Below are 127500 nucleotides of genomic sequence, written 5' to 3'. Positions count from 1 at the left end.
GTTTTAAATTCATTTTAAATGTCAGTTTTTAAATCATTTTCAAAGTTTTAAAATTGCTTGTTTTATTTTTGTTCTTCATGATTATTTTACTTTCTTTTATGTAAAGCACTTTGAATTACCATTGTGTTCGAAATGTGCTATATAAATAAACTTACCTTGCCTTATTGAAACAAAAACCTATTTCAGAGTGTGCTGGAGGCACTCGTTCCCCTTTGAGTGATGCCACAAAATGAAATCATAAACTTTGTACACATTTTGTGCAAGCATTGAGAAAGGGTGTTGCCCGTCGCCTCATGTCAAGGACTTTGTGACAACAGTGTTGGCATTAATTCATAATCATGATGATGTGCAAAGATTAACATGGAAGAAAGAATTTTCCATGCCCTTGAATGTTTGGAGACTAAACCTTAAATGAGTTCATGACTTCTTAGAAAGCCCATATTGCAATGTTTCAAAGTCGGATGATGCAAGAAATGGGTTTGACTTAAAACCACAGGGGACCACGTTCAGTTCAGTGTTACTTAACATTTCATTATAGTTTATGAAATTTATTAGTGCAAGCATCTTTATATCAATGCATATATGGTATTAACTGTAAATTACTGATAGTATTTCAAATAATAATTCAAAATATAGACTTAATTAATACCATTAAGTAAATGTAACTAAAACTAAGTGTCAGCTAAAAATATTAAATATAATTTCAAGTAACTGAATTAAAACGTAAATAAATAAAGAAAAATAGTACATGAAAACAAGTAACAACAACTTAAATGTTGCCTTGGCAGCTAACTAAATATGACTAAAGAATTTCAAAACATAGACATTACCATTTTATTGTATTAAGTACATGTGTAAAAAAAAATTCAGGACAACAATAAAAAACGTTCACATAGCTTCCTATAAATAAAGAAATAAAACCGTTTGTTATTTCATTTCACAGAATTAACGCCTCTCTACAAATGGCTGCGTGGTCTCGACGTCTTCCACTGTGGACCCGCGCATGCGCATTAACCGCGTCCGAGTGCCCGATACAAGATGGCGGAGTCGGTGGGGAGGGAGAGGAGGAGGCGGGTCCGAATTGACTAGTGCAAAGCCTATAGAGGACTCCGATCAAACCTCTCCAAGGTAAGGACTTCAGTCATCTAAGAGCAGCATGAGACATATATGCGTGTGGCGGAATGCACGGGGCACAATAACACCCCCGCGGTTGCTGCATACGCGCACAGTACACGTTATAAACAGGCGTTATAATGCGCAGTGAGCGCGGCGCCCAGTACACCAGAGCGCGCGCCATCTTGACGACCGTTTCCACGAAGCAAAAGTGCGCGCCTAAAATTAGTGCTCGGAACGGTCGAAGTTTGCTGGGGTTTAAACTCAATAAAAGAGCACTTTTACACACTATACTAATGGCCCGGTGCATCCCCGTCCTTTCCGTGCCCAATTAAAGCCGGATGCTCCGCCACTCGGTATTATTTATCCTCTCTTTCCCGCACACTGGCTCGCGCTGCCGTAGCTCTTTGTTAAATGTTGTTCTCCTCCTCCTTCGGGTTTGTTTTCGGGCGGCTCGATCTGCGCATGCGCGCCCTTCTTTCGCTCATTTGTGCTCTTATTAACGACGATAAACGCCGTAAACATTCGCATAAAACATATACATGATGTGTGGTATGAAACATGGGTTTACTAAACTAAAAACCCACTGAAATACTGTGCTATTTTTATCAGATATCGTTCCCGTGCCCGCGTTACCGCCATAGTACTTTTTGTAGTTTTTTTTTTTTGAGGAAAAACACTGTGTTCCAGTCTTTTCTCAGATTGAAGTATTTTTTTTTTCTTTCAACATATAAACGCGTGCTTGCGTTATACCATAATACCATTTCTTTACATTTACCATAGTTATACAATGATGCCATTTCTTTACTTTTACCATAGTAATACCATGGTATTCTTAAAAGTTCCTCACAGTAACCATGTGAGGAACATGTAACGTTACCATGTTTGTGTACACACGTGTGGTATTACCATCACTTTACCATGATACTGAATTATTACCTTTTGATAACATGCCTAATATGTTGGAAATCCCATACAAAATAATAATAATAATAATGGTAAGTAAAAGCTTTTTGCAAAATAATTTTAGTCAATATTGTTATAACAGTAACATTTAAATTGCAGAATTGTTTTAACAGAAATTTACAATAAAAACCTTCAGTGCATAAAGTTTCAGAGCACTGATCATGGATCAAATAATTAATGTTTTGAAATGTATACCATGGCACTGTATAATTACCGTATCCATGTATTGTTTTAGTGTTTTGCAAAGTTATGGCTCAGTCATGAATTCAATTGTTTGAATTTTTTTTTTTATTATTCTATAGGTGAATGTTTAACAAATGAATGATCCAAAGATTCACTTTCATTATTGCGTTTAAGTTTCGTTGTTTTCCTGCAAATTTCTTCCGTAACATTTACCTCAGCTGACTGAACGGCATAGTCCATAAACATTTTTTTATCATCATTTTTTACTCAACTATTTAATTGATTGCAGTCATTTGCTTTAGTCTCTATTTTATTTGTATGTTCACAACTAAAATAAATTTTTGGATTAATACGTATAATTGAATTAAATCAACCGTAAATGTACTGTATTGATTTTGATTTGTCCCCGATACGCCGTGAAAATATTCCTGTGACCTATTGAAATCTATATATAAACTTTAATTTAGTGCTGTCAAACGATTAATCGCAACGAAAATACGTTTTTGTTTACATAATATATGAGCGTATACTGTGCAGATTTATTATGCATATACAAACATGTATGCATAATTAAGAAAAATATGTAATGTTTATATACTAAATATATTTATATACCATATAACTATATAAATGCATATACATTTTCAAAATATATACTGTATGCATGTGTATTTATATGTTCATGATAAATAAACACAGTACACAAATATTTATTATGAAAACAAAAACATTGTTTGACAGCGCTACTTTAATTTTCTGTAAGCTTAGGATGTGAAGTTTCAGTTATTTAAGCATATTTTACATTTAGAGTTCATAAGACTTTCCTGTTTATTTCTCTCAGGTTTGCAATGATTTAATTTGGTAAAAATGCAAACTTTTTTATCTGAAGAAGGGACAAATGAGGAGCTATGACGAGTGAAAACCACGCAACAATAAAGACAGACTCGCCGATGGTCATGTCGCCCACCGGGTCCACGTCACAGACGGCTCCCTTCTCACCCTCGACCAGCAAACCCATCCAAGAGCTGCCAGGTATGTCTCTGTGAGGCTTTAGATGAACCACGTGACTCTCTGCGCTCCTCGTCTGATTGTTAGTTTGTCTTTCAGATGAGCTGATTCAGGCTGGATGGTCAAAGTGTTGGAGTAAGAGGGAGAATCGGCCGTATTACTTCAACCGTTTCACAAACCAGTCGCTGTGGGAGATGCCTGTCCTGGGCCAGCATGATGTCATTGTGAGAGCAGGCTTCAGAGCATTTTACACTGAATATGAAATCCTGTGTCAGTTTTATTTAGTATTATTCATACAGTGGCATGCGAAAGTTTGGGAACCCTTTGCAGAATCTTTGAAAATGTGAATAATTTTAACAAAATAAGAGAGATCATACTAAATGCATGTTATTTTTTATTTAGTACTGTCCTGAGAAAGATATTGTACATAAAAGAAGTTTACAGTCCACAACACACAAAAAAAAAAAAAATGCTGAAATTATTCAAATAACCCCATTCAAAAGTTTGGGAACCCTTGGATGATCCACGACTGTCTCTCTGTATCTGTATGCTGTATATATGCCACTGTATGCTATTATAGTATTTATTAGTATTTTACATATACATATATATATACTCACATATATTCATTTTAATTTTAGTAGTTGCATTGTTATGTGCTTTTTGGGTTTATTTTTAGAGTAAGGATTTCATATACATGCATCTGTGTTATTTTAGTATTATTTTTATTCTATGTAGTTTTATTCACATTTGGAGTTATATTTTGTTGTTATATATTCATATTTAAACTTTAGTCATTGCATTGTGTTATGTGCTTCTGGGTTTTGTTTATACAGCTTATATTTGGATAATACTTCCTGTATCAGTGCGATTTAGATACTATTATAGTATTCTATTAAATTTTGAGTTGGCTTTTGTTTTTATATTTTATATTTTATATTTTTATATTTTATAGTTGTTTCAATAATAGTTTGTAGTTCTTAATAGTTTTTGATTTTTAAAAAATATTTATTTTTACCTTTCATACGTGTTAATTTCAGTTTTAATACTACATTTAGTACTTAACATGTTTTTTTTTTTTTGTTCTCATTTGTCATCCAAGAATATTTGATTTTATTCCAATTACCAAAAACGATTTAGTCCAAAAATAATCAAAACCGAAAATCAGAAGCTCTAACCGACTTAACTTTGGGTTCAGTAAAGAAAACACTAAACAATACGAAATCAAATGTAAACACTGTTTCAGCGATAGGGGCCGTTCACATAAAATGTGTTTTTCCATAAATAATAATTTTCCAAAAATAATGAGGGGAAGGTCACATGCAATAGTGATCCTGAGTAAGGTTTACATCTATGACGTAATGAGCACACAGAATACACAGCCTGCTGATCCATGAGCAGTAATCAGTAGTGTTCTGTTTACAGTTTTGCACATGGCAATGTTTAAAATATTTGTTTACAGGAGATGCATGTTTTTTTTGTTTTTGTTTTACTTTTCACTTTGCATTATATAAATTAATATTTATTTACAAGAGCTACAAGTTATGTCCTACTTTTCACATGGCAATATTTCAGGTGATTATTTTTTAATTTGCAAAAAATGAAAAATGACTTCTTATTTTTCACTAGACGTTTTCATTTCAAACAATGTTTGCTTTGATTTCGGTTGTTTCAAATATTCAGTAAATGACCGTAAAGAGTTTGTGTTTCCTTCAAAAAAATTTTTTTTAAAAAGATAAGAAATGCACTTTTTCATTAGGAAAAAAAATCCCAGCTTTAATAGTTATGCATGTTTACAGTACAAAACCATTTCACTAAACTATGAAGGCATAAAAAAAAAAAAAAAAAACAGCAAGCAAACAAAATAATCATTTATAACTCGTAATCAAGGTGATTTTGATTTTAGGTCCTATCGTCCAGCCCTAATAACAACAATGTCCTGTTGTTTTAGTCGGATCCTCTGGGCTTGAACGCGGCTCCAGCGTCTGGCGAGACGACGAGCGACGCAGCTCAGGGCAACGGTCAGCGTAAAAGACATCCGTCGGAGGACACTCAAGCAGGCCCAAACAGTTTCAAGAGGCCAAAGGTCTGTTTTCTTCCAAATAGCTTATTTGAAGCTTATAAAAAATATCTATTTATTAGTGTTTAGTCATATTTTAGTGAATCATTTTTCTTATTCCTGTATGATTTCAGGTTGAGATTCCAGTCACTCCAACCACTCCCACTGTCCCGATTTCTCCGAGCACGCCAGGAGTCAAACCCTGGGTGAACGCCACAGATGATAAACAAGGCTCGACCAGCGTCCCTGCACCGGCTCCGTACCGGCCCTCTGTGTGAGCATGGGCTCCTCGTTTATCAGTCAGATTGGCTAAAAGCATCAACTAAATGGTTAAATGTAAAAGTGATTTCAGGTATCCTGACAGCGGTTCATCTCTGCAGACATGACGTGTCTGAACTGGTCTGTGTGTTTCAGGGTGTACTGGGACCTGGACATTCAGACTAACGCTGTGATCCGCGAGCGAGCCCCAGCAGACCACCTCCCTCCACACCCTGAGATCGAGATACAGAGAGCTCAACTCACCACCAAACTACGACAGCACTACCACGAGCTGTGCGCTCAGCGTGAGGGTATGAGCACACCGCTGCCTTCACATCTGACTCAACATGTTCCCATAAAAATGCTTTACATTCTACATGTGCAAGATTATTAATATTAATGGCAATGCAACAAAAACGGCTTAGTATAGCTATTCTGTTATGAAACAGCTGAGCAACAGAAAATGTAGTGAAGTTAGTAGCTTTGTTACTCAAAGTTTAATAATCCCAGCACTAGCTCATCTCCATTTTTATAGACAGTTCCAGTCTGGGTTAATGGCTTATGAGTGCACTAGGCTACTACCTTACTGTAAAGAGTAATTTCTTAGTACTTCCTATGATAAGCGAGCATACTAAATCACAGAATATTTAAGTTGCAATCTCTTACTGCAACGTAAATTATTTTACATACTACTAATATACTTACAACTGTAAGTTTTTGGTACTGTTCTGTAACAAAAAAGTGCAATCTTACAACTGTTAATTTGCATCAACCTCTGAATGAAACTACAACACTGTTAGTAGCCTAGAGAGAAGGGGGTGTTGGGGGAATCACCTTTTTTTCTCTATTTCATCAAACCGCAGTTTTCGCAAGTTCTCGCAATATAAATTGGCTCCACTGTCATGTAACAAATCGGGAAACCCCTTCAGGCGTTCTTTTGCGCTTATTTTTGTTGGTGAATAAGAAAGATTTGCGCGCTTCAAGTTTCACCCTGGTTTCAATGCGGGGTTTGCAGATGATGTTTACGTCATGTAATTACGTCACTTCATAAGGTTCCCATGGCAATAGGGGGAAATGGCGCTTTACTTGTGTGAATCAACAAACAGAACTAACAATTATTGCTAAATGTGTGACTGAATCATATAATAAATTAATTAATAATATTGATAGTTCATCGTCTAGCTGACTACGTCTTGTATTATTATTATTTTTTTTTCTAAAATCCTGTCAAATGTGCACAAACAACTAGCTACTACTAAATATTGTAGAAACATAATTTTCTGTAAAGTTGCTTTGTAACGATTTGTTTTGTAAAAAGCGCTATACAAATAAACTTGAAATTGAAATTGAAGTAAACACAACATTTTTCAACTTTCTGCTAATATATATGTGAGTTTTCTGCAACGAAAATAGCGATAAATATGCGGCCTTTGGCTGATTATGCATTAAATCAGGCGATCGCATAATCACGTTTTTCTGGAGGGACTTTTCTGCAAAGTTACAGTAAGGAAAATGCAGCTCAGGTGTGTCTCTTAATATGTATACAAGTCTGGAGTCAGTAGGATTAGAATTTTTTTTTTTTTAAGAAATTAATAATTCCATTCATTAAGTCAAAAGTGACAGGAAATATTTTTTTTTTGTGTTCTAAATTATTTAAAAAAAAAGTAAAGGTTTTCACAAAAATGTTGGTAACAATAGGAACTGTTTCTTGAGCAGCAAATCAGAATATTAGAATGATTTCTGAATGAAATCCTCTGACACCGAAGAATATATTTGTAAAAGTTATTTTAAATTGTAATATTTCACAATTTTGCTGTTTTTACAGTATTTTTGATTAAATAAATGCACCCTTTGTGAGCAGAACACCCTGAACTTTTAAATGCTAGAAATTTAATTTATAGATTACTGTTTGGAAATAGTTGGTAGAAATGATTGACTGACTGTTTTCAGGCATAGAGCCCCCACGGGAATCATTCAACCGCTGGCTTTTGGAGAGAAAGTTGGTGGATAAAGGTCTGGATCCGCTCTTGCCCAGCGAGTGCAACCCGGTCATTTCCCCATCCATGTTCAGAGAGATCATGAACGACATCCCCATCAGGTTCTTGAACATCCATGTTCAAGTTTCTCATTGTTATGCATCTATACATTATAAATCTCTTACGTCTTTGCAACACATTTCAGGCTCTCTCGAATCAAATACAAGGAAGAGGCCAGGAAACTCTTGTTTAAATATTCAGAGGCGGCCAAGAAAATGATTGACTCCAGGTAATTATTCATGTCAGTTACTAAGATTTCTGAGACCAACATGAACGTTGTGTTAAAATGTATTTCCCGTTTGCACAGAAATGCAACTCCTGACAGTCGGAAGGTGGTGAAGTGGAACGTGGAGGACACGATGAACTGGTTGAGAAGAGACCATTCTGCAAGCAAGGAGGACTACATGGTACATTCTCAGTCGTGTTGCTCTGAGCTGCCAACGTAGCCAGCATTTCAAGGCATCATATGCATGACTGTAGGGGTGTAATGATTAATCAATATGGATCGATAGATTGATATGATGTCTGACGATACGATGCATTAATGGCACATGTAAAATATCGATATATGTAATAGAAATAGGCAGCTTATTTGCCAATGTCTACATTTTCACATAATGTCCGTCTATGCATTACCACCAAGGGTGCATTCTCGTTCAAATTCACGGATAACTAATTTGAGCTATCTTCGGCTTTTTTGTGCATGGATCAATAAATACATAATTACATAAAAATGCACATTTTGGGGAATATCCTATTAAACACAGTCGGTTCGGCATATGTCTTAACGTTAACAGTTCAGAAAGAAAAGGCATGTGTTTATTAAATCTGTGCTTGGTTCTTAAAGTGAAATCAAACTAATAATAAATCTAATGCTGTCAAAAAAAAAATACAAGTGTAAATAACAAAGATTAAATAACCTTTGTAACATTAAAATTGATTAATCTATATTCAGTTTTAAACAGTGAAGACTATGCAGTTATCTACATTTGATTATTAAATTTCTTTAGCGTACCTTAAAATTTATTTTAGACTGAGCTGAAAAAAGCAGTTTATTTAACTGTTTTTAAGTTGATTGAACTTGGGTCTTTGTTGTATTGGATTTATTTCCTGCTGTTGCTTGTAATTTGGTTACCTGTAGAAAATATTTTTGGCACTGAGCCGATAATAGCAACCAGAATTGTTTGTCCAATTGTTTATTTTCTTTATTATATAAAAAAATAAGGCTTAATTGTTGTTGTTGTTGTGAATCTCCCAATTGAGGTACACAATGTGAAAATGTCAGATTAATGTTCATGTTATATATTTTGGTTGCATTTGTGAGTTAATAAAAATGTAGATATATAACATCAATATATCAATTGATTTACTTCTGTATCGAATCGTAATCGTATCGTATAGAATTTTTTTGAGGTATTGGTAAATATCGTTTTGTTGGGTATGATAATCGATATCGTATCGTATCGTATCGTATCCATCTGATTTACACCCCTACGTGACTGTAATCTGATCTATCCTCAGGATCGACTCGAGCACTTACGAAAGCAGTGCGGCCCTCACGTGGCGTCCGTGGCGAAGGACTCCGTTGAGGGCATCTGTTCGAAAATCTACCACATTTCTGCAGAATATGTGCGCAGGATCCGCCAGGCGCACCTCACTCTCCTTAAAGACTGCAACATCTCAGGTAGACATTGGAGACGTCCATGAATAAATGAGGGTTTTATTGTTGGACCAAAGTCAGCCAAATCTAAAAATAGGATTAGTTTTTTTTTGGCACTGGTGCTAACTTCAGTCTTGGTTTGACTTTAGAGCCTTTCTGATTTATTCTTCTTGCTTTAAAGTGGATGGCACCGAGTCGACGGAGGTCCAGGACCGGTTGGTGTACTGTTATCCTGTCAGACTCTCCATCCCTTCTCCTCCTCAGCCGCGCGTTGAGCTGCACTTCGAGAATGACGTGGCCTGTCTGCGGTATAAAGGGGAAATGGTGAAGGTCAACCGCGGTCATTTCAGTAAACTGGTGTGTACATGCTAAGACGAGTTCAGAACAGATTAAGGTTGGATACATTGGGTTCTTATTTTGTTGGCTCTGGCACAAACAGGAACTCTTGTATCGGTACAGCTGTATTGATGACCCAAGGTTTGAAAAGTTCCTGTCTCGTGTTTGGTGCCTTATCAAAAGATACCAGGTAATACTCTAATTACAGTCATTGGTAACCAACCAGGAGACCGAATGCAACATTAATGAGTGTTTCCGCCCCCCATAGGTGATGTTTGGCTCCGGTGTGAACGAGGGGTCTGGTCTGCAGGGGGCGCTGCCTGTTCCCATCTTTGAGGCTCTGAACAAACAATTTGGAGTGACATTTGAGTGCTTTGCTTCTCCTCTAAACTGCTATTTCAAACAGTTCTGCTCTGCATTTCCAGACATTGACGGCTTCTTTGGATCACGAGGGTATATGCATGTGTTCTTTTGTCAATGATGTGAATTTGATGGTTTTGATACAATACCATGTTGATATATGTGTGTGTAATTTGATCCTAACATCCTCGCACCACTACTGTTTTACAAAAGCAAGCATGGTTTCTATCAGAGAGGTTAATTTGCTATATTGGATCTCTTTCCTCAGGCCGTTCCTCAGCTTCTCTCCCGCCAGCGGCTCATTTGAGGCCAACCCTCCGTTCTGTGAGGAGCTCATGGATGCCATGGTGACACACTTTGAGGTGTGTGACTCTTAACGTCCTCCCAAAGTCATTAGATTAGAATATCTTTACATAAAAATCCTCTCTCCATCTTTCTCAGGATCTTCTGGAACGCTCCAGCGAGCCGCTGTCCTTCATCATCTTTGTGCCCGAGTGGCGTGACCCGCCGACCCCTGCCCTGACACGGATGGAGGCCAGCCGCTTCCGCAGGCACCAGATGATCGTGCCTCCCTTCGAGCACGAGTACCGCAGCGGCTCGCAGCACATCTGCAAAAGGTCAGACATCTGTTGTACATGTCCTTGTACATGTTGCTTTAGTTCCTCATTCACTGCACAAGTAAAACCAAAAGTGCAGTCGTTTTGTAAGGTTTAAAGGAGTAATTGACCTCAGATATGAAAATTGGCTGAAAATGTATTGAACTTTAGGCCATCCTGAGGATGCAAATGAGTTTGTTTCTTCATCAGAGCAGACTTGGAGAAAAGTAGCATTATGATACTTGCTCACCAAAGGATGCTCTAAGGTGAATGGGTGCCGTCAGAATGCGAGTCCAAATAGCTAATTAAAAACATCACAATAAAATAAAATAAAATTAAATTAAATTCATGCATTTAGCAGACACTTTTATCCAAAGCGACTTACAGTGCATTCAGGCTATCAATTTTTACATATCATGTGTTCCCGGGGAATCGAACTCCCAACCTTGCGCTTGTTTGCTTGCTAGCGCAGTGCTCTACCAGTTAACTACAGGAACACAACAATAATCCACACAACTCCACCATTTAATGTCTTGTGAAAAGCTGCATATTTTTTATGTAAGTTTTAAACTTTAAATCACTACTTCCGGCTATAATGTGAGTCCTTTCTCCATAATATTGCATTCTCCAGTTAAAAAGTCGTCTCGTCTGAATCAGGAGAGAAATATGCACCGATCAAACACATATATTATATGTGAAAACAGTCCAAAACGGTTGTAAACAAATATGTGGTATGTAATTGATGGACTGGAGTGGTGTGGATTATTGTGATGTTTTTATCAGCTGTTTGGAGTCTCATTCTGACGGCACCCATTCACTACAGAGCATCCATTGGTGAGCGAGTGATGCAATGCTACATTTCTCCAAATCTGTTTAATTCCTGTCCAAATCCTTACTTTTGGATACACTGAGAGGTTAATTTTTGGGTGAACTGTTCCTTTAACCCATGTTTTACTCCCACGACTCATGTTTCTATCCTCTGTGTCTCTCAGAGAAGAGATATACTACAAGTCTGTCCATGGAACAGCAGTCATTTTCCTCCAAAACAACGCTGGCTTTAGCAAATGGGAGCCCACCACGGAGAGAATCCAGGAGTTCCTGGCAGCGTATAAGATCTCCGGCCATTCGTTGCCCTCACCTGGTCCTTCTTCCACCAGTACAGGAGACAAAGACTCCAAACCAGTTCAGGAGCACTTGGCTACGAGTCAAGACAACAGCAGTCCTGTTGACAAGACTGCAGCAGACACAACAGACATTTAGACCGCGGCGCTGGGCGTGTGGCCACGTGTATGTATGTATGTCCATTGGAAAGAGTCTATGATTGTTTGAGAGGTTTAACATTGGGATGTTGGGTTTAGATGGGCACTGGGCATCTAAATGTTCAGGCGAGAAGAAGAAAGACTGACTCACATTTGTTTACTTTCATTATTTAATATTATTTGTTTTAGGTTTTTGAGTTACGTTATCATAATTGTTGGGTTTTATATCAGTGTACTGATAGTTTGGTCACTTTTTAGATGTCTTTTTTTTAAAAAGATGATAAATGTAGTCCCGTATATCTTATTCTTTCTTCTTTTTTTACCTTTTTAGGGTGAATCTCAGTGAAATGTCATATTTCACAACAGAAATATCTTGCAGAAAGCCTTTTAAACTCTTCACTAGTATTTTTTCAACAATGAAGCAAGTTTTATAGTGGTAAATGGTGATTAAACTTACTACATTTTCATTTGTTATACAGTATTTACTGAAAAGTTACTATTACAATGATTCTTAAAAGATAAAATCTGAATAAATTAAACACAATTCAACTTAATTGTATTGGGTTATCTTAACCACTCAGATATATTTAGCATTACTGTAGTACAATTTTTTTTTTTTTTGCAATATGGTATTAAAAAATACATTAAAAAAAAATAGTCTTCAAATAGGTTTCATCTTTCATGCAAAATAAAACGGCATATTTCTTTGTTGATTTTGTGTTGGAATAAGACGAGCTTTATGATATTCACTATTCACATCATGACATGCATCAGCGTCAGGGCTTCTTGAAGTAGTCGTCGATTCCCATTCATAGGCGTTCCTTTCTGAGTCGAGAGGTCACGTTTGGTTACTTCATGTCTGAATATATACTGAACGTAAAAAGGTCAGATATATTTATAATCTAGTTTCCACCCAGTCATCCACCTGCAGTGAAAGCGAGTCCTTTTTCTTTTCTTCTTAAAATATTGTACAGAACTCAATAACAAATCGGAAATTGTGTACATTGATTGCGTTCTTAGTTTCTGTGCAGCACAAGCCTGTGTGAACCTCAAGTCCTTATCAATTCTAGCATTTAGTCCTAGCAACTGGAAAAAGCAAAGTGAAATGTCTTATTAGTTATGAAAGCCTTATTCCAACCATTTTTGGTGTGTTATTGCGAATGAATTAGCTCGTCAATATAGCATAGGCCGCTTGTTTTTCTCCAGTGAGTCTACGTCTGATTTCGGGTGTTTTATAATTGAGAGTAATGACATCTGGAAATTAAAATGAAGCAGTAAATGAGTGGCTTATTCTTCCATTGTTGTCCAGTTATTAAAATTGGTAGCTATTGCCTCGATTTCAGTTTTGTGTGTATGAGAAAAAAAGTTTAAAAGACTTTAAAAGTTTAAAATTGTACAAATTTGTTTACATGATATTGGTTTAAATTGTATCACTGGGCAGCGTTTTGAATGTACATTTTTATAAGGAGAAACGTTATCGATGGATTTGTTACTACAATTGGACTTTAAATGTTGCAATTTTTAACACTACAATGGTGGATCTTTATTTTTTGTTGGGTTTTGTAGGAATTAATATAGTCTACTATCATTTTATTAAGCCAATCACTTCCATCTGTAAGAAATGATAGGTTTGTTTGGTTGTTTTTATGCAGTGGACTACATTGTCTTGTAGCCAAACTTGGGAAATGGCCTTTATTTTAAGTTTAAAAGCATTCCAGTGGTTTGACGTGTAATGTTACCCATCTTGCCATTTATAAAATCCAATATAACCGTTGGTTGTATTTCTTAATCCCAGAGTGGATCACCAGCAGAACTGTAGATGTTGTACAGAACATGGCTATGACATTTGTTGCTTTCCTACACGGCTGTTGTTCGTTTATTTGGAAAAAATACGGAAGATGTATTTTTCACCATGCTTTTTTTTTTTTTTTTTTTTGCTGGTTTTAATTTAACATTTTGGTTCTAAATGACAGTTTATGAATTGTAGAATTTATGAAATAGTTGTTTTAAAATAAACCAAAGTGTCATGAAAAGAGGAGGAATTTTATCTAGTATCTTAAAGTAGAGTCGTGTATGAAGTGTAACCAGCAAAAACATCCATTTATACATAACTTTATTTTTATAATTCTCTTTAGTTCTTTGTTTTCTTACAAAGGTATGTTTGGGTTTTTATTTTGCATGACCTGATATTTTTCATTACAAAAAATATATATATATATAAATTGTACAGATCTGTATTGTTTAATTAGTCTTACGCTTAGGCTTTAACAGATTTGTATTTATCAGTCATGTTGATTGATTTATATTTGGTCACCATTGCGTTTGTTGATTCAGTGTCCTCTAAAATGCCATGAATGTCTCCCTGTTATATTATTCTGATAAAGACAGAGATTCAGTGAATGTAAATATGTCTTGTGCTTATGTTTCTTCTACCTGTATATTATCAGTGTTGTAGCATTTCCCATCACCTAAAGTGGTATAAAGGTTTTCATCTGAATCCGAAAAGCTCTCAGTAAAATATTGAAATCACGCACCCATCTCTGGCATTTATTATTATATTTATTGTTCATACAAACCGGATTCCAAAAAAGTTGGGACACTGTAGAAATTGTGAATAAAAACAGAATGCAATGATGTGGAAGTTTCAAATTTCAATATTTTATTCAGAATACAACATAGATGAAATATCAAATTTTTAAACTAGGGGGGGGGGGGTATCATTTTAAGGGAAATGGCATCCCCTCTTTTTATAATGGTCTACAAACGTCTGGGGACTGAGGAGACAAGTTGCTTAGGAAGTTTAGGAATGGGAATTTTGTCCCATTCTTGTCTAATACTGGCTTCTAGTGCATCTTCCTCTTTATGATGCACCAAATGTTTTCTATGGGTGAAAGATCTGGACTGCAGGCTGGTCATTTCAGTACCCGGATCCTTCTTCTACACAGCCATGATGTTGTAATCGATGCAGTTTGTGGTCTGGGATTGTCATGATGGAAAATGCAAGGTCTTCCCTGACAGGGACGACGTCTGGATGGGAGCATATGTTGTTCTAGAACTTGGATATACCTTTCCGCATTGATGGTGCCTTTCCAAAGGTGTAAGCTGCCCATGCCATATGCACTCATGCAACACCATACCATCAAAGATGCAGGCTTCTGAACTGAGCGCTGAAAACAACTTGGGTCGTCTTTGTCCTCTTTAGTCCGGATTACATGGCGTCCCAGTTTTCCAAAAATAACTTAAAATTTTGATTCGTCTGACCACAGAACAGTTTTCCACTTTTCCACAGTCCATTTTAAATGAGCCTTGGCCCAGAGAAAACACCTGCACTTCTGGATCATGTTTAGATATGGCTTCTTTTTTTTTACCTTTTTTGAAAGTTTTAGCCGGCAACGGCGAATGGCACGGTGGATTGGGTTCACTGACAATGTTTTCTGGAAGTATTCCTGAGCTCATGTTGTGATTTCCATTACAGTAGCATTCCTGTATGTGATGCAGTGCCATCTTAGGGCCCAAAGATCACGGGCATCCAGTTTGGTTTTCTGTCCTTGAACCTTATGCACTGAGATTGTTCCAGATTCTCTGAATCTTTGGATGAGATTTTGCACTGTAGATGATGATAACTTCAAACTCTTTGCAATTTTTCTCTGAGAAACTCCTTTCTGATATTGCGCCACTATTTTTTGTCGCAGCATTGGGGGAATTGGTGATCCTCTGCCCATCTTGACTTCGGAGAGACACTGCCACTCTGTGAGGCTCTTTTTATACCCAATCATGTTACCAATTAACCTAATAAGTTGCAAATTGGTCCTCGAGCTGTTCCTTAAATGTACATTTAACTTATCTGGCCTCTTATTGCTACCTGTCCCAACTTTTTTGGAATGTGTAGCTCTCATGAAATCCAAAATGAGCCAATATTTGGCATGACATTTTAAAATGTCACATTTTCAACATTTGAAATGTTATCTATATTCTATTGTGAATAATATATAAGTTTATGAGATTTGTAAATTATCCCATTCCTTTTTTACTCACAATTTGTACAGTGTCCCAACTTTTTTGGAATCGGGTTTGTATTTGCTATTTAAGGAACGTTTTAAGTGTAATCAGAAACAGCTCAAAATCTGCTGAAATTTCAGAAAATGTACCATGTCATTACCTTTTTTTATTTTGAACACAGTGCCATGGTAATACCATGTTTTATGTGCAAATGGTATAATTTGGAGTACCATGCAGTACAATGGTTCATAAATATGGTAATAGTTTCATATCATGGCATATGTAGAATTGTCCTTTTATCGAACATTCTTTCATTAGAAGTATATTTTTTTTAAAAAATAATAATACTGTTAATACTTTTTACATTATGCATATAATATTTAAATATTTCTCAAAATCATCTTCTGTGCCACAACAATGATGGCTGCGCTCTCCTTCTAAGGGACTCTCAATCGTGGCCACTCCCATTGTGTGGCTGCACATGCGCACTACCGATCTAAGACTTTTATTTTGAAAATCACCACAGTGACGATGATTTTGTTGACGTCACTGCGTTATTGCGCTTGAGGAAGCGACTGACAAGACATCGAACTGTCGATCTTTGACAAAAAAACAGTGCCTTTTCTGATTATTTAATTGGTTCAAAACGTGTGCTGTTAAGTTGTTTTCAATGCACATCTGCAGTAAAGTCTAAAGGGTCAGAATCAGTTCGCCAGACTGCATTGAGTTGCTGTCAGCTCGCAGCGGTGAAGTTGCACTTATCGACCAACATCAGGAAACCCCTGGAGCCTTTCTATCGATCTCCATCGATCCGCTGAGGATTAATAGAGAGTGATGGGGGCTCAGAGGAGCGAGGGACGCAGAGACTGGCTCCAGCAGGATCTGACCGAGCAGCAGATCCAGACAGTGGTGAGTCAAACTCGTGTCTTCATCATCATCATCATCATTCTCTGTATGAACCATAACTGAGCATGCACCACAACCTTTCCACGTCACATTCACCCCAAAAATTAATAAAAGAAAATATATTTTTGCACAAAGAAAAGCCTGTTTTAGGACAAATCTTTTTTTTCTTCTTTTTTTTTTTGTGCATTGACATAATTTTCTCGACAATCGAGCACGTTATGCATTTTTATTTTCATCATTTTTAAGAACAAAATAGTTTAGTGCCTCAAGTTTAATGTATATATTACACTATATTATCCTTTAATTAAAAAAAAAAAAAAACTTTAAATCTGTAAAATGTTGCAGTGACTGTCAAACCATCCTTGCAAATACATGCATGAACTTGCAATTATAAATCAAGCATTTTATTATATTATGGCCATGCTCCTGATTGGATCTTGGTTGTTGCATCCTTCTTTATGACCATTTACACTTTTTCTGGATATTGTGAAAATGTGTTTTTCCGAACAGCAGAATCCCTGGAACATCATGATCAAACACAGACAGGTTCATCGCAGGGGACGGCGCTCACAGATGACCGTCAGGTAAGTCCATAAATTTGCATGATTTGTTTTCATTGTTAAACTACTATGACCTCAGGTTAACGTGCTTTAAGACATGTGTGGCTCTCTCAGAACATCACTATGTTTAATTGAGCGTGTCATTGTGTGAAGTTACACAGATCCTGTCATTTCCATGGATCTCCTGCGAACTGTTCTGCAGCCCAGCTTTAACGAAGATATCCGTGCTGTGTTCAGAAAATATATGAAGGTGACTGATCGATCATGTTATTTTTGGGGGACTTTTGATGTGGGATTAAATAGCTCTGAACGAGTTATTTATTTTATTTTGTGCATAGTTTTTTGAGAAGGCAGCCAGCAATGTGAAAGAGAATGTAGGAGGAGACGTCCAGCCCGAGCAGCTTATCAGAGACGCCTGCAGAAACTGCCTGGAACATGTAAATCAGGATTTATATATATATATTTTTACATAAATAAATAAATAAATAATATATGCATGCATGCAAGCAAAGATTTGTGGTAAATCAACCTATAAGGTAAATGTTTAGTAATGTGCTGTTTTTGTTTTAGGCAAAGCAGCTCTTTCCTGATGTCGAGAAAATGGCCCCAAAACCTAGTGTTGACCCCATAGTGAAGGTAAATTGAGAATTTATTTTCATATGTTATTATATCTGGTATTAACCAGACTTATTTTATTTTAGTGCTAAGTTGTTGTTTTTATTTAATTAATTCTTTTTTCTTTTGTTGGTTCCACAGCGTGCACGGCAGCCAGACGACTCCTCTGGCCAGAGAGGCAGCCCCATCCCTAAAAAGGTAAAATAAAAAGCGTATTTGGAAATATTATTTTCTGTTTGAATATATTGGAGTATTTGTAACATGCAAAGCTGTATTCTCAGCGTCATTCCTCCAGTCTTCAGTGTCACACGATCCTTCAGAAATCATTCTGATATACTCATTTGCTGCTCAAGAAACATTTCTGATTATCTTTGGTGAAAACAGTCATGCTGCTTAAAACCGGCGTAAACAAAGTGATGTTAGTGATGTTGTTCTGAATACTAAATATATCATTTTTTATCTTCAGAGGAAAGGTCGCCCTCCTGGTTCAGTTGTACAGTACGACAGACAAACCCCGTACAGCACTGCGTAAGTGTCCAAATATTTTCTCTATCGGATGTCTCCCCATTTTAAGATTCAAGCTTTTGACCATTTTAAATGTCCTCTGCAGAGCAAAACCCAAAGTATCCGAGCCAATAAGGCGAGAAGGACCTAAGGTAGTTATAATGTGCATTTGGATTAAAATAGCACAATAATTGATGCTGAAGTGTTGATATTAAAGTAAGTGTGTTGGTGTTTGTAAAGTGGGACCCATCCAGACTGAATGAGAACAGCACATTTGTTCTGGGATCCAGAGCCAATAAGTAAGTGGATAGAGGTTTGCTCTAACTATATTATAGATTTCACAATAGCTGACAAAAACAGGACCTCTTAAACAATATTTGGCGTTTAACAAGAACTGATATCATTTCAGGGCTTTGGGAATGGGTGGTACAAGAGGAAGAATCTACATCAAACATGCAGAGCTCTTCAAGGTACTCCTCTAGAGTTCATTAAGCTTTTTCTCTGTTCATGTGGAGGTAACAGTAATATCTTTTGTGTCTCAGTATGCCGCTGACGCTCAGGACAAACACTGGCTTTCAGAAAGACAGCATATGAGAGCAACCGGTGGAAAGATGGTGAGGACGTTGTGTTTGTGTTGAAGAAATAATTCACCCAAAGATTATTTACCTTCAGGGCATTCAAGATGAGTTTGTTTCTTCATCATCTCAGCAATGGATCCTTTGCAGTGAATGGGTGCCGTCAGAATGAAATTCCAAACAGCTGATAAATACATTACAATAATCCACAAGTAATCCACTCCAATCCATCTGTTAATATCTTGTGAAGCAAAAGGCTGCGTCTTTTTAAGCATTTTTTACTTAAAACCCATTGCTTTCCGGCTAAAATAGGAGTCCTCTATCCATAATAATGCTTTATATAGTGAAAAAGTCATCAGGTATGAATCAGTAGAGAAATATGCACAGATAAAAAAAAAGGATAATAGGAGATGGATTTTTCACTGGAGGAATTTTGATCAGAAGCGTCCGTTTAAAGTTAAAATGTCTTAATGACGGATTTGATTCTCATAAACCCTTCTTCTCGTTTTTACTTCTCAAGACATTAACTGATGGACTTTACTGTGATGTTATTATCAGCTGTTTGGACTCTCATTCTCACGGCACCCATTCACTGCAGAGCATACATTGGTGAGCAAGTGATGCAATGCTACATTTTTCCAAATCTGATGAAGAAACCAACTCCTCTAGATCTTGGATGGCCTGAGGACGAGGACATTTTTAGCAAATTTTTCAAATCCCAAAAATTAAGCACTAAATAATGATTCATCATCTTATTTAATCCGTTTCTTTTCTCAGGCCTATCTGCTTATAGAAGAGGATATTCTTGATCTTGCCCGAAGTGAAGACTACAAGTAAATAAAAAATGTCTTACTGAATAAAGGATTAGATGAAAGAATTTTGCATCACCATTTATTTCTCTGAATCTTAGGGACTGCCCTGATTTGAAGCTGGATGAGTTGAAACCATTTGGAGTGCCCTTGTGGATGGTGGAGAAAATGCAGAAGGCAATGGAAGCGCAGAAAACAGAAAATGAACTTGTCATGTAATACCAACCTCGTCTGGCAAGTCACTGGACCACGGACACTCTCGAGTGTTACCAATTTAACATAACTGTACCTTTTTGTTGTTTATGCTGTTTGTGCGATGTTCACAGTAGACCCAGGCATTATGATCAAGTTGCCCAGAAATGGTTCTGTTGGAGGTTTTCTTGCCAAATCAAAATCCCACATTTCATTTTAGTGTGCAATTGTCTAAACTGGTCTAGATTTGATTTCTTTCCTTTTTTTTCAGTTATCAAATGTGTGCTTTTTTCATGACTTTGTATTTAAAAGACTTTAACGAGGCACATATAGAGCCTCAATGATTTTTTTAAGTACTCTGGTTAATGGACATTTATGTTTGTTTTTGCGTGTTTCCCATGATCCTTTTTCCTGATTTTAACTAATAATATTGTTTATCATTTATGCTTTAAAATGGAATTGATTTGGCTGTTTTTATTTCTCTCTTTTTAAATATATTGTATTGTTCTTAAAAAAACAAAAAAAGAAAAAACTAAAGTACTTCCTCTAACAGAACTATATAATGAGCTTAATGTTTTTACCTTATAGTATATTTTGTAACTTTAATGTTTTTTTTTTGTTTTTTTTTTTAATGAAATTAAGGTTTTTAACTGACTGATTTTATAGCTTATAAAAAAAGGGTAGGGTATGTGTTTAAATATTTTCTTAATTTCATACCTGTTACACTCACCTACTGTCTGTTATAACTGAAAATGTAGAACAGTTTATTAATGTATGCAAGTATATTTACCAATAAACAGTTTTTATGCTACGTGGTGTTTTTAAATGAATACTCCCAATTTATAACAACTAGTAAAGGTTTAAATTTAATGCTTTGAAAGACCGAAACAATGGTTATGGACACGCCTACCTGGCTGTATTACCCAATCAAATCAAAGTAAGTCGTGCCTGGCATCAGAGCTCATTGGTTGCTATGCTATCGATTTGTTCATAATCCATGTTTCTGATTGGTTTAAATGACGGTAAAGGCGGGAATTCCATTTGGCAGCCTCAGTTTAAATGGGGGCGTGATGTGATTTAAAGGGTTAGTTCACCCAATTATCAAAATTATGTCATTAATACTCACCCTCATGTTTTTTCCAAAACAGTGAAACCTCTGCTTATCTTCGGAACACAGTTTAAGATATTTTAGATTTAGTCCGAGAGCTCTCAGTCCCTCCATTGAAGCTGTGTGTACGGTATACTGTCCATGTCCAGAAAGGTAAGAAAAACATCATCAAAGTAGTCCATGTGACATGAGTTTCAGTGAATCATAAAATAAACTAACACATTTCAAATCTGTTTTGTTGCAGCCTTTAAAGCCCATTTGCACACAACCTACAAGAATTGACCGTGAACATAAATGTCTGCCTTTTTTGTTTTTTCTTGTTCGTCATAATGTAAATTGTCAGTTATTGGTCTGTGTATATTATTTATATGTTGTATGACACTTTCCTAAATGAAAATAAGACTAGAATGTTGAATAATTGCTTTGTTTTATTTACATTATATTTAAAATATATAGGTTTTAGGTACCCAACTGATCAAGTAAGAATATAGTCCGAAAAAAAAAAATTCTGTATTGAATTGAAAGGTTTACGGAATATAATTGTCTGCAATGCAATTTCAAAACTTTTATTTTATTTAAACTAGTTTCAGTACCTAACTAAGCAGGCACAGTAGACATCCTACTTTGCAGCTGTGATGATTACAACAGCCTGATGTATTATTTTGAGACACCACCTCCACTTCCATTATGTCCTCCAAGCTTTCATCCTCTTCTTGCCAACCATCTTGGTTAGAAACCCCTTCTAACCAGGCTTCTTGTGTGGGTTCAACAGACCACAGTGGAACATTAACTCTTTGAAGCATTTCTTCAAGCAAAACATCAATCTTTACTATGTGGTTCTTCAGGTCTAGGCTTGCAGTCTCCTCTACTGATAACCATGGCGTTTGCACCATGGCCGCCCGAGCTGCTACTTCTGAAGTTCCTCCTGCATAACCTGCATTGACGAGGGCTCGTCGATCTTTGCGCTGGGTCAGAGGGAATATCTCTTGCAAGACTTTGACCTTCTTTAGGTCCTTCTGGAAGTTTTCCAAACTGGACAAAAAGATCACCCAAATTCGTTCAACCTGTCCTTTGTCCTCTTGTCCTTGCTCCATTTCTATCAGCAGACTTAGCAGCCTCCGATGAAGCCCTGAAACATGAGTCGAACAAGTCAACTATCAAAACTTTGAATGTGGCGTAACTGAATATGGCCTGTTTCTAGTTTTTGCAGTGCAGAAAAATACTGAAAGGGCAATGTAAAATTTCTGCACCACTAGCATTACCAAACTGCTTCCTGCTTGATTTCTGTTTCTGCTCGTCCAGTTTTACCTGAGCATATTTTATGAGCTACTGTCCTGGTTTCCTCCAGCTCCTCTCTAAGGAAGCTCCCATCCATGTTGCTCCCCAAGGAGGTGGCCATTTGCTGGAAGCACGCTGTCACTTTGCTTAGGGCGGCCTGTGCCCGCTCGCATTCATTCACATGCTTCTTTCTGGTTTGGATTTCCACCACCGATTGCCGCCAGCGACTCATTACCACTCAAGTGCTGGACAACCTAAACTTTGCAGACAATTTAAGAGTTAGTGTTGATCACAATATCAGAACTGGTCTAGCCATTCTGAACTAAAATATTTGTAATGATATATGGCATAGTTTTGGACTTCACTAGATGTATTTTTATATTCATTAGTCTTGTAGTTCATTGTTTTCTCTCAATCTAATCCCAATTAAATGGATATACCATAATCATTTTAAATAATCATGATCATGCTTAAATAAATAAATTATTTGCCTTTATTAGTCTGGTTTCTTTCTGGTTTTCTTTTGTTGTAACTGTTGTACCACTTTAACATTAATTCTTATGTTTCCTTATTTTTTCATTCGTTTTGATGTGATAATGTTCATTTAAAATGCTACACCCTTTTGCATGCAGATGCATTTGTATGCCAAACATTTTAGAAAAGAGAAAATCCACTTACTGGTAACTTGAGCCTCAAAGATATCCGTATGGTTTCACAGTCTTCGGAAACTTGCGAGTTGTTTTGGTATTCCTGCTTCTCAGTGTGATTACACCTGTTTGAGACACTTCTGCCAACCTTCTTGTATTTGTACGCTCACCTGTGTTCTTTTTCCAAAGCTTTTATAGAAGCCGGTCTTCAGGGACACTTGTTAAAATTAGGCCCAAACCTTGCAGTTCATGCTCCCAGAATACCTTGCACTATAGATCACTATGTCAAAGTTCTTTCTTTCTCAGAAATACATGCAGTGTTGGGAGGACAAGGTTTTCGATGCATAATGAATGTATGTACGGTTGTCTATATATATGTGTGCATGTGGGTGTGTGTAATAATTTGTGTGCTGTGCACAGTGGTTTATGTGAAGTTAATTGTCCACAGGGAGAGTGGTATGGTATTGTGGAGGAGTAGACGGGGATCCTTTATTGACTCCCTTGTGGTTTCTTGGGCTTGTTTGAAAGCTGTGTGTCACTTGATCCAACACGTACACTCCCATGGGTCAAGTCTCCTGAGCAACACCAGAAAGTTTAACTCATTCAGTTAGCAAAACAGCAAAGCTGTAATAGGCACTGACAATTACTCAGTCATATTTATAATCTGCTTCACACTCAAAATTGTGATATAGGAGGTATTCCTTTTATATAAAGTTATGTGCATCAGTTACTGGATTTATTTTAGGATGCCAGTTGCAATGAATATCCAGTGCATCTTTATGTCCTTGTCCAGAACAATACTCCAGCAGTGTTCAAGTATGGTAAGTGTACTTCATTGCTCTGTTAGATATGGAAGAATCTTTATTGATTATCTAACAGGTGGCTTTAAAGTATTTGTTCATTCTCATAGCAATGACAAACACATATTCACTTATTTAACATATACATTACAGCTTGGCCATTGATATGCCTTACAAAGGCAACTAGGAACTTCAACGAGAACATTGAGACAATGATTGAAATTATACCACAGATATTTATAAGATAATGAAAAGCGAACAAATCATCTAGTATTGTTGAACACATCCTGTGGTTTCTGTTTTAAAGTGTGGACAGAGATTCATCCTCTTTTGCATGTTATTTATATCACAGTTGTTGAAGACCCATTGGGTGAGCTAGACATGATACAAAAACACAGCGATCTGATGCAGTCCAAAATCATTACTTTCAGCTTGCATTGGTAATCAAGCCTTAGCTGCTAAAGTAAATTATAGTTGGCCCTGCATACAATGTGAGGTGGGTTACAAGGAGTAGATGCTGGTATAATCTGGTGCATTGGGTGTCTGGGATTAGCAAGTATGCATCAGTCATTTGGCTTTTGTTCTTTTACAGGTCTGGCTAGTCCAAAGATCAGTCCAAAGACCAACCAATGGGGTGTTATGTGGCGATGGCCTCCATGATCTCATGGCACAGACATTGGCAGAAGCCGTAGAACACGCAAAGGACCAGGGTGGAGGGCACCAGGCTGACCAAGATCACTCCCATTGTGAGCTGCTGGATCATCAGTAAGTAGATCCCCAGTGGCAGCGAGCTGAAGTAGACCAGGCAGAGGAAACCCATCAAAAAGCGAGGAACCGAATGAGACGTCCATGCCCGGCACTTCTGCACGGGCAGGTGGCAAGGCAAGGAGTCAAGGCTGGCCGGCCGATACAAGCGCACCATGTTCAACATGCTCATAGAGTCAGAGGACTGCGACTCTCCGGGGACTTCCATGATTGTGATGACGAGGCAGTCGGATGAACTGTGGGCCTGCTCGCCTCCGCTCAAGCTGCTGGGCGTCAAAAGCACCTCACCACTGGGTGTGGTACCACTCTTACGTGCCTGGTCCTGGTAAGTCAGAATAGCCAGGATGTTGCTGTCATCTTGAAGCAACCAGATCTCCTCATCGGGGACATGAGTCTCATGGCGACAGAAGGGGCAGCTGATGATGCTCGGAGACGAATCCAGCTCCACCATCTTCTTGAGGCATTTGGCACAGACACGATGCAAGCAGCTCAACACTTTGGGCTTGCGGGACCGGGTGTCAAAGCGATTGTAGCAGATCTTGCACTCCAGTTCCTCCACCGTATAAATCACTGGTGCCTGGGAGCCCTCAGTCTCCGAGTCAGACTTCTGGCTCATCCTGAGAGATGGAGTGCAGTAACAGCCGAGAGGACTGGAAGAGCCAGGAAGCTGGTGCAAATGTTCAAATTAAGCAAATTTAAGTATGCTATAGGAGCAGTACCTGAGCACCCTCCTTGTTAGACCTTGTTTATCTGCTTTGTGTTTGTTTTTCACCAACAACGATTGCTTAAATTCATCTTTTCAAGAGCTTGCAGCACAAAATGCTGATTAGAAGTCCACAGAATCAAACTTAGTCCTGACAGAAAGCTTAATATATGTCCATGATATGACACCATAATGTATTATATGACAAGCAGAAAAAGCTCAAATGCAACAATATGCAAATTCATTGCTTGCATTGATCTCCATTCACTTTCCAAGCTCAGTTCCAGAACTTACTTGGGTTTTTCCAGCATGAAAAAGACAAAACCGAAGAGACAAAGAAATCAAGTCAGTTGACACCAGAGAGGTCCAAAAATATTCCATAGCACGGCTGTCAAGCGTCTGCCAGTTCCTTTGAAATCAGAGTCTGGACACGGAGTGTGTTTTTGCCTCGTTATCCATAACTGATTCAGGAATGAGGTGGAAGAATCACAGATTCAGATAAAGTCAGCAGAATCATCCTGAATACTGTCAGATATGTTCTTCTTCTAGTAATGGCTACACTTGATCATGACTTTCAACTATGAATGCTTATATTGTCCTCTGAGTTCTTGAAGCTCTTTGTTCCTTCTGCAAAAACTGAGAGAAGAGACAGAGGCGTTATCTAGATAAGAATGTAACTGTTTGCAAAATGCAAAATGTCAACACTTTGCAGCAGATCTGAAGAACACAAGAGGGAATAGCTTGATATCTACACTTACCTTTAATAAGTAAAACCCTTCTAGTGTCATTGAGCCAGCAGCGCTCAAAACCTTCCTATCAGATGTATAGATGTCAACGTAGGGGTGGGCATGGGTGATAGAAAGCATGCATATACCGACTGCCAAAAACAGTTCTAGTTGTACCTCCCAATACTCAGAATAGTGGCTGATTGGTGACTTTTTAATGTCAAATTCTTAAATGTATAAACCAATATTTGGTTGCATCCTTGCTTATGCCAAAAAATGTATGTTTCATTGATTACTTGGCTAAAAGAGATCCTTAGATGTGCTAGCCATAGGCATGGAAAGCCGTTCAAGCGAAGGCCAACGGAGGCCATAAAAACTTGATTACATATGCAATTAGCTCCTGTATTCCCTGATTCCCTGTGGACGTGACTCACTCCGATCTGACAGAGAGGCAAACAAGTGATGCAAGTGGATGTTAACGAGAGTGGCAAACATGCTAATTTAATTTCCCACTACGAAACATTTCATTGTTTTTCCTGATCTCTTTCCATTTCTCAAAGTGCAGGTTGTTTCGAATTTGAAGCCAGTCTATAAATAGCATGTGTGCGGTGCTAGAGGATACAGCATCCCCCACTTCCCCCCAACCTTGATGACTGTGATAAGGACTGTCACACACACACACACACGACCAACAGTACAGGACGCAGTGATGCACTAAAATTATGACTTTGACATTGTATGGCAGCGTGTCTCTAAGGGTTCCTCAGCTAGTTCATGTTAATGGCAGCAGACAGTCTGTTGAATAAAAGCCAGTGGGTCAAGCATGACATCCACATGAAGCGAGAGGACCGAAGGTTAAAAGAACGCAACTGTCATGGGCAATTTATTTGCCATTAAAACGGCAGCAAGTCAATATGTGCTTAGTGCACATAAATACATGCATACATACATTTAGCTGAGTAATCAATGCAGTTGCAGTGGAATACATTCAATGTGTTATACTTGGCTGCAGACAGTTGTAGTTTTCAGTGCCTTGTAAATAAAGATCTTTATTCAGATTAAGAATGTGCTATTTTTTAATGCAAGTTGTGTGATGCTGAAATTTCAAGGGCTAGATATGATTTTATCCTCATGTTGGCTTTAAAAAAGCATTGACTGGAAAATTTAGCATGCGTAGAGCGGAGTGGTTCTAAAATTGTTTTAATTGTCTTCATCCAAAATGCAATTTCTTATTTTAGGTAAAATGAAGATGTTTTGTGAGATTCACACGAAAACTCTCAATCCCGAGGTCTGTAATGAAAAATCAATTTCTATTTACTTAAATCTTTGTCTGTTCAGGATGTCTAAAGAATCCTGTTTCTAAAATAATTGAAACTGAATAGTGATAATGATGAAGTGTCAGCTGTTGTTTGTTCTCTTCTTGCTTTGGTGACCTGTAGTGCCAGTAACCGCAGGGGATGATTGCGTCTGTGTGAAGGCTATGTGTTTGTGTGAGAAGCGGACATAAAGATGCAATGGGCGTTCACAGGAAAACACCATCTGTGTCTGGGTGCTGTGGGTTACATAAATAATACCAGTTCACCTGCCTGCCCCAATGTTTACGTCAGCCTTTTGAGCAGCATGCAGACCTTCTGAAATCCTTCTTATTTTCACTGTTAGTTTGAACACATAAACCTTCATTAAGCATGCTTTCTAGGATATATATGTAACAACTTCATGTTAAAAAAAAGAATATGATAATGAAGCTCAGAATTTAGACCCTAGATGCATATGTTAAGGACCACTGATCAGTCATACTAGTGGTTCCAGGCTGACAACCAATGTTTACAAACCACAGTAGTTCAGTTAGATATGCTGATAAAGCCTGTTTTAAAACCATTAGAAAGAAATAACCACTTATAACCTAAAATTAACAAGAACACCCATTGGTTTTCTTTTAGATGCATAAAAATGTGCAACAAGCATGACTGTTAATGTAACATTTCGATAACGGACGGAAAGTTCTCTTGGGATGTTCCTACTTGCGTGTTATGATGTGGTGTGCGTTCAAGTGAGTTTGGTCAGAATAAAATGAATGTGACATGTTTCTTTTTCTCTTTTCCAGTTCCAGACAGGAAGCTTTTTTGCACTAGTGCCACAAAATGCACATTAGATGTGTAATTGATGCTTGCAAATGACAGGAGGGTGTCAGGACTGAGACTAAATTCTGCAGGAAAGTACAGTTCTCAATGCAAAGGACCATTTAAAACTGACAGGATGATTAAAATAAATCATCAATACAAAAAAAAAAGCAGCAATATATACTACCAGTAGCAGAATTACAATCCAAATAGCATTTACAACCTATTGTATTTCTGTAATGTGATGCATTTCCAACTATAACTCATATTCAGTTAGTTAAAAATGTACTTTTATCCATCAGGAACTGAAATGCCACTGGGACACATTTGAGCAAGCTTTTTGAATGGGACGTTGAAGCTAAAGGTCAAGTTCATTCTCAAGAGCATCTCTTCATATATCACTGGTAACATTTCTTCATATTTACTGTTATTTGCTAACATTTCAGTAAACAGCTTTATATTACTGTTAACTATTGGAAAGACTCTAGAAAAGCTGCATTACCTACAACACTAATGGAAATAGTTGTCTGCCGGTTATGTCCGCCAAAAACTGGTGATCATTCTTCACCATTTGAATCTAATTTCTTATAATTTGAACTGCAAAATAAGATGTGTATTAAGAAAGGGTGAAAAGTGTCAAAAATGTCTTAATTTGTCACCTAGTTCAACATCTTGACAGGAATTGTGTCTTATCACCCAGCAATGCACATGTGAATGATTTCTGTGCAAAACTAAACAGACCGAACACAATACAGATAAATAAAAGTCCTGTCAATTTATTTTGACCAGCAATTTAATATCTGCCAGAACTGACAGGAGCTCATCACACCCAGCAAAACCGTCCGGACATCAGCACTAAATGTACCTTAGTACTTGTAACTGGACGGAAGGATCTCAGACTCTCCACAAAACAAGGTAAACTACAAATAGTAAGCATTACAGACACATTTTCATACCAGTTCAATATGTTAGAATAGCTTTTGAAAACCATAACAAAGAGTTGCTATTACGTATATTGCACAACCATAAACAAATCTGTCAATTTATGCATTTGGGTTTTCCCTATAGATACAAATAACTCAGTCTCTTTTAAAACAAGTTTCATTTTAGAGAACAGCCTTATTTTTCTGTCACTTCTGGCCACTTTGGAGTTGTTCCTGATTTAGTGTGACAGCTCAGTGGTGATTTCACATGCGAGTTAGCATTCTATTCACTGAAGCGCAGGGATAAAACAGACCAACCCACTCAGGTAACCAGTGGCCTTGTTTACAGTGAGTGCCAAATGTGAAGATAGAGATATATATTGCAATGTAACTAAATGTCCTAAAGTGACCAGTTTGGCCAAGACATGCTATTTTGCAATTGGGAACATTACCAAGGCTGAACACTGTCAGCATAAATAAGTATAATTGAGTTTGAGGTGCAAAGCACTTCTTAGAATCTTTCCATCTTTACAACATTCGCATGTTTTTCATGAAAGCTATTAAATTGGATCCTTTTGTGAAAATCTGATGCTTTTCAACATGCATTTAATAATATGTTTGCGTCTTGCATCTAGCACAGACTCTTTAAAGTGGCAGACTCTAATAATGATGGTGTTCAAGAGGCTTTTTCAGTGAAGTAATTACAATTCATCCTCCACATAAGACATTATATAACATGCTAAGACTCTCTCACTTCTGTCAATGACTGCATTCACAGTTCATTAGTGAGGACTGATACTCCTGCTCAGTAGATTAACTCTTCAGCTCTTGACAGACGATTTGTGCATACTATAATAAAAGATATAGGCATATTTGTTTATTTTTTTTTATTTTTTTTAATAATCCCTTTTTGGGTGCAAACTCGTTTTGAGAACGAGTTTGACAAATTTTCGCATCCATCAGATAAAATATTGAGAGTTATGAGAGATATGTGCAATGCATTTGTCGGAGCCAGCTGGTTAATGATAAATGACAAGAAGAACATCATCATAACACAACTCGAACTACTAACATCTCAACAAGCAACAGTGTCTGCATACAATCACTACTTTGCATAATTTATCTGCTATTTTTAATGTCCATCGCTGGTTTAGATCCAACAGGTTTTTTTTAAATTTTTTTTTAGACTAGCTATTTATCGATTCTTGTGGATTTCATTAGAGCAACATAAGAACAACAAATGTACTGATATTAGAAAACGATTCTAGTTTTTCCATTAAATAAACACAAGCGGCTCATCGCATATATTAGCCTACGATATCTGTCGCCTAGATTTTCTTTTGTTATTGACGTTTTTACAATAGCGCCGTCGCTTTTCCAACTCATAAGCCGTTTTAATATTAAATGACAGCTCGGATAAACCCAGTTAATTATTAAAACTAATTTGCCACACGTTTGCCTTTGGAAAAAAAGTCGCGTTCCGCAGCGTCGCAGATGTCCATCAAATGCATTGCGCCGAAACGTTGATTATGCGTATAAACATTGGATGCAAATTAATAATTTAATGCACGGAGCCACGGTTTATATCATGAGCTGTAAGCGTTTATAATTCGCAGTGATCGCCAATGACACTCACCCTCAGGTCTTGATTGCGCCTCAGAAAACAGTCTCCGACCCTAATAATTGTCTATTACCGACACATTTTCCTTTTCTCGTCGCTTTGTGGTGAGTCACAGTCAATCTCGAGGTCCCATCTGTCCGACCACAACAGCTACATCCCCCTCATTGCGGTAATGCTCCAGCATCTGAAGCTGCACGGATTTCTCCTCAGTGGTTGCTGTGGCAACAGGAGCCAGCGCGAGCTCCGATCCAACGCGTTTGACTTCTCTTACCGGACGCACGTGAGCACCGAAGACGGTGATGATAGACGGGATACTTTGACGTTGATTCGCTTGTTTTTCAGTCACGCAAAAATAATTTTGGCGTTGATTTTTCCCCCCATAAAATAATAAACGCATCAAGCGCATATTAAATATAGCCTATTCTGCGTATTAATTAATTAGTCTTTTATACAAGGTCAGTTGTCTGGAAATCAGTTAACATGGCGGATGACACAGCAAAAACAACTAGATTAACAACCTGTCATAAAAAGCATGATGGTAACATCACTGACAGTGACCTTGGAAGCATGCAGCTGTGAGATAAAGAGGAGAAAGATTATGGCATGGCAGGGATGCATTAAATAAAAATCCCCCCATACCCTGGAATTCTCTTGTTGTAAGATACCAGTGATTTCATGGTGATTTCCTTTTTTATTTCAGACTGTTGGCAATACAGAATATCACAATACAGAATTGAATCTACTTCATCTCATTATATTGTATCCTGGCCCTGATATACCATCCTGTATACTGTCCCTAAAGACTACTGTATAATCTTAAAAATGCACTCTCAAAAAATAAAAATAAAAACCTGAGACTGTGTAATGCTGAACAACCAAACATTTTATTAACATAAATTATTATGTGCATTAGTATTTACACTAACAAAAAATACTCTGCCACAAGGAAACAAATCTAAATAAATAAATATAATAAAATTTTTGTATTAAAAACACTATTTACCCTGTAAATGCTGAATAACCATACGGTTTTATTTAAATTATAAACATAATTTACTATGTACGTTAGTAGCCTATTTATACTTACAAAAAACACTGTTGCAAGAGGTAGACTTTGAGAACTTTTGGACTATAATAATAAACCAAAAAAAAAAAACATCTTTATTCTACTATTTGGCATTCAAAATTATAACTAATTATGGCTACTTTACACATCTTACTGCATTTTCTTGATTCTATCCTTTTATCAAAACTTTCCAAACAGATGCCTACGTCTGTCATTTACAGATACAAACTATTGGTCTACATCATTAAGGTCCACTTTGTCCAGGGCCTCTTGATGTACATAACAAACAGTTACATTATTAAGGCAAATACACACGTATCAGTATGCATTCAATGCATCATGTTTATATTTCAGAGCAATTTAAATATGAAGGGGACATGGTTTTTAAAACTTTTAACATGCATGATTTCCTTTAATCATGCTTTAATAATTCATAGTTCATAAAGACCTCACCTGAACCCCTGAGGGTCCAGCTACTTCTTCCTCAACATGCTCTATGACATCTTCACAATTTGTCTTAGTTTTCTATTTAAATGAACTATGTTAATATATGTTAATATAACTATGTTAATCTATGTGTTAGTTTGTCTGTATCAGACTAGCAGTAAGGTAGATCAACATTAGAATAAAATACAGCTCATATTCTAACATTTTATCATTGTTGAACTAAATAACATTGATTAGTGACTGGTCAGTCACTACTGCTAGTTTATTTGTGTGGCTAGTTATTTTTCCTACTTACACTCTTGACTGCTTTATGAAAAAGCTTCTTGTGTCCCATCTCTTCTTCTTGGGTGGCAAAAGGGTCTACAAAGTACAAAAAGGGGCAAAAAAAAAAAAAAAAAAAAAAAAAAACGGAATATTAAAATGTTTTTACTCTGGCCTTTGTATGCGGCAGCAGGGGCGATTCTAAGATTTTGATTTTAGGGGGGCTCAGCCCCCAATAAGGGTATGATTAAAAAATATTATTTTACTATTAGGGTAGGGTTGTATACTACTACACTCAAAAAAATGACTCTTTGGCTGAACATGATTCTATCATGGACAGTGGTTCCACATGTTTGTACCATGTTATTTGGACATGAATAAATCAAGTTATAAGGACTTGTCTACCTTTAGTTGAGTTTACTCAGTTTGCTTTAGTTCATCCTACATGAAATATCTGAGTAGAGATAATATGTTTACATCATGTAGAACCACTGTCCATGCAAGTTTAGCCAAAGTGTTATAAAAACATTAGCAAGTAAGATATAACTTTTCTTTACACATGATGTTAATTGTTTGCAGTTTAAGGATGTTACTATGTGTACATCATACACTAGCACTCTCATTAAAGTTGCTTTTTTTTTAAATTAAGTATTTTAGACGTTCTTTCCACCAGGTCCTCAACCGGTCCGTGTAACGCTTTGCAGTGCTTTGTTCAATTTGCACCATCAAAATTAACCAAATGAGAAATTGGCATCAAACTTTCATTTTTCTGTTTCTTTGGAATAATTCACAAATGGATAATTGTTTCTCAGTTTAATTTTCAATTCTACAATCTTGGGTTGTTGCGTCCGAGTCTGATTTTTGAACAAACATAAAAAATTACTCATTGCTCTGATTTTCCATTTCTCCGTTTTGCTCGCGGTTGGACCGTACCAGTTCCACCGGGGGGGTGGAGGGTCAGGCAAACCGTTTACCAATCACGTTTCGCAATCAGCAAAGCAATCTGTGGTACACGCCTCTACCAACATGCGATGGGTGACTCGCGAAGCAATGTTCCTCCGTGTTTTAGCACTATATCATAGAAAATACGAGGTTTGAGAAGTAGAAGGCGGGGCAACAGTTAAAATATTTAACTTCCGCATATTCATTACGGGGCTAAAGAACACGATTTTTTGGGGGGGGTCACCTGCATTTTGTTCAATAACAATATAACACGATAAGAAAAATCAGAGATGGTTGAAATGTCCTTTGAAATAAAGCACTTGTTTTGGTATGTGGGACATTTTAAGTAGATCATTAATTATTCAATTATATATATATATATATATATATATATATATATATATATATATATATATATATATATATATATTAGGGGTTGCACAGCTACTGATTTCTGCTAGTCGAGTTACTCGACTACTCCATGCTACTGTAAATGAAAAGACAGTAAATAGTTCTTATCAATAAACGCGTATTAATTTATATCCTAATTACATATGTAAATAATAAAAAAAACTCATAATTATGATATTATATGTTACATTTTCATGTAGGCTAACAGCCAGTATTTGTATCTGTATTTGCATCATTAAAAATTACAAAATTATTCCTATCTGCATTCGGATAGAACGTCTTACATGTTTTTTTTTTTTTCATAGTTATCACCGTTAAACTAAAATAATTATTAATTTCTAAAAATATATTTATCATGCAAAGAGAGATACCATGACAAAGTGATCGTTTGAACACGACTGAATCAATTCAATGCGCACATTTTCATAACGCAGAACTAGCGAGTCTTTTTGTGAACTTCACTAAACAAATGTGCGTGTGCCAGGCAAACCAGCAAAATATAAAGATGCAAAGATGTATACCAAATAAAAAAAAAAATATCCGTATCTAAGTTGATTATTAGCCTGCTCTTGAGAGAGAACTGGTTTGGTCGTTGAGAGACTGAGACGCGCAGCGCGGCTGTTTAATTGGTGAGCGCGCTGTTGTTCCATTCATTCGTTTCATATCGTAGTTTAAATCATTGCTTTTTAAATATATATAAATAATAGAACGTGTATTATGTATTATTATAGGTGATATTTCTCTTGCCAAGCTCTGATTTCTGAGAGATGCACGGGGAGACAACAGCAATGCTGTGTTTGATTTGCGCTCTTTTCATTCATAAAGCTTGCATTCATTCATTTCACACACTTATTACGTGACTTTAGTGGTCTGTGTATAATATCGCGCTGATCCCCTCAACTGTTATCTAGCAAACACTAGACTGTGCCAGCTTCAGCCGAATATTCAGGCAGAATTCCTTGTCAGTTTTTGAAGACATTATCCTTGCCATTCCAAATAAAGTATTCTGCTTCGGACACACCCCTAATTATTACATTACATATTTTAATTTTACATGCAACATAGATAAAGTCATACAAAGTAACAGCTACATAAAGTATTGTAATCCTAAAATTCAATTGTACTTGCTATCTCTGTGCATGCATTTTGGTTAATGCATGCTCGAGTAGTCGATTGTTTCCGACAGCGCCGACTAGTGGTTGAAGTAGTTCATCACTCGACTACTCGACCAGTCTATCCAAGCCCTAATATATATATACACAGACACAGCACACATCCATACATAAACACATACAAAGAAAACAATACATATAATTGAAAAAGAATACAGAAAATGAATGAAGAGTGCCAGAGGGTGCCAAGTGTTTCTTTTCTTTTCTTTTTTTAAATAAAATTAATAAAAATAGATCAAATATGATTAGAATAGACAGTGCTAGAGTTCGAGGGTCAAATAAAGATGGAAGATATGTGTTTTTAGATGTTTCTTGAAGATGCATGTACTGCATGTAAAATTTATTTTGCTTTGCAATATAACAATTTTAAAGGTAACAATGTAATTAAAAAGGCAATGGTTGGCAATGTGATAATGTTTGTAATAGTATTTTACCTGACAATTACTGTATCAGTTTAACATATTACACACTTTCATTATACTGAACTTATAGAATAGAACACCTTTATTACGCAGTTTACTTTGAAATTTATCAGTGTCAGAAATTTTTTTTTCCATTAGGGGGAACTGATTTTTATTAACCATTTAAACAGAATGTCGTATTAGGCCTAAATATGTATGTCATCCTTAATGTTAAATTATTAAATGATAATGTTAAATAAGAATACATATAATATGACAATAGGCTGTTACCAATTAAATCAGTATTAATCAAGCCTTCAGAGATAGAAGCTGCTTCTGAAGCTGCTTTTAGATGTATTTACAGTTTAATGCTGGGCTGTACATGCATTTACATAGCAATTACAACTGTATAATGAAATGAGATTAATGTTTAATGCAACATTTTAAACACAGAAATATGTAATGACAAAATGAAATGATAGGCCTACATTATGATACTTATGAAAGTAATATCTCCACTAGGTGTCGGTAAGTCACTGTGTTAATAAAGAAGCCTTTTATTCAATCTAATTGTTCAAGATTCTGATTCATTCAGGAATAAATTCAAGTGTCTGTCTTTAATAATTTGTCACTGAATTGTCTATTATAATGGGTCTTTCAAAGACTGATTCATATCAGGAGTCAGGAAAGATACTCGATGGTGCATGACTTTGGTTTGATGACGTCAAGAAAATGCCCCCCCCCCATTATTTTCTGAGAACTACTCACAATGTAACTGTAAAAATAATGTAAATATGTAACTTCACATAATTCTGTACATATTTGTTTACATGTTTGCATTTAAATAAAGAAAACACTTGACACACTACTTGCTCTCTGTTCGTCTTCTAGGTTACTTGTTTTTCATGAAAAAAATACGTTCTTTCTATATATTTATTATAACTACTTGTTTTCTTTGTGTGTGTGTGTGTGTGTGTGTGTGTGTGTGTGTGTGTGTACAGTAGTCAACATTTGAAGTAGATCAAATCCTTTAACCAAAGTTATCATATATATATATATATATATATATATATATATATATATATATATATATATATATATATATATATATATAAACTTGCTACTTTAACTTCATTGAGCTAATCGAGACTTGTCATAGCATCTGCATTTTATTGCTCTTTTGTTAATTTTGACTGCTTTTATTGATCTCATTAGTAATAAAATAGTCTGCTAATATAAATGTAATAATTAATGATCTACTTAAAATATCCCACATATCAAAACAAGTGGTTAGCGTTGTTTCAAAGGACATTTAAACCATCTCTGATTTTTATTATATCGTGTTATATTGTTATTGGACATAAATGCAGGCGATCCGAAAACACGGAGGAACATTGCTTCGCGAGTCACCCATCGCGTGTTGGTAGAGGCGTGTGCGATTGCGAAACGTGATTGGTAAACGGTTTGCCTGACCCTCCACCCCCCCGGTGGAACTGGTACGGTCCAACCGCGAGCAAAACAGAGAAATGGAAAATCAGAGCAATGAGTAATTTTTTTATGTTTGTTCAAAAATCAGACTCGGACGCAACAACCCAAGATTGTAGAATTGAAAATTAAACTGAGAAACAATTATACATTTGTGAATTCTTCCAAAGAAATTGAAAATGAAAGTTTGAAACCAATTTTTCATTTTGTTAATTTTGATGGTGCAAATTGAACAAAGCACTGCAAAGCGTTACACGGACCCTCAACCCAACCACAAGCTCCACACTTCACCACAATGGTAACTCGCACAAAATACACCAATATAAAGTATTTTAAAATGCCCACATAATAGAGCATTATACATAAAAAAGTCTCCTTATTATCACATTTTATTAAAAACTGCATAAAATAACACTTTATTTCAACATTTTCTCTCCCCATATCCAGTCCTGTGCAAAGCATGATGGGAAGTGTAAAACTTATTTTGAGGGACTTGATTGAAACATGTTCTTTCAAAATGAAAACTTTATGTTAAACCAACGAGAGACAGGTTTAAGTCAGTTTAACATGACACAATCATGTTGAAATGAAAAATAGCCAAAATGGCATTAATTCAACATGAATTGTTCAGGTAAAGTGAACAAAACTAAAAATTCATTTTTTTGAGTGTAACCTTATTGCAATCCACTATTCCATTGTATTCCCTGTATTTCATATATGGGAGTAGGAGTACTGACTGAGCCATATATAACACTGTAAAAAAAAACTGTAAAAAAAACTAATACAGTTTTTTTTACATGTGACCAGTCACTGGAAAATTTTGAATTGGGAATGTAGATTTTTTTTTTTTTTTTTTTTACAATAAAGACTTCCTGATTCAGTATTAGGACATTCATGTTTATCCTTTGATGATACCACTGCTTTTTCTTATGAAATGTAAATCAGATCTGTCACACTGTGATAAAGGCTGAAAGTGGACGCAGCGAAGACGTACTGGTATTGGATGCGAGAACACACACACACACACACGCACGCACACACACACGCGCACACGCACGCACACACACACGCGCACACGCACGCACACACACACACACACACACACACCTTGTACTCTCTGATGTTCGCTCTGCTCGGCGCCCCTGTGGATTGAAAAACGCGCTGAATCCATGCAGACTCAGATAAGGGGAGGAGCCGGTGTCCTGACATTTTATCCTACCCTGTCAGATTTTCCTACGCGGGTTTACTGCGCACGCGCACATCAATATCGCGTCCTTTGTCTCATGCTAAACAACGATATTTAATGTATCTGCATTACTGTAAGGGTAGGTTTAGGGCTGGGGTAGGTGTAGACTTTAATAAAAACGCAATCTAATTGGTAGAAAATAATATTTATTGTTGGTTTCCTGTAACTGTATCCCTTTTAGCTACAACCGCGAATATAACACATAATTACTGTATTTGCAGTACTGTAAGGGTATGATTAGGGTTGTGGTAGGTGTAGACGTTAATAAACCATAACTTTACAGTAGAATTTTCGTTGTGGAATTGTACTACCCACTGTTTTGGTGGGAGGTAGGAAAATCTGACAGCGTAGGACAAATCGACAGAACACCGGAACTTGATGCAGCTTGCCACCGTCTCAAATGAGTTTTTAAAGGGGACTGAAGCGATCACTAATTAATTAATCAAATAATTTTTAGGGGGGCTGGGCATAAGTTTAGGGGGGCTGAAGCCCCCCTAAAAAGGGCCTAGCGACGCCCCTGTGCGGCAGAGAGACAGCCCTGATAACTTACCGTCGGCGTCGTCAACATGCGCGCGCACACACACACACACAGTACCTAGTACCTAGCGCACCCCCCCAATTAAAAACCTACGCCCATGGTACACACTCATATATTATGCAAACAAAAACTTTGATTTTGGATGCGAGTAATCGTTTGATAGACCTAGTTATTTAATATTTAAGTTAATTTGGCATTAAAACAAAGATTTTTGGTGGTACGTTTTTTATTTTTATTTTCTCCTTCAGAACTGAATGTATAACTTGATGTGCTACTTGGCATTTATTTGTATTATTAGTGAAATTTGTGAGTGAAAATAATTTCCTATTTGTGTGTATAAGCTTTAGCAATTCTGATTTAGACACATTTATATACAATATAGGTATTGAGGGTGGTGCTGGTGTGTGTGTGTGTGTGTGTGTGTGTGCTCTTGTTTTTGTGACATATCAGGACACAACTCTGTATAATGACATGGGTATGACACAGGTATTACAAGGAGAGGGTGACTTATGAGAACATAACCCATGTCCCCATTTTTCAAAACGCTTATAAATAATACAGAATTCGTTTTTTTTTTTTTTTTTTTTTTTGAGAAAGTAAAAATTCACAAAGTTTCCTGTGAGGGTTAGGGTTAGGTGTAGGGTTGGTGAAGGGCGATATAATATACAGTTTGTACACTATAAAAACCATTACACCTATGGGATGAACACACTTTCCACAAAAACAAACGTGTGTGTGTGTGTGTGTGTGTGTGTGAAAATGGACATGCATTGCATTGGGATGTGTTTTTGATGCTGTTTAGCCTGTCACACTGCAGTAACTGCTTAAAATGTCATGTCAAGAACTAATTTTGATTAAAGAAACACTTTCAAAGGTCAGTCCAGCAGATGTCGCCATAGTTGTTGATAAAGAACACCTTATAAAGTGACATGAGGATGGACAGGTGCAAGCGGCAGGAATCACCGTAAAAACAAACAGACGCGCATCATTTGCACCTGTCATTGTAAAGAAGAAGAAGAATAATAATCTATAAGACTCACATTCCAACAGACTGTTTCCCATAAGAGAAACTTAAACCATAAAGGCCTAAAACATTCTTGTAAACGATACTGTAAACAAGCAGCGCAATGAAAGCATAAACCTCGAGTCACTACACGTTTTGCTTTTGTTTACCTGCTATACGTGTTAAAATGAACCGATTTACACGAAACTTTCTTATTAAGTGTGTTCTGCAGCACCGAGAACCAGCTTCTGTAACTTTCTGACAAAATAACCGAGTGCACGTTTGGTGAAGGCTATTCTTAGTTTGACACGCAGAGGTTTGTGAGGGAGTTTCTGTTCAAACAGGAAGCCGCTCAGCATCTCCCGCGCTCTCACACGCGACCGAACCCTCAGCAGAGACACTTCGTTCTGTTGCCTTAGAAACTCAACTAACGGTTTTTATTTCGCGGAAAAACTCTCCGGAGATCGAATAATTGCAACTTTTTATTGTTGTTTCTTTTTGCCTTATTCGAATCTTTTTTATCGAGGGAACGTTGGCTTGAAAACTTGCCCAATGAGTAATTTATACGAAAATATCGACGGTCAAGAAGAACTGGACTTTCCATTACTTTTCTTGTTCAACCAACCTGGCAATGACTTACCTCCAGATGACCAAGGTTAATGAGTATCACTAATTATTCATTATAATTTTTAAACTTTTGACTAGCTTTATTCACATTTTTTCTGTCCTTTTATAATTTACCATGTTTTTAATTGCATGCAAAATAAATAATTATCAAAGTATTAATCAAAAAGAGAGCTATGAAACAGTAATTATAGTATATCAGAGTGTGGTACCTCATTATTAATATGTACTATGTGCATGCAAATTCAAAGAATACAAATGTATCTACTATTTTATTTGCATTATCGTGGTATTACTATTATGTACTGTTTTGCTTCAGAGAGTTGGTTTAAAAGATAAGCTGCTTGGGTTTAAAAGTAGGTTGCACCCATTATGTGAAACCAAAGATGCAGTGGAAACTTTCACTGCAGGTAACCATTTAGTTCTCTAGTATTACAGCCTGGTTATTTACAGGAAACATTCAGAATATTCTTTAAACATCCTGTTGTTTAAAATACGAAATAAACACTGCTAAAAGCTGGTAAGATGGTTATTAATGTGTTTTCCCATTTGTTTTTAGCTGATGACGCTGGCATCAGCTCCAGCCACGGTGCCAATCAGACTCATCAAGACCCATCTTTGTACGATGAGGAGTCCGTTTCCCATTTTTCCCACCATCTCCCCACCGATGACCTTCTCACCTACGGCCAATCTGATCTCAGACACTCTTTTGGGCACTCCTCCTCGCTTGCCAACCACCCTGGAGCGCTCCAAGCCAACGGCCCGAGAATTGAGATAACCTGTCCTGACCTGTACCCACATGACCATGTCCACACCAACCCTGTGAACATCACTCGGCTAGACATCCCTTACAGGGAGAGCCAATGCCTCAGTCCGGCTAGCAGCACCTCGTCCACTAGCTGGCATTCAGATGGCTATTCTCCTGGAACATACTCCCCGTGCATCTCTCCCGGTGTTGGTGAAGGAACGCTAGCCGGATTGACCGAAGCCGTCCTTTGCCCGATGATGCAGGCCATCCATGCGTCTGGTTCTCCCAACACGTCCCCTCGCACCAGCATCACAGAAGACACCGTCCTGGACCGCCGTCCCACCTCTCCACGGCCTCGCTCGACTTCTCCGCAGGGGAAGCGCACTTACGCCGAATACGAGACCCAGAGATCTCAAAGCCCCCGTTTTGTCCGAGACGAACCCGCAGAGTTCTATCCCATGGCATACCAGGAGGACTCCTTGAACAGCTTGTGCAACAGCTTGACCAAACCGGTCCCTACTAAGATTGTCCGATCTAATCTAGAGTATTCTGTCCACACGGAGAGCCAGGCGTGCCTGTTCCCATCTACAACGGAAGTGAAAAAAGAATTCACTATGGAATCGTGCTATTTCATGCCTGCAAACTGGTCCAGTCAGGCTCTCGTAGGGGTTTGTAGGTATGATATAATCAATCAATTAATCAGTCCAGTGACAAAGCCTTACATTTGTTCCTTTAACAGCCTTTATCCACTTAAAAACACATAAAAAAAGGCTCTTTATTGGTATCAGTAGTTCTGTTAATTGGCATGGAAACATTCCATTCCACAAAAGGTTGATTATAGTAGAAAACGGTTCTTTGGAATTTCTAACTGTTATTTAAACTAAGAAAAAAAGTGGTTCTTTTAAGAACGGTTCACTGAAAGGTTCCTTGGGAAACTTGCTACCAAACACCCATTTCGTACAAATGAAGAAAAACTCATGCAACTAATTATAAGCAGCGCCTCAAACCACAGGAGAAAAACAAAAATGAGGTCTCTCAGTACATCTGTTATTTCTCATGTTTAGGAGACGAAATGAATGCTTATGTGAAGTCTCCTGAAAGAGAAAGCTTTGAGAAATAAAAATGCCAGATTCTCAGAGCGAAGCAGAATCGTATCATTATGCCTCAGATTAAAATGTTTGCACATCTAGTCGTGGCTCCTATAGATATATTTATAAGTTATGAAATAAGTGATGTGTGATGGATATTGTGACTGAACAGCTTCTCATGTGTTAGTATGCCAGTGGCTGCGTTGCCTGCTCTGGACTGGTCTCTTCCCAGCAGCACTGAGCAGTACGAGCTCAGGATAGAGGTTCAACCCAGACAACACCACCGGGCCCACTACGAGACCGAGGGCAGCCGAGGGGCCGTCAAAGCATCTTCCGGAGGACATCCTGTCGTTCAGGTAAATCGAGGACAACACTGTGTATTTAGAAGAAAAGTCAAAGCCGTGGGAGTGCGGAAAGGGTAGTTTTGCTTGGTTTTGTAAGGATGCGTGGGGAGCGAATACATCTATTCTTGAGAATCGTTGTGTGTGAAAATGTGCAGGGACGTTTGTGAGAACAACCGAAAGTGTGCCAGCGAAACTGAGACGGCTGTCAGTGAAGAGCTTGATAACAGAAACAAGGGGGAGAGATAATGTGATGGTTGTGGTGACGTTATTTCCCTGTTACGGCACAAAGTGCTGTGTCCACATTTAGGGAAATGAGGATCTGTGTTTTTGCCGTTGCTATCGCTTAGACAATACATCATCTACACTGACTAAACCTTTCACTCAACTCACACATATCTCACGCAGAGCATCATTTCTGTTGAAAATGAAGATAAATGACTTCATCAAAATCACCAAAGGCACTTGTAGTCAAATAACAGGCACTTTTTTTTCTAATGCAACCACAATCACACAATTTTATTTATAGTTTATCTTCAAATGCTAGTTCACCCTTTGGTTGTTGGGGCTGTGTGAAGCATGTGCAGATGTAAAGTGTGGTTTATGAACTGTCTCAGTTGCGAGGGTACACCGGGACCGAGCCGCTGGCTCTACAGATCTTCATCGGCACGGCTGACGACAGGAACCTCAGACCTCACGCCTTCTACCAGGTCCACCGCATCACCGGCAAAACCGTCACCACCAGCAGTCAGGAACGAATGCTGAACGGAACCAAGATCCTGGAGGTGCCACTGGAACCCAAGGAGAACATGAGAGCTGTGTAAGAAGATAATAACATACATAAAGATGACTGGGGCAAGTTGTCTCAAGCGTTGAATCTCAGAAGCTATGAGGTTTAGAGTTAAATTTACAAGTGCAGAAATCCAGCAGTGGGTTTAAGTGTCTAGTGCAATTACACCTGTATGTTTGGATCATTAGTGTAAATTTGATCATCCAAAGTAATTTATTATTTAACATTTATTTAGGCAAAACAATAGCTTCTACCTTTTTTTTTTTGCATCATGAAGTCTTATATTATATAATTGTATAGTTGAAGCCATAAATAGATTGTATAGCATGCATTTGCATTGCAGATGTTCTGTGACAACTTACCCCATGTAGTGTAAAAACATTCCCTGCTGTTGGACTTGCAATAATAAACCTGGAGAAATATTCTGAAAAAAAAAAGAAAAAACTTGCCCAAATTTTGTCTCAGTTAGATGGTAGATGTTATTTTCCGTTCTCAGAATATAAAGAAAGAAGCAAAAAACTGAAGAAACAGGAAAAGAATGTGATCAAAAAAAAAAAAAAACTGATTTGCCTGATAAATGTTTGTTCATATTTTTAGAGTTGACTGCGCTGGTATCCTGAAACTAAGAAATGCCGACATTGAGCTGAAGAAAGGAGAGACGGATGTGGGACGGAAAAACACACGAGTGAGACTGGTCTTCCGTGTCCATGTTCCTCAACCCGGGGGCCAGTGGATCTCTCTCCAAGTGTCCTCGCAGTCTATTGAATGCTGTATGCATTGAAACTTGCATTTCAAACTCACTATTTTAACCATACATTTTAATGTTACATTTTTTGCATGCATAAAATTATGTGAAAAGTTATTTTCTTTGTACAGAATTGAAGTTGTTAACCTATTATAATTTTTTATTTATTTATACTTAACATTTATGTTTTATTATAACATTTTATAGTATTTAATATTAACTAAAATGCATTTGCATTTGTTATACAGCCAATCATGCACAGTTATGATGCTGATGATATCAGAATGGTCAAATGTCATATTTTCAATATCAAATGCATGAACGCCTCGGGTTGTGTTTCAGCTCAAAGGTCGGCTCATGAGCAGCCAGCAGTAGAGCGTCAGGACGTGGACCACTGTTCGGTTCTGGGTGCACCACAGATGATCCTTAGGGGCCAGAACTTCACATCAGAGTCCAAAGTCATCTTTTTTGAGAAATCACATGGTGAGTAAAACTCTGCAGTGAAGGGCTCGGCCACACTTGTTTTGATCATAAGTGTAATGGTAAACCAATGTGTATTTCAGTGGCTAATGTGGGTGTCTAGAGAGCAGAGAGGTCGTCAGTGGCTCCAAAAAGTATTCGGACACACTTTAAAATGTCTGAATGTCATTGCATCAGATGGTAAACTAACATTATTGGCGTAAACTAACATTATAATGCAACAAGTATCCAAAGAGTCACTCTGTATCTCTGATGTGACATTCAACGTTATGTCAACAGTTTCTGTGAAAACTAATCGGTTAAGGTGTCAGTTCAGTTAGCGAGATGTTAATCTCACTTTACACGGATGAATAACTTTCAAAAAAGCTGACAAAATGTGAAAGTAGATCATCTGATTTTGTGTGGCAGCTTGTTAACAGCTCCAACCATCCTCATATGATTCTTTTAATATTTGACTTCTTCAGGCACTATCAGCCATCTGTGGAGAGAATTAGCATACGATTTGTTTAAAGATGTATTGATATGGTTTGCATATGCTGAAAGATGATAGTCCAGGCTGGAGCCATGAGGCTTTGGGTTGCATGGTAGACTGCTGTATGGTTTGGCCAACCTTTGCAAGAACTAAAGAGTGAGAGAGAAAAAACAGATAAGCCTTGCAAAGCTTGCATAAACACACACACACACACATCTACATAGCCGCCAGTTTGTCTGTGAGTGTTTAAAGACATCAGAAACCTCAGAACCAACACCTACGCACTATGCATAACCTTGAGACATTCATTCTATACCAAACACCATGGTACTTGAACTTAAATATTGTCGTGTCTGATTGCATGTTGAAATGCTAAAATCTAAATCTAAACCTGCTTTTAATAATTTACTCATTATTTTATCATTACTATGCATGCACCTTTAATAATGTTGTATTATTTGATAGTCAGTCTACTTAAAGACAGCTTTAAAAAAATTTTTTGCAAAGTGCTTTTCAGCACACGGTATATGTACGTAAACATTTAAATATATATGGAAGTGGAGCATGAACGTAAATCAGACAGTTACAAATGAAATTCAATTAAAGTGGCAGATGCAAAACCAATTATTAAATGAAATTACATTCAATTGTTTGTGGAAGCACCAGAAGTAGTCCAAAATGTCTGGAATATTTTTAATGGCAGTGTCCAGCGCAGGTCGAGTGAAATCTCAGAGTCACAGAACCTGAAGACAATAAGATATATCAGCCATGACTCACACTGACATCCTATAGAAACAGCCTACACTTTCTGACGCAAGCAAAGTTTTAGCTGCACTTTCCATTTAGGTGTGCTAGTGTGAGAGGATGTGGTTATGCTCTGCACAGATAGCATCTACAAGCACAGAGTCTTTTTCCTTTCCTGTACTCAGTGTGAGAGTTGCAGAGCAGAAGTAACGCAGCAGGAGAGTGGGAGTTTCACCCGCTAATGCATGCAACTTTCTCTCTGTTGCTCGTGTAAAAGTCGCAGACCAGTTATCTGTTGTGGCTTCCAACATCAAATAGTGACAGTGCACATGGGCGTTTGTTTGTGAACAGATGTAAAGTAGTTCTATGTTTAAATAAATTACACTTCCTTTCAAAAGTTTGGGGTCAGCAGAATCTTTTTTTTTCTTTTCTTTTTTTTTTTTTTTGATAGAAGTCTCTCACCAAGGCTGCATTTATTTGATCAAAAATACACATATATATATATTTTTTTAAATAACCGTTTCTTTTTTTAATGTATTGTCAAATATAATTTATTCCTGTGTTCAAAGCTGAATTTTCATTACTCCAGTCATCAGTGTCGAACAACCCTTTAGAAACCATTATAATATGCTGTTATTCATAAAGAATATATATATATATATCTTTTGCTTGAAATATTATTGATGGTACCCATGCATGCTTTTTTTCCAGCATTCACATGACTGTTTTACTGTTTTAGTTGACTTGCAGATATGGGAGGCTGAGGCGAAAGTTTACAGAGAAAAAAGCACGTCTGTAAGTACTTCAGACTGTTAAGAGAGCAAAGTACTACATAGTCTTCAATAAAGCTGTTCAAAAGTTTAATGTAAGCTGTGCTCTTGGCAGAACCTTCTGGTCTTGGAGATCCCTCCGTATCGAGACCCCAACATCTACCACCCGGTCAAAGTCAAATTTCACGTGTTGAATGGGAAGAAGAAATGCAGTCAGCCTCAGAACTTCACCTACACGCCCCTCTCAGGTGAAACCTTCAGACACTTTAAGAAACAAATGTGACCCTGGAGCACAACACCAGTCATGATTTTTTGACATCATTTGAAAGCTAAATAAATAAGCTTTCTGTTGATGTATGGTTTGTCAGGAGGACATTATTTGGTCGAGATACAACTATTTAAAAATCTGGAATCTGATGATGCAAAAAAGAAAAAAATCTAAATATTGAGAAAATCCCCTTTAAAGTTGTCCAAATGAATTCTTAGCAGCATATTACTAATCATAAATACAATTTTGATATATTAAATGTAGGAAATTTACAAAATATCTTTACTTAATATCCAAATGATTTTTTGCATAAATGAAAAATCAATAATTTTGACTCATACAATGTATTTTTGACTATTGCTACAAATATACCCAGAGACTTCAGACTGCTTTTGTGCTCCAGTGTCACAAACTCACAATGTTTTTGTTTTAAAACGCATCTAATGTTTTGGATTTCCTCTCCAGTGCCACAGATTAAAGCGGAGCCGCTTGAAGAATACCAGTATGCACAGTTAGACCGTACTGGCCGTCCCATCACAGGCATCTCTTGCCATCTTGCGGACGGTTGCATGATGCCGATCGGCCCCTCGTACCAGCGAGCTCACTGCATGTACCCTGCTTCCCCACAACACACACCCATCCGTTACCCGCAGGATCACACGGTGCCAGGAGTCTTCTCCGGCTCCCCGGCTCATGCTTCCACACACAGTACCACCTCCATGTCTACATTTGTGCCAAACACCTACCAGCACACCATGGCAGGTAACAGCTTCCAAACGGCCGCCTCTCTGTTTCCCACCCTCGACGTCTCAGAGCTCTGCTCCGTCGCGGCCCATCAGAAGACATATGGCTCGAGGGCGTCCCCAACCACAGGGAGATCCCCTCCGGCCCGCAGCCATCAGCAGACATACCTGCCAGTGCAGCACCAGAGAAACGTCAGTCCTGTGAGAGTCACCATCAAACAGGAGAACCTGGATCAGGCCTATCTGGATGACGGTTTGTACTCTCATCATTCATCCAACAGTGCTGGGCAGTAACTGATCACATGCAATCTGAACTACGGAATCAGATTCCATAAATGTACTTGTGATTAGATTATGTTACATTCAAAAATGCTCATAATCAGATTTTTGAAAGCGTGGGAGTTGAAGAAGGTTAAAATCTCAGCGCGCTCATCTCTTGTCACTTTGTACCCAGCCGTCCAATCACGGTGGAGCATGGGGCGGGACGAATCCCACACCGACCAACCGCCACGTCCTGCTTGTACAACATTGACAGACCACAAAAGTAATCACATATACATTTTTCGACTTCCAAGACTAAGAGAAATATATCATTTTAACAACTAAATTAAATTAAATTTCTTTGAATTGTTTTTATTATTTATCTATGAAACTATAAAACTAAATTATAACATGATTACAGACATACAGCACATCTCAGTTATGTGTGTGTGTGTGTGCAGTGGTGTGTTTAATGCATGCCGCTCTTAACCAGGCGGCTCTATATGGGTCAGTGCTTCAGTTCTGTTAAATATTGAGCTCTAACAGACCTAAAACACACACACAGGGACAAACAGGACACACTATCGATCTCTCAGGAAAGCATTCGATCACAAAAGCGCTGGAGAATAAACTAAACGTGCTCTTCATTCACATAAGACCACGTACAGTTGATATCGTGAGCCGTATTTTAATAACGTTGCACCACAGATGTTGATGTGTGTTTATTTGTGGTGGTTGCGTGGGCATTACAAAGAATCACACCCACGCTTCAGCTTCTATTTCAGGCTGATCATACCTGTAAACGCTACCCCTCGTGTCCCCTGATCTAATTTTAGATGGAAAACTTTCCATTTTTAGCCCACTAACTTGTCTCAGCACAACGGCAGGAAGCACAACCAAATACAGCATGAGAGAGAGGGTCAGACTCTGTGCTGCCGGCTGGTGGATGCTTCCTGCACCGATGATGCACCACTCAGTGCCTTAAAAGTCTTCAAAGATAATAATACCCGGAGCAGAAGTCTTTGATTTGATCCAAAGACTGTCCTTAATGCTAAGTAATAGTACGTATAACGAACGCTTCAGCAAACAGAGATTCTGCAGGTGTTATGAAGGTAATTTTAAGACCAAGAGGAAAACATTTACAGAATTAAAGGCAACACTGTTCATCAGTATTTTCTTCTTAATGTCTAGGAAACACAATATCATAAAAAAAAAATAAATAAAAAATAAAATAAAACTTGTATTCAATTTCCATTGCAAAATATTTAAATAAATAAAAAGGAAATAAAATGTGATGTTCTGCCTCAGTATTTTTGTCATTTTCCAGTGCAAATGTCTAAAGATTCTTAAATCGAGATGCATGTATTTTAGCAGCAAATTTACAAGATCGGTCTTTTTTTTTTTTTTACTTTGAAACTGATTAAAATTGAGTTTAGGATTAAAACAAGCACAAATATCTGTTCCAAAAAATAGACCTTATTTAAAGAACAAAAGAACATGAAAATTTTAAGCATAAACTCATTTAATTTTGTTTGGTTTCTTAAAAAAAAGAAAGAAAAAAAGAATTAATATTCCTTTTAAGGACTTTAGATATTTGCATTTGAAAACAAAAAAAATGAAAAAGATATTTTAGCAGTGTATGCAACATTTAATGCCGTGACTTTAAGACGTTCTGCTTTGATTTCAGACCTTTTTAAAGCCATAAATTGTATCAGGATGAATTTGAAGACTTTTAAGACTGGCAGAAACCCTGTAAGCATCACTTAATGATTATGTTTTTATTTTTACTTGCAGTTAATGCTGTTATAAGAAAGGACCTTGTTCATAAAAATAATCTCTGATGTCAGTCGTGGAAGAAAACCGGCATCCTCTCTCAAGATACAGCATCATCTCAGATCAAGACGTCTTGGCATTGATATCTATTTAAATAGCTAGTTTGTCATATCTATGATTTATACACAGAAGGGCAACCAGTATGATCATGTTCGACATTAAATCAGTGTGCTTTACTCTTGTTAATATATATTTAAATATATAATGCCTATTTTCTCAAATCATGTTTTTATCACAAATCGACCTTGTAAGACATATTTATCGATGTTCATTTCAAATAAAATGTTTTAAAGTGGCTGTTGCTTTATTTTATTTTCGGGTAGTAACAGATACTTGGTTTTGGCAAACTGGCAGATAATAATAATACAACTGAAAGCTGATTAGTAATTAATAGTTTACTTTAACATTAGGCCATCCAACTGCTAATGCAATAATTTAAATAGTTGCGTTTATATATAACTATTCTTTTTAAAGAGCATAAGTTTGCAAGCTGTACTATAACTTTTCAACACACCACACACTGCTGAATCTTACTATATTTGTTCATTTATTAATTCTTAAGTAGCATCTTTTTTTGATCATGTTGCCTGATAATTTTCTCTCATAAGATTTTACTTCTAAAAGTAAAATCATATAGTTGTATATAGTTAGTACTATGTTACAATACTTATTCGAAACACTATGTAAGATCAATGAACAAACCATTTAAGATGTAAAAAATTGTCTTAAAAATTGGGCGGGAAAAACATTTTTGAAAAAGCTGTTTTTAAGATTTTTTTAAATTTTTTTTTTTTATGTAAATATCTCACACGCACCAAAACAGAAAACAATGAGGAGAATAAATGGACATCAGTTTATTCAGTTGAATGTATTTAAAATTGGCATAAAAAAACACCAAAGATTACTCAAAAACAATGACACATACATAATTTGAATTAAAATAAATAAAAAACATTTTGAAAGACATGGCAAAATCCAAGCTCAGACCAGATGAAGTAATGATGGCTGAACTGAACAATGCCTCTAATGCTGTGAGTCAAACATCATTAGTGAGTTTACCAGACAAACACCTTCACTGTTCACACTCTCTATCTCTTCTTCTTGCTCTCCTTTTTCACTTTCTGGCGGATCGGTTGAACAGCTCCCTTTGGCTTTCGGTTCTGCTCAGAGCTGCGAGCGTCAGCCGGCTCCGACATCTCCACCTAGAGTTTATGAAATACAACAGAATAAATTAATTTGAAATTTTAAGACATCACAGGTGAACACAGTAAACATTTAACTAATAGATTTCATCATACTTCCCCAGATGATTAATCAGAGCATTGCTTTGCATTAGTTTTTCTGAAATGTTTAAATATGCAAGTGAGCCATTATCTAACTAAATGTGCACAGATTTAGTGACATATAAAAGTTTTTACGGAGGGGGTTTGGGGTATAAATCAGAAACATTTGTAAACACTGGGAAAAAATGTCTTCAGGAAAAAAAAAGTTATATTTATATACACACATTTTATATATATATAGTGCTGCAGGAGAGTGGAGAGGAAACTTAATTTAAAGAAAACTGCTTTTAAGGATGTATTGTAGTTTAAATCTACAGGCACAAATAGATAAAGTGAAATAAAAGAAACACTTAAATGTGTATTATAGATGTTTTCTTTCCACTAGACTGAAAAAAGATATGTTATGGAAACCAGTTCATAAGAAAAAACAATGCTTTTGACTAGTGTATTGCTGAACTCTGGTGTTGCTCAGTCATTTTAAAGCAGAATTTATTTATTTTTATTTTATTTTTCAATTCGCTACGTCATCACTATGACGTCAGCCAACCAGGTAAGGGATCATGGTCTAAAAAACACCCTTAATCTGGTAACTCCCATTACTTTCCTGCAGAAAAAGGTCTGATTCTACTCCACTTTACTGAAAACATCAGATATCTGTGATACTGTGAGTTATTCGCACCTGTTCGTGGCTCTTGGAAGAGGGTATGATTATTGCTAAAATACAGACGAGCTGAAAAATAGCAGCTAGAAATAATCCATAACGCAGGAGACTCCCGAAGAAAGTGGGCTCTGGGACCTCCGGAGGAGAAAGATCCAGATCTGCGGACATGATGCGGAGCTGACTGAGGACAAACAAACACATACACTCACAGAAATATCGATTATTAATATGCTTCGATCAGACAACGCAATAAACGTTCAACAGTGCAGGGAGCGCGTCACTGCTGAAATCTTTACAGTTATATTTAACTCTCAAACAAACAAATTAAAACAGTTACCTGGATGAATAAATCGAAGTCTTTCCTGTGCTGCGGAAAAAAAACTGACGATAAATAACACAATCTCTTAAAACAACAGATTTTCTCCGTTTGTTGTCAGATTATGATAAACTCATCGTAACCGTATGAGTTCCAGTCTTTAAGGTTTGTTGGGTTTTACCGCCACCTTCAGCACAGGAGGAGACATCCCAAAACTAGAATAAACGGCAGAGACGGTGGGTTTAAGTAATACTTGTTACATTGTAATTTTTCAGTGTTTTATTTAAATTCAATGCCTTTAACTTTATGTATTTATAGGTGTCTAATATCGTTCAGCGCGCTGCTAAAGTGGATGGATTTTGTCACGTGGTACCTCATACATTTCTCAGCACAGGTCAGGATGGACCAATCACAGCGAACCAAAATCCACCGATTACCACTGAAAAAATAATTAGCGAGAGCATACATCAGTGAGTGAGCTTGCAGTATAAAAAACATGCCTAGATATGACAAACATGTTGTTCTGGTTAAAATATAGTATTCTTAAAAGAATCAGAGTAACTTGCTAGATGCTAGATGAACATAGTAATCATTCAGCCACTCATCAGAGGTTTCATTTCAAGGACTGACATACCACTCCAAACAAACAATATATTTAAAAGATGTTTATTTCCTACGATTAACTAATCAATAACTCATGGAGAAATCTGCGTGTAGACGTTCTACTTTCATGGAGGTGTTCACAGTGGATGTACAGGATGAAAAGAAGCTACACCAGTAGCCAGAAGAAAGGCTTTCTTTTTTTTTCTTCTTCTTCACTGGCCGATGTTTTCATTTGTAGAAGGGGATTTCAAAGCATCCACAAAACACCGGAACCTCCACACAGGACGAATGCAAAAGGAAGGCATCAGTTCTTTGGGAGAGTCTTTAGATGGGATGGACAGGGGGTTTTAGATGCTAGTAAGCTGAGATGTTGGCAGTATTGAAGGTCTTTGTGACTGCATGGTTTATATTAGAATGCAATGAATGGAAAACTGTCTTAACACAGAGAGGGAAGGGGGCCAGTCGACTGGCATCCACAGTGTCCCAGGGAAGACTGGGATTTTGTTGCTTGCTCTGCAGAGGAACACGAGAGCCCTGCAGCTTGATTCACATCCACAGAAGCAGAACACTGAGGCTTTTTAATCTACATTGGTCCTATTGCAAAGTACAACACACAGAAGCGGACAAACACTCTTAAGTAGATGGTCTAAGGCTGTTCAACTGAACAGAAAGTCATAGAAAATAAATGATTACATACAACAGACCGAGCATTCATTGAAGGAATTAAAACAATAAATATGAGAACACATCTGAATGGCCACTAAAAGACCATGTTTATTCATTATAATCCATCTTGGCCTCTCTATGTTTTGATTCAGAAAATAATCAGCTGCCCCTGTCAAAATAAAATACTTTAGAGGTGCCATTTGATCAGTCATTTCATAAAATTAAGAAAACGAAGGATCAATCATGTGAAAATCATATGCAAACTGATCCCAAATTAATTTGACAAATAAACCTCATATCTATTTGGCTGGTTGTCAATTTCACATATTGCATAATAAAGTCATGCTACTGTACATTTGCATCACCATAATTATGATAATACATCTCTTAATTTATTTGCAAGCAATTATGTGAATATGCAGTTTATTATGTGATCTCAAATGACTCCAGTTGTTGTATTATAAACATGAGGGCATCACTTTCATACCTGGCAATATCCTTTAAATTATTGTTAAGAATTATAAAACCAAAACCATCTTTGAACAGACAGTTTCTCACACATCATTTTGACTCAAAATGGGTGAAAGTTATTATTATTGGTTTCTGTTGAGGTGTTTGTTTTTGTCCGAAAACGATGAGCTCTTGCAAGGGCCCATGCATATGGCTTCTAGTTTCAGCAAGTGGTTTTACACACTGTACATTAACAGGTGAATCTCATGAAACAACATTCGGGTCATTTTCACCGCAAAATCAAAAGAAAAAAAGAAAAATATATATATATTCCACAGGGAGAAAATGAAGCTTATTTTAGGACCATTATTACTTTTTTGCATTTCATCATAAAAATTAAGCATATTTTTCCACAGAATTATCATTATGATGCAATGCAAAGCAATAAAATAAAATAATAATAAAATAAAATGGTCCTAAACATTTCTTAATGAAAAATACACTTTATTTGTGTCTTCTGGTTTTGTGGTGAAATGTAACCCAGACATGTTCTTGTGAAATTCACCCTAACAAGACATTCCTATAAATTCACAACCTGAACATTTTTATTTCTTATTTTCACATCAACAGGACAAATACACACAGAAACTTGACAAATACACGTTGACTGGACAAAAAAGGTAAATAAATGCAAATGAACATAAACTGACACCACAAGCATGAGTCTAACACTCACGTTACACACAGCTCTTAATTCTTTTGCAAATTCAAAAGTATTTTTAAAAACTCTATATTAATATATTTTTAAATATCTTACGCCCTTTCAGGGAAATTTCATAAAATGTGCCTTAATTTTCTTTCCTCTACATTTTATTATCAAAATGACAAATGCCACACGTACACAATATAATTATGCTCTATCTTTAAAACATGCTTCTATGTACATCAATTTATAGGTACATGCTGTAAAAACCAATCTGATCAATGCATATATACACAAGCATCACTGGGGATGAAGAGTGGAGCTGAATGCTTCGGATTACTTTATTTCGTCTAGTTAAGTGCCACTTACTATTCTGTTCCAGTTAATACATTGGCAGCTCGGAGAGTGGAGTTTACGGAATGAACTTTAAGTTTGAGCTCTGAACAAAGGTGGCAGTGAAGTCAACCAGGAATTCAAATGTATGTGAAACAAGCCGAGATCATGAACACACAACTCTCAAGGACACACTGACCGAGTGCAAATTTCTTTTGTATGATCCCACGATACATTCACAGCCAGCTTTAGTGCATGTCAGGTTTGGCCAGATGGGATCTTCTAAATGTGAGAAGTCTGGATTTGGCACTGTAATAGCAGCATTACAGTAAAAGAGACTGTTTGTGTCTGTCTATAACTTTACACTGATTGTATAAACCATGCTTGACTCGTGTTGAATGTTTATTGCAACATTTCATGAATTATTAGGATTTTATTAATATAGTCCTATCTAACTGCACTATTACAAAACCATAGACCTGAATCCTCTTTCTTTTGGGCACATATATGCAAATGCAATATGTTTCGACGTGTCTTATGGCCCAAAGGCCTAATTTACTTATTGACAATGTAAACAAATCTGTCTTACACCACTTTCTTCTCCTGGGATGTTTAAGTGAACCTGAACATTGCTGTGAAAAAGTGCAAATGTGTAGATATTTGCAACACAAACGTACCATTATTTGCAACGTACCTTATGATTAGGCACAAAAATCCACCTCACCAATATATCGAACAAACAAGATCCTGAAACAAATTCCTTCCTGTTCATGGAATGAAATAAAAGCCTCTGTAACATTTAATCCAGTTAACTAGTTGTAGGCAAATGGTTTGTTTGTTAACTGATTTATTTTGTGCACTTTCATTGTTGTTTTTTTTTTTTACTATTTTGGTATTGTGTAGTTGGCTGGCAAATTGGACTACAAAGTAGAAAACTGTGTGAAAAATATCACTCTACCTCTACTGTCCTTTTGCTTTCACTATTTAGGTGCACAATGTTATTTGCCTTGGTTTATTCTATGTGGCGAACATGTGATATTGTTTATCTTTTCAAGTATATTCTTTAGAATATTTTTGTTGGTGATTATGCGAAACAAATTGGCAGAGCGCGTATGGATGAGTGTAGGGTGTCATGCAGTGGCAGGTTGGTTAGTTAGTTGGTTAGTCAGGCTGAGATGTGAGAAGTTACTTCTTGGCATTAAGAGCAGCCAGAGCACCGTCGATGTCTTCCTCTGGTTGGAGGGGATGCCATTGGGCGATGGGACGGCGTGGGTTGGCCAGCATGTCAGACCAGTGCTTGAGCGCCGTGCCTGAGGCTTTGCTGCCAATGAAGATCTTCCCGATGGCATCGTTTTTACCGATCTTATCATAGTCGAAGACCGTCACCGCCACAAGGATTTTCTAGAGAAAAATGAACACAGAAAATCATTTAGCCAAAGTAATTCTACTGTATTATAAAATCTGGAAGTAAAAAACTGCATCAACTACTGTTCAAAATATATTCAAATTGAAAACAGTTGTTTAAAACTGTCTCTATTTTTACTGTATGTTCAAAAATCATTAACCATTAAAGAAAATCATTAATCATCAATCATTATTCTGGTATAACATCATTTGAGAGAACTGTAGTTTTATTTTTCAGAAGATTGATTCAGGTGGAAACAATGTGGACATTTAAAAGCTAATCATTACCATAGTTTTGGAGTTGTAATAAAACTGAATGTCCATGAAATGTAAAAAAATATGTTTTGGATATTACATTTCCATTGACATTCGAGGTACTTTCTTTGGGATTTACATCTCAAAATGTTACATATTAACAATATTTATTTAAATAGTGTTACCTGCTTCTAAGAAAGCAATTACAAACAATTGGTTTACAGTCTGTGACACCAACTGTGTATACATTTATAGAAGTTATTAATTATACTTTGTCAATAGTAAAAATATTTAAAAAAATGATGTAGCATCGCAACAGAAATGTGTCAGAATTTCATAATTATGATGTATCTTCACTCTTCTTTCTAAACTAAAATATTGTGATTTTGTTATTTTTATTTATTTACTTATATGTTGAATTTTTTCCTTGACTTTTATTTATTATAATTTTTTTCCGTCTTGGTGTTGCTCAGAAAAATGTACAGAAAAGCAATGATGAGTTTGAAAATGTCTTATGTACTACTATGTGATGTGATGTGACTTTTTCAAATAGATAATAATTCAGAATCTACCTGCATCTGCTCCAGAGGGATCTCAAAGCTGAAGGACTCATTGTAGTACGGGTTCAGTGTGTTCTTCTTCACCGTAGTCTTCTTCTTCTTTAGACGCTTGCCGTTCTGCAACAGCTGGATCTTCACATAAGGGTCTGCAAGAGGTCAAATGTCGAGTTAATTGCATCAGACATGAAACGTATCTTGCTGGTCTCGTATATTTCAGCTTGTTTCTCACCAGACAGGCCACCCACGTCCATCTTCTTCAGGTTCTTGGCTTCGAGGATGCAAACGGTCAGTTTGCCCGCAGTAGGAACGTAACGCAGAGAGATGCAGATGTCGCCAAGCTTCTCCGGCTGTATGGAAAAGATATCAATATATGATTTGAAGTTACTGATCTGCAAGCTTTCTTTTTAAATCCGTCTCGAACCAGTTAAAAAATAGATCATAATATTAGATCATCTAATAATCACCTCCTCTTTCTCAGCACTGTCCAGGTCTCTCCACTCCTCGATCGGCTGACCCAGATCCAAAGTGTTCATGGGTAGCTTGACCTCACCGATGATGTCGTGCTTGGAGAAACGGTCGTAGTCATACACAGACATGACCAGCGTCTTCCCACCCAGCTCCTGGTACGGGATCTAACATGCAAACCATTGAGAAAAATCGACATAAATATGTATAAAGGAGTTTCTAATATTTTTTGCAGAGCTGAGCTATAAATCTGAGCACAGAACATGTTGTCCTTTGAGGGTTGTTATATATAGGAGATGCAAGATGTTTTTGCTTAGTTCTGCCATCGACAGACAGATAGATAGATAGATAGATAGATAGATAGATAGATAGATAGATAGTTTACAGTTGATTTTACAGTGTTCTTATACTAATTTTTCACAGTATTTGCATCTCTTGTCTTTGTCTCGCCCATACATTATGCAGATACGACCGATCTATTTTTAGAAACACAGTCAGGGTTCTCATCGTAAGTCCGGGGCTTTGAAGATGGCCAGCTGTCCCTGTCCTAGATCACTTTTCTCAGAGTGAGACTATTAGAGCTCTAACAGTGTCCACCAGAGGATGCTCGGCCCCCCCGGAGCTCATTACTGACTCTGGGAAACTAAAGCTCATTCAGAAGCTGCTGGAAGCATTAAGACCAAAACGCTGGTGTTGCAGAAAACAGCTAATGAACACTAATGACAGAGCAACATCACTCGAGGCACATCATTATATATATATATATATATATATATATATATATATATATATATATATATATATATATATATATTTTTTTTTTTTTTTTTTTTTTTTTTTTTTTGAGAAATCATTTATTTGACTAATTTAGAATATATGTGACCCTGGACCACAATTTTTCTAAATTTAGATTTAAACAATCATCTGAAAGCTTTTTGGCATTAAATAAAAATCAATAATTTTGACCCATACAATGTATTTTTGGCTATTGCGTCAAATGTATGTATCTTAAGGATAATTTTATAAATGGATATGCTTTATGCAGCAATATTTGACTAACAGAAAGACTGACATAACAATAAGTCATTTTAAAATGGTAAAGGTCTTACCTTAAAGACGAAGGTCTCATTGAACACTGGGTTGAGGGTCTTTTTGTGCACCTTAGTGTCAAACTTCTTCTTCTTGTCTGGAAGGATGAAGACTCTAACGTAAGGGTCGGATGTTCCACCAGAGTCCATGGAAATCAGATCGGCACATTGCAAGATTCCCACGGTCAGCTGTGGATAAAAACAAAGGCCAAATAGAAGCAAGAGAAGAGATACAGTGACTGGAAAGAATTTCTTGTAGAAATCATTTAAATCCCCTAAAGAGATCTCTTTGGTATATTTTAAATGAGATTAAATGAAGAGCAAATAATATTTTTCTGTAGAAATTTACACTAAAATTTTTCTTTGAGATATGCTGTCATACTATAAATAACAGTACAGAAAGGGTTGTGAAATGCCTGTCAGGCTTTATGCATTAATTTAAACTGAAATAATTCACTACCGTTCAAAAGTTTGGGGACAGTGAAGGTTTTTTTTTATTTGTATGTTTTTTTTTTTTTTTTTATAATGTTGAAAAAAAGTATATTTCAAATTAAATATTGTTGTGCCTGAAATACTGAAAAACTGTTTTTCACAAAAATATGAAGCAGCACAACTGTTTTAAACAATGAAAATGAGAAATGTTTCTTGAGCCGCAAATCATCATATTAGAATGATTTCTGAAGATCATGTGACACTGAAGACTGGAGGAATGATGCTGAAATGAAAATTCAATAAAACACATAGTAAGAATATCGGTTCACTAATTAACACTTGTTTAAACTAATTTTGGTGAGCCGTAAGCAACTTCACCTACATTAGTAAAAGATACAGCACTGTAGGAGCACAAACTCTCTCCAAGACCATCACACAGGGAACTTTAAAGAGATATACTAGTTAAAGGAACAGTCCCCGAAAAAATAAATAAATCTGTCATTGTTTACTCAGCCTCATGTTGGTACAAACACAAACATGCTGGATTCTTAAGATTCCATTAATTACTCCAACAACACATACATTCTTAATCACATAAAATGCATCTTAATATATTTTAATATGAGACAGGAGGATAAAGCCCTTATATTACCTCATTTGGTGACAGCGAGTTTCAAAATATAAATGAAAACATTATATCACATTTTTCTTTACATAATACAAATTATATAATAATATAATGAAAATCTGTCTCAGCTTATATATCAAAATAACAAAAGCAGTCAACAAAAAGGTATCACTTAACTTACAATATGCAAAAACTTGGGAAAATACATTGGAATACTCCATTTAATGGGGAAGAACCTTGCAAAAACACGTTTCTAAAGTAATAAATACACTTTTTTCACAAAATCTGTAATTGTATGTTGCTGTTTGTAGAATACACCTGCAGATGTAGCAGACCTATCACTGACCTTGAAATCAGGATTAAGCATAAAATTATACATTTGGAAAAGGGCTGAAAACTGAACAAATTGGTTGTAATCTGGCTCAGGGGAAGACAGGAATCGTGGCTTTGTGATGTTTTTTCTGCTGATTAAGGCATAATACAAGACTTCTTTGCATTACAAATGTCTATCCAAAGCAAAACTGCTTGAAAAATGATTTTGGTGAAAAAATGTGATGTGCTTGAGCAAAACAGCCGCTATTATTGAAATAAGACCCCAAATTTACTATGAAACTAGCATGGGTTTCATTCAGCAGATATGATTCAGATAATTTTCTATTATATAATTTCATTAATCTGACATTCTTACCTTATTATCCTGGAAGTCGTAATCCAAAGAATACTGAAGCTTTCCAAGTTTCTCCACTTCTTTTTCCTCTTCCTCTTTCTCCTCCTCCGTCAAACCAGTTTCTCCTTCTTCATCATCATCATCCTGGTGTTTCTGTGGGTCAAATGGCAAATTGTTTTAGCAAGTCGATGTCTGGGATAAAAGCAGATCTGGCTCCTGACGATAAGCATGCCACAAGCTCAGGGCCCGGTCAGTTGCAGTAAGGTTGGAGAGATGCTTTTACCTGGCCTGACCTACTAGTTATCTGCCATAGCACACTCGGAGTAATGTTGTCATTCAGGGTGGATGTTGCAAATGACTCGAGTTCACAATTTCTATTGGTGACACTTTTTTTCTGTTTGCTTTCTTGGCTTTCCAGAGTTTAATAAAATTATGTTTTGACTCTATATTCAAATTAGGTTTGGTAGTAAATGGAAAACAAAAGAGCTTTTACTGATATGCATAATTTGGCATGCAAGCGTTTTCTCATCTGCATGATAAATTTAACTGTTCATCAGTGATACTCCAGGGAACGAGTGATGACAGCAAATTTTTAAAGAAGAACAGACTGCTTTGTGCTATTCTTAGCGTATGAAATGCTGACATGTCGTTCTTGTGTGTTTTTGAACATCATCCAGAAAGCTATAATGTGCAGAATACATTTTTTGGTTCCACAATTAGGTCACAATTCCAGCATTGTGCAGTGGCCTTAAAAAGTATTTGGACACTAACCACACTTCAAAATGTCTGAAAATCATTCCATTAGAACAAGGGTCTTCATTGTTAACATTAACAAACTTTATTATCATAGTTACCAATGAAAATATAACAGACATACAGAATATTTTTTAAAGAAATTATGAAAAACTTAGAATGAGAAAGCAACATATTAATGCCACTTGGCTTGATATTTTGTTATCTAATGCAATTACAGTACATTGAGACTTTTGTAAGTGTGACTGAAGCGTCTAAATAGTTTTTGGGTTCACTTTATGTAAAGATGATGCATAAAAGTATTATAATGCTATATGAACTGAATTTTTGTGCATTACATCTTCAGGACAATTTCATTCAGGGCTCCAAAGATTAACCAAGTTTTTTAAAGATAATTAACGAGGACTGTAAACTGGGTCCAGCTGCATAAACTCGGACTCTAGCTTAAGACAGTGACTTAAGTAAGAGTTTGACCAAACTGTCGTATTTTTTCGATTTAACTTAGACTAATTATGCTTTTATGTAACTAAAGTTTAAAAACTTTATGACCAGTCTTAAAGAAAAAACGGTTGCACTTTATTTTACAGTACGTGTACTTACATGTACTTATAGTGTATTTACAGTGTATTTATCTAAGAAAGTTCTGGTAACACAAGGTAACTACATGGGGTAGGGTTAGGTTTAGGGGTAGGTTCAGGGTTTGTGCCTAGTTATTACATAGTTATTGTAATTACTATAATAAGTACATAGTATGTACATGAGGAACAGGACTGTAAAATAAAGTGCTACCAAAAAAACATTAGATGATAATCTAACAAAACCAGTCGAAACCTTTTATGCAAATGGCCCCAGATTCAAATATTTTATATATATATATTTTAATGTGCCACCAAAAAAATTGTCAGTCTCAAGTCAGTTCCTAACCACATCCATATAGCAACAAATTAAAGGGCACAGCACAATATGTGCTAATATTAAAAACAAATTTTACACGTTTTGAAAGAATCCAGTACTTCATATATTTCTGTTAATATATATTAAACTGAATTGATTGTATGATCATAGCACAAGAGCTTACATGATAAGCGTACAAGCATAAGGTTGAGACATCTTGACTTTTAGTGCAGTTAAAACAGCCATGCCCTTTAACACATGCATTCATTGTGAGTCTTGTGGCTCGTCTCTTACTAACGCCAAACATCTTGCATAACATAAGTGAGTTAATAGTTATCCCAGTCATACCTCCAACACAAGTACGACTCTTTGTTATTGTATTATGATTATTTGTGGTCCAATTAAGTGGGGTTTTCATTTGCATTTGTAACTTTCCTTTGTTTTTAATTGATATCTTTGTCAAGCAGCAGGTACAAAAGGCTCTAAACAAGGAAGTTAACAACAGCCAAACTCAGCGGCCAAACATCTGTGCCGTTCATCCGTCCACCTACCGTAGCGCCGACGCCCGTGAGCGTCAAGAAATGCGGCGCATTAGAAATATAGCGGGAGGAAGGAGAGCAGAGAGAAAGGGAGAGGTTGAACTCACGACACACCATAAAACAGAACCAAAGACAGTCAAGACAGAAACAACACCAACAGCACCATTGTGAGAAATGAAACACTGCCATGTTTAAGAAATCTGTATGCATACAGGTTTGGAATAAAGTTTTTAGGGATCAGACTATGAAATGAGTGACTTTTCTTCCTTTACTTCACTACTTCAATTGATCGCATTGTTATGCACAAAACTAATAACGCATTCAAAAGTGGTGTATTGTGCACTTTTTATTTATTTATAAGAAGGCCTACTGCTACTATATATGAACAAAAGTGTAATGACATTTGGTTTGCAAACACTTTAAACAAATATGGTGCTTTTTACAGCAGTGTTCCTTTTACATAGTAGCAGTTAAAATAATTATTGTAGACTAAATCTCAACTTATAACCTTAATGTAATTAAATGAAATATAAAACAAGCTATGTGTCACTGCCAGGACATTAAAGTTTTTATAGAAAACATTTTATTGTTTGTTATAGAAAAAGTGCAGATCTTCTGATACGTGCTGCATGATTGCATGAATATTTCTGAGCAGCAAAAGTGATAGATCTGTAAAGCAATATATTATGAGGGACGTGTGTTATCTCGTCCCATATGACACATAATAATAAATCACAAAGTTAACAAAACGATTCATTCCGCTGCGATGAGCAAGTGCTTTTCTGCATGTGCTATCGGATACTTCCTATTTTCAGTTTATAAAGTCATGATTACAAGCTTGTTGCTTTCTTTTCTGTAAAAAATATCAGTGGGCAGGTTTTTGAATGCTCATGCTTAGACTTAATAATTTGATCGGGAGCATCCCCTCCTGTGACCCATGATTTTTCTGTGTGTTTATTCAGAGCCAGTGAGCAACGGACATTCATAATAATAAAAAACTGTGTTAATAACCCGTTAACTTGCCCAACCCTAATATATATATATATATATATATATGTGTGTGTGTGTGTGTGTGTATGTGTGTGTGAAATTACACAATTAAAGCCACTCATTTCATAGAATGATTTTCTTTTTCTGATCAAAATTACAAGAGCAACAAACTTGTTTTGGAACATCCAGTGTCCATTTCGATTCAAAGAAAACCAAACACTCACATTACTCACAAACACAATAAAGCAAACCACTAAGCTAATAACATAACAGACTCTCCTTCAGAATCAATGCAACCCACACTAAAGTGGTCTGAGGCTTGTTTTCATTTCTTAATGATGCAACTCTAATTTTGTTGATGTGCCCAGTTAATATAGAAGTTAATATCATAGTGTTAACTCTAATATCAAACAGATTAAAGTGTGCATCAGTTGTTTTAGCTACATTCTGTAATGCTGTCATGTTAGATGCTATTGAACGCTCTGTTACATACATCTCCCCCCTGCATGTTCTTCATGTTGAAGCCGTCCTTTCCCTTTTTGCCTTTCTTGTTCTTCTTCTTCTTACAGCAGCATTTCTTAATGATACAGAAGCAGCAGGTGAGGATGAGGAGGGCGGCCACTACAGCGATGGCGATGAGCGCCCACGGAGGCACTGCAGAGCATCATGGGATAAAAATCAAAGAGATTTATTCAGACGCTGTCACTGAGCAACGTGTGAAGGGTTGATTCCTGAAGGTGATATGGTGAGTATCAACCAAAAAGGGGGGTTATGAGATTTTAATTCAATGTTACAATGCAAATATGTTTTCAGCAAAAAAAAAAAAAAAAAATTATAGAGTGAATTAAGATTGCATGTTGAATTAAAGGGCTATATATCTATATCTATCTATATCTATCTATCTATCTATCTATCTATATATATATATATATATATATATATATATATATATATATATATATATATATATATATATATATGCTAAAGGATTTAGCATATTTTCAAAAATTGTTCTTACCTTCAGGCCATTCAAGATGTAGATGATTCAGAAGATTTATTTATACATTCTTATTATTATTGGATTCAGAGGAGATTACATTTTTCACAGGAGAAAGCATTACTCTGGATAGAGGATTTGTATTTAAGCCAGAAACAACGATTTGAAGTTAAAAATGTCTTGATGCACTTTATCAGCTGTTTGGACTCTCATTCTGACTACAGAGGATCAATTGGTGAGTAAGTGATGTGATGCAAAATTTCTCCAAATCCATTCAGATGAAGAAAAAGATGTATTTACAACTTGGATGGCTTAAAAGTTGAGTAAATTCTCTGCAAATATTTGTTTTTGGGTGAACTATTTCTTTATGTTGCTCTTTATTGCATTGCACTTCTAATGTAGATCAGAAATAAGGTCTGTTCTAGGGGCCAGGCATATTGGCTAGTGTTAAAATCCATAAAGCATCTTCGGCATAATGATACGCTATTGATTTTCTTGATCTGGTGGGAGTGTACAATATCTCAGCAGGACTTACATGGGATTTTATCGATCTCATTGAGGAACTTGCTTTTGATTTCCTCAAAGACATCATTCTTGTTGACGGGTCCCTCAGATTCGGTGGAGTTGTCTGCAGGTGTGGAGACGGCGGGGGCCATCGTCATGGTGTGTGATGGATGGGTGCCGCCGAGTCCCGTGGGCTCCGGGCCCACCATGGCTTCTGGCTTCTTTTTGAAGAGGTTCCACTTCATGATATCTGGCTCGACCACTCAAGGACCCTAAAAAAGGTTATTGAAGTCATATATTGAAGTCTGGCATGCTTTTTGGTCGTAAGGATGATGAGAACATCTGTATGTTAGAAGGGTGCAGCTTAAAAATAAAAACAAATAAAATGTTGACAGTATATGTATTATTATGAGAATCTTCAAACCAGAGGCTTTGTCTTGAATAAATAACAAAGAAGCACAAGTGAAAAGAAAACAAGACTGAGAACTCTCAGAAGCAACATGGACGGCTCTTTTAATAACAAAATTAAATAATGAATGGGAGACATAAAGTTTCAGAGCTTTAGGACATTATATTAAATATGTGTTCTGAGTTTGTCACACCACAGAAAAATGTTTTATTAACCACCCAGCCTGTCATAAAAACTACAAAGGTACATGAAGGATGAGAAACAAGTCACAGTACTTATTAAATGTGTAATCCACAATCAACGTCCAAAAACAGTCAAAGGTCGTAACAAGGGCAATCAGTCCAAACAATAACAACAGGGCGAAAAACACAAGCACAGGTAAATTCAAAACAGACAGGGAAACAAATCCAGGAAACAAGATGCAAGAAAACCAAAAAAACGAAGCTTAGAATTGCAGTAATTAGAAAGTGTCAACAAGACACAGGTGCAAACAATGAGTGCAGATGATGAGTGTGTGCAAAGGATTATGGGGAATGAAGTCTATGTTAGTAAGAGGGCGTCCCAAGGAGGGAGGGAGTCCCCCTGAACACGAAAATAGTGAAAACCTATCTAACGGCCTAACTCCACAATTCAGTACAACATAGTTCATAGTCTTTGTAATGTGTTTTCAGCTATACATTTATAATGTGTTCAGAAAAAATTCTCTGAATTGCCTTTACACAGACTTCAAAGGATGCTGTGCAAAATAAACAGAACACTACAGGACAAAACATGACACAGTTTGTCCTGGGACGCCTCAGTGCTTTCAACTTGTTCTGGTTCCAGTAAATTTTGCACAAATTTTCCTTCAGTTTATAAAAAAGACATTATTCCTCGTATTGCTTACAACATCCTTGTGTGCAACAGAAATCAGAGAGAATTCACATTCACTGCAGCATCTACCTCCAAAATGTCAGATAATATCTGCTGTCACTGCAGATAGCTTTGCACAACCTTGTGAATGAAAACTTATAAGTTTAAATGAGGGGAGCTCTGCTGGCAGGTTGTACATTGGGCTAGACAATATTTAAAATCAAATTAAACAGCAGGACAAATCACAAGAACTCTTAAGAAGGAGCTCTGATATGTACTATATGGAGATTAAAATGTGGATTAATAAAGAGGTTTGAATCTAGAAACTGGCGCAAACTGGTGGACAGACAGCAATAAATAAACATTAACTAAATAACATGACTTTGGCAAAATTTTGTAAAGACGTATAGATATTGAATGCAATTAGGAGTCTTAAAAACACATGCTAAACTGCATGATTTTTTCCCCGTACATATCTGCCATATAGACATCACCTTGACATAGTCAGTCTCTACTGTAAATCTACTCCTAAATGTAATGCAGAAACTTTCATTTTCTGTGAAGCTGAAGATTTGTATCGTGAAAAGTGCTCTACAAATAAACGTGTAACTAACTGAATGTCAGCTGACAATGCAAATGAAAACAGAATAAGAACTGAAAATTAGACTTTTGATTAAGCAAAGAGTTTCTAGGCAAATTGTCAATGAAATCACACCACTCAGAAGGTGTAGATTATTAAAGTGTTAAAAAAAATAATTGGTTGTAAATTGACAAAATGTCTTCTGCAAGTTTGAATGAGAAAATGCATACTTACTATCAGTGGTTGAGTAATATGGGATTTTCTATGACTGACGCAGGTGATTTGTTTATATGTGAGTGTTTCTTCATTCAGCTGAAATGTAGACTTTATATATGGTCTGTGTTACAGCACTGGCTTCTGCTTTCCAGGATTTTCAGTGTTTTGCTCATGTATCTGAGCTATGCTTAAGAAAAACTTTCTAAGATTGCCTCTTTCCCCGCCAACTGCCAACAAGCAACCATAAATACTAATCAATACCAATCTAAACAAAGCCAGCTATTGACTATCATTTGTACTCTGTTCTTCTCTGAAAGAATCAAATGGGTTTGATTTAACAAATGCAAATCTCCCTTCCAATCCATGCTGGATAAATCTTCAAAATGACAAGATCCTCAGCCTCCACTCTTCAATACACGCAAAACCAATCTGCACTATTTAGGAGGCAATCACTGATTTGACCAGCGTTTGAGGGGTTGCATTGATTTTCTGGAGTAGCTCGACATCTATCCGCTGCTCTCCACCGTTGCAGAGCTCACCTGCTGCGTGCCGCTGCCATTTGCGCTCAGAGCTGCTTTATTGGCTGACAACGCTGTGTCAAAATCTCTATTCCCCAAGAGTCGGGCATGTGATGAAACCCTTCATACGCTCACACCCTGATAGACATGAGGACTCTAGCCAAGGCTGGTGTGTTTAAGGGGCTTCTGATTAGTCTGGGGGGGCTTGGCCATTGTCCCAATTTGAATTTTTATTAAAACAAGCTCTTAAGCTCTGTGATTAATTACAATATATCAAACTTTAAATCAAAGCAAAAAAAAAAAAAAAAAACATATATTACATAAACATACTGTATACACACATATACAGAACATATAATAATAAGATATTATTTATATATTTAAATATTTATTTTACTGTTTTACATTATATATATGTATGTGTGTGTACGCATATATATATATATATATATATATATATATATATATATATATATATATATATATATATATATATATATATATACTCTAAAAAACAAAATTATTTACTAATAGTCACAAACTTGTATATATTTTAATGCATAAAATATTATGTATTAAAAATTATATATTAAATATAATTTTATATATATATACACACACACACATTTTTATATCATAACATTAAATATACTAATATACTTATTAATAAATTATTTTTAAATCTTATTACATATTAGTATTTTACATTTTTTTTTTTATAAGTTTTGATTAACAGTCACAGACCTTTAATATATTTAAGGACTAAACTATTTGATTGTATATTAAAATTGTATATTTTAATATATATATATAAAAAAAATGTTTATAGGCTTTGATCTGGATAGTCACAAACTTTTAATATATACTATTTGATCAAATCTGTCTATCGATCCCTTCATCCATAAATACAAGTCCGGGAAAGACAGATACTGATATAAGTTATAGCATGAATGCACTGCCAGAAGCTTGATATGTGCATGTAAATCTATACTAATATGTTTGGTCTGGAGATGTGATCTGTCTGAACTGTGGAGAACTGGGATATGCGGTTAGTCTGGACACTGGGTTTCACCCTGATTATGTGTGTCTGCGACGGACTGATCTGGAAACAGCAGAAATTAGAGAGTGCAGAGTGAGATTTTGCTTCTGTTGGTGTGGAAAAATCAGAGAAACAAATCCATAAGGTAATCAATTAGATTAGAAATTGTATCTACCGTAAGGCAAATCAAATTATATGTGAAGATCAAACTACAAACACTGACCTTTTTGTGCTCTGTCAATGATATGCTGTTAATTGATGTACTTCTTAACTGCCTTAAAGACCCTGTTAGCATTTGCATTCTCCTGAGAAACATCCCTACACGACCAGAGAGCTTTATGAACATCTCGTCTCATAAATGGAGACTGACAGTGACCTCTGCTTCACTGGCACGACAGCTATCCTAACACAACCCTGATAACATCCATTTACAGTATCTTTTCACCATTGGCAATGCCTTCTGTACTGAAGAGCCCACCTATCTCAGAGATTTTAAACTCTTCACTGCATCTCAATGAAACACTGTTTCTGGAGAACATCTGGAATGTGTTTTCTCCTGAGGAGATCGGTGACGGAAAGTCCTGCAAATCATGAAAAGTGCTAGATTATAGAAAAATCAATAACCAGTCCAACCACCCAGCAAAGCAACACTACCCATCTGAAATAACCAGCACAGCAGCTCACTACCATATGTAGAGTTGGCCTACTTAGACAAGGAAAAGATTGTTCGACATGACTTTTAGGGACATACAAAAAACAAACAAACAGCAGTATCAGTCCATGACCAACTGTACAGAAAACATAAAAAACATTGAGGAAATATGCAACATAAACTTTGTGGAAAGAATATAATATAACTTTACAGCAGTGTCAATACGTGACAAACTGTAACTATATGGTATCTTTCAAAAGTTTAATACAGCTAAATTTAACAAAACCTTAGCAAATTTAGTAATTAATTAGCTAAACCAGCACTAACATAAACCAGTCTGGGACTATATGGAAATAATTTCAGCAAAGCAAAAACTACTTTCAGTCTCAAATATATGAATATAAATACATTAAGACAAGTAATTGACATGGCTAATGTCTTTGTGGGTTTCTGTACATCTTGAACAAAAGATTCTACATTAAGAAACTTGATCTTCAGGGCTTCAATCATTCATGTCCTGCTTCTGAAATCAAGGAGTTCATGCAAACTCTTTATGATGCAGCAGGCAAAACGAAAACAACTATTAAACAGCATGAAAAATGTTTGCATGTTTTTCAGATGGAGTCGATCGGGAGGGTGGGGTCTTGCAGAAATGGGAAAGCCCTTACCAGGCGATAGTTCTGTCCTCCCTAATGAAGCCACCCATCAAAGACAGGAGAGCAGCAGAACGCTTCTCAGGAGCATCCCACGATCTCACACGCATCCACACGAGCTGCAGTCCCCCTCACTGCAGTACAGTCTGAGTCTCGCTGCTGCACAGTCCCCTCTCTTTCATTAGATACAAACCTCCCTCTTTCAACTTTACCTCACGGTCGCTTTATCGCTACCTCTGAACTGTCTTCTGTTCTTCTGTCCTGTTAGCGTTACTATCTCTCCTCCTGTTCTCTCGTTGTCTCTCTCTCATTATGGATTCTGCTCACACTCGGCCGAATGCAGTGTGCTACGCCCTGAACCGCTAGTGGAGGACAATCTCCACGGATCAATATGTAAAATCGTCCCCTCCTCGGGGAGACTGAGCGGGATTGGCTGCTGAAATGTCAGGGGGAAACTGTCCAGGTGTGCAGAGAAACTTGTGCTGCATGTAGGAGGGAAAAACAGAATAACAAAACAATACGATCCAATTTCTCATGCAATTCTCTAGAGGCCGGTCCGTAATAAACCAGGAGATGTGCAGTGCACAATCCTGAGAGGAGAAACACAATGAAGAAATCTACCTATGGTTACTGTCAACTATGTGACATTTTGCCAGACGGCTTCACATTATGGGTCACATTGTTATGGAAATATTCATAAAAATAGCCACGGTTACAGCTAGTCTGAATTTTTTTGGATGAGGGCTGCAGTGCTGGTATGAGCTTTTATAAGTTGTTATTTCTGAATTAAAGAAATTAAGTGCAGTGTTTAATCAACTGCAATCCTCGATGGGAGCTAGGAATGCTGTGTTCTGTCACATTTTAAAGCACAAACTGCTCCTGGGGCAAACTGATTTTGATGGCTGAATGCTAGTCAAGAATTTTTTACTATTAAACTAATAAATAAACTAGTAAATAAACTAGCTTTTATATTGTATTGCATAATTACATTTTACATTGTTGAGTGGCACTTTCATGTGCAAATCTCACTGCTATGATGCTGGGAGTTGTGGGTGGTTGCTAGAATGATTGTTGCTTTTCTGTGCAAAACTCATCACTCACAACCATGATGCTAGGGTGCTGTGGAGAGATGTGTTCTGGTTGCTAGGTGGTGCCTTACTGTCTTGCATGAAAAAAGGTATCTGTAATATTCTTGTCACTCGATACGACTTGTCACATTTTCAATGTGTTTCTATGGAATTTTTTTGCCAATATTATCATCTGCTAGCCAAACATTTTACTGATCTCTTCAAAAAACAACAGCACACCTCTTGTCAACAAACTGCACAATCTGAGGTGTCATTCATGGCTGTAAAACAAACAGGATGAGTTACATGCCGAGATTAACATTCAAATCCCTATGTACCATGAGCAGTTATAGCAATAGCCAACACCACTACTAATCAGATCCTGTGCTGTGCAGAAGTGTTCCAGACAATAGGAAAGATAATTAATGAAAAATATAAATAAATATAGATGGATGAAAGATTCATTGCCCAGTAGGCTGCATTGCCCTGTGATCTCCCACAATAGAGAGCTGACAGCGCAGCAATAGAGCTGATGTCAATACTGATTATTCAGAGAAATGAACAACAGCGGGGCGAGAGAGAGAGGGAGAAAGAGAGGGAGACAGAAAGAAAGAGAGAGAGAGAGAGATGGGAAAAAAGCCCTGGCTAGAGCACAGAGGGAATAGAGCACTGTTAGCACTGATGAACATTAGAGACAAACAAAACCAGCAAATGCACATATCAGAGGTCACATGATACAGTTTTTTTTAAAGCCAATGACATGAACTAGAGAGAAATATAATTTAAAGATTATATAAGTAAATTTAAACCTGAAACAAAACAAATAAAAATATTAAATTCAAACTGAATTTAAAAAAACAGAAATTAGAAGTGAAATAAGGTTTAAGTACTACAAGTAAGATTATAATAAATATAATAAATGATAATATGAGTTTTGAAAGCATTATAGTGAATATTGTGTAAGTCAAGTGTCCATTTAGTTTCAGTGGTTTTCTGTGGGTATTTCTCTGTTAAAACCATAGCTATAGGTTATTAGCCACTTTCTCTAGATTACACTATTGATATCAGCCATTAAAAATATAATTAATTAATAAATGCCTGTATTTGTCTACAAGAAAAATGCAATTTTGTGTGTTAATGTCTTTTTCAAATATCACATATTGGACAATATTTAGCATTATTAACATTATTACCACTTTATAAAACCTCAGTTCATTGTTTTTGGGGAAATCCTATATGCATGTAATAAGTGCTGAGGTGGCCTGGGTCCATGCATTAATAACACAGACTGTCCGGCCTCTGCAAGATGGGGTCTGTCATCCCCGATTCAGAGGTCTTAACACATCCAAACTGAGCAGCACTTCCAGGTACTGCTTTTCTATGAAGCCTGATGTATGTGCACCAAAGCTGAATCACCAATATGAATGAGTCAGTATTAAATTCATGAAGATTTACTCAACGGTTAATGAAGGCCATTAAATGTCAGGAAATACAATAACCCTCAATTATCAGTGTAGACATTATGAAGATCATTACGTCAGGCTTTCAAGTCCCTGATGGAAGACATGAATTTCCTGACAATAATCTAACCTACATCCAGCCCAAGCACTGACCTATATAGACAACGATACATGCATCTACCAGCTCGGGTCCATCTAATTAACCCAAAATTGTACAAAATGTCCCAATTTTAGCTCGAAAGAAGCGTGTTATTTCATAGGAAGACGTGACTTCATGAATTAACAGTAAGTGTCACAGTTTCAAGTGCTATCTTTAATTCCATTCAAGATAGCGAGGTATAGTTACATCACACAGTTGACCATTGTCCAGTTATTTGGTCATGAAACGACTTTGCACTTAAGCTGATAGAGTACAATTACATCAGATTTGGCACTCTTTCTCATTTTTGCAATCATTGTGGTGGAAAAACGGCATAATTCTATAGGAAATAATCTGTTCAGTGCAGGTCTAATATAGTCAATAATTGAACTGAATTTACAAATCACAATGCACCAGATTTTTCTGCTCTCATGGTTCACTCGATAAAACCACATTTCCATTCATGACCAAGACAAAAAAAAACCTTTGTCACTGCGACAGAACCTCTGTCACTGATTGTTACATGATTTATATGGTGAAACAGAAAGGCTATCCCAAACTGGGTGGATTTATGGCTGCGCTGGATCATTTGGGTGATGTGTTCAATCAGACACAAGGTGGGGAAGAACGACTGAGACGCCCCATACAGTCTGCCATGTTGAATAGGATGTTTTCTTAATTATGGCATTACAAAGTTGGAGACACAAACTGTAACAAATCTCACTTTCTAACTCAACTTCTTTTTTGTTGCATATAACAAATCACAAATCACCAGAAGTCTGTGTAATAGATTTAAAAATGCATTCGAAAGAGGTGAGAACTTTTTGAATAATGAACATTAATATCGCATAAAATGTACATGTTAAAATTAAAGTTAAGTATTGCATTACATTAGATTAATAAAAAAGGACCAATGTTAAACAAAGGTCCAAAGTGAGCTGTAGTTGTGTGTGAGTGTGCACAAAACTTCCAAACTTCTCATAGGGAAAGCAGAAACAATATGCTTTTCATCCATCATACTCACAAAGGCAATTACATTCAGTTCAGCTGAATTGATTTATATAATTTGTTTATTTCAGAAGCCCTTAGGCAGTGAATTTTCTGGTTCAGGCATCAAGCCCTACCATGATTATACTACCAAAAACAGTTGAAACAGTATCTACCTGCGTTTCATAAAGTACGCAAAAAAGAGGCAAAGGAGAATCGTATGAAATTTACACTGTAGAACAAATGATACCAACACAACACAAAAAACTGTAAAACTTATTGGTAGGGCTTTGTTCAAATCTATAACCATCGAATGTTGCCCCAACCAGCACTACTAATAAAACATTTAGCATTCCTTCAGGCCCATGAGACATATGATGCATGGATATTGCAGCAAAACTTCCACGAAGATATCCTGCACAGTTCTGTACTTATTTTAGTGTTTAGACAGATGTTGCATATGTAGCATCATTTTTTGCAATGATAAATTATATGTGGTGATCTAACACTTATAATGATGTGAAAAGCATAGGCCTATGTAGTGGAGGCAGGGTATTTAACAATTTAACAATACATGAGGCCATCCTTAAAAATATTCTTGTCTGCCGTAACCCGACCTACCCTGTCAATTTAGGACAGATATAATAATTTTTTTTTTTTTTTTGCTTTTAGTCCGACCAACTTGCCGGTTGTACATTTGCATTAAGAACGACCAAATTTTTTTTAACTCTTAAAACAACAAATACAAAAGCAATAAAATAATATAAATTATATTTTAGTAAGTATTGTAAATATATAAATTGCCTAGGCCTACATACAAACGAAGACAGTCAAAAACTCAATAATTAATTGTTTAATATTGTATATTGTGTTTGACTATTGACTAATCTGAAAGCTGAATAAATAAGTTTCAATTGATGTATTGTTTATTAGGACAATATTTGGCCAAGATACAACTATTTGAAAATTTGGAATCTGAGGGTGCAAAAAAATCTAAATACTGAGAAAATCGCCTTTGAATTTGCCCAAAGTATCTCTTAGCAATGCATATTACTAATCAAAAATTAAGTTTTTATATATTTACTGTAGGAAATTCACAAAATATCTTCATGGAACATGACCCTTCCTTAATATCCTAATGATTTTTGGCATAAAAGAAACATTTATAATTTTGGTTTATTTTTGGATATGCTAAAAATATACCCCAGCAACTTAAGACTGCTTCTTCCGTGTTAAACAATAAATTCCGTATTTATGACTGGCTTCCGCGATTCCATGTTTTTTGCATCAAAGAAATCATAGGGCCCTACTAAGTAAAAGATGGGACATTGTTCTTTATCTACTTAGTATTTAGGGGTGGGTGATATCTCGATATTTAAAATATATCGAGATATTTTTTAAACACGATATGGATTTTGACATCGTATATATCGATATATTGTTTATATTTAATTCTGATTCCGCCACTTTGTTTGTTTGCCTTCTCTGTGCTGTGCTCGCCCCCTGCCTCCTTGCTTTTGTCCCCCCTCCCCTTGCGTGTACAGAACTAGTATAAAAAAAAAGTCTTAAAAAAAAAAAGGACAACTGGCTCCATAACCCAGAAAAGTCTATTTAAATATGAATCCTGTGTGTTCTGCGTGTCTGTGTTAATGAATGGTGCAGAAGCATTCATTAAACACACGGAAGCGCGCGTGCCGCTCGCACTGATCTACTCAAAGACGTGAACACATGAACAACATCTCCAGAACTGCACTGAGAGTCACTTCATGAGCATCTGACCGTTTGATTTGAGTAAAACTAGCTCATATCACATCATAGACTGTAGTATCACATACACAGAACTGTAAAGGTAAACCCGTCAAAGTAAAAGTATTTGCCAGAAATCTATTACTATTGTTCAGCAGAATGTACATAGCCCACTACTACTACTAAAATGAAACTAACATATTTTTTTAAGGAATAATCACACAACACTTCTCCCATGTTTTATTTTTAATAGTAAATCTCCTTTGTTTACCAAAAAATAAAGTTTGCTTAATTTTAAATAATTAAAAGAAAAACTAAATGAATGTTTTATGCCTTCATTTGATAACCAGAAAAATGTGATTACACAGAATTTCTGAAAGGAAAAAAACATTTCACATAAGGATATTTTAAGAATTTTTTTTAAACTACGTAATTAACTTGTTTTTATGCATTTAAATAATTGAATTAGGTAACAATAAAACATATGGTGAAGAAAAAAATAAAACGTTTCATAGGACCCTAAACGTAATATTTGGCATATTTGTTTTTGCAGTAGTTTTTGGGGGGTTATTTTCCTGTAAAGATACCGAGATATATATCGTATATAGAGATATAGCAAAATATATATCAAGGTATATTTTTTGCTCCATATTGCCCATTCCTATTAGTATTGAGTCTCTCCAACTAGGTAACAACATAGCGTTAAATCGCCATTCAACAGACACAAGCCACCACCGCACTGCCATCCAATGGACTGCAAGAAGATACTAACTTTTCAATCTGCAACCTTACTGACTGTCCTGACAAACTATGCTGACACCGTGTCTGCACCACAACAGGACGCAACAAAGCGACCGTTGAAAATCATTTGAACTTTGTATAAGCACGTCATGAATAGAATGAGGCAGCAGTTTACTGCATCTAGTGTAGACAACAGCACTGATTATAATGGATTCTACACCAGACACGAGCGGCACCACAAAATACATTATTACATTTTCAGTAAATTTTCATTTTTGGACGAAATATTTCTTTTAAACAGATGTGTTGTTCCCCATTCACATTTCAGAAGTCAACGATGTGTGGCTACAATAGTCTGTGCTCACATAATTGCACATACAGTATTCGTATAAAGATGGTGTGGGGAGAGGTCACTGTAATAGTAGCTGGGATGGCAGGGGATGCACTGAATTATTGATCTTCCTGAAGTCTATTCACACACACTCACAAACCAGCATGTAAGCAGATGCCCATACATATTAATTGTATTCAAAATACACACAAGTTCACTGAATATTTAATGGCGACTCAAACAAGGGCCTTAAACTACCGCTTTTGTAAGACAGTGACTGCAGGAGTCTAAAACAAATCGCCTGATGTGTAGGTATGGTTGAATTTACTATGGTAGCTTTAAAGGGCAATGCGCAAAAAATAAGAACCGACTCCCTTTCAGTTCATTAGGATGAATTTGAGTTTTACTTGCTTAAAGAACTTGAAATGATGAATTACAATTCAAAGAAATTCAATAGTCCAACACAATATACAATATTAAACAATTAATTATTGAGTTTGACTAATCAAGCATATTTATTCCTTGCATACCCTATAAAATACACTTATTTACATAAAAAATACTTCTATCAAACTAAGTTTAATACTGTTAAAATAATAAAAATGATCCCAACATTGTGTTCAGATTAAACAAACAAATAAATAAAATATATTAAAATAAACAATACAAATGTAAGTGCTCTTCAACTGTATATTTTTTATTAAATATATCAAAAACATATTATATATATTAAATACATATTAAATATAAAAATATATTAACTTACAATGAAGTTGAATTTTGTAGGTGTGATTTTAAAAATCGGTTACTAATATTATCTAGGGGTGATTCATACATAAAAATTAAATATTTTATTAAAGTCCCCCTTGTAGTCAAAAATTTTATCATTTAGAACTCATCTTTGATCATCAAAATTAAATTTAACCATATGTGTTTGAACCAGAAATAAGCTGGTATGCTCAACGTAAGCAAGGAGACTTATGGCTAATTTCGTGAGGTAACATTATCTGTTTGCGCTGGTTCGTACATGGATAATGACTGATAAAACTGTTTGTATTAGCGGACAACTATATTGGATTCTGTAACATTCAATAAATTTACTTACTTGAGGATCATGTGACTGATTACTGAATGTTGTGTCGTAGCAAAAAAAAAAAAAAAAAGGCTGTTTCAAATCGCGTTTCTATGACTGCCTTTGGGGGAAACTACAGTTTTAAGGAGAAAATACTCAGCAATGGTGTTGATAAATGGATTGGCACATGATTTGTCTAAAAGCATATTAAAAACACCACAGGAACAAATAAACAACATAAAACTCACCACGGGGGACTTTAAAAGAGAAACCTGCAGTTTCCTTATATTCAAATTCAAATGATGGTTCTACATCTTATTTGACTCCTCAATTTAATTCAAATTCAGAAACAGAACTGGGTTTAAAAAGGCAATTCTCAAGTCAACTGAATATCACATAACTTAAGTAAAGTAAGGGCTTCTCTCTGATGTGATTTGGACCAGGTTTTATTCTCACTCTCTTGCTCTCTTTCTTTCTGCTTCTGCGAGTAATGCTGCAATGCAGGGGTTTAACCAGAAATATAAAGCTAGAGGGCGCATCGAGCGGAGTGATTTACTCACACACGCACACAGAGTTCATTAACACAGTCAGCTAGGTAAGCAGTAGTCTGTCAGGTGTACCACCATGCTATCACTGGAAAAGCATAGTAGATGTATTTTCTATTGAAACAGGAAGTTGGGTCCATTTGTGAAAAAATAAAAAGTAATTTTTAATCTGTAAATATGCTTAAAGTTAATTTTAGTACACCAGTATTGTATATAGATGTAGCATGATTCTTTTTTTTTTTTTTCACAAGTTTCGAAGCTTCACCTACAAAAATCATTAAGCATGCAAACACCATAATGTTTTTGTGCACTATATTCCAAGTATTCTCAAGGTGTTCAATAGTTTAATGTGAGGAACGGATGAATATTCAAATCATTAAATTCAAGTTCACATAATCTCTTCTCTCTGATTTATCAGTCAGTCATCCTCCATACTGTATATCTCTTCCCATTGTCTTTCTCTTAAACTTTCTATGTGGACCCTTTCATGTTACAATACTTTTGCGCAATGAAAGATTACAAAAAGCCTTTCTTGTTCTGTCCTGTCTATCTGCACTGTATTTTTCTGCCTATATTCAGCATATATTTATATAAATATAACTAAATAAATGATTCCTCCTCATGAAGAGTTAAATGCTCTCCCCAATGTGCAATAAAAACATGACATCCCATACCACTTCTATTTCTTTGATACCACCCATCTTAATCCATCCCTACATCTTATTCTTTATTCTATTCCATCTATGGCACCCCTGTACATACAATTATTAGTCATCAAAATAAAAGTCACACATCGAACACATTGGCCAAGCAGAAAAACATATCGGTCTTGGCGATATATCGGTCGACCACTAATATATATATATATATATATATATATATATATATATATATGTGTGTGTGTGTGTGTGTGTGTGTTTTATTCATATATCTTTATTTTTTTATTATCTGTATGTTGTTGTTGTCTCTGTGTAGTCAATGCTTCTGTCATCAAAACAAAATCCTTCTATGTGCAAACACACTTGGCTATAATGCTCTTTCTGACTTCTGACTAGTTTTTCATAAATGTATTTTACAACAAAAATTAGAAATGTGTAATATTTTACCAGATTTAGTCATACACTTACTCACTTTTATTTGTTCCCCACTAAATAATGATTTTCACTAAATGTTTCGCTTTTATAAAATTATAGTGCATTCATGATTTTTCTAGAGCAACTTTTATTTCATATTTTTGTAGATTATGATATTCTAATTTTTTCTGTAAAATAAAGTTGTCTATATTTAGTAGATTGTTTTTAACACACACAAGAGTGATGATCAGGTCAACACACAGAGGTACAGAAATTCTACATTGATAAAAAAAAAACACTGTGCTTGTATCCAATACTCAGAATTTTTTGTATTGGATTGGATTCTGAAATTTTTTTTTTCATTGCATCCCAAATCATTTGTATTAATTTAATCAATTTCACATTTTAATATAGTGTCCTTGTAGCAAGGTAGCATCACATGCCTTCTGAAATTAAGGGAAATGGATGTCAGAAACCAAGTCAAATACAGTGCAAGTACAGACTTCCATTATGAGTCAGTATTAAAGGTTTGCATGACATTTTTATTAGTCTGAACTATAATTGAATCTGTATTTAAGGCTGAAGAGCTTCATTCATTCTCAACACACTGGAGTGCTGCTTTTATTGAGAGAATAGCCTGCTTTAGCATCTATCACGCTGCACCACAACCAGGAATTGTTTCTTAATCAAAGCAGTTAGATTTGATAAGCTTCCACTTCACTTGAAATTCAGCCACAGGATTATCCTGTTTCATGGCAGGGTAACAATAATAGATTAGCTGTTAAAACACTGACTCAATCTCATAAAAATGATCAGGTTACAGGTATCAATTCACCCTTAATACAGGGCTCCAGACTCATTCTTCCCACTGTTCGCTCTTTTGCTACTAACAAGCACATGATTATGTTGCAACTTGCAATATTTGTGGAATTAATCAATACATGCTGATGAACTTTTATCATAGTTTAAAGTTATTTGTAAACGAAAGTGGTAAGCATTCAACCCATTCTTTTTATTAGAAGTATTATTTGTGACGTGTTAATTTTGTGACGGGAGTTCATCTTTTGCTATATTATAAGCTGTGCTCGAATTTGTGATCTTGTTGTCATGTTTTACAAGAAGAGATAGTGGTCTATAATCTACACACATTTAACTTTTTTGTCAGACTAAAACAAAAGATGGATTCATTGTTAATCTTAATTAAAAAGGACAACAAAAATAAAACAGTAAGATACAATGACAAACGTACGGAGCCCCGCACATGACATGCAAGAAAAATAAATAAATTGTGTGCATGATTTACTAATTCATGCCCTTAATGTACTAAAACGTGCACACAATTACGTGTTATTGAGTTCACTTGATTTGCTAAATCGTGAAAGGGAATGAATTAGTAAATCGTGCGCACAATTTATAAATCGAATGAACGAAATAGTAAACTGAGGGAACGCAATAGTAATCGTGTACACGTTTTAGTACATTGAGGGATGAATTAGTAAATCGTGCACACGATTTAGCCTACTATTTCTTCATGCATATCATGTGCCGGGCTCCATACATACTAGCTTTGTCAGGGTTTTGGTAGGGAGGAACTCAAGTGCAGACAGGGAATCACAAAACAAGGGGTTTATTTACAAAAAGGGGAAAAACATAAAACCCACGAGGGGGAAAACAACGGCTAGGCCAGAAACAAAACAACTTAACAGGACAGGATTGACATGAAAAAACAAACTCTTAAACACTAACTACAAACAAACACTCACGTTAATACAAAGACTTCTCAAAGGGGGTTACAAGGGTAAACTTCTCACAAGACTGACCAGTAGGAATACAAATGTGAAACAATGAACCGACGCAAGACAGAGCACACTAGGAGATCTAAATAGGGGGAACAATCAAGACACGACAGGTGGCACAGATGGGACAATCAAGACACGACTAGTTTAACAAGGGGGGCGGGGCAAGGGAACGAGACAACACAAGCACATGGCCCAAAGACAAGGCCATGCGCTTGTACACAAAACACGGGTCTGTCATGATCCTGCCTCAAGACTAGGAAAAATCAAGGACACGAGGGCAGAATCATGACAAGCTTACAAAATGTTTATTAACAAAAATTAATAAAATGAGGCATGGCATACACCACATGCTGTATTATATCGACTGCTAAATTACAGAACATTTAGCAAACACTGAGAAATCAAATAAAAAAATAAATAAAAATAAAGAGAGCCTCCATAGCCTCCAACCTTCTCTGGTTTAAGAAGCTGCCTTTAACTTTACTTTAGCTTGAAAATCATCCATTGTTTACTCATTATTGGCGTCATTTGTCTGCACATATTTTCGCGTATCAAGCGGTTTCGTTAAGCGGAAACAGAGACTGGCTGGATGCACCGTAAACTAAATATAAATTTTATTAAAATGTTGTATTCACAGTGACACCATTGCACCAGCAGGAAAAATGGTCACAGTCTGGTGCCCTGTAATAAATAATTGAATAAATCTCTTTTTGATCATTTAAACATTTAGCATAATTATAGAAAAAAAATATTTAAAATGAATTTTCTTTAAGCAAAATATTATATATTATTCCTTTCTTTTCATTATGGGGTGGATGATATGTCAAAGCTCAAACACTTTCACCTCGCTGTGTAATACTACACACTCTTTATCAGACAGTGACTACACATATTAGCCTGAGCCCATTTGCTTTAATTAACTACATGATCAGTAATTGGGCTTTCTATTTCAATTACTCTTTGGCCTAAAGATGCATTTCAGAGCAAATTGGGAAATATCAAACCACAGCTGATAAATATTCTTTCAAAAATACTTTGTCCAATACAAACATGTTCTTAATTAAATAAGAACATCCCACTTTTACAGACTTTGAAACACCACTGAATTTGGTTTCTGCCTTCATTTTTTTTTCTTTTCCATTGTCACCTTTCACCTGTTCATGGTGGTATTGAAGCAGACTTATCTGTGAAGCTGCTTTCAAATTATTTCTATTATGAAAAGATAAAAAATAATACACTTTGACACACTCAACTTGAACTGTCATCCATTGCCCAATTCTGTAAATCAATACACAAGGTTTAATGATATGATTTGTTAAACAAGGAGCCATACAAAACTTTAAAAGCATTACTACTAGTCAAAACTTAAAGAAACGGCATGTTTATGATATGCAAATAATGAACTATAATTACGACATCCAACAGTGTATGCCATGCAAATCTATTTCCAAATGAGAAATCTGCAAAATTTACCTGAGGAACTTTCTGGCAAAATGTAATGCACTGAGGCTCTTAACACCTATCTAATAATATGTGTAAATTATAAGGTCCCCATTTGCCTAGTAACAAAGAGTTATGTCTTATTCAGATTATTACAAGGACTGTCATTTTATGTGGCTTATACTTTGAGAGAGCACTGGCCCAAGTCTAAAACAAAACAAAAAATCCTAGTAAACAATAATCTCTTTGCTATAAATGATCAGATAAATTAAGGCATTCCATATTAGATCCTTTCATAAACACTCAGCACACGTCTGGTTAGTTGTTACAGACCCAATGTGCAGTCATTCTGATCGATAACGAAATCCATTCCCAAGAAGACTGCAGACCCGTTTAAGGAAACAGATACGCTTTTGGGTAAAGGCAACTTGTGTGCGTCATTCTGTCTGAAAAACAACTTGTGTGCCAGCATTACAATTTGCATTTGATTGCATCACAATAAGGCTGAAATTTAAAGGGATAGTAGAGAGAATAATGAGAATCATGACATCATTTACGCCTCATGTCATTCCAAACCTGTTTGAGTTTTTTTCTTCTGTAAAACACAAAATGAGAAATTCTGAAGACTTTGCTGGTTGCTGTTTTCCATACAATTACAATGAATGGTGAATGAAGTTTTCAACATTCAAAAAGGACCCAAAAGTACCATAAAAGTTGCTCAATATGTCAATAGTCAAATGTGACGGTTCATAACATAACTGTTGGGGGGGGGGGGGGGGTAGTTGATCTGCCGTAGAGTCAATTGGTTGTTCTTGGAGATAGTGGGTTAACTCCGTGTCAGCGCGCGCTCTGATCGGTAAAGGGGCAGAGATTTCAGACCTCCGTTTATTAAAGAGATCTGTCACAAAACTCATCATCCGCGCCAACGTTTTTTGAGCTAATTTCAAAGCCACGCCCGCCCGCCATCCGCTGATTGTTTTGCGGTCTATGGCGATGCAATGCTTTGCTGATGATGGCCGCAAAACAAAGCCATTGCCATTTGCCCATTAGCTCCGCCCACTACCGGAGAAACTGGTATGTCTTCTGCTTGTTCGAAAATGAATATGAATAATTCTAATTCTATTCTATTCTTATTTTGACAGGAGAAGACAACAAAGAATAGTTTACATATAGTTTACGTGTTGTTTAAGCATGGTAAGACTATCGCTCTCTCTCTCTTGCATGTGTGAGAAACAGCGCTATCAGTAAAGTGACAGTGAGTCGTGCGCCTTCACAAAGAGTTAACAGAGCATCAAATACAGGTGCACTGTGCGTCCATTGAGATGAGCTGAAAAGTTCAGATCGCTTGATGGAGAGAGAACTCTGCAGCTCAGATGCTGAAATTAATGCAAGCGTCATGCGATTCAGTCTATGTAGTAAACAAACCCGCACAGATAAAATTTGTACAAATATCATGTCTGACGATTTACAAAACTTCATTAAGTGGTAAAAACCATGTCTCCCGATATATTGCGCATCTTATGATCCTATCTAAGAAATGAAAACTATTTTTGATAAAAAATGTTTGTAAAAAATATTTTAATGACACGGTTTTTTGCGGTTATAGAGTTCAAATGACGGTGTTACGGTTATATACTAACCGTCACACCCCTAGTTTTAATTACCTTTATGGACATAGAAAGTATACCGTACATACATTTTCAATGGAGGGTCAGAAAGCTCTCGGACTGAACCTAAAATATCTTTAGCTGTGTTCCAAAGATGAATGGAGGTCTTACAGGTTTGGAACGACATGTTGGTGAGTCAATAATGACATAATTGTCATGTTTGGATGAACTAACCCCTTTAAATAACTGATACAATATTGTTTTCTACAGAAAAAAGAAATCCAAACTCATTGGTATCAGGACTGATTTTTTTTAAGTACTGCCCCTTTAAGAAACGATTCAAACACACACATCCCGTTCTCAAGGGCTCCACAGTTAAATCTGACATTGTTGTGTCTTAATTTCTCATTGGAGACATAAAGACAATGGTCTCTTTTCACAGGATAAAAATTATTGATGTGGTCATTAAAAGTTATGGGGTCATTTCCAGTGATTTCCATCCTCTTATCTGACTTGTCATTTTCAGGGCGTTTCACTGCCATTGCTCCTGTCATCTCTGATCTCCCCATTAATCCAAACTGAACTGACGACTGCAGCACAGGCAATTTGAACTCACTGCTGCATTTCCAACACATTGCAGTGGCAGTGTAAACCTGATATCACTGATGCCCTTGTCAGAATTTTGCCATGTTGGTGGAAAAGTAGAAATGGCAAGGTACAAGCATGATGGATAGACGTGGCCAGATATAACTGCAGATCTGGACGCGCTAGCTGTATGCAGTTAGTTTTTAAGATTACATCCTACATAGGGTTCTCAATCAATGTCTAGATAGAATCTATAAAATAAATATTATGTAATAAAAAAAGTAAATTAATTTGCATGACATTCCAAATAATTAATTAAATTGTTAAAAACTAAAAGTATATATAATGATATAAATATTTAAAAGAAATTCAAAGGCATGACATCACCGTTGGTGGATGTTGGTTTAATAAAAATGGTTTAATATTTACTGTATGTTCATTCTATTTATTTATTTATTTGTGCTATTTACACAATGTTTTTTTTTTTTTTTTTTTTTTTTTTTTAGTTTGTAGGTGTCCAGAAACTAATTTAAAATAGCACTGCTTAGTCTTCACTGTAAAATAAAATACACAGTCAAACCAAAATGTATTCACACACCTTCAACATTTCTCACATTATCACACTTTATTTGTTATGGTTTAGAAATTGGTAATAAAATATGACAAGAGCTCAGAGTTAAACTGTGTCAGAACATATACCAATTGATAATGTTAGATAACTTTGATAGAAAGATATGTATCAACCAAAACTTCAGACAACTGTCAGTATGACAATATTTACACCAATATCCATAATTTGTTGAACAGTTACCAAGCAAGCGATGCTTAATTTTGTTCAGTCTGTGGTGTGAAAAGGTTGCATTAGCAATTAAAGAAAGAAACACTTAAGCAAAAAATGGTCAGGTCCCTAATTTATTTTTATTTTATTTTTTATCAATTTCACTGGTTGTCTACAGTATGAATCATTTTTGGGTATAGTATTTCACAGTTCGCTGTATTTTGCTATACTCACTTACATAAATGAACTAGTGTCCTGCACCCACTAGTAAAAAAATATAATCAATTATATTTGATATTATATTTGACAAAGATATTTTTGGTTTGACTGGATACATTCTTGTTAAAACTACAATGTAATTCAGTCAAGAGCAGTGAGTGATTTACTTTCATTTTCATACATTAAAGACACTTACAGCAGAGCTAGTAAATTAGGCGCGGTCACTTTAAGAGACAATGCATCCATTATAATGATACACATCCGATTTCTTTCCAACTCTTTACTTTCACTTAAGACATAACCACAGACTTTTCGAACACACTTTCCAAGACAGGTATTTTGACATATTTAGTATGTATTTGTCGGTACAAAAGCAAGAAGACTTTGAGAGCATGGTTCATTGTTGCTGTCTGTTAGACGTGGCTCTCTCGTGCACACCGAACACATCGTGAGTAACCAGCTGCTCAGTTCAGCTTTCCCACATCGCGGGGCTGAAGCCAACTTGATGTGTTGAATACTCAGAGCACGTTATAAAACGTATTTTTAAAATACACATTTCTGTTTTAATAAATGCTCATAGTAAATCATAGCATTAGCATTGCCTAAAACATAAGGTAGGTACAAAAATAATCAGTGATACATTTGCGACCTCAAAAAAATGTTGGTCGCAATGTCATTTCAAAAGGTCGCAGTGTAGTTCCCTGGCAAGTGTTTATGATTAGGAAACCCCAAGGATAGGAGACCCTCATCAAGCTTTTCAGCACATACTGTGAACAAGTGAGTCAGCAGGCCTTTAGTTAAGCCATAAGAGCAAATTAGCTGCAGTAGCACACATCTGAGCATACATTCAGATGAGACTGAAGTGAGAGACGGCGAGCACCCACAGGGAGAGTCACGGCTTCACAGTGAGGGAGCGGGTCTCTTTATCAAGCCTGTTCTCTCCTCCGCAGTGCCTTTCTCTCCCGCGAAGGTCGAACAAATTAGGCCAGAAACTCTGGCCCACATCTACGCTCTCTAAAGGCCCTTTCACATGCCTCGCATCAGGGCTTCAACACATGCATGCACTGCTTAGACAGACACAGTCCCAGAAGGTTTAGTATTCATTCTCACAGAATATGTGTATAATATGATGATAATTTTCTGAATGATCTTGATGCATACAGATACAACACAGTGTATTTACATTTACATTTAGCTGACACTTTTATCCAAAGCAACTTACAATTGCTATATATGTCAGAGGTCGCACACCTCTGGAGCAACTAGGGGTTAAGTGTTTTGCTCAGGGACACATTGGTGTCTGACAGTGGATTTGAACCCGGGTCTCTCACACCAATGACATGTATCTTATCCACTGCACCAACACCACCCCTAATCCTTTTTAAATCCTGATTGAAACAATTTCATGTTCAGTGTTTTTACTAAAACGAACAAAAACTAAAACTATGATAGATTGTTTTTGGCAATTTAAATAAAGCAGAAAATGAAAAAAGAAAAGAAAAAGAAAAATGTTGATCTTAAATAAACAAAAATTTGAAAAGTTTGCAACCAACTGAAAATTGCGAAAATGTACTAGTTGAAATGTACTATAAACTGAAACACAAATAAATTCAAGTTAAAAAGAAATATTTGTAACATTTTATTAATAAAAATAAATAAATTAGACAAATACATACACAAACAAAATGACATCTGAGTGGCATACAAATTAATAAAGCAATCTCTGGCACACAGTCATTTGAACAACTGCATGCACAGAGAACACAGTTTTTATTTCTCTCACAGACACCTAAAATAGTTATCGGCTGGCAGAGGTCAGAAAGGTGGGAGAAACAGATAGAGCTAAAAATTTCCCATCCCCGAACCGGATACAGAGATCCAAATGATCCAAATCTAGGTCAGTGTGAGCGAGTACCCCAGAAAATCTCTGACCCACTGAGAAACAAGCACATTGACTAATGACCTGGCATTTGTGTTCTCTATCTTTAGCAGCAAATAAAGCTGCAGTGCTCCATTTACAAATCTACTGCATTTGTAACTGGACAGGATGTTGCTTCTAAGAAAGTTTTCTGACAAAATGCATTGCTGTGGTTTCAAGGCACTGTAAAGAATTACTGTAATTTTAACAGTAAAACTTTTACAGTAAAAATGCTACAGTAAAAACCTGATAATTGCTTAATAGCAAGTTTGTTTACTCTATATACAGTGAAAAAAATATCTAATGTGACATTTCATGTAATGGTACAGTAAAAATGCCAAAATTCCCTGTTTGAAACTTGACACTTCATGGATTTCTGTTAAAAAAAACTTTGTTTCAATCTGTACATATTTTTTTGCAGTTAATTTCAGGCAACCACTATTTTATGGTGAATTTCTTTTTTTCAGAGATTTTCCTTTCACAAGCATTTCCATTTAAAAGAAAACTACAACTTATAACATGTCAACCACTGAAGGCTGCAGCGTATTATACAGTAGGTCCCTAATGACAGCACCAGGAGGGGGCAGCAGAGCAGTATAATTGGTCTATTACAGCATCAGAATACATGAACTCCTTCTCTCCAGCACCTTGTTTCATCAGCCTGTGGTTCTTGCTGGTAATTTGATCATGCAGCAGTACGGATCATCGATCATTCAATAATGAGCCGACATAAAAGCGGATGCCGAATTGAAGCACAATGCTTAAACCTGTCTGCAGCAGATGCCACTTTCACGGTGCATCTAGGTTGTAACATTTAAATATTTTAGATTGTGAATTCAGCTTGCATATCATGAAAATGAAATGCAGGAATTACAAACAGTACACACACTTTAACAGATGTTTGCTTATGCAATTATACATACTATTTTATATCATAATAACTTGCACTGAATAATGCATAAAGCTGCGGTAGGAAATGAGAATAACAAAGTGTTTTTAATTAAGTGCAAAATATTGTTCATCTCAGGATAACACTCCCACTTATCATGCAAAGAGTTCAAGCTTCACATCTTCCGTGAGCTTAATTACGTTACTTAACTGGAGGTTCAACCAGTGCATTGAAGTGTGACGTGCAAAAACAATAAAAACTCATCTATCAGAGATATTTAGGGGTCTCTGGGGACTGCATTGAATGGCCGCGTTTGTATTGATCAGCTTGAGCAGGGATCAGAACTGTTTGGGTGCTCCCTGATAAGGCGTTTACATTAGCTAACTTCACAATTCAGTATAGAATTCTGCACGCAATGTTTGAATAAACTCCACATGAAGAGAAAAGTAGCATTCCATCACTTGCTCACCAAAGGATCCTCTGCAGTGAATGGGTGCCATCAGAATGTGAGTCCAAAGTTGTGTGTTTGTAAAAAACAAATCCATCAAGACACTGTAATATATGACATATGAGTCTATAATCCATAGCAATGCTTCCTCCAAAGAAAAATCGTATTTGTGATGATGTTTGGACTCTGATTCTGAAGACACCCATTCACTGCAGAGGATCCATTGCTGATCAAGTGATTTAATGCTACATTTCTAACATTTTGGATGGCTGGAGGGTGAGAACATTTTCAGGAAATGTCATTTTTAGGTAAACTGTTCCTTAAACTAAACCTATTAAAAATTAAATTAATATGGTTTTAGTTAATAAAACTAAAACTAAATAAAACTAAACGAAATAAAATATAGGCTAATTATTACGTAGATTATAAACTTAAAGGATTAGTTCCCTTCCAGAGAAAACTTTAAAAGTCCTGATGATTTACTTGCCCCCATGTCATCCAAGATTTTTATGTCTTTCTTTCCTCAGTCAAAAAGGTTTTTGTGGAAAACATTCCAGGGTTTTTTCTCCATATAGTGGACTTCAATGGGGATCAATGGGAAGAAGATCCAAATTGCAGTTTCAGTGCAGCTTCAAAGAGCTCTACACTATCCCAGCTGACGAATAAAGGTATTGTCTAGCAAAACTATCAGTTATTTTCAAAAAAAAAAAAATGTATATACACTTTTTAACCACAAATGCTTGTCTTCCACTAGCTCGACTTCATGCATTATTTAATAAGTTTGGAAAGGTCAGGTGTAACGTAGGGGGAAGTACCCAGTAGTTAAAATTATTTATTTTTAATTAAAATAAATGAAAATAAAAGACTAAAACACTAAATTAATATATAAATTATATTAAAATAACATTGGTCCCAAACATACATAAGTCTTCTGACATGCATGATATGGCTATCATTCAGTACCATAGTAATGTACAGTACATATCTCTCAAAGTACCATGGTATTGCTCTCTGATGCCATCATTGTACCACAGTACAGCCTTGTTTTTAAGGAATAATCACCCTCTCATACACAAACATACACTCAGACACACACACAAACTGTGTACTTTAGCAACATACACTTCAGCTCCGTTTTTCTTTGTCAGGAATGGCAGTGGAGTGTAGCAGAGCTCTCTGAGCGGTGTGTGTGTGTGTGTGTGTGTCTAAGGGGGATGGACATACACTGCACCAGTAGCTGTGCGCTGTGCAGCAGTCTGCATGTGTTTTGCCTGAGGCGATGTGGCCCACAGTCATCCACCCAGCCATTTGCTAACATTCACGCCTCATTTTACAGCACCGCTGCTTCACCTGACAGGATATTGCTGCAAGATTATGCTATTGCAAATACAATATGTGAAGTTTTATAAAAATGCATGAATAATTGGCAGCGTGCAAAAACAAGCAAAAGACAGTATTCTGTATTCTCAAATTAGCATAAAGCTAAATGACACCAGAGCCTGGAGATAGTTCCATCATTTCCATTTTACTTTTAACTATGAAAACCACAAATGTAGAAAGGTCATTGCCTATCTATCAGTTTGACGGATAATGACATCATTAAGGGACAAGTTTTAGCCAAGAGTCAAAAAGAGTCAAGAAAATAGAGCTATTTTAAAGACTCTTCAGTAAATCCCACAGATTGTTGACCAAATTTTACTCTTTTGTAATGAGTCGAATGGAAGTTCTGTATGTTTGTTTAAATAGCTTTAAATTGCATTTTGAATAAATTATCAAATAAAATGATAAAAGAGTATTTTAACATATTTAAAATGTAACTTTTATTGTTTATTTTTTATAAAATGTAATTTTCCCATACACTATGTTATCAGTTGTAAACATTTTGTTTCATTCCTTTTCAGTTTATTTTACTGTGTAATTGAAGTATTACATTCACACTACACAACCCATGTAAAAATAATCACTTCATGAGCACATTTTACTGAAAATCATTCTGTTCACAGTTCATTCCAGTTCTACAACAGCAACCAAGGGGGCGGGGCTTAGCAAAGGGTCAATGTCATAGAACTGTTCTATTGCTTTCTTGTTCTCTAACACTGCCACAGTGTTCCACATCTGATTTAGTCAGCATGCTGTAACATCTCGCAGCCTGAGGGCACTGAATCTACCAGCCCAGCACCTTGGCTGTCCTCACTAAATATTATGTTATGGAGCTGTCAAAAACACATCATTCTTTGATGGTGCTCTATCACCAGTACTGAGTAATCTGATGGACAGGGGGTGATTTTTGTGTGTCGAGTTGGCATTTCAGTTGTGAATGAATCCGTGTTTTAAATCAAATTATTTAATGATTCATTGAATTACAAGTAATAGAATGTGTCACTAAATTAATCTCAAAAGAGTTGACTCACTGGAATGAATCAAATCCACACCACTCATTTGTTGGCTGTATTCTGGCTTTCACTAAACACTGCAATGGCAATCACATTCATTAGTATATGAATTAAAACCAAACCGCAGAACTGCCCTTTTGTTATTGTGAATTAACATTTGTAGGGGCCCAAACAGCTGGCATGACAGAACATTCGAAATTGTGAAACAAAAAATTGCATTTCTGCATTGCCCACGTTAAGCAGTCAGAGTTTATGAAGCCATTACAAGAGGAGTGACTGATGTGACAGTGAAGATGCTGTTAAATCAAAGCTGTGCGAAGATACGGATGGATAGGTAAAGAGAGAGAGAGAGAGAGAAAATGATACTACCACACCTTTACTACGCAGTTTGAAATGTAGCTGTATGAAAACTGGAAGTGATAAAAAAAGAAAACATGTTTAGAAAGGTTTTTCAAGCTTGGTCAAATGTGACCAATTTAAACAGCTTGCTCATGGCTCCTTCAGTGCAGTATCACTGACAACAGATCGATTGTTTCATTAATACTGAAACTGGAAAATTTACAGTCTGAGAATCACTGCCTCATGACAAACATATTATGTGGCCATTGTGATTGAATATAGCGTTCCACCAATACAGGATTTTAAAGGCTGGTCCCAATATAGAGAACAGGGTGGAAAAAATATGTCAAATAAAGTAAAATGAATATATCAGCCTGCTACCATCAGGGAGGAGACTGCGGAGTCTCCAGGCCAGGACCAGCAGACTGAAGGACAGCTTCATCCACCAGGCTGTCAGGAAGCTGAACTCCCTCCCGAACCTGCCCCCCCTCCCCTCTTCTTCCCCAGGCACCATTGAACTATGAACCCCCCCCTCCACACAGATTAATTATTATATGATGGCATGCACTAGTCACTTGTGCAAGCATTGTCCTGCTCACTACCTCATTCGGCATGGAACTGACGTCATTCCACTACCTCACCAGTCAGTTAAATAAAATAACTGCTCTTGGTCACCTGTCACTTTAATCACTTTAATCACTTTAATCAGACTTAATAAGATATTTTTAATAAGTGATTTTTTTTGCACTAAAAAATCTTTTAACTGCACTGTTGTTCACTTCATTGATTTGCACTATATCTGTCATTTGCCTTGCGCTGCTTTATTTAACTTTATTTTTAATTTTATTATATGTCTTTTTTTTTTTTTTTTTTTTTTTTTTTTTTTTATATCATTCCCTTATTGTATAGTTGTTTCTACATTTTTATATTTGATCTAGTTATTTTTTTAGGCTTTAATGTAAATGTTAACTGTATGCACCGGGGTCTGAGAGTAACGCAATTTCGATTCTCTGTATGTATGTACTGTACATGTGGAAATTGACAATAAAGCAGACTTGAATATATATATATATATATATATATTAGCACTAATTTCAAGATGGGCAATGGAAAATAAAATAAACAATAACACTAAATAATGATTAGCACCTATATGCACAATATTCACTCACAATTTATTTTTTAAATCATTCATTGTTTGACGATTCTATCTCTTTATTTTAAATTGTGGCGCCTCCCATTATGCAGGGCAGCTGCGGCGTTTCAGTGCTGTGTGAATGTTTTTGTTTTTTGCTGTTGTTCGCTGTTGTTTTTCTAAATATGCGGTTTAGCTACAATCGTGACATGCTTATGAACATTAGGGGAACAATGCCTGCCAGCTTGATCCCCGAATTTCTGACTTTTGAGGAGGATATCATTAAGTCAGTGACAAGAGTTAAGCGACGTAGCCGAGCGAGAGGGAGGAGAGCTGGGGCGCTCCACAGGTGGAGGAAGCGGGGACACCGGGTTCCTCTCCCTGCTGTCTGCCTGTCTAACGTGCGCTCTCTCAGTAACAAATTGAAGAGCTTAATCTACTGTTAAGGACCAGCCGAGATTTCCGTATGAATTCGGCTTTTGTCTTCACCGAAACCTGGTTGAACATGGACATTCCGGATTCAGCGGTGGAATTACCTGGATTTAACTTAATCAGAGCCGACCGCGACAAAGGACGAAGTGGGAAGACATCGGGCGGAGGTCTGTGCTGTTATATTAATTTAAATTGGTGCACTGACTTTTCAGTATTATACAAACATTGTTGCCCCTTGTTGGAGTTCCTGGCTATAGACTGTAGGCCATTTTATGCCCCTAGAGAGTTTGCCTCTGTTATATTTGGTTGTGTGTATATTCCACCTGAAGTTAACACACGGGAAGCGCAGTACGTAACGGAGCTGATTATAAATATTGAGGATAAGCACCCTGACTCTGTACTACTTGTTATGGGTGACTTTAATGCATGTCATTTGAAACATGATCTGCCCAAATATAAACAGCTAGTTAGTTGTCCGACTCGGGGAGGAAATATACTGGATCATTTTTATTCTGTTCACAAAGCAGCATATCGTTCACTTCCCCGTGCCCCTCTTGGGAACTCAGATCATGGTTTAATTCAGATGGTCCCCATCTACAAACAAAAACTAAAACTAGCAAGGGCGGTACAGTATACATCTAAAAGATGGACGACAGAGGCAATTTGTATGTTACAGGTCTGTTTAGATACCACTGATTGGGAATCCATGCGTGCTTCTTGTGACTCTTTGGACTCATATACTGACACTGTGTGTTCATATATTTCATTCTGTGAGCAAGCTTGTATTCCCACCAAAACTGTGGTGAAATATAACAACAACAAACCCTGGTTCACAAAATCCCTTAGGCTACTCAGGGAAACCAAAGAACAAGCCTACAGAGAAGGAAATGTTGATGAGTACAGGTTGGCCAGACAAAAGTTAAATAAAGAGATTAGGAAAGCAAAAAGTGCCTATAAAGTGAATATGGAGGAACAATTTGGCATTAATGACTCTTCTTCAGCTTGGAGGTCACTGAAGAACTTGACAGGCTATAAAAGTAATAAACAACAAGTCACTCCATCTGCTAAACTGGCCAATGAATTCAATGTTTTTTATACAAGATTTGAGAAATCTCCATGCCCTCACCCTTTTCCTCCCGGGAGTGTTACACTCAGAGAGGGGGAGAACATTGGCCCTCAAGATCAAGTCGCCTCTGATATTGACTTTGAAATTGAGGAGAAGGATGTGTATCAGATATTCAGCCGACAAAATGTAAGGAAAGCGAGTGGCCCTGATGGGATTTCACCTGCCACCCTGAAGTACTGTGCTAGTCAGCTAGCCCCAGTTTTTACGGACATTTTTAATCAATCAATTGTTTTATGCAGTGTTCCGAGTTGTTTTAAGTCATCAACCATTATTCCAGTACCAAAGAAAAACAAAGCTGTGGACCTAAACGACTACAGACCGGTGGCCCTTACATCAGTGGTCATGAAATGTTTGGAGCGGTTGGTTTTGTCACATCTTAAACCTATTACAGCTCCATATCTTGATCAATTTCAGTTTGCTTACAGGGCAAACCGCTCGGTAGATGATGCGGTCAATTTAGGACTGCATTATGCTCTGGACCATCTTGACTCTCCTGGCTCCTATGTAAGGATGTTGTTCATAGATTTCAGTGCAGCCTTTAACACCATTCTACCAGAGCGACTGTGGGAGAAGCTGTCACTGATGGGAGTGGGACCCTCTATCTGCCGCTGGATTATGGATTTTCTTAGTGACAGACAACAGTATGTGCGGCTTGGCGAGCACATGTCTGATCCTCAGACTACTAACATTGGAGCACCTCAAGGGTGCGTGCTGTCACCATTTCTCTACTCACTGTATACCAATGATTGCACTTCCAATAATGGTTCCATCAAGCTGATTAAATTTGCAGACGATACTACATTAGTTGGTCTTATTAAGGGAAACGACGAGTCTGCTTACAGGCAGGAAGTGTCTAAATTGGTTGCGTGGTGTGATGAGAACAACTTGGAGCTTAATCAGCAAAAGACTGTGGAAATGGTGATAGATTTTCGTAGAACACCCGCCTCCCTTTCTCCTCTAACTATCAAGAGCTCCGTTGTGAAGAGGGTGGAGTCAATTAAATTTTTAGGAACGGTTATCACAAATGACTTGAAATGGGAGGAAAATAGTTCCTCCATTCTTAAGAGAGCTCATAGTGGAATGTTTTTTTTGAGACAGCTAAATAAATTAAACGTTTCTAGCTCTGTTCGGTCTAAATTTTATAGAGCCACTGTGGAAAGCCTTCTTTCAGCATCCATTACTGTTTGGTTTGCATCCGCATCAGCCCAGGCGAAGGCCAGACTACAGCGTATTGTGCGCATAGCAGAGAGGCTGACTGGACAAAGGCAGCTGTCTCTTAAAGACCTTTATGAGGCCAGAGTCAGGAAGAGGGCGGCTAAAATTGCTGCTGATCAGTCCCATCCAGCAAGTGACATTTTTAGGTTGCTTCCTTCAGGAAGAAGGTACAGAGCAGTGAGGACAAGGACCTCACGCCATCTTAATAGTTTTTTTCCAAGAGCCATTTCCCTTATGAATAGCTGATCTTGCACTATTTTTGGACTATTTTATTATTTGATGGATTGTTTTAGGCATGTTTTTGCAGCTATACGCATATATGCTTGTGTGTTGAGTTTGTGTGTTACTGATGGCCATATCAAATTCCTGTGTATCTGCTGATGCATTTGGCGAATAAAGTGCTTCTTATCTTATCTTATCTTATAAATCGGCCTGTCACTATGATTATATATTCTCAAACGTGTATACTTACTTACACACATATAGCTAACTGTGCTATGCGTCCTTCTAACCCTGCTGCAATAACAATATCCTAGTATTCTACAGTAGCTTTTATGAAAATATTTATATCCGCTTATAAAGAAAGAAAAGAACACAATGAATCCGTACCGACGGTCATTTCAACCCTGATGATTAAAAGAACCACAAAGAGACCCTTATGCTTTATGTGAACACATCCCAATTTCAGCAAGACACGATTACAGCAGGCAAAGACCATTCGATTTCATGAACCATCAAGCAGATATCCACTTTTAAAAACATACAGCACTCTAGAGAACAAGAGATATAGATCGAAAAATAAGAGGTTTGGGTATGTCACCGCTACTCCAAATAAGAAAATTCTGTAAATACTAGAACGTAAACCAAATGCAATATCCCAAAGCTCATGATGAGCGAGATATTCTTTATAATGATGGTGTATTCAGAGTCTGTTGAGTTATGAGTCCTGATACCGCGTTATTATTACCCAAGTCCCATCCATTACTGTAAAACAAAAAAGGGACAATGCTCTTCAAACATTACCGGCTCCTGTACAGCAGAAGGGGACTGATTTATTACAGAAAGAGGAAATGGTTTCACTCCATTGAACAGAGTCCACACATAACCCTCACACAAGAGTGTGTGTGTGTGCGTGTGTGTGTGTGTGTGTGTGTGTGTGTGAGTGTGTCCAATGCGGCGATGCCTCCTCTGTCTCACCTCTGCTTTGAGTAGAGCGAGGTCTACTCTGAATCTAAACGAGTGCCGTTATTATGTGGAGCTCTCAAGGACTGACCCGGAGAACTTAGCCAAAGCGTGGCAGCCCAGGGCACCTCCCTGTCATCTATCTGTCTGCATTTGTCTTTCTCCAGCGCTATTTGCCACTGCAATCAATGAGATTACCTCTTAAATTGGCTTTTCCTGTTATCGACCCTGCCAAGATGTCTTTGAGAAGTGAAGGCACAGGCAAGAAGGAACACAACACGCAATAGTTGACTTTTGCAAGTGACCTCAGCGCAGTTCGCTTCACCTGCCAACCAGCAGCAAACATAATAAAACGTTTAAGAGAGGGAAAAAAAGACGATGCAGGTCACTTCCCATCAAAGTAGTCAGGTTTATAACATCCTTCACCAGCAGACAGGACGAGTAAATCTGTGCCTGTTGTGGGTGAAACAGCTTGATCAGCAAAAAGATGTCACGACCAGCAGCCGCACGGCCAGTAACGATCCCTCCACTGGACGTCAAACGTAAATAGTCTGCAGAACAGCTAGTAATAGCCACTCAAATAATTTAAGAAAATGTAGGGATAAACTAATCTAAAATATAAATAAAACTTGTCATAACAACATTTAAAAGTACAAAGACAGCTGCAGTTGTGTTTTATGATCATGCATACTCAATCTACAGAGCCAGCAGTGATGTGTCAGACCACACCTCTGAGTTATCAAGAGATGCATATTGTGTGTACAAATGATGAGACTCTCAAGTTCTATTCTACGCACATCGGCCACTATTATGTAATGTGATACTGCAGCACTAGGACGCTACGTACTCGCACTCTCCTGCACGCTGAGAAAGTTCCACTCGCTTACAAAGATCTTCCTCTCTCTCCTCTCTGCCGTATGCCGCCTTTCCCTGATTTTTGTGTTGTAATGACTGAAAGACTATATTTAGATTCCTCTCTAAGCATTCAAATGTTAAACTGCACTGTATAAAAGGCATGCTTCATCATAAAAGGGGGATACTGTACTTACCTCTGTACCGTGTGTATCCGAGATGTACTGCACCAAGAAGAGGGTGGTGATGCAGAGGGGGGTTGAGGAAGGAAACTTCGCAGAGCACGCAGGGCACTTTGAGGGCTTGGGGGAAAAAAGAAAAGTGACAACAATCAAGACTTTTGGTTTATCCTCTTCTGGTTGTGTTGGAAATAACAGACATGTGCAAACACACGCACACCCCTGATGTCATCCTCTACGCACCCCCACGCTCACACACACATACACACACACAGACACACAAACACAAAATAGCTCAGATCGGGATGGATGTAGAGATGCTCTCATGCACACACACACACATTACTAGTCTCACACCCTGCAATAGCTCAGTACCACAGCCCCTGGTGATTCACTGCTGTATTTCCCGGCACTGAGCTGTCATTGGTTCAATCACGGCTCAATAAAGACTCCTCCCATTTTTTTCATGGCACACTCTGAAACCCATCCCATCCCTTAAAAACCTACATGTATGCTGAGCTATGAATACAGGCAGGATGAAAGGAACGGAGGAGAACGCGAGGGGGCGGGGCGACAAAGAGGCGCAGTAACCAATCAATGAGTTGCAGAGAGAAGCGCGAAAGATGCGGTGGACTCCAGGGGATGCGTTCTCTTGCTCCTGTGCTGATGAATCTTCAGCGTAATAGCAAAGGACATATTTAATGCGAGTTGTGGATAGGAGATTGCTGTACTGAATCTGAATGAATAAAGATAGCGTGTACCTGAAATAATGACAATAAATCTTTGTCGACTGTGCTGTCCTCGCCGGCTGAAACAAAAAAGGGCGACCAATGTGGACTGATTCAAAAAGCAAATGACTCTTCTGAACTGATTCTTTTTAGTGAATTGGAAATGCGAGCAATCATGTCCGCTTCCCAAAACAATGAGCCGGTTCTTTTAAGTAATTACTGTAGTTAGTTCAGTAAGACTTGTTAACATTACCCGGTTTGATATAAGTGTACTATGAAGTATACTTTACTGAACTGAATCAAAGTTCAACATCTGAAAAACTAATAGTGCTAAGTTAGCTAGTGAAGTGTAGCAAAATCTAAATTCCATAGAAATCTATCAAAGAGGATCGCAGATTATCGAATTGTAAACAGAACCGAAAAATCATCCTGTCAAAGTCCAAATTATAGGTTTTGCATCATTTACCGAGATCATTTTATGTTCTGACATCAAAGTAAAAAAAAAACAAAAACAGTACTTACACACCAAAAAGCACCGTCTTCGCCGTCAGAATAACCGTCTTCACCTTCAGAATAACCGTTGACATTTAAATGACTGAGATTCCCGCTTCATGTACGTGTCTTACAGTTGTAAACAACAAGCGTTTTGACAAAATTCACAAAACGTATTCAAAACTTTTAAATTAATAAAAGTTGAGTAAAGTTGTCTTTAAAGCTCTACAAAGTAAAATAATTAAAATAATTATTTTATTAATTTCAATTTTGTGTTCTCATTGTATTTACACAGCTTTAACCAGGAGATGTCATCAAATATAGCCTTTCTTCTCCCACCACAAATTTCATGTACTCTTTAATAACATTTCTATTATTGTAAACTTTATTATTATTATTTATTATTATTATTATTATTATTATTTTTTTATTTTTTTTTACCAGCAATCCAGGAAAGCCTATTTGGTATTATTTAACACTGACAGACACATGTCAGCTATCAACTTCAACAAGCAATGGCATAAAATATAAATATACATGATTTATGGAGCTTCACTAATCTGTTAAATCTGTAAAGCATGTGTTTTGAAGGTCATAATTCATAACCATTCACCAAATTACACTCTTTGCATTGTTTTGGCATCAGATTATTGTATGTTGTAGCCTATTTGCAATTTTCAGTTGGTGCCTCAAAGATGGCAGCATCTATTTTGCATGCTTCCGGTTGAGTCTGAACAAGCCTGACCTGATGACACCGAAATGAATGACATATTTTAAAGCTCCTTGTCTGTAGTAAATATAATAACTAATTTGGCACTGCTCTGACTCCATCCCCTGCTCTCCAGATGTAAATTAATGTGCTCTATGTAAATTATTTATTAAAGACTGATGGGATGTTCTGTAGAACACACTCTCCAGCAGAGCAATCCGTCCACACACTCCAGAACCTCATAATAATAGAAGCAGTTCACAGATGATTTCAGTCCCCTACCCCTTTTAGTCTATCTCCATTTGCAGCATCAAATAAAATCAAACTGCATACCTGAAGTTGCACAGTATGTGTAACTTTCTACGATTTCATTGATTTAATTGTCTTTTGAATGTGTCAGTGCAATGCTGATATAAACTAAAAAGAAACCAAACTAATGCATAATAGATCTAAAATTCATTCCATTTACTGCATTGTTTTTATCCCTTTACATATTTGTGTTTTTGTAAGGTATACAAAGAGTAAGCACGTGGTGCTTTAGTAAATTGGAAATATAATAACCTACACAGTGTCCTGTAGAGTGTCAGACGGTGTTTTATGAATGTCAGACAGGTGTAGCAGACTGGCTGTATGATTGGATTTATTATTATTGAGGCAGCAGTAGAGTCTTCCGGACTGTGGCAGATGTCCAAGTCATCCTGTTTCATGCGCTCCTTTGGCAAAGTGGGATGCAGCTTTTGGCCAGCGCTATATATTTGACTGGAGATAACTCAGGCTGCATGACGGAGCAAGAATTCCTTTGATGCATTAAGAAAATTTACTGTGGTTTCCGGTTCTTAATTTGAACATAAAAATATTGTGGAGAGCCAGATGAAAGATGCATGCTATTAGAGTTTTGTGCACTTATTCATTAAGGTTTGACAAGTCTAACATCCTGTTATTCTATTTTTAGCTGCGGCAAGATTAAGTACTTAAACAACTAAAACTAAAACTGAAATAACAAATAAATTAGACCAGGATCAACATCAAATAAAAATGGAAAAAAGCACATTAAGAAAATTTGTAAAATCTAAACTAAAATAACCCCTCCTCATCCCGAAAATATAAAAATAGTCAGTCTAGTAACTGCCAAAGTAACCAGCCACAAAACACCCTGTAATTTTTAACTAAATTAAATTAAAATTAATAAAAGTAATTTGTACTAAAAAAGTAAAAATAAAACATAATTTTTAGATTTAAAAAAAATTATCTAAAAACGTTAGATTACAATTTTTAAAACGTTTAAAAACTAACTGAAATAAAATGGCAACTAACAAAATAATTTTAAATTGAAGAACTAAATTTACTAAAACATAAAATGAAAAAAAAAATTAGCTGAATAGAATTATTTTTTAAATACAAAAACGAATAAAAATGACAAAAACACAACTAAAATTAAAATGAAAACTTAGAAAAATTAAATATAAGATAATTCAAAATATTAATAAATACTGTTACAGAATATAAATAATACTAAAATAACAATCCTTCAGACCACTTAGCAACCACTTAGCACATTTCGACTGCCTAGCAACCACCCATAACACTTTATGCAACTTTTATTTTCTAGTTCTCAAGTTGGGTCCTGACTAAGACATTCTCTCTTTATGAAACACCACTGCCTGTTTATGCAAAGCATATTCTATAAAATAAATGTCAGACTGTTGTCAGCAAGCCTCAATGAAATTTGATCGAGTTCTGGTCTCTCAAATTCAGTTGAGTGCTGTCTAAGCTTCTCTATATCATCAAATCTTATTGCAGTAGACAGAACATCCATTGAACATCATTTGTTTGTCCAGCTGCGATGCCACAATAGTGACGCCGCCGGAATGACAAGCACCATAAACCTGATACAATACAGCCGGCTCCATCATTCATCTCTGTGAGGAATGCTGCATGTGTTATCAGATTACAGTACATCACAGATGGATTGCTTTAGAAACTAGATGTGTATTCTGGCTTTTGTATTTGAAAGACTGTGCATGTTAAAGTTTGGTAAATTTATGATGACTTTCTTGATAAATAATTGAAAATCTATTAATCATTTCAGTGTCATTAATTTTATTGAAGGGTTAAGATGTTGTTTTGAACATCATGTCAAGAGAAATTAAGCATTGCATCACTTGCTCACCAATGGATGCTCTGCAGTGAATGGGTGCCGTCAGAATGAGAGTCCAAACAGCTCTCAAAAGTTGTCTCGTTTGAATCAGGAGAGAAATATGTACAGATCATAAAGCGTTTGAAAGCAAAACAGTTCTAAGCAAATATTTTGGTGGATTTTGATGTGAGAGGTCCACAAAGGATGGACTTTTTTCACTGGAAGAAGTATTAATATGGATTATTTATGTTTTAATGATAGATTTGTTTCTTACAAACACACACACACAGCTTTTGGCTTTACAATATGTTAACTGATGTTAACGAAGTTTAAACTCATTCTGACGGCACCCATTCACTGCAGAAGATCCACTGGTGAGCAAGCGATGCAATGCTAAATTACTCATAATCTGTTCTGATGAAGAAAAAAATAATCTACATCTTGGATGGCCTGAGAGTAAATTAAAATTTTCAGAAAATGTAAGTTTTTGGGTATGTATGTAAATCAAGATGCTACTGTATAAACAGACATTTTCCTTCAGATTTTTTAGCATTATGATCTTGTTTTTTATTTGATTACTTTATGATTGATTCCAAATCATGCAACGCCCACTAGCAACCCAGCAGCATTCCTTTGGGATTTCATTTACATTTAATCATTTAGCATTAATGGGTTTATTCAAAGTGACTAAAATGAGGGCATGGAAGCAATCAAACCAACAAAAGAGCGAAAATATATTCAGGTGCTGTGACAGATCTCGGTTATTTTTTTAATATATAAATAGATGGAATAAAAAGTAGATAGAACAGAAATGGAAAAGATAGAGCTAGTGTTAGATGGTGTTGACAAGATTCCTTCCTGTTCCAGATTCAGGTCCTTTATGTTCTTCAAACTGTTATTTAATGACTGCGGCATGTTAAAGCTTGTTTAACAAAATGAAATAAAATGCAGCTTTGTGTAGGAAGATATAAATATACTACTAGTTTGGAAAAAGCAAGGATGCATTAAACTTCAAGTGATGATAAAGACTTGTATTATGTTACAAAAAATTATATTTCAAATAAATGTTGTTCTTTTGAAATAATATAAAAATATGAAGCAGCACAACTGTTTTCAACATTGATAATATTCAGAAATGTTTAGAACAGCAAGTCAGCATATTAGAATGATTTCTGAAGGATCATGTGAGACTGAAAATTCAGCTTTGATCACAGGAATAAATTACATTTTAAAATATATTAAAATCGAAACCATCAATTGTAATTTGTAATAATATTTAACTATATTAATCTCTTGATGAGCATAAGAGATTTCTGGTAAGGTTGTGTACTAGCATGATACATGCCCAAAACGATGTTCAAAAAACATTACTTCAGAACCCATATTTCATAAATGATCATTTACAATGATGATTCAGTTTTAAACAGTAACTGGCATTACATGGATCAGTAGAGGGAGCTGCTGTCATGTCCAATGACTGTCCCAAAACCCGATGAGCTGCCTACAGCCAGGCCACATCTGAAGACATCATACGCTTGTCCCAGTTCACAAAGACTGTTCCAAATTCACTTGGCTATATTTAAAGACAACATTGCGTCTTCATGGAAAAAGCAATCCCAGAATGCATTTATGTGAAGAAAAAAATTGTGCACAAATAAATTGGAAATGTTGATTATTTCTTCCACTTTCCCAAAAAATGTTATTTGAATAACTAGAGTAGTATAATTAATATTATAATTAATATAACTGGAGTATTTTGCCATTGGTCAAAATAAACATGTTTATATTATGCAATATTAAACAATAAAGGTGCTGCCATCTACTGTTTCGAAATATATACACCATCTTAACACTGCATACATTATACTTATCAGCACCCATGTCTTATTTAATAATTAAAATATCCATATTAAAATATAACCTAGTATTTAAAACACGATTGACTGAACTTTTCTAGAGAAGCTACATTTATTTTGATTTCTTAGAGACATTTCAACTGGTTGTCCTGTCCAATTTATTGTACTACTCCAAAGTAAGCATCTTTATTTGTATTTTTTTTTTTTTACACCGATTTGTGAGCTGCTGTAAAGTCAAGTAAACCGTAAAACTATTTGCAAACAGGTAAGAATAACTGGAAGTTAGACATTCCTTGCCCAATCTTACGTTAAAAATAAGGTGTATAGTTAGCAAGGTATACTAAAATACTTTTGATTAAATGACATTCAACATTATGTTTCTATGTGTTACGTTTAAAACATTTTGAAAATTTTCAACCAGAGTAGTCTCATTTTAAGCAATTCATGACCTTAAATCCAGTCTTGCTGTTATTTCAGCATGACATCATTATTGTTATATTCTCATTCAATTTCCAACATTATGAATTAATTGAATTATATATATATATATATATATATATATATATATATATATATATATATATATATAAATGAGTACAGTTTTCTAGTGAATCAAGGCCATTCTACAGTTTGAGATCCAGTGGGATTGTAAAAATCATATTTCTCAGGTTCAACTACATAAAAAGCCTACATTTTTAGGTCAAAACTGCTCAATAACTACTGTGTACATTTTTATTAAGCATAGACCTCACCAAAATTAATTTAATTTCTCATAGTCCACTAACTTTACTTACTGTACGTGTTGGCACAGGGTTTCATGATGCTGGCCAAACTAAATAAGCTCTAAGCTTTAGGTTTCTCTGACAGGAACCCTGAGAAGTTGATAATGAACATCACACATAGCACATAGTCCTTTCAAAGTCTTTGCATTCTCAAAGACACATTTATCTTAATGTGTGTGTGTGTGTGTGTGTGCGTGTGTGTGTGTCCTTTAGTGACCCGTCTGCTCTCAGTCTAGTTTCCACTGGTTGTGAAGGTGTCTGTACAAAGTCTGCGTCATAGTAAGAAATAATTTCCATACTAATGAACATCTTCCTATTCAGTCTTCCAAGGCTCCACTGCAGACAGTGTTCAGGGTCACTCGGTCTGTTAAATCAAGAACGTTCCTAAAAATGTTACATTCGGTGCACAGACATTATGATTAATGACAAAAGACATCATGTGGATGAAAGGCTATGGTTTAATTGAATTAAAACAAACACTCCTGTTGGTCCGGATGGGACTTGATCCTAGTTACATCACTGGACGAGTATGTGAGGCGATACACAAACAAGAAGCAATACATGCAGGCAGCTGCTGATCTAAATGTCCATATAATAAATATATGTGATTTTCATAATTCTGGGGCCAAGCATTAAATTATGAAAAAGGAAGAAAAAGTCTATTTTAATCGATATTTTTTATTTCATATGTACATGATTTTTTTTTTCTCATCAGCAAAAGACGTCTTCCCAGTCCTACAAAAGTGAAAGAAAGAGTCAAATTAGTACTAACAAAATTACATACGACATATCAGTTGAACTGCATATTAATGCACTACAGTAAGTTGCTTTGAATCTGGGATATCAATGTCAACTAAAACTTAACTAAAACAAAAAAAGTCTTATTTTAGCTAGTTGCCGACACATTAGCACTTTTAAGTCTCTGGGGTATATTTGTAGCAATAACCCAAAAAAGAAAAAAAAAAGTAAAACTGTATGGGTCAAAATTATCGATTTTTATTTTATGCCAAAAATCATTAGGATATTAAGTAAAGATCATGTTCCAAGAAGATATTTTGTAAATCTCCTACTGTAGATATATCAAAACTTAATTTCTGTAAAGTAATATGCATTCCTAAGAACTTGATTTGGACAACTTTAAAGAAGATTTTCTCAATATTTGGATTTTTTTTTGCACCCTCAGATTCTAGATTTTTAAATAGTTGTATATCGGCTAAATATTGTCTGATCCTTATAAACTGTACATCAATGGAAAGCTTATATAAATATATTCAGCTTCTAGAAAAATTGACACTTAAGACAAAGGTTTTGTTTTCCAGGGACACATTTCTATTTAAAGTTGAAGAACTAAAATACTTACAAAAAAAAAAAAAAATTGTTTATAAATAGTTCATAAATAATTAAGGCATTTAAACAATTCTAAAAATAAAAATATTTGAAACTAAAGTGAAACAAAACAATTAACATTAAATTAAACATTAAAAACAACAATAATACATAAATGATACTAAAATAGCACTGCTTTAAACTTGTATTGAATTATATTCCTTGGCACAATATGTGCTTATTTTTCTTATTATTGATAATACAATTAAATATTTACATAGTTATAAAAATAAAAAGACACCAGTGTCCCACAGACGTGAAAAAAACCCAATTAGAATAAACTATTCTCCTGCCAACAAACAGTATATCAACTCGCTGCATTAATATATGATTCAACTGATATATTGTTGTATATGCAGCATATACTTTTTATAAAAACATTGAAAGTGGCTTAATAGAACTGATGTTAGGGCTGGAACATTGTGGAATGAGTTCTCACCTTTTGAGAGGGATCCCAATTTTTCTATTCCTTATTTGGGACTAGAGCACATGCAAAGAGGAAGAACAAGGAACAGATGTCAGTCGGCCTGAAATAGTTCTAACATTCCAATCAACATAAACTCTGTTTTGCTGGGTGTTTTCTGTGGTGAGGTTTAGCAGTATGTTTGAGGACTTATCAGGGTCTAATGGTAGCAGTCAGGCAAATGTAATTTAGTCTCTCCGATGGTACATGTATAGAATCATAACGAGTTTTATTTATGGGGATTTGCCACTCGGACACTTTCAGCAGCAGAGGCCTCAATCTCCAAGTTTAGAGTCCCCCTTGTAAGGTCAGGCACGGGGGGGAAGACACATGTCTAGTCAAGACCCAAATAGATGGACTACCAAATCTCTTTTTTGCAATCCAAAGCTGCTTCTTCAAAGCAAAAAAATCAAAACTGTTCTTTTTTGGTACATTATTTGTGACAATAAAGACAATATAGAGTTGAAAATAAACATGCCCAGAGATTTAAAAAGTGCAGAGAAAATATATTCAAGTTGAAGTGTTATGTTAAATCGTTTTTTCTTATTTATGTAAAATAAGAATATAAAAAAAAAATAAAAACAACATACAATTAAATGTCTTACATCTATGCAAAACCAACTACCAGTATATTAAATCTTTCATTTTAATATTTAAGAAAAATTGTAAGGGAACTGTTAAATATTTGCTAATGCCAAAAACAAACTTTAGCAAAAGAAAAAAAAAAATCCACATTATATACATTATAAGGTCTTAGCTGTATAGGCTTAAATGAAATTAGGAGTAAAATATATAATGTTTTGCTTTGGAAATGCATAAGAGTTCAGAAGTCTCACCAAGTTTGTATTTATTTAAAATACAGCATTATTATCATTTAAAATATTTTTTTTCTATGTGAATATATTATAAACTGTAATTTATTGTCCAATTTAAAGCATCTTTACTCTATTCTAATATGATGATTTGTTGGTTAAGAAACATTTCTGATTATTATTAATGTTGAAACAGTAATACAGCTTCAAATTTTTGTGTAAACCATGATGCATTTTATTTCAGGAGCCTTAGATGAATAGAAAATTTAAAAGAGTAGAATTGTTTTGAAATAGAATTCTATGTCTGTACTGTCACTTTTGATCAATTTACTACATCCTTACTAAGTAAAAGTTTTATTTTCTTCCATAAAATACTTTCCACAAACTTTTGAACAGTAGTGTAATTCTTAAGTACAGCACTGAAGTCAAATTACTCTGAGGTACATCTAAAAATAGAGACTGACCTGTATGGATGTGGGTGTCGAACTTATTTCTTATCGGCATCAGCAATCACAGGCTCTGTCGGGAACCAAAGCAAGAACGCAGTTCAGTCCACTGGCTTTTAAAAACATTATGTGTGGGATACATGTCAGTAGAAGTATCACCCAAACAAACACGCATGTTAAACATCCAGCAACACTTGAGTTTTATCTCAGATGTGTGTGAACTCTCTTTTGTCTGACATGTTCATTTATCAGTGCTAAATATAAACTCCATGTGTCTGGAATCCATTTGTTTTATCGTCACAGTGTAACATCATTCCATGAATCCACTATTCAGTTTTCTCACAGAACTTCTTTCTAGCACCAGCAAAATGTTCTTGACTTCATTCATAAATGCATTACATTAAATCAATCTAAATGTGGCCTTGACTAAATCTATACTTACAAAGAGCAGATTTTAAATGTACAATCCCTGTTTTTTGCTCATGACCCAGTAAATATGCAATATTTAAATCCTTTCATCTCTGCTAATGGATCATAATTCAGTTCAGTCTTTTTAGACCAATGAAATGGCACAACTCTTCTAGCCATTCATAATTACTTCTAGAAAATGATTTCACAGCCAGTGCACTCTTATAGAATAAGTCAAACCCATGGAATATCATTTAGATTAAGCATTTATTCTCTATAGAAATTTTCATGACTTCTCTGGGCTTTGAAATTAGTCCACTATAGTTAAACGATACTATGACATATAACTAATCATGACTGCAATTTCTTCTTTGCATGTTTAAAAAGAGCAAAAGCCTAAAACACACTTAAGTAAGTTCTACACGAATCACTTACGTTTAACCTCCAGTTTGCAGGTCACCAAGGCCTCTCCGTGCTCGTTCTTGGCTCTGCAGGTGTAGACGCCACCGTCAAAGTTGCCGGGTTTGCGGATCTCTAGGGAGCAGATGCCCTGGTTGTTGATTTGCCTGAACTTGGGGTCGTCACCGATAATCATCTGATTCTTCATCCACTCGACCTTGGGCTGCAATGAAGCCAGAAAACACAATAAAAATATCACATCTGCAGTCAATAACTGGTGAAAAGATGGACGAAGAAACTGCAGAGACATTTCACAAAAAGTAACTTTTATCCACATCAGCCAATGGAACACTTTTAAAAATAAAGGTCTTTTATGCCATATATGGTTCGTTGACGAACCTTAAACATCCATACATTCATCTTGCAAAAGGTTCTTTATAGTGGAAACAGGTTCTTTTGATTACTAGAATATATAATAAAAAACTTTAGTTTGAAGAACTGTTCCCTGTTTCTTGAGAAAACCAAAAATAGTGGTTTTATTGCTTTAGGGAGATAGAGAGAAAAAAACCTTTTGGAACATTTTGTTTTGGTGGCTTTATGTGCAAAATATTTCATATATGTGATATCTTATCATGAAAACTAGGCATCCCAGATAAATGTTCCATTTAGCTATAAGATAAACAACAATATAACATTAGCATTATGTCACATTTCCTTATGAACCCATCAAAACCATTTTGACTTGCATTTGGTGCTTGGTGCTTGGTGAACGTTCACTAGCTCACACAATAAACCTTTCAATAAAACAAAGACATTACACTTTACCAGTTGCATGCAGCTTAAAAAATAACCATCTAATTGTTCAAATGTATACAATACAAAATGAGACATCTGCAGCATGTTAAACATGCATTAAAGATCAGTTCATTTAGATCAAATAAAATAAGCATTAGCCTTCAACTTTAATCACTTATTTTAGCGTCTACCCAGCGAACAAAAATACATCCTAAGAGCGTTTTGCTAATGTTCGCATTAAGATATGAAAACATTATTTTCAAATATTGAAAATATCCTGTATTTTTTTTTTGTGGGTGTATTTTTTTTAATGAATGTTATTGGCAACATCAAGGGAATATTTTATTTTATAATTTTGCAAACAATATAGTAGGGCTGTCCCGTAATAGTTGACTAACCTCGACCTCAAATATGGCTTATCATATGACTGCGTCATTTTGGTCATACTATAAGAGTAAGAGATAAGAGTAATACATCTTTCAAATCTGTAAAGCCTCTACGTTTATGTGTGTGGACTGACTATAACAACAAAACATTGCTTGAAATGTTAGCCAAACATCTGACTAGAATATTCCATAATGATGTTTATCTGCTAACATTTTGAGAATGTTATCAAAGACTAGATACTTCTGAATGAACGTTCTATTGACATTACTGGACGAATGTTTGTTTAGAACTTTGAGAATCTCCAGAACACCGGTCATGTGTATGGTTGCATGAGAAACCTTGTACCTTAGGGAATCCCCTGACGGAGCAAAGCAGCTTGGCATTATAACCAATGGTAGTGGAGCGGTCTGCCAGGGGGGTGGTAAATTTGGGTGCCTGGCTGAAGTCGTGTTCCTTGTACTCTGGAGGCTTGTAGTCAATGCCTAAAAACACATCATGAAGATCAGTGAAGTAAGAATAAGAAGAATAACCATTGGATGACTGTAAGACTCTCAGTAGGCAAATGCATTCCTGCAGCTCAAACAGCAGAGCACGACGCCAAAAATGAGTAACTGTTTGTAAACTGAATGCAAGTCTCGTGGGAAAAAAAGCATTCGCCAAATACATACTCCTTGCCAATTTGATCATTAAAGCGATTTTAACACATTTGAGCTGTGTCTCAGGCAATGCACAAGCCATGAATTGAGTTTCTTTCCATTGCGTCTTGTGATTGAACAGACAAATACATGCAAAAGTATTTCAAAATACCAGTCTTGGATAGTATCCTTAAAACAGTCAGTTATGTGTGTCTTAAGTGAACTTTGAGTTGAGAAAGAAATCGGATGTGTATCAATATATTAGAGTCATGAATTGTGTTTAAAGTGACCGTCCCCCATCAACAATGTGATACTAAATTTACCAGCTGCTGTCACTGTCCTTCTTGTTAATACAAAAAACCACAAGAAAACCACTTACTGCTCGTGAGTGAATAACCTAGCTTTAACAATGATTAATCTATATTTAATTCATACAGTGAAAAATATGCAATGTTATTTTACATTTGATTATTCAGTTTCTGTACTTGAACAACAACAATTCTAAAAACCTAAAGCATCTTTAATTTGTATCTTTGTTCCATTTATTTATTTGTGGCTAGTGGCTTTTGTGGTAATATTAAAATTGAAATCGAGAACTGTAAAATTTAACTGGTAGCTAAGATGTTGGCATCATATAAGCTTATTTATTAGAATACAAAATAACATGAGTCAAATACAATGATAACAACAACAATAAAAATTTGAACCACTGGTCCAACTGCGCCAGTAGAAAAAATCTGTAGTGTTAAGCCCATATATACACATGCAGAAAATCTGGTTTACCTGTCTTCTGGATGGTGGCTGATGTCTTTGTGACAGTGGCCTCTTGACTAATTCCACACTTGTTCTCAGTGAAGACCCTGAAGATGTAGGTGTTACCCATGATCAGGTCTGAAACAGTGGCATTCATTCTGTGATAATGCTCCAGTACTGTGAACCAGTCCTGTGGAGAGACAGCAGTACAGCTCAGTAAACTCCAGACACATAATTAATAAGATTATTTGGTTGACTAGTGAGGAAAGGAAGGAAAGGAACGGCATGAATAAACATAGTTTTACAAACATGCCTCCCCTTCATCATCCATTGACAAAATAAAAACATAATTGTCTATGTCAAAAATTTGAATGTAAGAGAATGAAACTAAGAATGCACAGTTATAATTGTTTCTGCATGTTGAGCTTGCATAGTAAAAATTATTTTAACAGCAAAAAATATATCATGGCATTTACAGGTGCTTTCGAGAATACCAAGAATAGCACATCAAAAACAAACATGGCACTGACATGGTAAATGTGTGCTATGAAAAATCACAGTGATCCCATGGAATTTTATTGTTAATGTCATTTTTGAAAGAGCTTCTACCCCTGTTTTTTTGTCAGCCTTCTGGACGGTGTATCCAGTGATGGTTGTGTTTCCATTATCCTTGGGTTCAGTCCATTCCAGAGCAACATTGAAACCCCAGGTGTCCACGATCTTGACGCTGGCTGGAGGTCCAGGCAACTCTGGTGATCAGGTCAACAAGACAATTGTTAAATAACAAAAAATAAACAATATAAACCAGGTTCCACGATGTGTACGAACACTTACCAACAATCTGCAGAGTCAACTGGGCTTTGTCCTCAAAGCTGTCCACTTTCACACACATCTCATACACGCCGGAGTCGGCTCTCTCGGCAGCACGGATGAAGAAGATGCTGTCCTTGTCGGTGTTGCGGATGTTAACCTTTTTAGTATCCACAGGCTGGCCATCCTTTGTCCATGACACAATAGGTTGTGGTTTGCCCTGCAGTTAAGAAAATAAGACAGATATAGCAGCAAGTTAATTTACAAAATCAACCAGATTCATTGAAAACACTTAGAATTAACTGATTAGTCTTCTTCTTCTTGTAATTAACTTCTTTCCTTGTGAAAAAGAAGTGTGATTAATTGTTTACAATGTGCACTTACAGTGTACTTAAAATATATTTTTAAATCGTAATAGGACATTTTGAAAAAATAAATACTTGCAGATTATTTAATATGAATTAAATAAAAGTCTACTTAATTATTCTTTAAGAGAAAACACTTTCCTGACTTTTTCTTAACACATTTAAGCACATCTTTAAAATTTAAACTTTGTAATAACGGCAAATTAAAAGTTTTAACTTTAAAACATTGTTTTGAAATCTTTTCTCATGCACTTTCAATTAAAAGTTAAGTGTCCAAAGAACATTACATTCAGTTCACATTTAAGTGTATTCTTTTAAACCGTATTATTTCCGTAATACATACTCTTTCTAAATATAAATTGATATCCAGTGCAGCTTCCTGTTTTAGTAGGAACATTTTGGAACAGCACTCTTCTTAAATAAAAGTAGCATTTGTTAGTGTTACTGTATTATTCCAAATGTGAGTATTTGTATTCTGAATTTAGACCAAAAAAACCTCTGTCAAAAACAATGTAGCCATTTTTCCCTGTTCTATGAATAAGCAAGCAGGAGTTTATCTGCCTTTAAAAGAGTTTGGCTATTATCATGCATTGTCAAGAGATCACATACACTGAAGGGAATAACAAGGTTGATCTTCTCTCCAACATTTTTCACATAGCGCTGCCTCAGGAAACGTGGCAGACGGATTTTCGGGCGATCTTTAGAGAGAAAAAAATGGTACATGATATGATTACATTTTAAACAGTGTGATCAGGGTTATGTATTCACTGAGATGTCAGTCATCATTGAGAGAAATCCTAGTTTTAAGAGAATGTTTGACGATATTCAAATATGTTCTAAGAAGGTTTAAGTCAAGTTTTATAAACATTATTTCTGAATATTCAAAATGTCCAGTTTTTAAAATGTTTTAAAAACATTTGAGAATGCTACTCTGTTATCTGAACATTCTGAAACAAGTAGTAGCATTTAAAACATCTTAAAATGAACTAAAATGATTCAGAAATAAACGTTCCATGAAAGATGTATAAAGTAAATAAAGGTTTTGCAATAACGTTTTGGGAACATTATTCAAAACAGGATAACATTGAACAAATGTTACTGGAAGAATTTATATATATTATACATTATTATATTATATATTAAATACATGCAGAATTTCATCCTGAGCTGCAGGTAGCCTGTTTCATCTTATGTTGGTTAACAGTCTTCAGCAAAAAAAAACAAAAAAAAAAACTACCACAAATATTTGCAAACCCAAATGCAGAAGCACAAAGGAAATCAAAGGCTAAAAACAGTATGAGAAGTTATTTACGCTAATACAACTTGAGCTAGCCAACATGCTAACGGTGGCTCTGTTGAACTTGGAGTCATCACAGCTTTAAATAGATCAGTCCTCTTACACCCCTGCCACTAATAACTTATGATGGAAGGCTTTAGTTGCATGAAAACTGCTGAGTCACAAATAATTCCAAAGGCTGCATTTTATAATCACAGTCTAACATTCATTTATAATGGATGCTAGTTTTTCAGTACATCAATGGAATTAAAAACTTTGCATCTCATTCTGAATTTTAATCAGCAATGCAATGCATATAAAAAGATGAATTGGTCTCTGGAAAACTCTTCGAAGCATTAGCCGGATGCTAACTCTTACTAGCTTACAGCATTCCTCTAAATAAACATAGTGAGCTAAAAAGTCTCATGGGGTAACCTTAGATGCTACTCGACTCCTTATGCAGTGCGAGAACATTTGGGAAATGTATCCCACCCTCTGACTCGACCCATTCACACTTGTGGCCATCGCTCTTAAAGGAAGAAGCTTGACACTGGTCCAGGCGGCTGGCTGTCAATGGCTTTGAAGCCGTGTAAAACCTTGCTAATGCACAGTACTTACCAACAATTTTCCAAGGATATACAGCATAGATTTTTCTTATTGGAAAAGTCAATTCATGACATGCCTCGGTGCATTGGAGGGAATGTAGAAAGAAGAACTTTAATTGGAGATCTGCCAAAATCCCCCCCACCCTACAAACTTTTTGCGTAGACTGGATTCAAGTTACATTCCAATCCCGCTTGACTTTCCATTCTACATTTATGATTTCTTTCTTTAGACGCCGGACACTCAGGGAGTATGTAAAGTGACTGCAAGCATTCGAGCACAGAAACTAGTTTAAATAATGACTGTGATAAAATTGTTTATTATTATTATTATTATTATTATTATTTATTTTTCATGTACCAGATTACCTTTTTTTTAATTTGTGTGTGTGTGTGTGTGTGTGTGTGTGCGTGTGTACATAGGTGGGTGTTTAAATGTTTATACAACTTTTTAATTATCTTTAAAGAAATTGTAAGAAATTGTAGTCAACACAGGTATAATCCGTAAATTAAATTTGTACTGAAACCAATGTAAAAATTTTGAGAAAAAAGCACAACTAAAAACCTATCTAAAGCCATGCATTTTTTGTTGTAGAAAAAGTGTATTTTTCCTGCTGTATTTGATGATGCTGTCTGATCTGCGCAGGTTTGTAAGGCCATACCGCTTCATGTTTAGATGTAGGTAGATGTATTTAGATTTATCAACCTCTCAGAACCAATTAGGGTGCCCTGTAACACAGCGTGTGGGGCTGACGTGGTACTCATTTCACCTCTCGAGATAGCTCTGAGGTCTTGGATACTTGAGATTCGAGAGGTGACCCCCAATCTTTAGAGCAGCAATAGCTGGATAACTCTACGTTCCAACATTTGCAGTAGTTATTTTGAAGGACAACTGGCTTCGATGCAGGGGGAAAGAACAATCTTAAGACTGATAAGTTACGCATTATGAAACTCTATAACAATAATTTAATGGCACCACAGCCATTTGGTGTCCCCCTTAGCAATGCATAAAGCTTATGGTTTTTGCTCTGTCATTGTGAAATGTCACCAGTTGCACTTCTTTGCATTGTGATCAAGCAAGATGAAACAGGAAAGTTATGATTATTTTCCAAAAAAGGTAGGGGGTGTAAAATGTCGACTTACCTACAACCTCTCTGACCAGGACAGTGTCGGCCAGAGTAGCAGGAGCGCTGCGGCCGCCAGGGTTTACAGCCACCACCCTGATGTTCAGGCGGTCGCCGGTGGTCTGGTTCTTAATAATGTAACGGCAGGACACAGTCAGCTCCTCGTTAGCTGCTTTCCAGTCATTGGCTAGGATGGACAATTTTTTAAATTAGACACAAGTACAACCAATGTGATTTGCATCCCAATAGCTATCGAAAAATTATCAACAAATTGTTGAAAGGCAATATTTAAATAATAAAACTTAATTATAGTAATACTTTTAATTGTTATTAAATCTGCCGTGTGAACCTTAGATTTGCATAAAAAAAATTATTTTTGATTATGAACATTGGTTGTACAGCTTCTGGAATGCCAATACTGAAATAAAATTAAAAAAAAATTTTTTTTTTTGAAAATTGATGTTAAATATTATTAAAGTATTATTTTAAAAGTAATAATTTATTTAAATAATACACAAAATATTAATATCTTTTAATATAATTTTATTGCATTCCATTAATAATCATAAAAATGCATTTCTAAATTTCATAATAATTATAAAGCTTTTGGAAAGGTATTATTACAAATTTGCTCTAAAAATATGGTTAACGTATAATTATTATTTTTTTATATCAGTTAATGTTTTCCAGAACAAACCGATATCTGATCTAAATCTTACTTTCTTTTCAGGACATTTTTGCACTTTCAGCGGCTGTATCAGCAAGTTTGACTGTATTCACGTGTGTGACTGACATGAGCGCACCAGCCCTGTTTATCTGCCATCAGATGTCTAGAAATGCCTCACTCCATATAGGGACACAACTGAGGTGGGTGTGCATGTTGCTGTTGACATACTGGGAGCAGGTGCAACTGAGAGGTTTGACCAGCCAATAAAATTCAAAAGAACATTTCGCTGCGTTTAATTTAAGGTACGGTATTGTGAGGTGGCATTTCAAGATGCAAATGAATGCAAGTGCTCAGCGAGCCACCACAGTGAAATGAAAAGGCTTTAGATTTGCGGCCTAATCCTTATTGAGGCCTTTATTATCCCAGTGTTTGAAACTGAAAGCAGCTGCCTTGCCATCCAGTCAGACGATGCATAAACAGGCAACGCTTTTGATCAAAAAAATCCAGAACAAAAAGGCACATTTATTGGCAACGTTATGCACGATTGGATTTGGATGTTGGGATTTGGTGTTTTGATGTCTGAACTTTTAAATCGACATCGGACTCACTTCCTTCCTTGCAGATTTCCACAGTGTATCCATCCAGACCAGAGTTTCCAATGGTGGCTGGTGGTCTCCATGAGATAGTGACGGAAGTGTCATTGACATCCTCAACGCCGAGCTCGAGAGGCTCGCTGGTGGGCTCTGGAGACAAAAACACACATGTAATATTTCAAACTAAAATCAGGCACTAATGTTTCAATTGGAAATGACACAACGTCGGTGATCTGAAGCGGTTTTTGATTTCCCGTGGGTTTACCTGCAGGTGGAGGAGGTGTAGGTGCTTTGATTTCCTCAGCAGGTGGAGCTTCAGCATCAGCTGGTGTTAAATAAGCAGGGCACGTTAATAAAAGCGGCATATAATAGAGCTCCAGGCATTTGTTTAATCAAAAATGATGGAATAATAGCTCAGGTCAGATTTTGGCATAATCAAGATATGATCTCAGCAAATATAACTTCCAAATTCAGTTCTTTTAATATAAAATTGGTGCATTTCTAAAGTTGCCTTTGCTATAAAAAATAAAAAAGAACAGCATTGATTGGTTTAGAAAGTCAATATGAAATCACTCCTGACACACTGAAATCAAGTATCAGGTTCCTACATAGTTTTTTCATTGAATATGCTTTTTTTCACGCCACATTGTGGAAGTAAAATGGGTTCTTAACATTTTGTCTTTCATGTTGACTGACTTTTTCAATCCTGTGCAAATGCAGGGTCCCAAATTAATTCACATTAGCTGTTTACTATAGGCTTACCACTACTATTCCCATTAGCGGGGCCTCCAGCAGCGTTTGCAATGGCTTCTCATGAGATGTGGCCAGCAAATCATGTTTAAATGTTAGTACAATGTTAGAATGGACCAAATAATTGAGGCTTGACCTGCATGCACAGAATATTTTTAAAAACAGAAACAAGTACAATATTTGGTGATTCTGAGATTTTTATTTTTTTATTTAACCTTGTATAAACAATAAGAAATGAAATAATTTTGATAGAATATGATCTGTACACAAAATAATGAATATAACTTATATTAATGCATTTTTGTGCACATCTTATATTGTTTATGCTATCATTATTTCATTTAATAAAAATAATATTTCTAAAACCAAGAAGCGCTGAAGAATACCCCTTAATCATACACTTACCTTGTGACTGGACTGACTAATGAAAAACATCACAGTTAAATATTTATTATTTTATTTATGCATTGTGTGAAAGCTCTCTGTGGGGCTGTAAATAGAGTTGTCTGCGTTTGCCACAAGCTCTAAATACCTCTGGCTTATAAGGCCTCAGTGGATATAGCTGGTGTTAAAATAATAATTGCACAGGTGGTGAAAAGCATGCTTTGCTTTTGTTATAAAGCAGAACAGATTATCATGTGAATGATCACACATTACAGTGAAAGATTAAGTAACTGGACTTCCGTAGAAGCTCATGTTAAAAACTGTGCTATGATGGCACTAATTATTATTATTATTTGTCTTTTTTTTTTTTGCATGTTATTCTGCACTCTTTTGAGAAACCAATGTATTGCCTATATACAACCTTTACAAAAAAATCACCTTGTTAGCCACAGTTTCCAAGAAAAGACCACCAGCTATGATTACCTCTGTAAATCATAAATGAATATGTAAACAATTTCAAAATCTCTCTGCTATTTGTTACATTTTTGCCACAGTTGTATATCATTACTATATATCATGTTTTATTCATCATTCAATTACAAAAAACTACTAAAACTTACCATGGTACTGCATCATGAATATGCTAATCTCCATTGTACCATATTATTGCTACAATTATATGCACTATACAGGTTAATTCAGTAGTAAAATGGTATTTTGGAGGAAGCTACTGTATGGCTACTATGGTATTTTTAAGCGTATTTTAATCTAAAAAGATAAAATTTATTAATTAATAAAAATAGTTAAAATTAGGCACTTTCTTGGAAATCGAACACACTTGAAGTAGAGCAAAAAGCAGCAGAATAGGTGTCGGTTAAGTCAGGGTGAACAGCTGGTTTGATCAGTGGAGTGTGGAAGCAAGGAGAGGTTAACAGGTGTCAATGCTCACTGGTGTTTTTTTTAAACCATCAGCTGTGGTCAGACGTTTTCCAAGCTACCAAGAGTTCTTGGCTCCAGTAACAATGTGCTCTGAGTTCTTGTGCATTAGGAGGTAATTATTAAATGACATAACATGCATGCATTAACTGTCTGTTTGTTTGCATCTATTAATGCAAATGATAGAGTGGATCTTACAGGGTCATCATATTTCCCCCCCAAAAAATCATTGTAGGTTGGGGGTCTCCGTACACACTCAGTACCTGCAGCTGGTTCAGCAGCTGGGGCTTCAGCAGGAGGTGCCTCCACCGGGGCTTCTTCAGCTGGGGCAGTCTCCGCTGGGGCGGCTTCAGCGGGGGCTGGTTCAACGGGGGCAGGTTCAGCAGGGGCAGGTTCAGGTGCAGGTGCGGGCTCGGGCACTGGTTCGGGAGCGGGTGCCGGTGCAGGTTCCTCCTTCTTGGCGGCCTTAGCCGACTTCTTTATCGGGGCTGGTTTTGCCGGCATGCTTGTCCGCTTCAGGGATCCCTCTGACCTAGTAAGTCCTTCGGCTCAGTCTGAAGGTTAGTCACCCCAGATTTATAGCCTAAGGCATGTGGCGTTGGTCAACTCCTCCCCTCCAGAGTTTCAAGTGACTAGTGAAGGAGCGAGCGGAGCTCTTAGCATCGTGGTCACTTCAGCTGTATATATACACTCACAGACGAGTGTCACTGCTGATAAGATGTGTGCGAGTACTGAGGGTCTGGGGGGAGGAGGTGTTTTAAGTACACACTAAACTGATTTCTCAGCAAGTCTGCTAGATGTCTGTTAAAGATCACTTCATCTGTAATGCATTCCCTTACGAAAAATAAGTTTATTCAAGTGGACTATTAAATGTATTAAATGTAGGCATTTAGCAGACGCTTTTATCCAGAATGCCTTACAGTGCATTAAGGCTATCAGTTTTTACCTATCATGTGTTCCCGGGGAATCAAACCCCCAACCTTACGCTTGATAACGCAATGCTCTACCAATTGAGCTACAGTATATATATATAAAAAGAAACAACAGATACTAAAACGTTATCTAACACGATCATCTGACATGAAACAGCATAAAAACAGTAGTGTTATGGAAAAAATGTTGACCAATGAAGAGGGGGGTTGATCGACTGCATCTACGTTTTGATTATCATTCTGAATCCAATTCATAGTTTTCACAGCTTTTTGTTCAATATGTTATTTCTCTATTTTTTTATGAAACTTACGTACATTAAAGTTTTTTTTTTTAAATGCATGAAGCAAGAACAAAATGTTTTTGTTTCCAAGCAGATACCCTGTTCTTTCTTTAGATATTTTGTATGTTCAGATATTCATATAACAAAATATATACAAATTCAAACCTAAATAGGGACACTTAAAAAGTATGATGTAAAGTTCACTTAAAGAAAACTTAAGTATACTTGCAGTATAAAACTACTAAACTAGTACTTTACCGAGACTTCATATACTTCAAAGTTTACAAAGTATTTAATTAGTAAACTGTCAGTATACCTATAAGTTCACTTTTGGTATAATTGCAGTACAAACTAGAAACATAGAGTTAAACTAGTTGTGTACTCAAAGTTTACTATTTTTATACTTAAAGTATATATATATATATATATATATATATATATATATATATATATATATATATATATATATATATATATATATATATATATATATATATATATATATAAAATATATATTTATATACTAGAAAAAGTGGGCCAATTTAGTCCCAAGAAATATTGAAACAGTGCACTTATAAGTATACTACTAGAACACTGATATTTGTATACTTGCTAACATAAAATATACTTAAAATATACTTGAACTAAGTATACTTCATAAAATAAACTTGAAGAGCATAGAACACATGTAGGAGTCTAGGGGGTTAAAATATTGCACAGATATTGAGGAGCCAAATTATTCAAGTCCTTATAAGTGAAGAAACTCTACCCAGCAATTCGAAATGCATGACATATTTTTACTCTGTGTACTTGAACTCCAGCATTTGAAAACATAAGACACGACACAGAACACATTTAACGAACGTTGTGGTTTTATTTTGACAGATAGACAACGTCTTGGTATTCATATTACGCACATCCTAAGCACGGCAGATTTCTTGAACTTGGCCACTCAGCACAAGTCTCCTTACAAACCACATTTCTCAATGACATTAGGTTTTTTCATCTTATATGATCGTTGTTGTAAATGCAGGGCCACGCTATGTACAATGTTTACATTTATATCGTTCTGTACAAAATGGAACTGGAGTCGTACGAACAATCGTTTGGGAGAACAAGAAAGTAATATCATTCTTTTATACAACCCCGAATTAGGTAGAACACATCCGTAATTCTGCTTCACACTAAGGTGACATGCGTTCACGACATTTATAAACCCATTGCACATTTTTACTTGTATCTTCTACAATCACATTACCTTTTTTATGCAACAGTATTGGACTTTTGAATCAATATCATATGCATGTGCAAGTTAAGGGACTATTCAGCAACTTCTCACCACTTATCTGTAATAGCTTTATATTTTTCATTGGTCGTCTTTGAAAGACTTTACAATAAAACCTAACCACCTGATATTAAAGATCCAAAGGTTCATTCACGAGTTCCCCAAACTTGACCCTAACCTCAAGAGCGCACCATCAAGGCATACAATCACCCAAAGTCTTTATCCCATGGAGTTCCTGACTCTGATTAACACATCACAAATTATTGCAATAATAAAGTCCACATAAAGGTCCATTAAAGAGTGAAAACAGCAACAGAAGCAGACACAAATCAAAGCTTATGAGCGACACAAAGTGAAATCAGTGTAATAATCCAGTTTTACCAGTCACCATGCTGTCATTACAATTCCAGGACAGACAGTAAAAAGTTGCTGAATTGTCGTGTTAAATGGGACTTTGCACAACACAGCACAGCTATCACACAGTTACAGGCACAATAACCAGAATCATGATGCAGACAGTGTACAGTGGCTTTTTAAAACAAGAAGAGCACGCTGATGATGAAAACGCTCCGCAAATTCATCTCTACCTGCTCGCGTAACAACAGAATGTGATTTAGCCCCTCGATTATAAGCTTGATTCACCAATCCAGATTCAGCATCAGTGGTAAATCACCAACATGCTGTGGTTATGAAACCAAATATTTTGTTGCAGTAGCAAGAATGAAACTGCAAATGGGCCAACAATGATCTTTAGCAGAAAAGCAACACACTTTCTTATGTCTGGAATGTAGTCAAATATAAATGTCACATATTAGACTTGAAGCAGCAGCAGCGATGCAACTGAAGGAAGCTAAAAACAAAAAACAAATTCATTTTGCCATCTCGAACATTATGATTTGGCTAATACACTCCACAATCCCTCATTTCTTGGAGCAGGAACTACGGAAATCATATTTACACCTTACAGTAATAATAATGTAGTATAGATGAATAGAAACGAATGGAATGATTTGAGTTCGATTTTAACGTCAGTAGCCCAGATCGTACCTTCATGCATGTTTGAAAACTAGTTTCAGGTACAGAGATGGGAAATTACTGGTCCACCACTGCGTTCTGTGAGCATTGAGGATGTAGTGTGATATTTGATATTACTAAGCTTCAGAGAAATGTTGTATGGTTTGATATGTTTTTGGATTACCATTAAAAAGGAGGCTGATTTACTTTACTAACTATGTCTAAAGAAACGCAATGCTCTAAAACTACCACTATAATGATCGTGTAAATAAAATGATCACTTGGTTGTACCTAAAGATGCCCTTAAATGCCACAAGACTAAGGCTATTGGATGTCAAGTGAGATTTTTGCTAAACCAAGTCATGTTTTCCAATAGTGATACTGGATAGCACCAAATAATCAAATATGATCTTCGTCTTCACTTCCGTGTGCACTTTATTGGGGTGATCGTCTCTTCAAAGAAATACCACTGAGTATTTGGTTTTCTACATTTGCACCATTTGCTACAAAGAGAGCAGTAACTGAGAAAATAGCTGTATTGAATCTAATTCGAGGCCTGAGATAACCAAACCCCTGAGCTGAGATCAGTGTCAAAGTCAAGCGAAACGTCTCTACAGTATCATTACAGTAAATCAAAAATAGTCTGTTTGCTCCGCCTGTTACTGAGGTGCTTTTGTGAACTGTGGGAACTTTTGAGGGAACACATGACAAGCTTCAGTTTTGAGAACACTTCCCCTTATCAGGGTCAAGCACCTTTTGAAACAGGACGCAGAATCATACTTTCAATTGAAGGAAGTTTGAGGAATTAAAATTAAAATTGAATGAAATTCAGAGTCTGCATGACTGAACTGCAATTCAATAAATTCCTCTCACTTTCATTTGAAATCAAAATCCAATCCAACATCCTGTTTGTTGCCAATCGAATTCATATTCACACTCAAAAACTAAAAGGTGCCTATTAAATTCTTAACTTTGCTCAACTCTGCCCCCTACAGAGTGAGGAGGGAACATGATAGCACACTTAGCATCTGTTAAAAGGCATTCACTGTGTTAGAAAGAGGAAGAAAAGGTTTCCGGGGTTAAACTAGCTCATGCTGTGGCCATGTTCAAACGTGTAAGAAATGAAACATACAAAAAGCAGCATAGGCTAAAGTGGCCAGTAGCATAGGTCTAAGTGTTACATTATTAAGCGAGACATATTTCTCAATACCTCCTTTGTTGGCTCTTATTCATGGCCACGAGACTAAGTCAAGTGTGCACACTAGTGATTTTAGCACCTGCATTGTTGAGCTGTTAATACGGGCAGCAGTGGAACAGTACAGGTTCCCACATAGAGAATCACATACCTGCTAAAGTGTCCATAAACAGAAATATGCAGTTAGAAGTGCTATAAAATTATAATGTTCATCATTCTTTATTTTTTATTTTTTTGGATACTGAGTTTCATGACAAAATATGGTTTTTGCGAGCCCTTACGTAAAAGTACTATGGTAAAAACAAAAAATCACCATGGATAAACCTGCTATGGTGGTATTTAACATTATAATACCATATTATTTACCCAGCACCATGCTATATGGATAGTTTTATGGATCGTCACCAATATCTCAACTATTTTGCAATAAATAAATGCATATGGAAAAAGTGTAGATTTAGGTGCTGTTATGGGTCTCCGTTTCTTTCTGAAGGTTTTCTACCTATTTAACCACTACTTTTGCCATAACTAGATCATTTTAAAGCTCCTGTTCTGATTTTAGAACACATATTGCATATAGTGTAAATACTCCATTTAGTCTTCTGATTTCATTGTTATGCATTCTGCATGCATAATAACTTAAAAAAGCTAAATGCTGTCTAAAACATTGACATTAGCATGTCAAACTGCAGAGTAAGTCAACTCCCCGTATGAGAAAGAACCACGGTATTACCTTCTCATAGCATCACTGAACCATGGTATTACCACAGTACCTTACTGTAAGGGACATTTAACTGAAATGAAAAAGGTGGGATGGATAATATAATAAATGAGAGGGTGAAATGCACTAACGGCATTTATAGTAACAGTACAGTGTCATCTGCAGGTGTGAGTCTGGACCTCCACATGAGATGATGGGAACGTCAGTCGGATGTTCAGAGAGGAGGGAGTTTCGGATCTGTTTCTTTCTCCGGAGATTCAATGTAATTGGCAGCCTCTTGTAGTTTTAACAGCATAGCCATCTGGGAAAAGAGCAGAAAATGGGATATTTCTCATGCAGTGTGCACTAATATGGAGGAAGCTATTTAAAACAATTACTTACTTGTTTTAATAAATGTTTATCAACTAAAGAATGAACTAAGGTTTGAATTATGCATATATAAAAACAAACGTTGAAGAAGAAACTCTAAAAAAGTAATTAATCACCAGCTACTAATGACGTTACTCTTTCTAAAAAAGTGTTGCATTACTTGTAAAAAAGTTTTGCATAGACGTGCATCTTTACGTGCATCTCTACAGGATTTCAAAATATTTGTTCAGATATATATATATATATATATATATATATATATATATATTTTTTTTTCAGCCTTGAACCACACACTGACCAGTGGATCTGACTCGACGGAGCTGGGTGGCGTCTCCTTATGTGGCCGGTCGTCTCCTGGTTGGCTGGGGCTGCCGGGGCCTGTGCTCGGAGGAGGCAGGTGGAAGAGTTTGGCCTGGTCTTGCTGAGCAGACGGCCAGGGCAGAGACCCTCTGACCCACTCCACCGGATCCTCCCACACCGACTTCTGCCCGTGAACCTGCAGACACACACATTCACACTCATTCAGCCTAAAAACTGGCTACTCAGATAAATAGGAAGTGGCATAAAATGAATGCACATCTTTTTCTTTACATTTAGGCTTCTTTGACTCACCTTAATGCCATCTTTGGCTCCTTCCTGCAGGTATGGAATGATTGAGTGATTCCAGAGATCTATAAACCACGTGCGGAATTCCTCTACCGTAACGGGACAGGACAGGAAGAAGCAGGGACCTAAGCAACACAGATTGGACACGCATCGATGAAATGATCACTTCATTAGGCACAACGAGCTTGTTATTGAAATAAATGCCTCCTCATCCTCATCTAATAATTGTGCTAAAATACAATAATGAAAATTACCAATGAGGAAATCGGAGGTGCAGTGTTTCTCCAGGAAGGTGTGGAGGTGGTACCAGAGTCTGGGCACCCAGTCCAGCACCCGCAGCAGATCTTCATTCTTCATGCTCCTCGGATCCTCCGCCTCCATTAGTTTTCTGTGCAAGTAACGTACCAGGAACCCGTTTGCTGGCTCCACGTTATTGGAAAACATCACCATCCTGTATAGAGGGAAATATATAAAACAAATATGAAAATTGAGAAATAGAATACCGTTCATTTTTTTTTTATAATAATAATAATTGTATTCAGTAAGGATGCATTAAATTGCTGAAAAGTGTAAGTAAAGACATTTACAAAGTTACAAAACAATATATTTTAAGTAAACGTTGCTCTTTTGAACTTTCTATTTATCAAAAATTCCTTAAAAATAAGAATGTCCACAAAAACAGTAGAGAGCAACAGAAAAAAAAGATAAAAAAAAATCTTAAAGGGGTGGTTGATTATGATTTCACTGTTTGAACTTTAATTAGTGTGTAATGTTGCTGTTAGAGAATAGACAACGTCTGCAAAGTTACAAAGCTCAGAGTTCAATGCAAAGGGAGATATTTTCTTCCTTTAGAAATAAGAAATAAGAAGATAGAAATAAGAAATCGTCAAGGACTACAAAAAAAATAAAGAAAACCGGCTAGTAGGGAATACAATGTGCTTTTTCCAGGGTTTGTGACATCACTAACCCTGATGTTAACATAAACCCCGCCCCCATAATATATAACATAGTAAATAAATATAATATAATATAATAAATACAAAGATAACAGATAGAATAGAAAAAGAATAGAGCACGCTAGTGTTAGAGGTATTTAAGAAAAAAAGAAAACAGATAGAATACAAAAAGATTAGAAAGCAATGTTTAAGAAAACCAGCAGCAAATGAAAGGTAAAATGTGAAAATAATTGTAACGATAAACAAACTTCCTATACATCGGGAAGAAAGAGGCGGGAACCGGCGCACAATCAAAACTCATTTTAATATCCAAAATAAATACAAAACGGCGCACCAGCCCCTCACGGCCGACTGGTGCACATAAATAAAAAGCGCACACACATTAAAATAATGTCCCAGGCCTGGTCCTCTCTCGTCCTTCACGGTCGTCACTCCAGTTTTATATCCTTCCATCTCCTACGTGGGACTCGATACTAGCGGTGGGGCTCAGGTGTAGCTCATCTCCAATCACTACACCTGGCCTCACTCCTCGTTCCCACGCCTCTCGGCCCCGCCCCACTCGCCACAATAATGTTTTTTTTTTTTTTTTTTTAACAAAGCATGATCATGTTACACTGCACCACATAAACACAGTCCTGAGGTGCTTTATTTTGAAATAATGACCAGCTGCAATAATAAATATATCAAATAAATTACCAAATGGACATGCAACTTTTATTTATAGTGAAATTATTTGATATTTTATATCTTTTATGTTTGAAAAAAGGAGACGAAAGAGGAAACTATGCTTAAAGTGCATATATGCTTAGAATTGTGATTTGTGACTATTTGTTTTAAAGGCCATATTAGATATAATAAAGTACACATTTTTAACACTATGAAATATGAAAATTAGGCATCTTTTTGCAGTTTATAGGTAGTGTGAAGACAAGCACATGTTAGTCTCGCCCAAAGTGACAAGCAGAACACAAGCACGTGATCCTCAGTCAGTGTTCCTCACTGACGCTCGACAGCAAGACGAAAGCACCCACCTGAAGCTGAGGTGTAGGCCATGGTTAGGGGTCATCTTCACTGGCTGGTTGGTTGTCCCTATTATATATGGACTGAAAAAGAGAAACAAACCAGCTCTTATCACCTTTAAGATGACTGGAGAACCCATCGGACATTTCAGTGTAGACTTTCCTAGACTCACCATTTATGATATTTACAGGTTAAAGCACCATTAACAAGTTCACTGAGGGATGCTGCGTCATGCACATCATCCAAGATGATAACCAATGGGATCTCAGCTGTGCTGCTCTCCCGATCGATCTGATTGGCCAGATTGGCCAGATAGAGCTGAAGGTCCTGTTGGGATAAAAAGAGGTTATGTCAGGTCAACTCCAGTCACACTTGTTTCTGTAGCACTTAAATACAGATTGTTTCAAAAGCAGATTTACAGACACAAGAAAAAAACAAAAAAGACAAATTCAATTGCAGCTGTAAATTGTCAAAATAGAAATTACCATAACATTCATTTCTACAGAAGACAACAGTGACATTTTGCAGCTCTATTCAGTTGAGTGTTGATTTCATTTAGTTCAATTACTAAATTAATGCTGCAAAGTGAACCAATTATGAAACTAATTTGATTCAGCTATAATTTGATTCATAAAGAGTCTCACTACTCACAACGCCAAGCTTCAAGAGTAAGACAGAAGTGTTTTATTATATATGTATATTACAAGATATTTTAACATTTAATATGACCATTACAGCAAAAACAGTAATATTGGGAATATTTTTAGAAGCATGTTTTCTATTTTAATATACTGTAAAATGTAATTTATTCATGTAATGTGCAGCTGTATTTTCAGCATCATTCCTCCAGTCTTCAGTGTCACATGATCTTCAGAAATCATTCTAATATACCTATAGACCAAAGTGTTATCCATCTCAGTCCAGTTCAAGTTTTGTTCTCATCCGATCCTGTTAATATTAATTTTGAATAATACAACGGAATATTCTGAAGATTATAGTGCATATGTTTTGGTTGCGGTGTACCTTGCAGGACTGGCGGTGCATGTTGAAGGTGGT

The 127500-nt window shown here is 36.2% G+C and overlaps 9 protein-coding genes across 29 annotated transcripts in view; 3 read left to right on the top strand and 6 right to left on the bottom strand.

Moving 5' to 3' along the window:
- Nucleotides 1–815: 815 nt before the first annotated feature.
- Nucleotides 816–14365, top strand: LOC113050159 (phosphorylated CTD-interacting factor 1-like). 2 transcript variants are annotated; one of them, XM_026212887.1, is made up of 16 exons: nucleotides 816–1128; nucleotides 3152–3294; nucleotides 3370–3494; nucleotides 5222–5356; nucleotides 5464–5603; nucleotides 5744–5898; nucleotides 7538–7685; nucleotides 7769–7852; nucleotides 7931–8030; nucleotides 9145–9307; nucleotides 9465–9640; nucleotides 9723–9809; nucleotides 9888–10072; nucleotides 10248–10341; nucleotides 10421–10596; nucleotides 11568–14365. In XM_026212887.1, the coding sequence occupies exons 2-16, from the start codon at nucleotides 3171–3173 to the stop codon at nucleotides 11833–11835; spliced, it is 2160 nt and encodes a 719-aa protein (XP_026068672.1). In that variant the 5' UTR covers nucleotides 816–1128; nucleotides 3152–3170; the 3' UTR covers nucleotides 11836–14365. The 2 variants fall into 2 exon arrangements, with proteins under 2 accessions (XP_026068672.1, XP_026068673.1); XM_026212888.1 differs by having other exon boundaries at nucleotides 3104–3294.
- Nucleotides 14366–16361: 1996 nt separating this feature from the next.
- LOC113050160 (deoxynucleotidyltransferase terminal-interacting protein 1-like) lies at nucleotides 16362–20805 on the top strand. Of its 2 annotated transcripts, none has more exons than XM_026212891.1 (13): nucleotides 16362–16742; nucleotides 17253–17323; nucleotides 17453–17549; nucleotides 17638–17736; nucleotides 17870–17935; nucleotides 18056–18112; nucleotides 18381–18442; nucleotides 18525–18570; nucleotides 18659–18717; nucleotides 18828–18888; nucleotides 18961–19032; nucleotides 19771–19826; nucleotides 19904–20805. In XM_026212891.1, the coding sequence occupies exons 1-13, from the start codon at nucleotides 16668–16670 to the stop codon at nucleotides 20019–20021; spliced, it is 939 nt and encodes a 312-aa protein (XP_026068676.1). In that variant the 5' UTR covers nucleotides 16362–16667; the 3' UTR covers nucleotides 20022–20805. The 2 variants fall into 2 exon arrangements, with proteins under 2 accessions (XP_026068676.1, XP_026068674.1); XM_026212889.1 differs by having other exon boundaries at nucleotides 16363–16742; nucleotides 17250–17323.
- An 847-nt stretch (nucleotides 20806–21652) lies between these two features.
- Nucleotides 21653–23183, bottom strand: LOC113050162 (regulator of G-protein signaling 9-binding protein-like). Its single transcript, XM_026212893.1, has 3 exons — nucleotides 23059–23183; nucleotides 22411–22639; nucleotides 21653–22231 (listed from the first exon to the last, which is right to left on the bottom strand). Exons 2-3 carry the CDS (start codon nucleotides 22610–22612, stop codon nucleotides 21696–21698), a joined length of 738 nt encoding a protein of 245 aa, XP_026068678.1. The 5' UTR covers nucleotides 22613–22639; nucleotides 23059–23183; the 3' UTR covers nucleotides 21653–21695.
- On the bottom strand, nucleotides 22848–31009 carry LOC113050161 (E3 ubiquitin-protein ligase RNF182-like). The gene is made up of 2 exons (XM_026212892.1): nucleotides 30700–31009; nucleotides 22848–25931 (listed from the first exon to the last, which is right to left on the bottom strand). The coding sequence occupies exon 2, from the start codon at nucleotides 25206–25208 to the stop codon at nucleotides 24465–24467; it is 744 nt and encodes a 247-aa protein (XP_026068677.1). The 5' UTR covers nucleotides 25209–25931; nucleotides 30700–31009; the 3' UTR covers nucleotides 22848–24464.
- An 8999-nt stretch (nucleotides 31010–40008) lies between these two features.
- Nucleotides 40009–49860, top strand: LOC113050155 (nuclear factor of activated T-cells, cytoplasmic 2-like). Of its 2 annotated transcripts, XM_026212877.1 has the most exons (11): nucleotides 40009–40311; nucleotides 40840–41704; nucleotides 42304–42472; nucleotides 43075–43277; nucleotides 43845–44017; nucleotides 44335–44475; nucleotides 46428–46483; nucleotides 46574–46706; nucleotides 47192–47722; nucleotides 47924–48013; nucleotides 49525–49860. In XM_026212877.1, exons 1-11 carry the CDS (start codon nucleotides 40209–40211, stop codon nucleotides 49569–49571), a joined length of 2511 nt encoding a protein of 836 aa, XP_026068662.1. In that variant the 5' UTR covers nucleotides 40009–40208; the 3' UTR covers nucleotides 49572–49860. The 2 variants fall into 2 exon arrangements, with proteins under 2 accessions (XP_026068662.1, XP_026068663.1); XM_026212878.1 differs by lacking the exon at nucleotides 47924–48013 and having other exon boundaries at nucleotides 40010–40311.
- A 542-nt stretch (nucleotides 49861–50402) lies between these two features.
- LOC113050157 (protein MANBAL-like) lies at nucleotides 50403–52000 on the bottom strand. The gene is made up of 3 exons (XM_026212886.1): nucleotides 51845–52000; nucleotides 51526–51688; nucleotides 50403–50765 (listed from the first exon to the last, which is right to left on the bottom strand). Exons 2-3 carry the CDS (start codon nucleotides 51673–51675, stop codon nucleotides 50652–50654), a joined length of 264 nt encoding a protein of 87 aa, XP_026068671.1. The 5' UTR covers nucleotides 51676–51688; nucleotides 51845–52000; the 3' UTR covers nucleotides 50403–50651.
- A 477-nt stretch (nucleotides 52001–52477) lies between these two features.
- On the bottom strand, nucleotides 52478–98670 carry LOC113050156 (synaptotagmin-2-like). 7 transcript variants are annotated; one of them, XM_026212882.1, is made up of 11 exons: nucleotides 98621–98639; nucleotides 98132–98178; nucleotides 97389–97493; nucleotides 64786–65026; nucleotides 63747–63907; nucleotides 60099–60230; nucleotides 58372–58539; nucleotides 57262–57429; nucleotides 57027–57144; nucleotides 56810–56943; nucleotides 52478–55979 (listed from the first exon to the last, which is right to left on the bottom strand). In XM_026212882.1, the coding sequence occupies exons 4-11, from the start codon at nucleotides 64997–64999 to the stop codon at nucleotides 55764–55766; spliced, it is 1311 nt and encodes a 436-aa protein (XP_026068667.1). In that variant the 5' UTR covers nucleotides 65000–65026; nucleotides 97389–97493; nucleotides 98132–98178; nucleotides 98621–98639; the 3' UTR covers nucleotides 52478–55763. The 7 variants fall into 7 exon arrangements, with proteins under 7 accessions (XP_026068667.1, XP_026068665.1, XP_026068668.1 ...); XM_026212880.1 differs by lacking the exon at nucleotides 98132–98178 and having other exon boundaries at nucleotides 98621–98670; XM_026212883.1 differs by lacking the exons at nucleotides 98132–98178; nucleotides 98621–98639 and adding an exon at nucleotides 97746–97821.
- A 5844-nt stretch (nucleotides 98671–104514) lies between these two features.
- LOC113050154 (myosin-binding protein H-like) lies at nucleotides 104515–118721 on the bottom strand. Of its 4 annotated transcripts, none has more exons than XR_003276744.1 (13): nucleotides 118329–118721; nucleotides 116261–116320; nucleotides 116011–116145; nucleotides 114755–114922; nucleotides 112343–112431; nucleotides 111393–111588; nucleotides 111168–111307; nucleotides 110589–110748; nucleotides 109516–109652; nucleotides 108025–108211; nucleotides 107200–107254; nucleotides 105900–105940; nucleotides 104515–104809 (listed from the first exon to the last, which is right to left on the bottom strand). XR_003276744.1 is itself a non-coding variant. In XM_026212875.1 (11 exons), exons 1-11 carry the CDS (start codon nucleotides 118567–118569, stop codon nucleotides 107223–107225), a joined length of 1545 nt encoding a protein of 514 aa, XP_026068660.1. In that variant the 3' UTR covers nucleotides 107199–107222. The 4 variants fall into 4 exon arrangements, 1 of the variants encoding a protein (XP_026068660.1); XR_003276743.1 differs by having other exon boundaries at nucleotides 105900–105929; nucleotides 118329–118569; XR_003276745.1 differs by lacking the exon at nucleotides 116261–116320 and having other exon boundaries at nucleotides 118329–118720.
- Nucleotides 118722–123205: 4484 nt separating this feature from the next.
- The window catches only part of LOC113050151 (neuron navigator 1), a 56594-nt gene continuing 52299 nt past the window's right edge, over nucleotides 123206–127500 (bottom strand). For all 9 annotated transcript variants that reach the window (XM_026212866.1, XM_026212867.1, XM_026212868.1 and 6 more), the window contains 7 exons: nucleotides 127468–127500; nucleotides 126617–126771; nucleotides 126456–126527; nucleotides 124723–124919; nucleotides 124475–124593; nucleotides 124161–124358; nucleotides 123206–123794 (listed from right to left, as the gene is read on the bottom strand). The exon at nucleotides 127468–127500 is cut by the window's right edge and continues 203 nt beyond it. In XM_026212866.1, the coding sequence (XP_026068651.1) occupies nucleotides 123708–123794; nucleotides 124161–124358; nucleotides 124475–124593; nucleotides 124723–124919; nucleotides 126456–126527; nucleotides 126617–126771; nucleotides 127468–127500 (861 nt within the window). In that variant the 3' untranslated portion in view covers nucleotides 123206–123707. The remainder of the gene's footprint in view (nucleotides 123795–124160; nucleotides 124359–124474; nucleotides 124594–124722; nucleotides 124920–126455; nucleotides 126528–126616; nucleotides 126772–127467) is intronic.

This window comes from Carassius auratus, chromosome 31, assembly GCF_003368295.1.
Source record: "Carassius auratus strain Wakin chromosome 31, ASM336829v1, whole genome shotgun sequence".
Taxonomy (NCBI): domain Eukaryota; kingdom Metazoa; phylum Chordata; class Actinopteri; order Cypriniformes; family Cyprinidae; genus Carassius; species Carassius auratus.
Note: the sequence above shows the minus strand (reverse complement) of the source record. Positions and strands in the feature narration are given on the sequence as shown.

Coding starts and splice junctions, on each gene's coding strand:
- LOC113050154 (XM_026212875.1), bottom strand. CDS start 118,569: ATGCCGGCAAAACCAGCCCCGATAAAGAAGTCGGCTAAGGCCGCCAAG. Junction 111,308..111,392: donor GTTGACTCTGCAGATTGTTG/GTAAGTGTTCGT, acceptor CCTGATCACCAG/AGTTGCCTGGACCTCCAGCC. Junction 108,212..109,515: donor CCGTCAGGGGATTCCCTAAG/GTACAAGGTTTC, acceptor GCTTCATTGCAG/CCCAAGGTCGAGTGGATGAA.
- LOC113050156 (XM_026212880.1), bottom strand. CDS start 64,999: ATGAAGTGGAACCTCTTCAAAAAGAAGCCAGAAGCCATGGTGGGCCCG. Junction 57,430..58,371: donor ATGAGACCTTCGTCTTTAAG/GTAAGACCTTTA, acceptor TTTGCATGTTAG/ATCCCGTACCAGGAGCTGGG. Junction 57,145..57,261: donor ACAGTGCTGAGAAAGAGGAG/GTGATTATTAGA, acceptor TTTTCCATACAG/CCGGAGAAGCTTGGCGACAT.
- LOC113050155 (XM_026212877.1), top strand. CDS start 40,209: ATGAGTAATTTATACGAAAATATCGACGGTCAAGAAGAACTGGACTTT. Junction 41,705..42,303: donor GCTCTCGTAGGGGTTTGTAG/GTATGATATAAT, acceptor CTCATGTGTTAG/TATGCCAGTGGCTGCGTTGC. Junction 46,484..46,573: donor ACAGAGAAAAAAGCACGTCT/GTAAGTACTTCA, acceptor TGCTCTTGGCAG/AACCTTCTGGTCTTGGAGAT.
- LOC113050157 (XM_026212886.1), bottom strand. CDS start 51,675: ATGTCCGCAGATCTGGATCTTTCTCCTCCGGAGGTCCCAGAGCCCACT. Junction 50,766..51,525: donor CTTCCAAGAGCCACGAACAG/GTGCGAATAACT, acceptor CATAAACTCTAG/GTGGAGATGTCGGAGCCGGC.
- LOC113050162 (XM_026212893.1), bottom strand. CDS start 22,612: ATGAGTCGCTGGCGGCAATCGGTGGTGGAAATCCAAACCAGAAAGAAG. Junction 22,232..22,410: donor AGCTCATAAAATATGCTCAG/GTAAAACTGGAC, acceptor CTCATGTTTCAG/GGCTTCATCGGAGGCTGCTA.
- LOC113050160 (XM_026212889.1), top strand. CDS start 16,668: ATGGGGGCTCAGAGGAGCGAGGGACGCAGAGACTGGCTCCAGCAGGAT. Junction 18,113..18,380: donor GCAGCCCCATCCCTAAAAAG/GTAAAATAAAAA, acceptor TTTTATCTTCAG/AGGAAAGGTCGCCCTCCTGG. Junction 19,033..19,770: donor GAGCAACCGGTGGAAAGATG/GTGAGGACGTTG, acceptor TTCTTTTCTCAG/GCCTATCTGCTTATAGAAGA.
- LOC113050159 (XM_026212887.1), top strand. CDS start 3,171: ATGACGAGTGAAAACCACGCAACAATAAAGACAGACTCGCCGATGGTC. Junction 5,357..5,463: donor ACAGTTTCAAGAGGCCAAAG/GTCTGTTTTCTT, acceptor GTATGATTTCAG/GTTGAGATTCCAGTCACTCC. Junction 10,073..10,247: donor GGCTTCTTTGGATCACGAGG/GTATATGCATGT, acceptor CTCTTTCCTCAG/GCCGTTCCTCAGCTTCTCTC.
- LOC113050161 (XM_026212892.1), bottom strand. CDS start 25,208: ATGAGCCAGAAGTCTGACTCGGAGACTGAGGGCTCCCAGGCACCAGTG.